Source organism: Megalops cyprinoides, chromosome 24, assembly GCF_013368585.1.
Source record: "Megalops cyprinoides isolate fMegCyp1 chromosome 24, fMegCyp1.pri, whole genome shotgun sequence".
Lineage (NCBI taxonomy): Eukaryota > Metazoa > Chordata > Actinopteri > Elopiformes > Megalopidae > Megalops > Megalops cyprinoides.
Genome location: NC_050606.1, coordinates 13,775,670 through 13,898,339, shown reverse-complemented (window position 1 = coordinate 13,898,339; position 122,670 = coordinate 13,775,670). Strand labels below are relative to the sequence as shown.

At 40.5% G+C, this 122,670-nt stretch overlaps 7 protein-coding genes and 2 long non-coding RNA genes across 10 annotated transcripts; 7 read left to right on the top strand and 2 right to left on the bottom strand.

Annotated features, from left to right (window-relative positions):
• Nucleotides 1-50,335: 50,335 nt before the first annotated feature.
• On the bottom strand, nt 50,336-51,354 carry LOC118770915. Its single transcript, XR_005004588.1, has 3 exons — nt 51,287-51,354; nt 50,705-50,746; nt 50,336-50,385 (listed from the first exon to the last, which is right to left on the bottom strand). It is a non-coding gene; the product is annotated as an uncharacterized LOC118770915 (long non-coding RNA).
• Nucleotides 51,355-61,701: 10,347 nt separating this feature from the next.
• On the top strand, nt 61,702-62,076 carry LOC118771225 (histone H2B). The gene has a single exon (XM_036519154.1). It carries the CDS (start codon nt 61,702-61,704, stop codon nt 62,074-62,076), a length of 375 nt encoding a protein of 124 aa, XP_036375047.1.
• Nucleotides 62,077-62,679: 603 nt separating this feature from the next.
• Nucleotides 62,680-63,066, top strand: LOC118771223 (histone H2A-like). The gene has a single exon (XM_036519151.1). It carries the CDS (start codon nt 62,680-62,682, stop codon nt 63,064-63,066), a length of 387 nt encoding a protein of 128 aa, XP_036375044.1.
• A 4,192-nt stretch (nt 63,067-67,258) lies between these two features.
• On the top strand, nt 67,259-76,200 carry zgc:163040 (uncharacterized protein LOC100038789 homolog). Its single transcript, XM_036519149.1, has 4 exons — nt 67,259-67,541; nt 70,597-70,639; nt 71,558-71,903; nt 75,886-76,200. The coding sequence occupies exons 1-4, from the start codon at nt 67,259-67,261 to the stop codon at nt 76,198-76,200; spliced, it is 987 nt and encodes a 328-aa protein (XP_036375042.1).
• Nucleotides 68,666-69,040, top strand: LOC118771224 (histone H2B). Its single transcript, XM_036519153.1, has one exon. The coding sequence runs from the start codon at nt 68,666-68,668 to the stop codon at nt 69,038-69,040; it is 375 nt and encodes a 124-aa protein (XP_036375046.1).
• On the top strand, nt 73,758-77,676 carry LOC118771226 (histone H2B-like). The gene is made up of 2 exons (XM_036519155.1): nt 73,758-73,774; nt 77,298-77,676. The coding sequence occupies exon 2, from the start codon at nt 77,302-77,304 to the stop codon at nt 77,674-77,676; it is 375 nt and encodes a 124-aa protein (XP_036375048.1). The 5' UTR covers nt 73,758-73,774; nt 77,298-77,301.
• Nucleotides 77,677-78,876: 1,200 nt separating this feature from the next.
• On the top strand, nt 78,877-79,263 carry LOC118771222 (histone H2A-like). Its single transcript, XM_036519150.1, has one exon. The coding sequence runs from the start codon at nt 78,877-78,879 to the stop codon at nt 79,261-79,263; it is 387 nt and encodes a 128-aa protein (XP_036375043.1).
• Nucleotides 79,264-91,151: 11,888 nt separating this feature from the next.
• LOC118770912 lies at nt 91,152-92,786 on the bottom strand. The gene is made up of 3 exons (XR_005004587.1): nt 92,711-92,786; nt 92,113-92,139; nt 91,152-91,353 (listed from the first exon to the last, which is right to left on the bottom strand). It is a non-coding gene; the product is annotated as an uncharacterized LOC118770912 (long non-coding RNA).
• Nucleotides 92,787-110,721: 17,935 nt separating this feature from the next.
• On the top strand, nt 110,722-119,736 carry slc39a6 (solute carrier family 39 member 6). Of its 2 annotated transcripts, none has more exons than XM_036519420.1 (11): nt 110,722-110,960; nt 112,310-113,302; nt 113,467-113,623; nt 113,740-113,853; nt 114,068-114,237; nt 115,069-115,254; nt 115,550-115,640; nt 116,045-116,428; nt 116,933-117,013; nt 117,800-117,990; nt 119,497-119,736. In XM_036519420.1, exons 2-11 carry the CDS (start codon nt 112,313-112,315, stop codon nt 119,647-119,649), a joined length of 2,517 nt encoding a protein of 838 aa, XP_036375313.1. In that variant the 5' UTR covers nt 110,722-110,960; nt 112,310-112,312; the 3' UTR covers nt 119,650-119,736. The 2 variants fall into 2 exon arrangements, with proteins under 2 accessions (XP_036375313.1, XP_036375312.1); XM_036519419.1 differs by lacking the exon at nt 110,722-110,960 and adding an exon at nt 111,160-111,734 and having other exon boundaries at nt 119,497-119,649.
• Nucleotides 119,737-122,670: the final 2,934 nt, after the last annotated feature.

Below are 122,670 nucleotides of genomic sequence, written 5' to 3'. Positions count from 1 at the left end.
AATTTAAAGCAGAACAAAATGAGACAACAACAAAGTAAGATTTCTATCAGTTTAGCTACACTGACTATTTAAAGTTACAAATATGAAGATTAACAATCAATTAACCAAAACTGTGCTTAGATTATATAAATCATATTTTTCTGGTTTTAGGCAACAGCCATTTATTTTCTTTGTAATGTAAATGATGTGATAAGCCTTTGTCATCGATTATGCCTCCACCTCCATGTACCGAAAAATAGAATGAAATGCTCTTTCAGGCTTCATTTACATTTGAGTGAAATTTATATGTAAATCTAGCAGTTGGCATCTCAAAGAAGGGGAACTGCAATCCGGGGAATCTACAGAAACCTTTCTACACTCCGTCACTCTAAGCAAGTATTTCATTCTTCCATTCATCACTGAACAGTAAGAGCTGGGTAATTGCCAAAATTAGCATGTTGCAAGACGAAACAAAAAAACAAACAAAAAAAAAAACTTGTATTTAGTGTCTTTCAGTTGGAACATCTCATACCCTTTTTTTGTTAGCATGCCATATCCTCCACATGTCTCCCCTGTTGAGGGGTCCTGAACTACGACATTTCTGGACCCGTGACCTGATCTGGAATGTTATATATACAGTATGGATAGAAGGAAAAAACAATCTGGTGGTGTCTGTCGCATTTATTTTTCTCTTCTTTTTATGCTGGTTCATGTCTTTCACTGTTTCACATCAAGTGCAGAGCTGGGGGAAAGGGTACTCCCCAGCAGGAAATGACATGACACGAAAATGGAACACAGTCAACAGGGGCATGTTGTAGGCATTATACATTTCTCCCACTGATGTGAAGATGTGTGTAACTGCTATAAAAGAAAAAAAAAACTACACTATAACTTATGCAGAGAGAAGGTAGCAGCTACAGCACATTCATGCACAGAAATTGGAGGATCCTTGTCCCTGCCTATCTCCTGCTTTCCTCACTTTCCAAAACAACCCAGCAAGCTGAGGTTTAATTGTGAATTGATGATGTGAGGTGTTTTTCCTCTTTCTCAATTCAAACACTATGGCAGTCCCCGCACAAAAGTGCAGACACGGCAGTGCTTTTTCTGAAGAATGTGCACGCAGCAAAACACATTCAAGCCCTCCATGTTTTCTTCACTGTCTATAGATTGTTGCCAGTTTTCTGGTGATGCATGGCAGACAGGTGCTTATGTGTCCTTGCTCTAAGTGTTCATTTCTCTCAGTTCCTATGATGGAGTCACATACAGTGCTATGCAGGGAGGAAATTACATGGGGACACAATAGTGAAGAATGGCTGGCATTGACACATGGAAGATGCCTGATGTGCGTCCTTCTGAGGTGTGCCATGGTCATTTTTTCACACGGGAGCGTTCTGCCTTAGACAATGGAAAATCCTCAGCTTTGTGAGCTTTCTAGTTCATTGCCCACATTTTGCTTGAGATTTCTCAAATGTAACATGGAAGCAAAAGTGCTGCAGCCAGCATTCACATTTCCAGTCACTGAAAATATAAGAATGGCACTTTAGCTTTAGTCAAAGAGCAAAAAAGCAAAAAAAAAAAATTTTTTTTAGCATTGCTTTTTGTGGTTAACACTGTACAAAGGTGTAACCAAGCTTTCAGCCCAAAGTCCTATGAGCCACCCCACTGGTCGACCCTGCTGCAGTGAGGAACTATTTCGGTCTATGGTGCTTGCATAAAGTCGAGTGGCACTAAGCTTGGACTGGACTGATCTGCAATGCATTAGCATTAGCATTAGTGCTAATCCTCCCCACAGACAGACGCTGCTTTATGCAAACACAGCCATACATCTCATTGATGACGAGAGAAAAAACGTCAACTGAGTGTAGACCTGTAGCACCTAGTAGTGAGCTTTGATCAGCATCCCCTGTATAACTGTACTTGACTATTACTTTCAGTAGTGATTTTAAGTATTTCTGTGTTTTATGCATCTATACGCATCTTTTATGCATCTACTTATTATGTATTACAGATGATATTTTGCTGGTTATTGAAAGAAATAAAAAAGGCTGAATGAATAGATAATGGCATCAACAGCAACTACACAAAAACATAACAGATGACTTAATTTGTTATTTTTAATTTGTAAATTAAGGACAAAGAACATTACATGTGGACTGACCAGAAGGCATGGCATGCCAAGTCATATTTTCCTCATTTCTTTAAGGTCATTTAAAGTATTGTTCTGTAACAAGTACAGAGTCTAAGGCATTTATGCTAAAAGGCCAAACAAAATTCCAGCCATATTCCTCATAATCATTCACTGGCAAAATGTTGACTATAAATAATCAACCCTGCAATAAACAGCAACAGAATAATTTGTGTGCTGAAACACTACATTAGCTGAAAAACCATCAGTGAGAAATAAGATATATTGCCCACATTATGAAGGAGATTAAAAAACCTCCAGGCCAAAGTTTTGTGGGAAAATAAAAAAAAATAGAGTTTATGTGGTAACTGCATGGAATGTGTGGTTGAGTAATGCCGTGAGAGGTGTAGGAATCTTGGTGTGGATCCAGGGTCAACATTGCTGTAAATTCCAGCAAGGTCTTTACTGTTCCAAATTCCAACAGTGAATTACACCGTGACCATCAGCTGCCTCATATTTTCTCACTTAATATTATTTCATAACAGAAATATTTCTACCGTCTGAGCAGACGATTTGAATGAAAGACATTTTACTGAGCAGAAGATGCATAGCAAGCGTATGTGGCATGGCTGAATATTCCTCTTTCCCCTCCATTCTTCCCAAAGTGTTAAACTTGTGCAGAGGGCTCCCGAGTGGCTCAATTAGCAAAGTCTTGAGTCCTGCCACCTGGTTCCAAAACTGACCAGGTCATCTGCTAACAATGACCAGGAACCCACAGTGGTGGTGGAACAAACTGGTTTCCTTCCATCGGCCATGGGGATGTGTAGGTCAGCCAGGGTCTCCTTGAATGACGTCTCTCAGGCATTAGAAAGTTTTATCGATGATTTCAGTGGAATAGCCCCTAGCCTCCAATCAGCACTCAATTCAATGTTTTGCACCGTATGACTTGTAGAGCAAAAGACAGCTGCCGGCTGTATGTGGGACCTGCCAGGATTACTCTGATGTAGGTGTATCAATGCCGGTAAGCAGGTTCAGGGCACCTCCTGCTTTTCTCATGAGCACCATGGGATATTAAAGCAGCACCACTGGACCGATGTGGTCATTCTCTAGAAAATTGCATGTGATGGACTGGCCTGTTCTGGCTGAGATGAATGAAAAGGCTGAGGGACAGAATTTAGGGAATTACACTGCTACAGTATGCTGTTTCATTACATCAAGAAGCACCTGCAGAAGTTTGCCAGCTTGTACAGTGCATCGGGCTGCAACCTTAATAACCCAAGGAAACTCCCATCATTCATCAACCCAGTGAGCCAAAGACTACATTCTGCAGGCATTCTTATACAAACAGACTTACATAGCTTCCAGTTTTGCTTGTCCATTTATATGGACGGATAATAACAATGGTAATTTGAGTTGGGAATCGAACTGGCAATCAAACCTTGGAATCGAACTGGCAACCCCTACACCTTACCACTATGCCATGCTGCTGTCCCATCCTGTGGGACTGTGGCTGGAGGACACAAAGCTTCGAGTGACCTTTTGCTGTTATACCTTAAGCTGGTCTACTCGCTGCCGTCACTCCTTAAGATAGACACACCCCCACTAAGGGTGACTGAGATCACATGCATGTGACTGGATTTAAAAATGTTATATACACCTACAGACCACAAATCCTTGCTTCTTATTACAACTGCCAGTGCTTCACATTATGATTATTACTACACACGTTACATGACAGTTCAGCTGTTGCAGCATACAGATATGTGTGTGACTGATTAAAACAGCTGACAGGTAGTCTTATGAGGAGCTTCTGCAGGTATGATGTACAGTCAGTGCCATTTACCAGTTGGGTGCATACAAAAGAGTGATACCTCAAGAGTGATACATATTTCATAGATAACCAGAACATTCTCAACAAAATGCAGCCCTTAAGCTAGGTTCATAAATGGAGGCATATTTATAATAAAGAGCCAGAGTATTCACAAAATCTTGCAGCTATTGTCTTGGGTAATTCTGGAAGTGCTGTCCCAACTCAAAATTCAATTTTATCTGCCTCTGTGTTCTTTGTCTCTCGCAATAGAGTGAATTAATTTTAGTTGGTAATGCACTACAAACACAGGTCTCAAACAGAGCACTCAGTGACCCAGTTTTGCAAATTCTTCACGTAAAAACAAGGGTTGTAAGTAATGCACCATAATTGAATGTGAATGGATTAACTGGGAGTAAACATGGAAAATTCATAAAATAAATGATGCAATTTGTAGAAATGTGCAAGACTGGGTGTCCTCTGTAGCTGTGTGGTGTAGGGAATAACCTCCTATTATGTGGAGAATAACTGCATATTGCAAGTTCAAATCCCAGTTGAGAAAATGGCTTTGCCCTCTTAAGGTGCTTTACATAAAACAATATACAAAGCTTTCAGCCTTAACTAGTACAAAATAAATATAAAACAGTTTCTGTTTTAAGTGTAAAATTTCCAGATGGGGAAATATTTCATCTTGTGGTGCCAGTACAGTCAAAGGGAAAAAATGGAGATGAATAAATGCCTCCATTATTTTTGAAGATGTATCAATATCAGTATGTTTCAGTTGAAATGCATATCATTTTAAGATGACTAAAATTCATCACTGAAGCTCTTCTTTCCTGGTGACCATAAAAATGAGTCAATATTGAATTAGCTTTGAAGTGTTCTTTTATAATTCAACTTCTGTCAACACAGAAGCACTAGTTTTATGCTTTCCTCCATAAAACCCCGGTGACAGATATTTGGGTACGTCTTAAGAGGGCGATATAAAGCTGGATTAAATATTTGTCTGTTCTTCACAGCAGTGATTAGCTGGAGACCTTTGCAGTGCTGAGTGTTGTCCTGGCTGGAAAATAATGATCTGGAGCTGAAGCTTGATCTGCAGTGCCTGCTGATACAAGTGAATGTTCTGTCCAGTGATGACAAAAATAATTAATAAGGGTTCATTTGTTCTTAGGCTGAGGAAGGCATGAAGGTCTTCTGCAGCAGGTGCCTCTAAAGGCCTTATTTTTGCTGTGTTCGCCCAGCAGACGTAGCTGATAAATCCTCAGTCTGCGATCCATGTGGATGGGAACCTTGCAAAAATGTAATTGACAAGCCAGAAAAGCAACATTACGTTACTGTAATTTAGCAAATCCTCTTATCCAGAGTGACTTACATATGTTACAATTTTTATGCATTTATACAGCTGGATATTTACTGAGGCAATTGTGGGTTAAGTACCTGGCCCAAGGGAACAGCAGCAGTGCCCCAGGGAATCAAACTTGCAATCTTTTGGTTACAAGTCCTGCTCCTTAACGCTCTGCTACACTGCAACAGTGTCCAGACCAGTGCAAAGTAAAAAGGGCCTGGACACTGTTTATAAACACAAGGGAAGTGTGACTGTTGACCTGCCAATATGCAGTGCAGCACCTCTGCCTTTAAGAGGAGTTAAATTATTGACCAGGTACATGGCAAAATGTTCCGTGTCTCTTTGCACGCTCCGCTCCATTGACCCAGATGCCCCATTTGACACTTTTGTGCAGCTCACAGACAAGCTATGCATGGTGTGTGAAGAGGAAAGCCTTTTACCTGTGTCAATTATGCATATGTGGTCTGCTTCCACAGGACCTCAGTGAAATTCCTATTGTAAATTAATGTTCATGTAACCCATGACCTTAACAAAGAAAAAATCCACAACACTGGAAGTGCTACTTGCATTGTGTTACTGCTTGATCTATCTCTCTGTGGGAATTTTTGTTCCCACAGAGCAGTACTGTAACATGTTTACCTATCACAGATTTTAAATAAGGAATACCCCAACAAAAGCTTTCCTCATATATTTTTCTTGCATGAAATTCATGTTAAAATGGGCTGTGAGTCTGCCATTCTCTCTTGTATATTGGTGTTAGACTGCCTTGCAGGCTTATGGGATGGCTCTAATTTTGCTGATTGATTGTTGATTTCTTTTCATAAATCATATGTCTTCAAGAACCACTAGAGATACTCCAGCTGGGCAAAATTATTTATCTGTAGTTTTTCAAATACATCCCTTATTTTTTAAAAATACCAGCATACACTCAGTATAATCTCTGACTGTTTTCATACCTGCAATTAATTTACTGGCAAAGCATTGTAGACTATGGCTTTGAGGTCAGGGTTTCTATTTTATAGTGGGCAAAATGTCGTAAAATAAAGTTGCTTCTTGTACTCTTCTCTCCTGCTGTTTCCTGTTTGAAAGAGGTCTTCTTGTTCCTTTGTATCCCTCCACCCCCAACCCCCGCCCCTGCTCCCGCCACCACCCCGACTTCCAACCACGCTGTGAGTAGCTTGGTCTCCACAAGTGGGAGACAGTTCATGTTTGGCGCAACTGTGAATCGCTGGCAATGGAACTTTATGAAGAGTGGTAGCAACTACACTGAAAAAAGACCCATCAGGGTCAGGAAAAATATGATTTTGTCAGACCCAAAAATGCAAACAAGGTCACACTTCCTAACAGAAAGGTGCACTGTGAGGACAGCATGTGAGAAGGGTACTACTAGGGTGATGATATACACCTTCTAATTAAATTGAAGGCGTGGTCCGTTTACACTACACATCTAACCTCGTCAAGGTTTGCAGATCCGTGCAAAGTTCATCTGAGTGTGATCCTTTCAAGATTAATGGACAATGTCTGCTTGTGGGCACGTAATTAAAACTGTAGCGTGTTTTATGGTCCTTGTTGTCACGGTAATGGAAGAAGGAGTCGCTTTAAAGGAAGCATTTTATTACTCTCATTCTTTTCCATCTGTGAGGAGCCATGTCTTACGGGAGTCAAACACATGGAAGAAGCTGCTGAAATTGACTTAGAAAAAATACTTTCTTCAATCCAGCATGGGGGATCAAAAAGCAAGATGTGGGAAGTTTGATTTTGTTCCTCAATGTGTTTGGCAGGCAGCTAATCTGGAAGTGTTTCCTCTGATGAAATATGTGCTTAACCACAAAGACGAGAACACAACAAGAAATGCAAAACATATGGCAGCAACAATCTTGACTGACACATTCGGATGATTTAGAAGTTTAATTTGACAAAAGCCCATGTTCAACACAGATGGAGCTATGTTATTTGAACAGCAGTTTTCCAAGATTTATACTGTAACTGTATAGAATGATAGAAAACAAATATTTCATGTTCAGCATCAGAACATTATTAAAAATATGAAGACTACAATAGTTTCACTCAGACATTCGAAGAGGCAAGATTCTAAACACCCTGAAGTCTGAGACTAGTACATGGCTTTTACAGTAAAATAGAATGAAGTATTTTCGGAACATGTATGTTGACTGTGACACCATAGTGTCAAAATTATGATGGTTCATGCAAGTCTGACAAAGACAAGACCAATCCAAATATTCAAGACCAAGACTTACGTGAAGACCACAAAAACATGGCCTTAACATGGAGATCAAGATTAATGCATTGTATTAAATCAAGATTATATATTGATAACATTGTAAAAACTGTAGTTGATGTAAGTCTCTCTGGATAAGAGCATCTGCTAAATGCCAATAATGTAGTGTAATGTAATGTAATGTAATACCAGCTCCTGACTCTCCATCAGTTTGAATCTCTGTGTGTAAGCTTCTTCAGGAGCTCTACAATTTATGAGAACCATTAAAAGGAATTTCGTGACTCTTTGATGAACTCTGGTGTGTACTCGATTTCAATTTTTATATCTCCTCGATGTGAACACTTTTTAATGAAGGCAACTGAAGAAGTGTTAAAGTTAAACATTTTCACATCAAGCTCTGACAGGTTTGGAAAAGCCCAGAATATCTGCAAAGTCTAGCCACTGCATAAACCAGAGATCAAAAGCAGAGAAGGCAGATATCTTACATCTAATATTTACTTCCAAAAATTACTTAAAGGAGATTTTACAATATCTATTTAGTTTTACTTTGCATGACAGTTACCACCCTTTTAAGAGAAAATGGTCTTAAAATGAAAGCCCACTCCTACTGTTAGGATACAACCATCAGGCCAACAAAATATGGTGCATATTTACTTTTGATTGTATGCTTTTAATTTAAAGCACAGAAGGTATTTTCTCATCAGCATGTCTTCAATTTATAAATGGAAACACATTCATCATTTGGGTGGCTGCAGGGCTATGGTTGCTGAGGAAGTGGCCAGATTTGTTTTCTCTGCATTTGATTAAAATGCACAAGCTGTCATAGTTTAGCCAAGATTCAGTCTAACAGCAGTGAGTTTCATCCTAAGCTTTGAGTCTGGAATTTCTGAATGTGTGTTGTCCTTCTGTACAGCTATCACAGACTTAAACAAAAATGTTTTATGGCATTAATTTAAAAAATAATAAAAAGATTACTTTTATAGTTATAGATATATGCTTACAATTACAATGCTATGCATACAATTAAGGACAAAGCACTTTGAAAGTGGGTGAAATTGTTACAGATCATGCATTTCCACTGAACAAAAAGAAAGCACCATAATTCTGCACTTGCATCCCACACTGTATTTTCAATTATTAAACAACGTAACGTAGCTCCACGCAGACCATCTCCGGTTTATCGTTTGGCAGTATTGCTTCGGTAATTAAATAAATGCAGTGGAAACCTTCTGCAAAATATGACAACTGTCACTGCACAAACAGAGCTTTCTTCGGCGACACCCTACACAGGTCAGAGCTGTTTCAACATCAGGAGCGCCACAGGGTCAGTCTGATATACCTGACCAAGCAGCCATTATCCTGCTTGAGCAGCTTTGTTTTCCTTGATGGCACAGTGCTATAGGGGAGAAACCTAATTGATTCTGATTGCTTTCCTCAGCGCCATTTATTTCCATTCATGCCACTGATGGTCGTGGGCAGGGCCAGCCGGTGCATATCTTAAGAGACTAATTACAGTTCGGCAGCAACCCGTAACACAGCAGAACCAGTGGGAAATCACCCTCTTAGATGGCAAGAACAAGATCTTTCACTCCGTTAATTAGCAAACAGAGATTGCCTTTTCAGTCGTCAAATAGGCTTTTGTGATAAGGAATTATATTAACATGGTTCATGGGAGGGATTTCATTTTATTTCTGGAGGCTACCTCCCCGGAAGCAACTTACATTCACGCTCGGTTAAGCTTAAGTATTGAGCTAATTGTAATCTAATCCGCTCTATTATTGTAGTACTGCATTAATAATAATAATAATAACAAAAAACAACACTGCATTACTGTGTGTGCAGATATGCAGCAATGCACAACCAATTCAATAGTAGTCTGGGCTGTCATCTCTATGTTTACAATTGCACAAATGTACATTATGTCTGACTTAGCATCACAGTAATATCAACAATAATGGTCACATTCATGGCTGCATTGATACAGCAAACTGCAAATATTGTGTTTTATTGCTGTAATATTGCCTCAAATGTATCATTCTGTTGATATTCTTTAGGGGCCAATTGCATGATTACAATTCAGTTCAAGAAGTTGAGTGATTTTGCTTTCTTTTCCAAACCAACACAACAGTTAAGTGCAACAGTTAAGAGCCCCCATGCATGGAGATGTCCAAGGATAGCTGAGTAAGTGGTATTTGTCTGCCAGTGCATAGAAAGAAAGTTCTTAAATATAAACTATGAAATATACATAAAAGACAGGAACAAAGGTTACAGATACCACAATATGGTTTGGGAAAAAATCAACTTTTCTTTACCCCTTCAAATTTACAAAAAAATGGGACTTTTAGAAAAATGTCCAATCTTCAATATAAACCATAAATACATAATTGAATTGTAGCTGTGGAGATTCATTCGGAGAATGTACATCTTCAGCAGTTATGGACAGATATCACACTAAGCAAAAGGGAGGCTTCAACAGCACTTTTGACTTTACCTTTAACATTTAAAACATGAGAAAAAAAGCTCTTCAGAGACCATCGTGAGGCTGTCCTCAGAAAACCAAGCAACCAAACAAGGTTTTGAAAATGTCCTCTTAACCCTCTGCCTGGGGTTCATCTTTTGCAACATGCTGTAATTGTTTGGAGCAGAAAATGTGCTTTCCAGATTATACACTGAAGGGGATAATGGACTAAAATGAGAGACTGTTGTGCTTCAATGACTCAAAGCTTTACTGGTGAAAAAGAAGAAAGCCAGAAATGTGACACTCTATACCTTGTGGTATATGAGCAACTATGCATTGCTGAAGTGACCTGGTATCAAAAAATGTACAGAGAATACATTTTTTGGATCTAAAATGGTAGTGAAAATGTTGATTGTTGGTTGTCACAGATGCATATATCAACCCTAGTTTTGTGCATGAGCTACAGTCTCTTATTACTTGTATTACTTCTATACTATCACTTTACATTATTTTTATATTACTTTTATGCCCAGTTTTCAAGAATGCAAGCTAATGAACAACCCAGCTGATCTGACTGCTAAAAAAGCATTATGTAGACAGATATTGCCAGAGCAATGCATGCCTAGCTTCACCTCCAAGCTGTTTGCACATCAAACGAGTCCAACCCCTAACATATCAGCATAAGACACATACAGAGGTATCTTTCTCTCTCTCACAGAAGGCAATGGATTGGAACAATGCCTCTGACAACCAGAGTTGTAAATTTTTAATTAAAGGATTTGTACAAACTGCTGCACAACCCCCCCGAACCCCGAGGCCCTGATTTCAAAGTCAAAATTCAGACCTCTTCGGAACAGCTCCTACCATCACCTCCCATTTCATCTTATCTCACCTTAATTAGTCCTGGGCTTTCAGTACCTAGTCATAAGCAGTCCCCGATTCTCTCTGGGCACTTTGAAGGAGGACTCTAAAACTTTTTAACGGGTTCAGACAGGGATCAGGGAGAAACAAACCCAGCCACTCCGGGGTTTGACTATGAGGGCGAGCTGGAAGTAATACACCTCCGTGGCGGAGGAACTTGATAAACTGCGGCTGACGGAACAGAGGAATTTAAAGTAATGCCAAATAAACCTTTGTCACAGGCACACACGCTGGGAAGGAGGGAGGACAGAGTGTATAATTCAAAGTAAGGGTTTAAAAGGGCTTGTTTCTCTGAGAACAATAGTAATACACAAACAGCCAGTAAATCTCAGTTTGTACTTCCAGGGTCTGTGACCGCATTCAATGTCTACCACCATCTGAATGACACCATGGGTGTTTGTGAGGTTTGTGGATTTTCCTAGTGTATTCGCAGCTTTAATTGGCCATCCGTAAACTCATATGGCTAAGGTTAAACATGGCTGGTCAGTCTAACTTTTTCCAAAGCTCTCAAGCTGTTTCATCCATGGATGAAAATTTTGGGGAGAAATTAATTGTTCATAAGTGCCCTCATACATTTTATCCCCTCTCTGAAAGATCATCAATATGCCAAAAAGTGGCAGTGCAGCATAGTGGTAAGGAGCAGGAGCAAGGACTCTTAACCTGAAAGGCTGGTGGTTCGATTCCCTGCTGGGGCACTGCTGCCATACCCTTGAGAAAGGTACTTAACCCACAATTGTCTCATATATCTAAGTTGCTCTGGATAAGAGCATCTGCTAAATGCCAAAAATAGCATGTAATGTTAGATAGTGTTTCAGCTGGCAAAGTAAAATTTAGTTAAGGTAAACACATAGAATACTGTGAAAAAAAGACATAATGTGTGAGGGGAAAAGTCAGATGTCAGATTCTTCAGATGGAAAGCCTCTTCAATGGAAGTGCTTCTAGTCAATGAGCTTCCTGATGAGCTATCTAACGCATAAATGTACAGAACAAGCAGAGAAATTAAAGATGGAGAAAAGCGTGTGCGCGGTGACCTTACCACAATCACTAGAGCATGCACTACAACAGTGCTAATGCTTTGCCTGCTAATCTTTTCATAGATTGATGTGTGTGGAGGTGGGTAAGGAGGAGGTTGAAGGGGGGCCGAGTATCTCTTCAGATCCCTATGTGTGCCCCATCTCAGAAGCAAGAGGTTCCCACTCAATCGTAAGCCAATCACAGCTCGGGCAAAAAACAAAAAGTGGTGAAAGCTGATCTGGACAGCAGTGCATACAAAACTAAAATAGCTGCAGAATACACATCCATCTCTTCCATGGGAAATGGCACAAGCTGTTTCTTTTTAATTTGGAAAAGATGTCAAGACCATCCTCAAAGGGATTGTTAAATAGGAGGGGAAAGGGGCATTGCTCTTTGGATTCAGATTCACCAAAGATTCAGTCTTTGCTTCTCATTCGATGGTGGAAATAGCTTGTAAACTCGCTTAAAAGTATGAAATTAATAATTGCAGTCAACCATACACTGACATAAATGGCATAAACAAGTGCGGTCATGAACAAAGGGCTTTAATAGTTCATTCATTACAGAGGCCACTGAGTGTAAATCATCCAAAATCTACCTGGTATGCTAAGATTGCTCTGAATGGGCTGTGTGACCTTTTATGTTATGTATCTACTTTTCCACTGCAGAAGGTGTTACCTTATAGCTCCAGGTGCCATGCAGAGCAAATTTAAAGCACTTCTGTGGAAGGCTCAAATACTGCGTGCACCTGTCCTACATCAGCTGCTCTGTGAGGCGGTGAATCGAGTATCTCTCAGCAACACGGAACTTAATTAGTTTCTTTTTGTACGTGCACAAATCGTATCAATTTTTGGAAATGATACGCCTGACTTGAATAATTGAACCGGAGAGAGAGTGCATAACAGTGTAGCAGCCTTACAAACCCATTTCCCAGGGGGCTTGTCCATTTGCATCCACAGAGGTGCCGAGTGACCATGAAAAAGATTGAGAACTGTACATACTATATGCATCTACACAATGCTGCTTCACTGAACAATGTGTGCACGAAATACATCCAGGGGAGATATGGAACTAGATATTTTATGATCAAAGCAAAAAAAAAAAAAAGAATGAGTTGCTTCAAACATGTATAAAAATTGCCGTTGACTCGGCGCTGTTGACAAAAATTTAATCAGATATCTGTATGGTTGGGAGGTTGTGCAGCAAATTATGATAAGCCGTATGATATGTTGTTTTTCTCTCTTTTACATGCGCTAAAATAATGACAGAGACAAAACTGCGACCTCCCGGGTGCTGTGGCGTAGCACCGCCAAACAAACTGTGAATAATCTGAGGCCGAGGGAGAGAGAGTGTCAATATTTGGCCTCCTGCTGCGAGAGACGTCTCTGCTGTGACTCCGGCGTCGTTTGATGCTCTGCGACTCCTCGGCTTCCGCGGTCCCTGTCTCTCTTTTGTGTCGCCTCCTTTTCCCCTCGTACTCTCCCTCTCCATCGCTCTCTGGGCCTGTCTGCTCCCTTTTTTTTTTTTTGCCGCGGAGCTCTGCGGACGTTTTTTCAAAAGCCTTTGATGAGGAAATGAATTCAGTCTCCCACCCTGAAACGATGTGAAACCGCGTTGCATTATGCTTTTTTTACACCAACGTGGAGCAATGTGCAGAGCATATGTTTGTTACAAAGCTATAAGAGCTCACTTACGTTCAAACATCAAAGCCAATTTCATTGAAAAATCTGTTTCATTGAAACTACTGAATGTGGAAATATGTGTAGTATATTAACTGTTTATTAGTCTTTCCCTGAAGTATTATTATTCCTGCATGTAATATAGATAACTCTACAACAGATGTAATAAGACATGCCATATATAAATTTAACTGCATATACAAATATAGCAAATGATGTGCCAATTTTCAATATCCAGCTTTGCCAGGAATCCTGTGGATAGGACAGTTGAACATATAATGAGCATGTTAACTACAGTAGACATCTATCATATATGTTTGTGCCTTTGACGTCCACTCATGTTATGATAATTACTATGAATGTCTCAATATGCAAATGCGCTCAAAGTAAAATCAAGTTTGGAATATGAAATGCATTCTGTCAGCGGCTGTTCTGTTCCATTTCCTTCTGATAGCCGCATGAAGGTCAGTGAGTATGCAGCTTCCCAGCTTCCTCAACTGGGCCGAAAGTTTCGACGGTAGCTCATTTGCAGTTTCCTTGAATGCCCTCTCAGAGTTAAGGAATGCACTGCAGTGTGTAGCCGGTCTGAAAGATTGGTAAACCAGATCAAAGGCACAATGCCTTTCATGCGTCTGGAACAGCACGTCTTTGCTGCACAAAGCAAGCTCTGGCTTTGCTCTTCCCTTCAATTTCATTTCGGAACCCAAATAAAACAGTGATTTATCATCTGTACACATCATTAGTCAACAAAATTAAGCAATTGCTATAAGTACAATGTAAACCACATATCAGGTGCAATGTATAAAGCTTAGGGCCCTTTTGCATACTCTCAATGAACTGTCCATCTTTATTAATGTGGACTTAACTGCTGACATTTCAAACTTTTGGATTTATTTTTGATAATACCCAAATGACCTGAGATACAGATCATCTGATGATAACATGATTAATTAAATCATCTTAGTTCTTAGATCAATTCTTAAGTACTTAAGTATAATGCCCAAGGTGGCTCAAAGTCAAAAAGAATCCCAGGGAAAATGTCTTGTTGAACTTAACAAGTATTATTCAATGTGCGAGGTAAGGCAATGGAATCGGTGTGTGTTTGGTATGCCCAACTAAGCATTCCTCCTGCAGCTCATTTTACTCCAAATATCCTGAAATTTATCTCTTGCTCCAATCCAATATACTGTGCATGTGTAAAAATGTATCTCTTTTCAGAGAATGGCTGTAAGTGTTCTTTAAACAGGCAGTTTAAGTTGAAACAGGAGTGTGAAATTTTATTGTACTTTATTTATATACTTTTTGTTATATTGTTAGTTTATACTTTGGGTTAGGATTGATTTTGATTACTATTTTTTGAAAGACAAGACACCCTATTATTTGAAAACCATAGGCCTATAATGCTTTATTCAGAGTTTGTTTTAAAAAGCCTATTCTCAGTTTATATGAACAAAAAAGTTCCACAGTCAACTGTTTTTTTTCTTCTATGTGGAATGGCATTTTTTTATAAAAAATGTTCAAGAGTATGAATAAAAATGGGCATGGTATGTGTGTATGTGTGTGTGTGTCTGTGAATGTGAGTGGAATGTGTGAATTCCAATAATGGCATCAATATAGTATTTAGCACCGCTCACTGCTTTTACACAGCTCTTACAAACTTCATTCTGCCGGTGGGCTAAAAGGTGACCTATGCGTGCATTAGCAGGGAGGCATAATGACCTTAAATATGCTTTTGATGAAGCACTACATCAAAACCATCACGCTATTCAATCCATTTCCATCTTTTCATGCTTTACCAATCATTCAGTGTACCTAGTGGTTAGATTTGACCCACCACCCCGAAGTTTGTTTGCCTTAAACATTTTACTTTGTTGCACTTCAAATGTAGATGTGAGACACTGAGCATTTATTTTCTAGTAATGCCACATGCTGGAAATGCCATTCTCAGAAATGGGCCATTACGGATAACAACTTGATCGTGCTGCCTTTTTGCTGTTCCCCTGCTTTGGCTCTGTGGAGGAATAAAGCTAACGAAGCCAAAGACTTTAAGCAGAGTTCGACAGGTTTGAATCCAAGTTGGGGCACAGCTGTTAAAGCGTTATAACGATATGTAAAATGCAACATGCGCAATACGCTGGGGGCCAGGGGGCCTCGCGGGCGCATAAGCAATGTGCCGTTCCCTCAGATGTTACGTCTGCAGCTGTGAGGGATGTAAAACATTTGACCACTTCAGACAGGATTATTGATCAGAGCGAGTAAATATTAAATAGCATCTTACAGACAGTCTGTCTGGCTCTTCAATGTAAGTGCCCCGACCAACTTTAGGCTCTGTCTCCTGTATCAAGTCTATCAAATGCATCCGCTCCGCCGCTGTTGGCGGCTGGTAACATATCACAGCATAAAGGCTCATTAGATGCATTTGTGGGTTTTATATTATGTTTTAAAATATGTGCTTATTCATGAAGTGAGAAAAAAGCAACATGATCTGTTTACCTCAGACACTCCTGCTCTCAGAGTTGTATATTTTTATTATTGCCTGTCAAGGTTGTTCAGTAGATTTTAGACTGACTGCATAAATGGAACATATAAGGAAATAAAGAGAGTCACAATGCAATTATAGAACACTTCCTATACATAGGAATGAGATTAAGAGAGGAAATGATTTTCGAAGAAACGCTTGCAGGGTGGAGTGAATGGGCAGGTAATAGCAGAATGTTATGGAAAATGAGCGAGTTGTTTTTGTATTTGCATCTACGGTTTAAGTGAGGACAAATAAGTTAATAAGTGAGTCATTCTTATTAAAGTACATGACATGCACACTTATCCCCATTATCCCCTACAGCGAGAGTTCCAAATAACACTAATACTCAGAATAAAGAAATTATTTCTTATCAGAAGTAGAAAATATACAGTTTATAAATGAGTTCCTTGAACTCTCAGAGAGATTGGTGTACACATCATTTGGTGGAGAGGATGTCTTCTTCTGCCTTAGCATGTCTTTAGTATGTGTAGCGGTCTCTTACTAGTGTGGCGCCCTCTTATGGAGCCCCAGGTTTCCTGCCACGTAACCATAGCAGGAGCCATTTAAATCTGTGATTTGTGTTTCACTCCCAATGGATTTCCTGTTTGGCAAGCTCTCTAGTGAGTTCAGCCAACATGTAGCCCAACAAATAAAGAACTATGATCTACCACTCTATGATCTGATGTGTATGTATATATATATATATATATATATATATATATATATATAAAATATAAATATATAAACACAAATAAGTAAAAAAATACCTGTTGTTGCTTGCTTGCTTCCTTTAATTTGTAGATTTCCATTGGTGCCAGTCACACCCAAGGAAAGTAGGGCTACATCTCTCAATTTTAGGAGTGCACCACTTTGGACAGGGGAACATTGGGATCAAAGGTAGGCAAAACAATACTTTCTGTGTCGAGGGTTCAGGATGGTTTCTTTGATAAAGAGCGAGGCAACCCAGCTGGTGAAACTGTAAATCCCACTCTTAGTTAGTGCTACAGCGTTGACACCAAGCATGCTGGACAGGTGCTGTTCATAGACCTAAGCTGGCCTTTCACCTTGAATGTTCGTAGCTGCATGTACAACTTCAGCGCGTTCAAAGATTCACATCACCGCAGCGGCCTGCGGCAACCTTGTGAGCTACGACCCAGATAAGCCAGTGCATTATTCCAAGGTCACCATCTGATTATAGCCTAGCTGTGCCACTCTGTGCCATATAACTCATTTTGTGCAGTTAAAGTTAAAAGGTAAGGGTTCATGGTGTCATCGGTGTCTGGTGCCTCTCCAGTGGTGTGACAAGGCAGGGAATTCAGGACTCAGTTTGGGAAGGTCAATCTGCAAAGTGGGACCAATGCCTTAATCATCCTTAATATAATGCCTCAAATTAATACGCTGAATATTAATATTAACATATCTGAATGTTAAGTTAAATCTTAAAGAAAAAATGGAAGAGAGGAAGAGGAAGGTAATTGAAAAAATATTTGATCTCCTTCTAGACACAGCAGAAGATATTAGTGGAGTGCAATCACATCATTTCATTTTCTTGCATTCTAGTAAGCAGCGTGAGGGAAGAACTGTACTGTAGTCTGTAACACGTGTTTTGAGTGTCTTCAGACTAATTGGGGAATTTATGGGAGGAAATAAAGTCTAATTTCTGATAATGTTGGCGCATTCACTAATCTCCCCCAGGGCAATGTGGTCAGAAGGCTTTTGTCACGTCATGTTGCTAACAGAAGGGAGTGGTACACAGCTGTTCAGTAACGGCTCGTGTTAAGACTCTGAGTGAGGGAGCACATCTGGCACATCTGGTAGGAGAGAGCTTCTGGTTATTGGTGGCTTTTGTTAATGTGGGCTGTCATCTTTGCTTTCATTTCAAATTGTTCTCATTCAGATCCTGGATTTTTTATGTTAATTTCCAGACACCTTTGCTCCCCATCTGAGTACGTCAGATAAAGTATCTTTATTAAAATCTGCATGCAGAAAAGTAATCAACAGAAGCACATTCTTCTGACTCCATTAAATATTAAGTGACCTCATTCCACCTTTCCTTCCTCTTCTACAAGAAATAAGTTGAAATTTCATTCCAGACACATATATAAAAAAATTACATGGTCAACTGACACAGTAAAAAAAACTATTAAAATGTAATATATATATATATATATATATATATATATATATATACTAGAAAAATTGTGTATTAAAAATAGCAAGTCACCATAACCAACAACTACACAGTGCTATATAGACAGCTGTCTGATTGGATGCCTTTTTCTCTATGTGTGTCCAAAGACGAGGTCATTTCCTGTCACTCTTTTCTTGCAGACAGCAGCCAGGCACATGCGCGCGCTCTGGCATTCACAGATGCCCCCCTCCCCACTCTTCCCCCTTTGCCTCACCACAATAGATGAGTTTTCTTTCATGACAAACATCTGGCAGGAAGTGATGGCCTCAGCCATTTCCTGTCCACATAGACCACCCAAATAAAAAGGAGGACTGGTAGGCTGATGCCTGGCAGCAATAATGACACATACCAACACCAACAATTTCCTATTGGGGGGCCCTAACCTGAAATATGCCTACATAATAAAGGAAGCAGGATCGAGAGTTAATCTGAGAAGGCATAATTCACCATGCCACTGCTTCCCAACATCACTCCATCTTCTGGACCACTAACTCCTTCATCACATTTTGGTGCCATGTAAACAACATGGGACATTAAGCAGCTGACTTTACCATCCTCTGTCTTTGGGCCAGTCTTAGTTTATTTTTTCCCATTCATTTATTCATACCCTAGTTAGTTTTTGTTGTTTACAATGGTGGAAGGTCAGGTACCTGCTGTTGAGATTGGGGAGACAAGACAAGATAATAACTAACTAAATAAATATCATTATATGATCAATGATATATTTTAATATATTTATTTCTATATGTGTGTGCGTATGTGTGTGTGTTGTATATATGATGGTTGTGCTCTCTCTGAAGGTCCCAGAGATGCATAAGGGCTTCACAGAGACTCACATGTATGTTATGTGCTGCAGGGGCAGAGTCTGGGACTGGAAGCATATTGATCTTTATCTTGCTTCCATTGCATTTGTGTGCTCCCTTTGCCCACTGCCTGCAGGCTTTCCCCTAACGAAGACAAACGGCCTTGTGCAAGGGTCAAGAGGAAAGCGCTCTCCCATTGGCTCGTCACTTCACAGGTAATTGACTGTGGCTAATCGGGCGCCATGGTAACTGGATGCGCCTGGTCAATCGGCATCCTGTCGACGAACGATGTGACAGAGGACAGAGGTGACAGTACCGGGCCCTAGACCAAAGACAGGACACTGCAGTAATAACCGTCTATATTTTGCACTCATAAAAGTCATTTGATTTAATGAGTGACAGGGGTTCTATGTGTTTTTATTTGTGTATTAGAGGCTGTAATCAAAGGAGACTGCACATACTATATCAATTTCAGCTTCTGGAGGTCAGCACAGATAGAGTATTCTGCTTATGACAATGGCTTTTTATAAGGAATTCAAAGCTATGACTTATGTTCAGTGCCACTGAACACTGTATTGGAGAAAAACATGTCCTTCTATCCAACACCTTTTTTTTTGCTCCTCTGAACAACAAATGACATAAACTTAATTTGCACAAAAGTATTGGTGCAAGTCCTACCCCTTTCAAAAAAAGGAAGCTTCTCCTCATCAGAATAAGAGCATGCAGGTACCTCTCTCTCAGCATTTTCTCCCTGGCCTTCTTGAGAACTACAATTTGTTCATGGTTGCCACACTTTTTCAATCACTCAATTGTGATTCTGCAGGTTTCATAAACCCAGATCAAGTGGAAAGCAGTTCCTTTAATATCTGTCTTGACTGCTTGGGGACTTGTGAAAGCTAACACAGTTCTCTGCACATGAAAGCACAGCTTAGAAAAATCTGTGTTTTTATTATTTAACAGCATAGATCTACCCAGAGAGACATGATGTAGGAATAGGACAACATTTTGCCACCCTCTCTGCGCTATAGCATCATTTATCTTTTTTATCATCAGAAAACTATAAAAGACACTATGTAAATGCACAAAGTTATTCCTGCCCTTTCTAAGGAGCTATCACAAAGTAAAAAGATTTTTATCTATATTTTTATATTATATAAAATAAAAATAAAAATATTATATATATGTTTTTTATGGTTCAAAATCCAAAGAAAATCCTTCAGCCTGAACAGAGAGATTTGGTGTATTGATTTAGTTTATGATTTTGCCATTGGCTATTAAACGAATATGTACTTCTTTATAAATTCAATTTATGCATGTCATTATTGCAGCATCCATGAAAGTCTTCACTGATACATTTTCACAGTGGGAAATTAGGATCATTTTGTGCTACTTTGGGGTTTCAAAGATCACAACAAATTGTTGCATTTTAATTGATTGATAAAGACAACTTTAACTTTAACTTAACTTTAACATATCTGTATTATCTGCCTCTGCCTTTGCCAGTCGTGTTGTGAGGTTGAATTTCATTGTAGATGCATGCAGTGGTAAGTGGCTGACTATAGAGATTGAGTAGTTTGTGTCTGACATTTCATAAATCAGATTCTTACACCCTTTGGCCAATGTTTTCTCTGAAGGCTTTGATGCCAGATGTTCACTGTAGAGGATTTAACATTCTGTTCCAGAGACCAACAGAAAACGATACCTGGAGCACAGTTCAACAAAGACATTATACAGGTTTATTTAAATACATGTTGAACACAAAAGCACAAAACTACCACAGACAAGTGTGAAGATAACTCTTCAGTCTTCCCAGGAATTAATGTGTAATTGTCCCAGGGCCCTGTCTGTTCAGATAACATTTGAAACTCTGCAGTGGTCAGCTTATTTCTTAATCATTTCCAGGTTTGTCAGAGCAAACATGAGTCTGGGTCTGTGCAGGCATTGGGGAATTGTTTGATTGGTCACACCTACCAATTAAGGGAAAATGGTATAAATGAGTGAGAGAGAAACAGCAAGGGCAGAATAGGCTGGCTCGTGGATGGATTTCACAGCTTCTGTTAGGTTTTGGCCTCCATTTTTTTTTTTTATATATTTATTCATTATTTTCTATGAGAAATGAAGGTAGCACAGGAAATGTCACTTACTACTTAAGTTATATTGTTGTTCAGCTGGCAGGTGTATGTTCTGCCAGAGGAAAGGGAGAGGAAGGGGGAACTTAACTGGGTGTCAGAACTGTCATTTAGGAGTACTTTCAGGGGAGCAGTTTGCAATTTTGATGTTAGTGATATTTTGTATATTAAACTTGTCTTGCCACAGTTACAACCCGCTTAAGCAAGACAAATGTAATCCTCTGATACATTTGCACATAGCTGGGTATATTTTGCACTGCAAGTCACTAGTGATAGGAATAACGGCTCTTTGAAGGGAGCCGGATCTTATGGCTCCGTTCCTTTCCAAGAGCCGTTAAAAAGAATTTTTTTTTAGTGGGGAGTGGGGGTTACCAGGTTTATCTGTGAAATAATCATATCTTATAAGATTTGAATTAGAAATGACTCCTATTGCCAGACCTAATGTCATTGTGTGTTTGTGCTTTAGAATGTACCCGCCATGAAACATTTTGGGGAGGGGGGGGATCTCTCTCTCTCTCGGGATCAAGCCAGCAAGCTTTTGGTTACAAGTCCTGCTCCCTAACCACTATGCTGCACTAAGTGGATTTAGGGCAGGCAGTGAAATTCGGGCGCAGTGATAAAAAGAACGGCTCTCAAGTACGACTCGGATCCCTTCGTTTGTCCCAAAGAGCCGTTCAAAAGATTCGGATCGGTCATGAACATAACATCACTACACAACAATGCAGCAGAGTGGAGTAGGCACTCACTGTGGATCTGTACTATTCCTCTGATGTCATAGAGGCCATGAGAGTATAAACTTTGTATGGGGCATGGCCAGTGTTGAACAGAGAGATTTTCTATGAGACAGAGGGCATCATTTACTGAGTGTGAATGTATATATGTTTTATTCATTGGGTCTTTATTTAGGAATAATATTTTCACATATACACAGTGCACTGTGTGTAGACTGTGGTAAAAGAGCCCAAAAAAAGTATTAACACAGCTAATGTTGAATTGGCAAAATCCACCTGAATAATATACAATTTACATGGGATTTTGACTCATTGTAATCAAAACTCTAATCCCAGTGCAATTAACAGCATCAAATTTTGGCAGAGGCAAAGCCTTCACTGACAAAGTAAAAGGACCAAAACATATATTTTTGTTGGCAGAGAGCTTAACGTTCCAACCTGGGTCGCTCTGCCCAGATACAGTAATGACCACAGGTGTTCATTATCGTTTTATGAAACGTAACCATCGGAAGTTAACAACCCTCGGAGAGACTATAGGCTGGGACATCTTGCCAAACGGATCCGGGCTAATCGAAGCCGGCAGGGCTCGCCACAGCGTGACAGCATCGCCGGCAATCGGGGGGCGCTCTGTGGGTCCTGGCAGGCAGTACTCTTTGCAGGGGCGATGATGGGCTGTGAAAATGAGTTTCTCTCCGCTGCACAGCCCCGGAGAGCGAAATCAAAGCAGCGCGCAGCTGGAGAGCGAGAGAGTGCCCGCCAGAGTCCCAGCTCATTCCTTGCGGAAGGTGGGAGATGGGGCTGAATGCCCCCCCCCCCCCCCCCCAAACTGAAGCATGCGTGCCGCACATACACTATTCAAATTATGCGCATACAAAGATGAAAACGCATGGTATACCTATTTGGTCTTGTCCCAAGTGTTATTTGAATAAAGGGCTGGATTTGTGCAGTGCATCCAAGATAGGAAATCAGTTATGCACCCACTGCATGCATGTCATATATTATGCGCAAGCATGAAGTATATTTGGTTTATTGTTTGTCCCTAGTGCTGTGACAGACCATTTGATCTAAAAATAAGTCTTTCAGGAGTAACAAATAAAAGCTAGAGCAAACATACTAATGAAACGCCTGATGCAAGGTGAATTTCTGCAATTTCAAGCCATTTTCACTTGCCGAGAAGCTGTGAAACATTAACAGAATGTGAAGATGGGTGAAATAATTTCCTGTAAAATATTCATGCAAAAAAAAATATATTGCCCAAAGCTGGCTGCAAGGTTTTGTCACGACACTTATGCTATGCATTTTATTTCACTTGGAATATGGTGATATAAATATTTGATACCCTTTCAGTCGATTCAGTAACGTGGGTAATCCGTTGAGGTGTGCCCTTTCCAATAACTATTCCATTACTGCTGTCACTCCTGCAGTCAAAACTGGGGTGCCTTGGAAAACTCGATAATCCACACTTTTTTAATGTATATACTGTATATCTGAAAAACCAATTGAATCCCATGAAGAGAGTGAGTGGCTTTTCAGATTTCCAGGTCTGTCTCCTACCAAAAACCTTCAGGATTTTTCCTATCATGTTCAAGCAGGATTACACATAAATAATGAATATGTGGTCTATCAAGTGAGTTGCACTTTTTTTTTTTTTTTTTTTTTAAAAAGGCAACAGTTAAAGACCAGCAGAGGAATAAATAATTCCCTCAATGACTAGCCTCATCAGTCAAGAGAAAATATTTCAATGTCATGGTCCATTTGAGCAATGTCTTCAGCAGGTATTGCATTAATAAAATCAAATAATTCTTCCCACAGATCAGTTCATTATCTGAGAGTTTTACCATAATATCTCCACTGCTATTAATCTGAGTGGTACCAAACTGGTTAGCCCAGATAAATCAAACTGAATTATATTTGCAAGGAAATTACCGAACCAAAGTAATATTTCATTCCTTGGCCTATGTTCTGTCCTGCTCTTTTAGACACAGCTTGCATCTAAATTGATAATACTTGCAACATCCATATTATTAAAGTCTCTTAAACCGTCGATTTGTTATGATCCACAGCACAAATCATTTTCTCATTACACTATATATATTAAAATAAGCTTGGCTTCTTTCTGTTGTTTGACTCTGACATTGCCAAATTTAAGTGAAATGACTTTAACCCAGTGTTAACACGGTGATGAAACAGATGGATAGAATAATAACTCTAAATGTAAATGTAACATTCCCTATGCTCCAACAGATTTACGACCCTAGTACACTGTTACCTTGTAAGCTTAGCGGTTTGGACCTGCACAGGGAGCAAACCCACAAGGTGTGTTTTATACTTTACTGAGGGGAGAAGAAGCACAGTGGATTTGATGGCATCAGGTCACTCCTGTCCCAAACACATACGTTACCGTGTCGCAAACTGCAAGCAGGCAAATTAACCCGAGATGGTAACCATAATCCCGGTGCTGCCACTCACCATCAAAGGGGTGGAGGCAATAACACAGTTGGATTTCCATCCACTGGACAGTGATCAGTCTGGCACAGTAGTTGGAATGGTGCATACAGGAGGAACCTTGTTCAATGGGGCTCACTCAGTCATCCTATGCAAATAAATAGAAATAAGAATTTATTTCACAACAAACAAATATAATGAAAAATAAAAAAGAATGACTTGCATTATAAAGTAAATGAACATCTTACTTTAAGGATGTGACTACTTTTGTGAGCAATTACACATATACACAACTTCCAGACTCCCTAGTTCGGGGGCATACATATATAGTATGAAAACTGAAAGCAGCATTTTTGGAACAGTCTGACAAAGTATAAAAGTATGTGATAATTAATTCCTCTGAGCTGTGTATAATGCAATCACCCTATTGTAATAAACCTACACATGTAATCTTAAAATAGTTTTATGGATTAAAAAAACCCTTACAAGATCCATAAAGTGCAATGGACCTGATACAAACAGAAATAGAGTTGAACTGTCATAAATCATTGCCTGATTTATGAAATGTGGCAATATGATCTTTGCAAAGGTATAATCTCTTCAGAGTTTCACCACCACGAAATGCATTTAACATATTTAGACTCCATACTGTCTTCCAACCTTTTTTTAGAGTACATATTGCTGTAAGTGGTTCACTTCATCTTTCTTGTGCCTATGTAATTGATGCCTAAGTGACTGTATATTAGGCTCTGATTACCCTGAATTGCATCCTGTCTAATCAGTGCATGTGGATGATTCACTCAGTTGAGTGTACCATATGTTTTATGAATGCAGATGAGCATCACTGCATATAAGGTACACAAACACGCTGTATGTATTTTTACCTGTATGTGTTGTCAGGTTCACCCACTGAAATGTCGAGGCCTGCTAGCGCAAATAAGGTGGTGGTAAATCTGCCCTGAACCTTCCTTTACAGTGCCGGCCACCTTCGATAAGCTGGATCAGGTGGTAAATGAGATCAAGCCGAACCCGCGGGGCGCGTAAATGCTACAGAGGTGATAAACGCGAACGGTTTGTTTTCGGGCGAAAGAGGTTTTTTGTTGGAGAGGTACATGTGGGTGCAGAATGAAAAGGTCACCCTTCATGTGCGATGATTATTGATCCGCCTGTCACTCAAAGGACTGGTGAGCCGAGCCATTGGGTTTCATTAGTGCGTCAACCTTTTGCATTGTATGGTGCCTCAGTAAAAAAAAAAAAAAAAAAAAAATGGCAGCAGTTTCTGGTCTAAACCATGTACTAGAGCATGCAGCTCCACCATTGTGTGCACCTGTGCGCTGGTGTTTCACTAAGGAACGACACGCTTCACTGCTGCTTTTGCTACCACAGTGCCAAGAGCCAGAGAATCCGCTGTTCAAAAGAGCCGTTACACAACATAATGTAAGAAATATTAGGTAGAATTTTGGTATAGAGCTTGTTTTTTTAACATTAGGTGGTATAAATTGTTTGCTGTTAGATGTCAATATTTCTGATGTCAGATCCTTTTTTGCCTGTTTAGATTTAGATTTAGTGAATTTAGAGAAAGCATATGTGAGAAGATTGTCTATTTTGTGCTGACATTATACCAAACTATAAAAATCACCCTGAAATGGAAGTCTTGCTGATATTTGAAAGCTCTGTGGGCAAAGTGTGTGCCTGTGAGCCATCAGCTTGCCCACAAACAAACCTAAGCTTATACATTATGAAACTGATGATCAGACTGATCTTGGACCAGCACTTTCTGGCTTCACTCAGGCTAACGTTTGTAGGACACATGGCTGTGCTTGGCAAGGGCAGTTATGATTTCTGGAGGCAAAGTCAGTAAGGATAATCATTCACAATTTTATGGAGTCTAGCATTTCTTCCCCTATAGACAGTACTGAAGTAGCCTATGATATGAAGAAAATTTTAAAATATAATAAAAATTACAAAACCATATACAGGAGAAACCAGACAGCTTCCCCTCCATGAATAACTGGAAAGGGCTGCGACAAACACAATAAGCTGCATGCTTGACTGCATCTGTCTGGACATTTTAAATGAGTAGCCACATCCGCGCAGAATTTGATAAGACCCAGAGGTGGCGAGACGCACTTCATCAAAAATGACCTTAAACAAAAATGATCCCAAAGAAAGGGAAGCAGACACATTTGTTTGAATAAGACAGAACTTTAGAGTAGCAAGGCTTGCCTCTCAATAGAGGCATCTCTTTCCCTGATTGATAGACGTTCTTGCTCCTTCCTACCATGGTGTGGTACTACTTTGTCTCATTTTCACCACAAGGATTTATTTACATTTCACTGATTTCAGTTTGAAAATAAATAAGTATGAAATGCATGACGCTGCCATTCAGCTTCCTATAGCCGTCAAATGGCAAATCGGTGCATGCTGTTTTATTCCAAATTCTCCTGTCATGTCAGCGGTGGCTTTTTTTTCAATCATGCATTAAATGCAGCGTGCTCTCTTATGAGATGCAGTGTTAGTCCATTTCAGCAAGCAGCATAGACGTGCTTTATCTGCTCGCTATCTGCTTTATTACTAACACATGCCTGTCGATGAGTTTCGAATGCGCTCGGTCTGAGCGTTGTGACAAAGTAGCTACCGTTCCAGCCATGATGAGAACAGTAAACGCTTATCTTGGATACAACCGGCTGAAAAAATGGCTTGTTGACTGTAAATGTCCAAATGCAGCGCTTTCGCTTTCTCGATATGCGCCTCGGCTTAATCCCTCTATCACGATTTTGGAGGGCGCGCGTGCTTTTTCAAGCGTGATTCATGTTCTGAAGGGGTCCAGGCAAAAGGGATCCGGGGTTGCTAGCTGTCTGACAGAACTGCACAGATGCTGGCGGTAGATTTATACAGCTATGACTTTCATTACCGTGGCTGGGGCAGGACCATCCATTATGGTACACGCGGCAGCCTAACCGACATTTCCCAGCTAAAACGCGCCGCCGTCGAAATGTTTTGCGTTTAATAAAATCATGCTCTCGGCATTTGGCATTAGAAACGCGGAAAAAAAGCAGGGACGCATAAATCATTCCGCATTCAAAGCCTAGCATGGTCCCACCATCCTAAACGCCCAGCGATGCCGAGTTTATGGAGGAGAAGAGGCATGGCGTACATGAAATAGTTCAAAACCAGCACAGCAGGGAATATATTTGCCCACGATTATAATAACAAATAAATTAATTTAACAAACAAACAAAAACTTAATTTACAGTTACATGCCTGAACAAACACCACAAATACAAGCAATTGAGAAAGCTGACACAAGGATAAAATAAGTTAATAAACAATGAAAACAAGGAAAAATAAGGAAGTTTAAATAAATGGAAATATCATGTCCTGGTGAGTTTGATGATTATTATTATTTTTTATTATTCTTTCAGCATTCATAGCCTACCAGGGAAGACATGATTTTAAAAATGCATGGTCTCCATCAAGGCCTAAAACATTAATCTTATACTGTGTGATGGGTTTGCAGATCAAATTAAAGGAAATCACCAGGCTGCAATGAGATTTCTTGACTGTTAATGTTTTCAGTGCATTTGATCAGGCTGGAGTATCAATTTTAGTTTGGGCAGAATTTTGGAGAACATGATTTTCACATCATTAGCAATATTTTTTCCTTGCTGTTGACTGGGAGCAGGCAGAAAATGCATTTTGTATGTGCACACCTTTTTCAAACAACAAGTAATCCCACTGAGACACTAAAAAATACACAATTCTCAAAAACATTCACACATCCACCAAGGAGACCTATCGGCATGAAAGCTAATTTAAAAAAAGGGGGAGAAAAAATGTTTGTTTCAACGACACATACTTTGTAATCGTTCCTGGGGACTGTGAAAAAGAGAGATTAAACATGCTTCTCAATTGGTGGATTCAGGGCAATGTGACACTGTTATTGAAAAGTGTTCTGTTTTCATATTCAGGAGAAAAACATGACCATGTGCAATGCATTCAGAACTACCCTCCCCCAGAAAATCACATTTTTGACAGCTAGGTTGTGCTATGCAAATGAGGCCCTCTATGGAGGAAAGAATGTTCCATTACCATTACATTGTATTGTCTCTAATTTTGTGACAATTATTTTTTGACCGACTGAAATGATTAAGATCTGCTTTTGTGAAGTGATTTTCACATTTCTGTGCTCTTTCAATGCTGAAGCATCTAAGGTACAGCTAGTCCCTCTCAAGACAGGTTGGCTTTGTTATGTTAAAATAATTATGCACCTGACACAGGGAGTGGTGGTATTTCAGTGCAGTATTGCACGAGCTCTACGCTCTCTCCTTCATCGAGTTTCACCTCTGGAAATTGTAATTACCAGTGCCAGAGGATGTTTGGATGACTGCATTCATATGAATATGGAATAGAGGGGTGGTGAGACAAACTGCAACTTCTGTGGCACAGCAAAGGAAGCCATGTTACCTACACTGTTAAAAGAAAGCACCTTTGCAACACTTTCGGGTAGCAACTGAGCTGCATCCCCTTTCAGAGATGTGAAGCCCCACATCGACACTGGTTTTAAAACACCCTTTTTGAGAGTTTTGCAAATTGTCACTATGTATCAGAATACCAATGACATAATTCCCTGCCAGAGCAAAATATCTCTTTGGTAGATTCCTGTTATGACTAACATATGCATGATCGATCAGCATTTCAGTCAAGTAACAGCTTAGGTAAGATATGTGGGTATTTTAGAGTTACCTTAATTTATGCTGGTGACAGCTCCTTACTGTAAATACAGCCATATTGGGTCCAGAAATTGTGTTTTGAAACACAGCCACGAACAACATTATCATCAGTTCTGAAGCCTTGGATTAAGAATATTGAAAGGGTGTATTGGATAGTTCCATATTCAATCGCTGTGTGTTCAATAGTAAGCAGAGAGAAAACACGATGTTCTTGTACTGTCTAAATATTGACAAATTCAAAAGGAGCAACATCTGCTGGTCAATAGCGTGCAGGTTGAAACATTCATTTGGAAATAAATCACTTAAAAATGATCATAAAATAAAATCAGGCCATGTAAAGACTGTTGTCTTTGTATGTGTGTGGTATGTTTTAAATACTGGCTTACTTGAGATTTATTTCGAAATTCTTATTGACCTTTTCCACAATATCATAGAACTTAATTTCAGTGTACAGTCAGATATGTTGTGTATGTTAAATAAGTGGCATGTAAACTGTTCATTTCCTGTTCTGTTACTGTTCATAGGCATGCAAAGTTAATCACTCAGATTCAGCATGGTCATGCAATGAATGGTAAAATAAACTACAAAAGTGTAATATTTTATCAAAGGAAAAGATTCTTTTTTCCAGAGTTATACAGGCACCCGTTCCAAGGATCCCATTAATTTTTCTTATATGCTTTATAAACCTAACCAAATACTTGTTTTGTTATGCTTTACCGTCAGACACAGAGAGCTTCTGAATCTGAATATTTGGCAGAGGCTGCAGTTCCCCTTTTCAAAAGCTTTCCCCTCTTACCTCTGCAAATATTTTCTTCTGTTTTGGCACAGTGGCCACCGTGCATTTCACTCTTTCAGCGTTCCAATTCAGCTCGGCCTGTCCCAACATTAGGCAGCTGTCTAGCTGGCTGCCAGCTTTTGCATTCAAGCACATAAATCTTTGGCATTCCTAAGCATTTTACTTTGTTGGCAGACTGAGAGATCATTCAGTGACTAATAACCCTCTGCCCCCCACCCCTTTTTTCTGCATAATATGCAATTGTAGATCATGGATAGTTTGTGAATCCTTAACTTCAATTTAACGTGAATCTGGAAAAAAAACACAACAAAAAACAGTGGGGTGAGACTAGACTTGACATCAAAGATATTTCCCATTTGCATTTCAGAGGCAGAGTTTACAAATGACTCATTGCCCCTCTTTCATATAGTGGGGTCTGAAGCTGTTCCCCCGCATCTCGAGCAGGAAGTTCCGTAAAGATTTAGAGCACCCTGCAACTCCCCGGGAGCCGTGGCGCTGATTTCCACATTAGAACTTAAGTGCCTCAAAGTGACATTTTATAGCTGCGCTGCAGCGCCTGCAGGGGTAATTACACGTCCCTGTCACTCAGCGGAGATGTAAAGTAGTGTTTTCAATCCCCCTGAATTGCCAGCGCTGCAAGTCTTCAGCCCCTAGGCCCTCCAATGCTCCTTCACACCTGGTCTGGCAGGAGCCTGGTGGCAGCCAGGGCCTGGTGTGAGTCATTACTGAGGAAGCGCACTTCCCTTGAACCCCGCGCCCGGTGTAGTCATTAGAGTGACTGATGCAGTTGTTGACAAAGGGTGGGTGTGGTCCCCAGGCCACCCCCCCCCCCAGCCTTTTCTCCTTAATCAAAACCAGCTTTCCCCTCCCCTCAGAGGACACTTTTATGTGTGGGGCCCCCCGCCCCTTCTTCCCCCAACCCCCAGCTCAATGGCAGGCCGTCCGGTAGGGGCGGGGGTCCTTGCGGTCTGGCAGAGTCACACTCAGAGGCCACGCTCTGGAGCCTAAAGCCAAGGGTCAGGGGTCACAAGGCCCCCGAGGGACAGATCCGTCAGAGCGACGGTTAAATTTTGAAGTTGGAGACCCATTAAAAAAAGGGGATTGTGAGTTCAAAGCTGTGGGGATGGGGGCATTCTGGGGTGTTCGCTGGAGAGGGGTGATTGATTAATAATCCAAGAGGGGTGAGGCTGAGAAGTGGTCTGCCCTATCGGTTCACAAAATTGGCCTTTGAAATTGATGTCTTGTCCATGACTACATCTGACCAAACGGTATCATTCCCACAAACTGATTACAGTGTGTAATGTGGCAGTCAGTCCTAATTGTGGTTTGAATGAGAAGTCTATGAACTGCCATAAAACTCTTGGGGATGTTTTATAGAAAAGTTTGACTTAATGCTTAATCTAAGTAAGATATTTGCTTACTGAGTTACTTCCCCATTATCAACTTGCGCTTAAGGATAATTTCTAAGCACTATGTTTAACTGTTATATGATCTTATTATTATTATACTTTCATGAGTTATTTGTTGTCTTAATATCTGTTTATTACAAATGAATTATTTATATTCATGTTGTTGCTTCTGTGTAATATGTTTAATGCATCATACTATTTCATGCCACTCTGAATGAGATGGTCTGGCAAATAAAAAACATAATACCAAGGTGACAGTGCTCACAGACAGGTGGAAGAGGTGTGGCCAGATTACTGGAGCGTCAGTGTTTTAAGGGCATTGTTATGCAAACAGGTTACATTCATGGTGATAATTACTGGCAGCTACAGGGGGCATCACCCACCCCCACAGAATGCAGAGCTGGAACACGGTGCAGTGCATTCTGGGACATGTGGTTCAGATTTGCCATGCCAACACTACAGAAGGGCATTCCTGGCTTCACAACACTGTTTACTTTGGCATCATTATCCCCTTCCCTCCTCCCTCACTTTGCTGCCGGACTCAAACTTACATTCATGTCGTGTGAACACCACTGGTAATACCAATCTGACTGTTTTTTGTAATGGAATCTTTGCAGAATTTTACTAACATCATTTGTTACTTCAGTAATGATGGGTAAACTAGCCTGTCTTCACTTCTGATTAAGTACATGTGAAGACGTGATATAAATCAACACCTTGGACCTTCGACCCAGCTAAATGAAGCATAATTAAATTGATATGATACACAAGAATATTCTCTCATGTTTACTGTTAAATTGAGGTGATCATTAGGAAACTATATTTGTCATTAGGCTGAAGCCACCCATGACAAACTCAGTTGAGGCGCTATTCCTGACATGATGTTTATTATGAGACTGTTCCTATTAGAATTCAGTGAGGCTAAACTTTAAGGCTTTAAAATTTCTTCCAATTACCATGCCGCAGCACAGCTAATAAATCAAACACGTTTTTATTATACTGTGCGTCACTGGATCATTACATCAATAAATCAAATTATGTTCCCGAAAAAAATCATACATTATATAGATCTCCTCGAGTCAAGACGGCATCAGTGTCTTAGCCCAGCTGTTGGCTTGTATTTCAGTGTCAGCCCAGAATGTTAGATAAAGCATTGTGAACACTTGTTTGAAAGGCAAAGACTGTTCTTTATAGACAGCATAGACGGCACCAGTCTCACAGGTTTATTTTAATTCTGTCTCACAGAAGTGAAATAAATTCCTATACTGAATACCTTACCTTAGCTCACCTACCTCATGATTATCTTGCAGTCAGAATCTCCTGTCCTCCAGAGATGGATTGAGCCCATAATCTGGGTTTAGTCTCACTTGCGACCTTACTTCCTGTCCAAGTGAGGATGTCAGTCTTTTGATTGTGTTTGGACAAGGCTTATAGACCAACACTGTCCAGGGTACTGGAGTAGCTTTGAGTATGGACATTGGACATTGTCTCAAACATTGAATCAGTGTTGCAGTAGAGGGTGCTCAAGGATTTCTCTGAGTAATTGTTTGCTGTAGCATCTTAACTGAATCACATAAACAGCCTGGCATGACCAAATTTTCTTATGTTTGTGGGTACAATAATCAGGCAGAGAACCTAATTTTATATTTCTGTGCCATTCATTTAGCAGACACTTTTATGCAGAGCAACTTATGTCATCAGTTTTGACAGTTGGATATTTACTGAAGCAGCTGGCCTTAGGTGCCATGCTCTGGGGCACAGTGGCAGTCTGAGCTCCCTGGGACTTGAACCAGCAGCCGCCTTGTTACTCTGCTTTGCATCATCTGAACCACTGGACTGAACCACTATTATTAATAATGGCAAAGTTAAGAGTCTCTTGTGTGTGCATTTGCAGACCTCCACCAACTTCAAACTATATCAGTCATCTTTAATGAGGCCATGACTCCTTGCTCCTTCCAGTTCGTTTCCACACTTTGAAACTCTGTTATTAACAAGTTGCACATTCTCTGAATCATAGTGGCTGGCTTCGGTATACAACAGACTCTCTACTTGAAAGAGACTGTCCAATGAGGTATTGTATGGAGCTTGTTTTTTTATTTTCTTGAAACAGACTGGTCAATGAAATAGCCGTTTAAAAATATATTTTCACATTGATATCAATGTTACAATAAGAAGTGCATGCAGCTGATTAGAACGTGTGACAAAGATGACCCGGTGACGTATATGACCAGGTCTGAGTGTCAGGGGCGGGGCTCCATACACACAACCAGACATCAAGGTGTTTCCTGCTCTGACCGCTTTGACATGGGCATAACTCCTCGGAGGCCTCTCATTCATGTCCCTGGTCATCCTCCAAAATGAACTCCCTTAAAGTAAAGCCCCTCTCATTCATTTAGCCTTCGTGCAAGTGCCGGCCTCCTCTTTGATGTTAAGAGAGGCTGGGAGGGGAGTTAGGGGAGGGGTGCTATCCCGGTTAATCAGCCGACGAGAGGACAAGATTTCAAAGGCCTTCCACTGCCCCTCTCTGAGGTTAAAATTATCCCTCTCTGCTCTGCTTTGGGTAGCTGTGAGCCGTGAGTCATGAAGGGAAAGCCCTTCCCTGCTTCGCCCTGTGTCCAATGCACCATGGGAATTCAGTCCCAGGGAATCCAGCACAATAAGTAATATTTGACCCTCCTCTTTCTGAATGGTCCATTTATCCTAGTCAGGTTGTGTTCCTGCTTTAATCCTTTGAGTCCTATTATTACATTTTGTTATTAAATGTATGTGCTATATTTCTAGGTAAGATTGTTTATTTAAAATATAGTTGTAACATGAGAAAATTGAGGTATGGGATCAGCACATATCAGCTGCAAGTATCAGGAACTGCAAGCACTTCTTTTCCTATCAGTGGGCAGAACCTCATACCACAACCTCTCCAAGGTTGACTGCTTACATGTCTTGCAACTGCCTGCCCTCTAGTGGTACAAGAGCATGCTTACCCTTAGATTATGTTTGTTTTGTTATTGCTGCAACAGACTGCATGTCAAATATGAGGAAAGAATGAGTGGCTGTTAGTTACATGTTATAAATAGTAGATATTGAACTGGCAAACATGAAAATATAAGCATGTCGCACATCCTGTCACTGTCACATTTCACATTTCCACATTGCTCCAGCACTGCAAGAATGCTTGGTCTATAACTGTGAGAATAATTATACCAAATGATAGCAAATAAGGAAACAGTCAGCAATACTGTTAACATGGCCCTCTGAAAACTGGTAGTCTGTTTACACAGCTTGAATGTGTAATCCTGCTAGCCAATTGACCGTGCCTTCTAGCCCCTACCATTGTAACTGTCAGGTGCTGCACCAACAGTTCACAAATGCCTGTCTTTATTGGGACACAGCAGCAACCCCCGCTGACAGACTCATGCGCAAATATCCTTTCATTTGTATGTAAATTGCTCTTTCTTTTATCTCCTGGTGTTTAAGTTAAGCCGACAAGAGGGAGAGGAGGAGCGAATGAATTGTGGCAGAAAACACAAAAGGCGCCAATCAGTGCCATGGTGTGTAGCGTTCAGCTTGGAGTGCAGCACTGTGGCAATTAGCTTGCTTATACACTATATGGACAAAAGTATTCGGACGCCTGACCATTACACCAACAGGGACTGTAATGACATTGTATTAAAATACATATACTTTAATATGGAGTTGGTCCCTTTTGCAGCTATAACAGCTTCCACTCTTCTTGGAAGTCTTTCCACAAGATTTTGGAGTGTTTCTGTGGGAATTTGTGCCCATTCACTCTGTAGAGCATTTATGAGGTCAGGCACTGATGTTGGACGAGAAGGCCTGGCTCGCAATCTCCGTTCCAGTTCGTCCCAAAGGTGCTCGATGGGGTTGATGTCAGGGCTCTGTGCGGACCAGTCAAGTTCTTCCACAACTCATCAGACCATGTCTTTTATAGTCCTTGCTTTGTGCACTGGGGCACAGTCATGTTGGAATAGAAAAGGGCATTCCCCAAACTGTTGCCACAAAGTTGGAAGCATAGCATTGTCCAAAATGTCTTGGTATGCTGAAGCATTAAGATTGCCCTTCACTGGAGATAAGGGGCCTAGCCCAAACCCTGAAAAACAGGTGTGGCCAAATACCTTTGTCCATATAGTGTAGGTGCTTGTGTGGCTGTGCATTTTAGTATTTGCCTGTCTCTCCTGTCTGCATCGCTGCCACTCGGGCCATGCACATTTTCTTCCTGTTCATTTCATGTCAATAAGCATTTAGGCTCCTCTCACTCCTGAAAGAGTCGCAGATCAACCAAGAGGCCTGAGCAGGATCTAGGGCCTCAGGCTGTTGTATGATGTCTGTGGGTGAGGTATGAAGGTTCAGTGATTATTACCTGTGAGATATGCTGGTGAACTCTGCGTTGCAAGCAGAATACAAAAAATGCAAAGCTTGTTTGAACCCTTTAAAAAGATGGAAAGAAAACCTCCTGGTCAGACCTTGTTAACTGTGTTTAGTATTATGCTGTGTGGGACTGCAGTTGTGTAGGAGAAAGGATACCAGGATGATAACAAGAGAGAAGTCTCCATGTTGTTGTTGACACAAGACAAGGTCAAAGGTCAGAATAAAATGTACAGGTGCATTATGGGTCAGGAATGGCTGAAATTATTTTCCCAAATACAGGTGCAAAAAGTGCTCTCGGTGTTAATTCAATACCACTTTACTTGAAATGCATGACCATAAATCATTTGGTCTGCAGAAACAATGCAGGTCATTGAATTCCACTTTTTAATTCATGTAAAGGTCAATTTTAATCTTGCTTGACATAAACAACAAAACAAATACTGATATCATGCATGTCTATCATGCTTTCACAAGCTTTTCTGTAGGTCATAGGCCCTATTTAATATAAAATATTACTTTTAATTCCTCTGTGTTCTATGATCAATCATTTCACATGTGCAAAAAGGTACCCATGCATGTATTCTATCTGTATAATAGTATATTAATATGTTAAGCATTAATAGTATTGATATATTAATCAAATTTGCATGTTTTAGAGAAAATACTTGGATATATCTTGTGAAATAAGCTGTAGGTATTTTTTATTAACATAGTTAATTTCAGTGTGTTTTATACATTAGCATACAGTACAATATTTTATAAGGGTGATGGAAATGGCCATTAGAGAAGCCATGTTTTACCTTTCATTATTAAAAATGAAATGCACATCCATGGAATTCTCTATGTGAATGGCAAACAATAAAACAATAAAATGCATGGCAGAAAGAATCCATGTGTAGCGGTAATCATAATTCACCTTCACACCATTAATGCTTAGCCTGGAGGAACAGTGCGATATTCCAATTATGATTATTAATCTTCACATCATTAGATATTAATTATATATTATATCATTTATATATAGACACACACACACATATATATATATATATATATATATATATATATATATTTAGAATATGCAGAAAATATATCTCATCTCTCTTCCTCCACAAATCCTCACCCCTGGATTCAATCAACATTTGTCCTTAGTTTTGACTTACAACTCAAAACAACATGCACGCAATTCATTTTTTCATTAATTCTGGTATTCTCCCACCTGCGTTCATACAAAAAAGGCAGTACTCACAAGTCAAGCTAAACGTCCAGGGTTCAGTCTTGTTTTCCTGTAGCCGGTGTTTTTCTGAAGGACTAGTGCAAGGTTGTTCTTATTTGAATGGGGCACCACTTTGGCTAGGCATGTAGGCTCCAAGCAGGTACAATTGCCAAATAGGAAACCACCATTTTACCCTTGAAATGAAAGGTTGAGCTATCTAACCTTACCTTGCTTCAGTACATGTCCTACTGCATAGATGGTGTATAGATAGTCTCTTTGCAAAAATGTAATTCTATGTACGTCATTTTTGATAAGGGTATCTGTTTAGTAAAAGAACAGTGTAATAATTGTCCTTGAGCTTAAATTGAGCTGTGCAGTTTCCTTTGCCTTGGCACTGGACAGTGACATATTGTGATGCGTAGGCTGTGAGCTCATCCGCTGTGATATACTCATTGGTAGAACAGCCAATGAAAATGGTGGTTGTGTGATCTGCTAAGTATAATTCCTTCTACAGCTACTGAAATTTTGCTCAACCTGGAATTAATTATGAATCACTTCTATCATTGGTCACCCATTTAATGAAAGGTCCTTGGAAAGGAACATTTGCTGTAGCCACCAGAATCTACAAACAATTATAAGGCCATCAACAAAATATGAAATATCTGTAGGTAACTGTGAGGAGCTGAGTATGACATTAGTATTTGAACCAAGTGTTAGAATAGCAGATATTCTTTCACACCAATGTGTACATCCCACGTCTGCAACATTGGGACCATTTAATAAATGAAACAAATAGACACATCTGAATGGAGATACCTGTGTTATCTGAGCTAGTGTCATATGCAGGTCTCCACAACATAACCACAGCTCAGAGCAAAAGAATCCTGTCTAGAGAGAAAGAGCAGATGCAAGTCAGTTAATCAATACCGCAGTAATGCGGTGACTGGGAGACCAAGGTATTAAAAACCCATTCCGATGTTGTGGCCACTGTTTCTGCTCATCAGCAGTGGGAGGTGCATTCCATCTTTTTTTGTGACCGCTCTATTCACTATACTCGGTTGCACATCCTTTAACGTAACCATACAGGATCATTCTACACACAGACTTTTTATAGTCTTGCCAATAAAGGACGATGGAATTTGATTACTGATTACTGTTTCATATGACTTTCCAGTAGGCTCAGCACCAGACTACCCTGTGCCGCTGAAAACCTTCATACAAATGGTCTAGAATTTCAAAAATAGTGAATGTAAAATTCACATTAAAGTAAAAATCTTCCATTATGTCCATGAATACATGAATTCTCCTATCTCAATGGCTTTCTCCTTCGTACTGATTTATTGGCTGATCCATTTACTGATGGCAATGTGATGGTCTCAGCTTATATAGAGGCACTGACATAATTCTGTCTGAGAAATCAGAGTTCCAAGCTATAAATGGTGGGAAAGGGGAGAAGCAGGTCCCATGTAAGCCTTTGGCATGAAGGCTACTCTTTTATATGAGGCTCCATGGAGGTAGAATGTGGTTGGTGTTAATATTAAGGTCATCATTCTATTGAAGGTGGAAAATTTAAGGCCTCAACAGGAGTAAGTAAATCATTTATGCTTTTTTTCATGCAGTTTTATTACAGCGGCAGAGTACGGTGGAGTTGGTCGTTTATCACGATGGCTGCACACAGCTGGCCACACTCCTACACGTTTCCTGTCAGTTTTTAAAAAGAAGCATTAACCTTTTATGCTCCAAGCCCTTTTTAAACATGAAGAACAAAAACAATTGTTTCAGTCTTTGAGCCTCCGTGACTCTGATACAACATTATTATGCCACCTTGAAACAGGGAGACTTTAAAATAACTGTTCAGACATCAGCTATATTCTAATTTGAACAGTTTATATACCATGTGATTTCCCACAGAACAACTAATGCACTTTCTGTCACTGCACAGCATTCAAAAAATTTTGACAGAACATACTAATGGCTTCCAAATACAGCAAAGCTTTGCAACCACTATCGACCTCTACAGTCCTTGTCAGGTTGCAAGCGAGTTATATGGGTCACATCTTGCCGAAATTGCATCTCCGATTGGCAGGCGTAACAACATGCTGTCACACACGGACACTGGGAGCTGGCTCATGTGCGGGGCACACACAGTAAAAGCAGATATAATAATGTTCTGTCAGAAACTGGCAGAAGATGCAGGGGTGCGTGTGAAGGACTTCCATGTGGCATGGACACAGAGCTAGGCAATAACAATGGGAACAGGGAATTGATGGAAAAATGAAGAGAACAGCATATGAAACAGGAGGGTGCTGGGAGTAATAATGAATATCTTGCTTTTGGAGGGATAATTGTTCAGGATTCAGGACCCCCTTGGGAGGGGGCTGTGCTGTTTGCATTTTGTCTAATCAGTGTCTGCAGGATACTGAAGACTGATGGGTAAATTGCCCCTGGGATGCACAGTTCAATTTATTTTGAAAATAGCTGAACTATAAGTGAACCGATGGCCATAAGACCCATGTTTGTTCCAACACATTGTGATACATGACAGCTCTCAGCCTGACCTTTGCCTGCTCAACCTCAGTGTCAATACATATCTTAAAAAAAATATCATCAAACGTAATGCTAAACAATGGCAGAACATAATGTGCTAGTGATTTTATTGGATCATTTTCCTAATTTGATTTCATTACTCTAACCACCACTTACTTCCCTGATCCACTGCCTATTTTATGATGAAAGAATAATTATTCAATCAAAATAAGGCTGCTATAGCTGTCTTGAATGGGTTAATGTGACCTGCACCGAGGGGCCATTATGTGGCACTGTGCTCACTGTGTTTTAAAGGGATCGGGTAAACACTTGCTGTGGTAACTTAGATGGGCTGTTGAGACACACAGAATAGGTTTCACTTTTCCTTTGAATCCCATACGGTTCGTTTTTAATAAAAAATTTCTTGCAGTAATCCCTGTTTGACAGAAAAATTACTCTATGAACAAGTTATTTCCCTTTAGTATATATTTTTGCCCTCTATAGCATCTGTAAATGGTTTGTTCTCTGTTTAAACAAGGCAATTTCAGGGGTCTACTCAACAAATAATTTCACATGATAGAGTGTAAACACACTTTCAAAGACATCAAGCAATTTTTAGACTTTAATTATTTTGGAGTAAAACCAATTGAGAAGACAAGGTGCAATGCATGGATACAACTTGTATGCTTGGACCCCATGCACAGGAAGAGCCAGACCAGAGATGACGTATCCTGGACACCCTGGTGCATATGCTCCCTCTTGTGGTCACATTGCCACATCTCCTTACTGATCTGAATGAAACAATTTGTTAAAAGGGCTGGGATGCCCATCTACACAAAGTGTAAAAATTTTGTTTGACTTGACAAGCGCTGGGAGGAGCATTTGCACAAATGGTTGTATTATCTTGGAGATGAAGAGGCCAGGAGGGTTGACTGTGATATAACTGTAACATGTAGCCCCATATCCAAAGGAAGCAGGCACAACAAGGTAAACAGCCTCCATAATTGTGAGCTAATATATGATAGTGACTGTGGCTAATCACAGTCACCAATAAAAGGTTGCAGTTCTGCTGTACATGTATTTGCCAATTTGCAAACATTGCTACTCTGTTTCTTCCTCTCATTTAAGTTTGCATGTAAATGTAAAGCATATAAAAAAATATTTCCCATTCCTCTCTCCACTCAGCTGAGCAAAGGTCAGTTGTATGTGAAAACATTTCATTTTACCCGTCACATTTGCATCAGTTGTTTTAGGTCATCAGTTTCTGCACTGAGTGTCGTTATTTATCACTGTCTAATATCAACCTCACAGAATGCTTTGCTGGTTAATAAAAATTTGATTCTGCAGAGTTAATTCTTCTTTCAGATAACAGGTTTCAGTGATGATCTGGGCCTAGTGTTTCAGACTTAAAGTGTACTCTCGCATGATTAGGTCAACTCTTTCTATTTATGTTGAGGCTGATTCTGGGAATGGTTTACTGGTAATTTCTTGACAATCTTGGCAATGACAATGACTCACACTGAATCTACACACCCACATACACTTCCTGTTTGAAAATAGATATACCAGAAGTGCCAATCCATTTGGTTGAAAAAACATCTACTATTTTATCTACAGTTCCATTAAAATTACATGCAAGTAATGAAGTTGTGTTTTTTCAGTTAAAGGTGTGATTCAAAAACAAACAAAAACAGTTTGCTGATTTTTGAATAGAAAATGAACATTATACTTTTGGGACGAAAGACGTTTTCATGTTTTGGACGTTTTTTCCACTGTCCAAATCTGTAGTGCTCAGTAATAAGAGTCATAAATCATGGTTGTGGGGAGGTTATGGCAGTGGGCACAGTGCCTGGGTTATGAGTCTAATAAATAAAGTCAGTGTCATATTTTCTCAAAGTCATTAGAAGTACAAAGAGGAAGTTCTTATCTCTGACTTCTCAGCAATATCATTGCACAAGCAGACACCTGGACACACACATACACTGTATGAAATATATATTATCTGAGTGGGCAAACTATTCATAGCTGTGATCTCTTCCATGAAAAGGAGTGGCTAACCCACGATGACAAGATCTGTGTCCTGTATGTAGCTAATAATGTAGTTAATAATAGAGTCAGAACTGCTGCTCATGTGTATTTCCGTAATGAAGCATGGAGCTAGATGCCATTAGATGGCAGTTAACATGTTCTATTCCGTGATGTAGTTTGCATAAGGCCCTCAATGGCTGAGAATATGGTAATTTATTCAGCAAGTCCTTAACATTTCACCAAGCTGAAACCCATTATCTTTGATGTCCTGTAATCCCCTTTTAAGATCTACCAAAGTCATTGGAATTAACTTTCAGATATACAAGTTTCTCTCTTTATTGTCTGCTTTCAAAGAGAAAAGAATTCATCCATGGAGGCACTGGTCCAGCGTGGTCTAGTCTTTCCCTCTTTCCCTGTGCCTGCTGGTAAATGACTTCTATAAGCATTAACAGGCCTAGTGCTGATTTGATCTCAATAGTGCATGACCGCTGTTCTGTTCCACAGTGAAGACTTCATTACAAGTATGTTCTTTCTGATGTTTACACAGTAGTCTCCCACTTGTATGTCTTCTCCTGTCACTGTCACCAGACATATCGCCATCCCTTTTAAAATAATTTTTGTTTTAGAATTTAGGGTTCAAGAAACTTTTCTTTTTTATTAATAATTCATTTTCTCTATTGTGTGCAATGCTTGTTATGGACCTTCTTCATGTTGTTAAAAATACCTGTTAAAAATGTGCATTTAGCATTTGTACACATGCAACATCTTATCTCTCAATGAGATCACAGGGAATTCTGGTAGAAATCAACACATCCTCTGTTGCCATCCTTTTATGAGAATTGATAAATCATATAAATATAATTGAGACAGAGATACCAGAGACAGCCCGTCCAAACAGGATATCAAAGTTTAATCCTAACAAAAGGGAATTACTGTACCTTAGGGACTTAAGTACATTGAGGAATCAAGAATCAATCAAGAAACAAACCCTGGCTCCTTCCCTTTGGTTCTTCTTGATTTCTCCTCAAAAATCTGAAAGGACTGGATGGATATCAGCAGTATGGTAATAGCTCCACCTTGCTCTCTCACAGGTTAGGAATAGTTTGTGACACATCGCTTACGCCTATCCAGTCCTTTCCAATGTCTGAGGGGGAATCAAGACAGGTCTGGGGAAAGGAGTTGTTGGTGGTTTCTGGATTGGGCCAATGCCTAATTTTGACACATCTAATCAAGACAAGATCAAGATCATCAAAATGGTGGATGTTTTGCATTTTTACGCAACACAAGCACACAAATTCTATTCACATATATGTATATATGTATTTCTACAGACAAACCTGTGCATAGCTGATGAGGCCACAATGTAGACTCTTTTTCTACTTAGTGCCTTGGTTTATGTGCCACAAAATGAGCTTGTGGGTTTGCATGGTAAATACATATAAGCAATCAGCAAAAAGAACAAAGGAAAATACACTTCATTCTCAAAATTCTGAAATCCCCACATAATCTCTTTGGTTGGTTGATCAGTAACCCTAACTATTTTTATTGGCTTTGTCTTTCTGAGCCTGATAATCTTCTTAAAGCAGAATCTCTTCTCTGGGGAGTGCCTTCTCCTGAGCGTATTACCAGCTAAGTCTTTTGATGTTTCTATCAGCTCTCTCTCACAGCAGGTTGATTCCATTTTCAATGATTCGCTATTCCCTTTTAAAACAGTTGAGACTGTTAAACATCATTTTATTCCTTTCCTCCCCATGCCCTGATCAAATCAACTCCAAAGCATCTGTGCAATTTTTCTGCATTGCACGTACATCACTGAATGTCAGGTCTGGCTGTCTGAAATGGCATGTAAGCAAAAACATATGTCTCCCTTTATTCAAAGTTACGACGTTGTTTGTGGTTAGGACTGAAATCAAACCCGATATTTCATCTGTCAAATTTACTACACAAAATGTAATTTAAACTCATATGCATGTTCATCTGTTCATGGAGTTATTTTTCTGAATACATGGCCATGTTCATACCAGTCACTGGGATCCTGGTTTAATTGTGGAACACTGCGGGAAGAATTCAGAGAACCCTAGGATGCCAGAATCAATTCTGCTACTATGTGTTCTTTGGGTAAAGACTTTGGCAAGATCATACATACACTGACCCTATATCTAAATGTTTAGTGAGGACAACAAATGGTGTTTTATCATATACATTTTTGTATGGCACTTTGGATAATTCAGATAAACTGACTGGATGTTTGGATGTGCCACTTTCATAAATCCATAAATTTTCATGAATTCATTTTCCTTCTCAGGCTGATTTAACTTATGTGCCCTTGGTATTTCCTATTAAACACTTTCTCCAGGGTTAATTTTTACTGACTTATATGATTTACTCTATTTGGATGCACATTTTGAAAGCCCACACATCACCACAGAGTAAATACAACTGACCTTTGTATCACAGTAAATACTGGCATAAGTGAATCTTGAGAAAAAAGAACAAATAAAATATGAAAATAGCATTTTTATTTAGAATACAAAGAATGTACAGTCACAAAACATTCTGACATTCCTACAGCAAATAGATAACATAATTAATTAACAAATAGCAAGAAGTAAACAAAATAAATTCATCTTATGTATTTCTGGTGTTTGAGGAGTGAAATGAAGATTAGTAAACAGATGAAGAATTTACTTTCGGTTCACCTTTCTGTCACCTTCTTCTGACAAAAAAAGCACTTTGCACCTACTACGAGGCCTCCTTTCATACTGTAGCTTGAATGGATTCCTCGTATTGTAAGTCGCTTTGGATAAAAGTGTCCGCTAAATGAGTAAATGTAAATGTAATGTAATGTAAATGTACTTTATATATAAAACTATAAGGACAAAAATGCCCCTCATCTCCAACATTATTGTCAATATTTATATTCAAATACACATTATATTCTAAATTCATGAAGGATCAGCATTCAACATTTCTTCCAATAACAATCATCACTAGTGCAGAAGTTCATTAAAGAGGAAAGTAAACAAGTGCTTCAATGTTCAGTAAGAGCCTGAGGAGTACTACACTGTGGGAAGCTCCCTATTTACAGTACACTGAAGTCAATTACTCATACAATGAGACCAAAAAGTTCCCCATTATCTAATGCTACAGATCAGAGCTCTAAAAAAACATGGTTGAGTGAAGACCTTGTGCTTCTTAAACTGCCTGGGCTGTGCAAATGGCACCAAAAGACAAATTATATCCTAATAACACATATCTGTAATATTTAAGTAGTATGAAACCTCTCACTATGAGTAGAATGCTTTATGACATTATTGAAAAATTAAGCTCATAGCATATGAACTGAGTTTTTTTTAACAAGCAAAATTGTACCACTCTTTTAATTACAAGTTATTTCTCAACAATATAATTTTCAGTTCAACTCAATTCAATTCAATTCAATTCAATTCAATTCAATTCTAATTTTCTTTAGAACTAAAAGCTTCTGCCACAGTAAAATACTTTTTCAAGATGAAGTAAAGCTCTCAAGTTTAAGCATGCAACAGGCAGTCTGGGTCATCCCCAGCTCACGATCATTATAAACCTTTCTTTGAAGCAGATATGAGTGATTCAATGCCTCAGTGCATCTGCACAGTGCTGTAAACCATGTTCTCCTTATTGAAGGAAGAGGAACCAACATTGATGGTAGAATATATATGATCTTGCTGGGGCTGGATCTGAATTGAGACAGAAATTACTTTAAGCACACAGATGGGGACATACTGTACACACTGAAGCCATAACCTGCAATCTAATGTCTTGTCTTGCATCCTGTCTGTACCAGATTCTATGCCGTGTAACATGAAAAAATTCATACCTTGTAAGGCAAACAAGTCATTTCTATGTGTGTGTGTAACATTGGTCGTTCTACTCAGAGCTGACCAGCAGAGAACGAAATTGAATGTATATATCCCTTTCATTTGAAAAGTGGCATGCCTTCTTGGAGTCAGCCACACTCCAACAACTGCCACTAGGGGGCAATGGACAGTTTAGCATGTGAAGCCATTCAAATTATCATGAAAAAATATTGTTACAGTACAATTAAAAAGCTTGGACACACCTACTCAAAGAAGGGTATTTCTTTATTTTTACTGTTTTCCACATTTTAGCATAATAGTAAAGACATCAAAACTATGAAATAACACACATGGATTATGCAGTGACCAAAACTATGGTAAACAACTCCAAACTCCAAAAATATGTATTTATTTATTTATTTTGGAAAGAAATTCATAAATAGACATCAACTTCACTATTTATATTTGTCTAAGAACCAAGTCTTTAAATCAAAATGTCTTTAAGATAATGAGAAAAATGCATTTAATCAGATATGTTCAAATTTTGACTGGTACTGTGTATGTAATGGAAGACAATGGAAAGCAATGCATGCCATTACCACAGAAAGCAACTCAAATAAAGAGGAGACTGCAAATATGGACACAGCAAATTTACTGTTTGGCTGAACAAAAGAACAATTTCTATAATTCTGCAAATAAGGACAATGGAAATAAAGTTTTCAAGTGGTGTGGAAACCAATGCACTTGGACGTTTTATTTTTCAGTATGTCGAGACGTTAAAGGAAAATTGAAAAAGGAAATGGAAAGTTTTTTTTTTTTTTTTTGCATTGTCAGTTGTTTTCATTATCATTTTATCAAAACTGTAATTGTTTCTGTTGACATATACATGACATATTTCATAAAGTAATTTTTTAGTTAGAATTCAGTTGGAAGATTCCTCTACCTTTGCTTAATTGTTGATTGTCAGCAAAACAAAGCAGAACACTACGCACTGATTTAAGTAACATTCTGTACTTACTGCGTTTGGATTGGTAAAGGTGTTTGCCATTGGCACCAAAGAATCTGAAACACACCACAGAGTACTGTAAAATAGGTAAAACTGAGCATTTGTCTGTCTTTAATAGGCTAAATAAGTGTACATTCCACATCTGTTCAAAATATAGTCTTTGTGGATTTGTTGCCATGAGGTAGGAACTTGTTAGTACAAGAAAATGCTGATTACTGAAAATAGAAAGTGCTCATTAGTTATTCCTCTGTAATTGTACACCTCTGGTGACATACTAGAGGAACATGCAATTATTATTACTATTATTATTATTTTGCATGAAATACAAAATTCACTGTTCAAATTATAAACAGCTTTTTTCATGCATATGCCACTGCACTTGAATTGAATATTGTAATACTTTTTTTATCAACTAGCCTAAAACAATTCTTATAATCAGATTGAGACTTTGAAGTCATGATACACAAACAGCATAAATACAGGAGTGGTTCTGATTTTGATTACTGTTGTTAAATTAGCTCTCATGTGGGTAATTCTGATAAACTCTGATAAACATTTTAAGTTGTGAAAATAAGTTACTGTTATTTTGCATTGCTCCTCAGAGTGTAAAACAGGAAAAAAAATGAAAGAACTAATTACACTAAAATGAAATGCTATCAGAGCTGTAACATGCTGTCAGCACCACAACAGTGCTGTACTACATGCTTTTTAAACTATAATTGTGAAATTCAATGGGATTTCTTACTTACTTACCTGTTGACCCTGTCAGTCTCATGTACCCATCATTTACATGTTCATGTGATGTGATGTTGCAGTGAGAGGGGAAGTCAACTAAACTTTTGTACAATATTTCTTCTTGACCTTTAATGTTTAGTCCCACTAAATTGAAAATACGGTTTTAGCTGCCCTAGGCAGAGGCACATGACTTTGACATACATTTTATGGTACCATTGTACAGTTGCATCTACTGTATAGATTCTTTAGAAAACTATTAATCTGATGTATATCTAATCATATGCAGCATGAAATACTGTAAATATACCATTGCATTTTATATGTGGGGTGATCATGCTTGTAGATACTTACACAGTGGGTTGGTCATTACCTCGTGTTCCCTGTTGAGAAACACAAAGAAAGTATAGTAAACAAGGGTCATGATTCATTCTTCAGCTCCAATGAAAATAATGATAAATGATGTGTACACCTAAATGATGGCATGCAAACGTTTGTTAAAATTTGTTACAGAATGTTTATTTTTTAAAAAATGTGTGGTTACATCAAGTTTTTCCTGATGGATCAGGTGTAGACGTTGGAGCAGAGGAAGTGATGAGAGCAGTGAAACAGAAAAAAGATCTTACCTTTCTGATGTCTGTTTTCCTACAATGTAAAATAAATATTAAAAAAATAATAAAATAAAATTATTATAATCCTGATACAAGACAAGATACATAAACCAATTCCAAAACATCTGGCAATTCCACCGCACAAGTAATCAGTAAAATGGACACTTGAAATCTGTCTTTGTCTGCTCTTGCCATGCCTCCAGTACAGTGGATGTATAAGTATGCTGTCCCAGTGCTTCATTCTGCTGCAGTCCAGTTAGAGATACTCACTGCATCCATTGCACAGACAGAGAACTGTCACTCCCAGCAGGATCACAGCCACAGCTGAAGCCACTCCCACTGCTACATGTTCAACTGTGATCACACCGATAGAAAGATATATGGGAATATATGTAAGTATACTTACAGACTCTCAGCAGCGATTGCTAAAAATATTGAGTTCATAATATTCAACTCATGATTACAATAGATGATGTTTTCATGTCTAAATGACATGATGTCTAAATGACAATGTGTAAATAAAGGACATGTTGTTAATGCCAGTAAAAATGGTAACAGTTTGTTTGTCTGTTAGAGTTGATAGAGAAATGGACTGCAACTGATTTTTTCATGTACAGACAGAAGTCCAAAAATTATCCCCAAATCCATGTTCCAAAACAAAATGAGTCAATCGTATGAGGGGTGAACATACATACCTGGTACAGGAGTCATTGTTGTTCCAGGAGTCAGAGAAAAAGCAGTTACTGTTCTCTCAGGACTCAATGTTGAACTTGTTGTCAAACCTGCAGAAAACAACATTAAAACATTATTGATTAAGCTATGTGATATGCTGTATATCATCACAAAATAGTAAATTATTAGTAAATTAGTAAATTCTGCTTAGTTACCCTGCTGCTGTTCAAATATTTCAGTACATATTTGGAAATTAAGCCCTAATTATTCTTTATGTTATTACAAGTCTTTAAATGAACTCAGCAGCATACAGTATATGCACGTTTTGTATGTACATTCCTGTCCATATCAGCAGAATTCATGAATGCATTATATAGTCCCCATGACTGCTTCTGTCTGCCAACTTTTGACTTACAGACATAATCACTGTTTTTGAATTCATTGTGGTTGAAGTCCATTACAAAATGTAGAATGCACTGGGACTGACTCTATTCTAACTCTAGAGTAATAACTGAGGTGAGAGGAGGCTCCTGACCCAGCACTGTTACTGAGGCTGTCTCACTGTGTGGGGATGTAGAATTAACTGAATGCACAGTGTAGACACACTTCAGATTGACAATGATAGTGACACTGTTGGTAGAAATAAGACTCTTTCATCTGCACAGCTCAGCTCCAGTAAAGAGCTGAGGCTTTAACAGGCTGGGTGTTTGGTGCTCTTTGGTTTCCCATCTATGTAGAAATAACACTGATGCACAGAGAGAGACTGGGGAGCCTCACAGCTCAGCAGCGCTGAGTCTCTATCTCTGATGACATCAGCACTCACTCTCAGCCTGGGTGGTGGTAACACACCAAACTCATAAAGCAATCATTGTTACATCATCATATGTAATCTTCCATTTAATTTTTCACATATTTGGACTTTTTTTGTTCTCTGTATTAACCTGTTGGATGCAACTAAACCAGTATCTCATACAGATTGTTAGGTTTTTATGTAAACATACATACCTGGTGTAGGAATCACTCTTGTCCCAGACGTCGGAGGAGAACTTGGAACTTTTGGAATATCTGTTTTCCCAGGACTCAGTGTTGAATTTATCAAACCTGCGGGCAATAACATTAAAATACGTATTACATCCATAGTGCTGATGTAGGAATTAGTCTTGTCTTATACGCAGTGCATGTGAAGGTCCAGTTCAATGTTTTTTTATCTTTTGGTATTGTTCTTTGATGAAATTAAGTTACCAAATGGTTTTTGTGAAACAGAATTGTTTACTGTAAACAGATAAACAATGTTGATTAGGTTATATGATATAATGTATATCCTCACAAAAATTATGCTTTTTCAGTCATGTTTTCATGGGCTGTGCGTTTAGGTATCACTTCAATACTCTGTACCCTTTGTCATTGCTCTTTGGTTGTCATTCAGTGGTTTTCATGGTAACAGAAATATTCACTCGAAGCAGACAGGACATTTATTGTGAAAACTTAACAAGCTGCATTGGAATTACTGTTGGAATCTCAGGCCATTTCTCTATGAAATCATACTACCTATTAGGCCCATACACAAAGGCTACTGGGAATTCGGTACAGGCTTAGAGTCTGTAGAATCTTATAGAAATGTGCTAGTAAATGAGGGAAATATATATTTCACTGGTTTAACCTTTAGACCATTAGGAAAGGAAATGATTATGAAGGATCATAGTATGAAAAGTAGAGGTCTGACAATATAGGGAAAGACAATGTTGCTTCTACTAAGTAAACATCTGACACATTCAGACAGAAGATATGGGGTCCTATTAAATGAAATGTAATTTAATCCAAAGAATTTCACACAGTCTGTGAAGCCAGGGACATCCTAAAATGAATTAAATGAAATTTGAAAAGACAGAACTGAGGAGTAAACTTTGTGTACTTATACATCTAAATTCTGCATGGTCAAATTTACTTTTAAATTAAAATCCCTTTATAGAATTGCAAGTAATGGGAGTGAATATACCTGGTTTTGGGGTGTCGTGTTTCCCAGGAGTCTGTGTGGAACTTCTCTCTGAATCATGGGATATTTACATAATGAACCCAACCGGATTAAATAAACCATGGAGTCAAACATCTAGAGATTGAAATAAGTCAAGCTCTGCCCACAATACATGTACAAGTCATTATTAGCATGCAAGTGGAAAAAGTCCCTCCCGTGAAACTTTGAATGTATAGCCAATGGGAGGTGCTGATGATCTGACGTACATACTGGCTAGGAATATCATACCAAACATAAAACTCAAAAATGGCATAGAAGATGGAATTAATTTTATTTTAGTTAAGGAGATCCTTTGCTCAGCCTCAGCTCCTATGCAGAGAGTTGTCAATACCTTTTTCAGTGGTCTCGGAAGGTGATGCAGACGTTTCCATATCTATCAAGGAGACACACACCAGATGAATCAAACCACAAAGTCACACTCTTTAATGTTAGCATGGAGATTTGATACAGGTGAAAAAAGTCACTCCCCTGACACTTTGCATGTGTAACCACCAGGGGGTGTTGATGCCACTCTCTGCGGCTGGTATTCCTATCCAGTAGGGATGTGTTGCCAAGCACAAACCTCATAATATGGCATAGAGGATGAAATTATTTTGGCATTAAGTACGGAAATCCTTTGATCAAGCTAATCTCAGAGATTCTCTCTACACAGAGAGGTGTAAATAACTTTTTCAGTGATCTCAGAAACTGATTTGGATGGTTTCATATGTACCAAAAAAAAGAGTAAATAAAGGGTCTGACATTAAAATAGAAAAAAAAAACATGTTTGTGTGTGTTGGAGAAACAGAGAAATGTGTGATGAAGGAATAGAGTGCACCTGATATTTTATGTACAGACAGAAGTCCCAAAAGTAACCCCATATCCATGTTCCAAAACAAAATGAGTCAAGCACATGAGAGGTGAACATACATACCTGGTATAGGAGTCATTGTTGTTCCAGGAGTCAGAGGAGAACTTGGTTTTGTAGTCACTGTGTTCCCAGGACTCAGTGTTGAACTTGTTATCAAACCTGCAGACAACAACATTAAAATGTGTATTATACTCAACAGTCCTGATGTAGGAATCAGTCTTGTTTTGTACGCACTGCATGTGCAGGTGCATTGTAGTGTTCTTTTAGCCTTTTGGTTTTATTCTGTGAAGAAATTAAGACATCAAATATTTTTCTTTGAACAAGAAGCATTTACTGTAAACAGACAGACAATATTCATAGGGTTATGTGATATACTGTATATCACCACAAAAAAGTAAAATTCTTCTGGATTTAAATACTTACCCTGCTGGTATTGAAATATTTTAGCACATAATTTGGAATTGAAGCCCTAATTTTCCTTTATATTATTACAAGTCTTTAAACGAACTCAGCAGCAAACATTGTATTCACATTTTGTGTTTACATTTCTATCCATATCCCCACATATCATTTCTATCATGGCTCCCATGACTACTTCCTTCCCCCTATTTTTGATTTACAGAAATAATGACAGATTTTGATTTCATTGTTTGCTGTCTATTATAAAATGTACAGTGCACCATGATTGACTCTGCTCTAACTCTACAGTAATAATTGAGGTGAGAGGAGGCTCCTTACCCAGCACTGTTACTGAGGCTCTGTCACTGTGTAGGGATGTAGAATTATCTGAATGCACAGTGTAGAAACACTTCAGATTGACACTGTTGTCAGTAGTATTGGTAAAAATACGACTCTTCCATCTGCGCAGCTCAGCTCCAGTCAAGTTGCGCTGACAGGCTGGGTGTTTGGTGCTCTTTGGTTTCCCCTCTATGTAGAAATAACACTGATGCCCAGAGACAGACTGGGGAGCCTCACAGCTCAGCAGCACTGAGTCTCTGTCTCTGATGACACCAGCATGCACTCTCAGCCTGGGTGGTGGTAACACTGCAAAATCATAAAGCAATCATCATTGCATCATGCAACAAAACAATCTGGGACAACAATTTTGTCTATTGTTTTCCCATGTTGATAGTAAAAAACAGAGTGACCTCTTTATAGAAGAATCCTGTAATGTTCAGGCTGTCTGCAAACTTATCTAAAATAGCAATATGGGTAGGATCCAAATAAGAAAAGCAGAGATCTGACCATACAGTGAGAGAGAATTTTGCCTCTTCTAAGTAAACATCTGACAAATTCAGACAGTAGATGCAGGGCTGTATTAAATAAAATCTATTGTAATATAAGAAATTCCACACAGTCTATAAAGTCAAGAAAATCCTAAAATGAGCTAAATGAAATTTGAAAAGACAGAAGTAAGGAGTAAAGTTTGTGTATTTATTTAATAATTCAGCACATAATCTTATATAACCATTCTAGTATTAAAAGCTTTTAAATGTACTCTCAGTATTTGCCCTAAATTTGTGTGATTTTTTTTTCACAGGAAGAGATTCCATTAATGCATTTACTGAGATCCCCTGATCACTTCTTCAAACTTATGACTTACAGACATGATGACCAATCTCCCCCCGTCACACAGAGCGCATTCTGATTACCTTTCACTGTCACTGTGGTATGGTGGCTGAACCTGGACTGTTCAACTCGTTCTTTAATGTTAACTCTGTAAAAACACATCGGTTTAACCTCAGTGTCTGCACTGACGCTCCTCCCTCTGAGCAGCTCGGCCCCAGTGAAGGAGCACTGACACTCTAAAGGAGTCTCAGTCAGTTTTGATGGCTTATGTGGGTATTCATCAGTGAAGAATACACACTGAGTCACAGGGGCAGAGGGAGGGGCTTCACACTTCAGCTGCACTGAGCCATCAGCTGTGGTAACTGCAGGTTTCACTGTTAACCTCGGTGGTGGCAGCTCACCTGTAGAATGCAAACAAATAAAAAACTTTTACTGTGCTTGTGTTCCATTATAAAGTGTACAATACTTTGCAACTTTAGTGTGTAAGTAAAATGTGCATCTGTGACCTATTAGTGTGACTTTACTTTTATACTTTAAAAGATATATTTTTTTTAAAATCTCTCAAAATTTACCCCCATTATAAAGTATATGAGCAAACAGCGGGAGGATTTTCAACTTTATTGTCAATTCTCCAATATGCACAGGTCATACAGAGGATTGAAATTGCGTTTCTCTCAGGCCCACGGTAGCAATACAACAGTTTTAGTCCCAGCTTTGAACAGTACGCTTTTTACACAGCTGTATCTCCTTGAATTCTGTCTTCAGGAACGCAAATTATGCATCAAAATGTAGGAAAAATTGTGCCGATTCTGACGATGCCATCAGTTCGGTGTTGTGATGAGTTTTGAGTTATGAGCCTAATTAGTTATGGAGTTCAGCCGCCGCTCGAAGCCACGTGACCACACTGCTAGCTCTCAGGCTGCTCGCAGCACCCGACACAGAGGGAGGAGGGATAAGAAGGCAGACGGCAACTCGAATAGCGATATTAACCCTTTTATGCGTACAATCTATAATGCAAACATGCAGCCACGCATTGTATTTTCTTCAGAAAATGCACACAAATCTAGTTGCTAGATGACCACATCTTGCCCATGCAATTCATTACAGATTCCTGTCCTGAAACTGTAGCCCTGGTTATTAGCAGTTACACAGGAATATTATCAATGCTGAGAGCTCCGTTGCACTAAAGGTTAATAGCATCAGTGGAAAGGGGTTTATGGATGGAGAGAGTACAGATGTAACCCCCCCACTCGTTGTTCTTTTGTCATCATAACAGCTCATCGTTTCCGTAATAGCCCATCTTTGATCGTTTTGCTGTTTTAGGGATTATTTTATTAGTTTAGGCTTTGACCTCAGAAGTTTACATTTGCTTAATGTAGCTCCCATTCAGTTTTAGCAAGGACTCTCTCAGCCCTCCTGAGATTTGCAGCAATCAGTCTATCTGTCAATTGGACCATCCGAACAAAATGTTTTTACATGAAAGGGTAAAAATTACTCCACTTACTGCGAACTTCTAATTCCACATAACGACTGTGTGGAGATTCAAAACTGCTGTCCCCCACTTCCACAGTGTAATGACAGGCCACCATAACTTTAACGTTTCCACCTTGCCTGCTCCGAAGGAGCTCAGATCCAGAGAGGGAGCGCTGACAGGCTGAATCGCTCAGAGTGAGTTCTGAAAACGGACCAGCTCTCTCTGCTGCGTAGAAGGTACATCGGGACACAGAAGGAGGGACGTCACAGTTCAGCTGTACTGACTCGTATAACTCAATGAATGAAGGTTTCATGCTTACTGTTGGCTGTGGCAGCTCACCTGAATGCAATAAAACAATAAAACAAATTTAGTGTATTGTAATAAAATTCAATATGCACTGTAACCTAAACCATGAATATGAGCATAGTAATAGCATTGTATCCCACACTAGTGTAATAATCCCATCCCATTTTTTATATCTTTTAGGGATTTATTATCTATCTATCTACAGTTTTATCTGTTTTTAGCGAGGTACAATAAGCATCTGCATGAAGTAAAGCTTCATTTTACTATAATCCAGTACCAGTGTTTTCTATTATGGTAAATAGAGGAACGGTGGTTAAATTATTGGCTAATCAATTGACATTTCTCTTGGCATCTCAAGATTTGTAGAAAGTGCCACAGAGTGCTGCTCCAAATACAGATTCAAGCATAACTGAATTTGAATTATTTGTAGATTACATAGGGAAAAAAAGCCAATTCACATTAGTCTGGTAAAGGCCTGGAATTATAGGTCCAGCTGAGCTGTAATTCGTTGTGCACCATGTCACGCTCACTGTTAACTTTGGTGTTGGCAGTTCACCTGTAGAACACAAACAAGTAAAAACCTTTTACTGTGTTTGTTGTAAAGTGTACAGTATATTCTTAGTATTTCTTAGTGACTCAGTAATAACTGAGGTAACGGGGTTTCCTGACCCAGCAGTGTTACTGAGGCTGTATCATTGTGTGGGGATGGAGATGCAGCATCCCCTAAACCCACACTGTAGTAACATGTCAGATTGATTCTGATGTAATTATCACTTCACTGTTAATCAAGTAAACCGGGAAAAATCAAACTAAGAGCTATGACCATTTAAAAGGTTACATTTGTGTTTCCTCTCCTTTCACCTTCATGTTACCAAGCACTGTCAGTGAGGTTGCCTCACTGTGTGTGGGTATAGATTCCACACCTTCTAAACTCAGTGTAGAAACACTTCAGATTGATGTCAGTAATATTGGTAGAAATATGAATCCTTCATCTGCACAGCTCAGCACCAGTAAAGAGCTGAGGCTTTAACAGGCTGGGTGTTTGGTGTTTGGTGCTCTGTGGTTTCACCTCTATGTAGAAATAACACTGATGCACAAAGAGAGACTGGGGAGCCTCACAGCTCAGCGGCACTGAGTCTCTATCTCTGTGATGACACTAGTATTGGGTCTTAGCTGGGCCTGTGGAAGTGCTATAGGATAATAAGCAGTAAGCAGAGGGAGACTTCACAATAGCAGTAGTCAGACACCTCAGATGATTATTGGTACCATACCTCCCACTCTCTTGCCCAGGCCTGAAAGTCTCACCCTTTTGAATACAGATTTCTTCTTTCCTAATATGAACATGATTTCTTCTTATATGACTCTCACATGCACAAGGATAATTGATGTGATATACCCCTGATATTAGCAACAAGATATTGCTGCATTTTTTAATGCACATGTTAATATTGTATCTTGATTTCAAACCATTCATTGTTTATGCATATCTATCTCCCCAAATCATGCACTAATGGAAATAATGTTGCTGTGTCAATAATTTCGTTGCTAGCCCAAGTCAGGCATTGAGCACAGTGTTCATAGTACTGTTCAGGCCATTTTTACTCACCAGTAGCATTTGTGTTCGGAGTCACATCTAGAAATGATTTCATTGAATGAGAGGAAATATTCAATTAGAGCAGTTATCAACACTTATGGCTGAGGTCTACTAATGGAAATACTGAAACAAATGCAGATGCATTTCAGTGTAACAGATATTATGATGTTTTGTGTTGTTTCAGTCTCAAAGAGCTTGCATCCCTAAAAAGGACGTTTTTGTTCTGGAAGCACTTTCATTGGCAGACAACCTTTTCCCAGAGCAATCAAGAATACAGTGCTGATTACATAAAACAAAGTGTAAGCACAACAGCATACTGTACATTATAAAGTATAAACTGCCGTACTAGCTGAAACACATACACACAGTGACCCAAGGAACAGCATACAAACAGAATTTAAAATAGAGGTATAGCTTACAATGCAGGGGGGTGAAAAAGAGAAGAAAAACAGGGCTGGAGATATATGCTGGCATTTCCAAGATCGGAGATACAAAACTGTGTGATAAAATGGTGGCTCAACGCATCTAAGAAGGACGTGGACCTGTTTCGTTTCAATGTTTTTTTCTACAGGAAAACCACAAAAGGACATCATCTATGAAATTATCTTTGGCTTCCAGTTCTCGTTTTCTCCTTCACTTTATATTTACTGTACATTACCGGTCTACAGACAATGGTGCTCAAAATTTATTCAGTGAAATGAGTTGTTTTTTTGCTGTCCAAGCCACTGAGAGTTTCGAAATCAAATAAAATACAGCCTGTGGATTTAACCACTGCAAGGAAAATGACCATCAGATTTGATGTTTGGACGAAAGTGGGACAGGTTTGCTTCTTATGTCACTAAGTACCTATCAACGGCTGGCTGAATACACCCATGTTAACACTGAAAAAGAACTGCTGAAGACAATGGAATTTTGAGTTGTGTGTTTGTGAGAAAAGAGGAATAAAGACAGTACAGTATATCTAAATGTAGGCATCAAGGAAGAAGGAAGTTAGTTTTTCAACAGATAAACCACAAAATGAAAAATTACAAGCAACAATCTGTACAATTATCAATATAAATAGTATAGTCCCTTCCATGGTGGGCTAATATTGCATTGATTGATGCCATGGAACTTTAAATTCAGAAAATTGTTGTCAAAATTAAGCAGTGTGCTTTTTTTAATGGCAATGTATTTCCTATTGCGTTATATTTCCAATGGGTGCAGTCATCTGTAGTGGTCCGTATGGGTTTTGTTTCTACTAACAAGGTATGCTCGGTAAAACAGAGGCAGATTCATGTTCCTAACTGCTGAAAGCAGCCACAGCATCACAGATTTTTTTTTTTTTAAACAGACATTGATGTTTTTTTTCTACTGCATCAAGCCTGGTTTTCATGAGCACAGAGAAGATTAAAACCTGTTGGTTCCTGTGTTTACATGGTTCTCTACGACAGAAATCAGTCCATATTTAGGAGTGAATGGACAAAATGTAGGAAAATGGAGAAATTTGCTAAATGACACAATCTGAAGCAGAAGCTGTGGTGTGAGAAGAGAGATGGTCAGCATGAGTCACAGCTTTTTTCTTCATCAGGGTGTGAGAAAATCAAACCAGCAGCGCTATTTTATTTTTGCACCTAAACATCACCACAGGCACTGCCAGGGATGGATGTTTCTATTTCAGAAAAAAAAAAAGAAAACAGACATAAGCAGGGTTTTGTTTTGTTTTGTTTGACCAGAATATACATGAATTGAGAGTATTCTTTAAATTATCTAGGGGAATAGTGTTGGAAATCATGAAAGCAACTGCCAACCAAGGGAAAGAGGAGCAATAGCCACAAATGGAAGCTTACCTACAAGGAAATAAATTTGTTTAAAGACACTTTACAGGACAGTTGTTAAAAACCACAAAACAACACAACTTCTCAAGTTCTGAACAGCAGAAAATACTCTGATTTCTGATTTCATGCATTTATCAAATACTCAGTAACCAAATGCTTAGTACTGATGCAGTATACTGAAATGTGAGAGATTGGATTTTTTAATATTATTACTATCTCTCTCCATCAGTGTTTCTCTCCATGTCTCACACAAACACACACGCACACACACACACACACAGTTTTAGGGGAAGAATGACAGATGTACTGAACCGTAGATGGTGTGTGGGAACTAAAATGCTCTGTACTTGACTTCATAGCTTCTAGAAGGTTCAGAGCACTGAAGATGTAATGCCACAGGAAACTGACTATGAGTTGTGGGCAGCATGTTAGGGCGTTGTGTCGGTGGAAGTGACCGTGTCGTGACACGTAGCACTAGACACAATTTGATATTGAGTTACACTGGTGAATCGCATTCTACCATTCACTTCTATCACAGTATTGAAGGTTGTGTGAACATGGCCAAGAAAGAATGCACTGCAATCCTCTGTGTTAGCAATCAAAAAGCACCAACTTTTTAAACAGAAAGCACAGCCATCGCTTACATGTTCAGATGCTGTTATGCCATGACATGGATCAAAATACATGGAGACTGCAACATCAATGACACGTTAGAGTGCTTAGCATTTCAGTTGGCAGTTGTTGACTTATGGCAATATGGTTCTTGATAACATAACATATATACTGAAGTAAAGTCAATCAGACATATTTTTCACCATACATGCAGACCTGGATTTCTTCATGCATCATCACTGAATGCATTACTTCATTATTATGCTTTAGATGAACAACTAGTTATTATTTTTAGTAAATAGAAAAGCAAACATTTGCTTCATTTGAGAGTGATACTATATCTTATATAATATATTGGTACCCAAAAGTGCTGTAAAATGTGTCTCATAGCAGGAGAGATTATAGCTAATTATGAGTTACATTATGGTTACCAATGACATGCACAGTTTCCATCACGATTGCATGTCAGATACAAAGACATAATTAATAATTTCCTTTTGTTTCTGCCTGACACCACTGTTGGTTCTTATCTTTATGATTCCTATAGAGCTCACAGGTAATTACCACATTCAGGAGGATTGTGAACAATTGAAAAGACTCTTTCTATTCACATCTAGGTTTAGCTGAGAGTGACTGGCTGCTACAGCTATACATAGTTTGCAGGAAGCCTACCTGTACATATAAAGTGTCATAAAGCTTCTTTTTGTGGGATTTTGATTACAACTAGACTATAGACAAATTCTCAAATAGCTGAGAATGTCATGTTTCAAACTTATTTTTTACCTTGATGCCATTAGATAAGATATTGTACCATGCAGTACTTGCAGGTTTGCATGGGAATGCTCCTTTAGCATGCTATACTATGTTTCTGTATATGTTAACTTCTTTTCTAAGCCTTTCCGTTATGTTGCTAGGTAATAAATGTAGCGGGTACAGTACACATTCAACTAATCTACAATATACTGAAGTTAATTATGCCCAACGTCAGCAGCTCTTGTTACACCGATTTGATCTTACAGACAATTACCTACTGCATCCATAACGTTACTTAAATCTTTCTTCCTAAAAGTACGCCTGTTGGTGTTATGAAGACAGTAATGAGACCCTTCCAGGATTACGTGGAGATGAGGGAGATCCTAAAATACACTAGCCACTATCAGAGTGACTTCCAAAGAGAAGATGCAAAATGCATTTAACAAAACAGCATAAACAATACAAGGACACAACTAGGCATACTCAACGACGTGTCAGTGTCCAACATAGTGCTGCGATGACCTAGAAATGTTCTGGACATGCTTCCACTCGTAAATGAAAGGCAATATCTCCAATATTGTAAAAATTAAAAACTAAAGAACAACAAAACGATGATATTTTAAAAATACATCAAAGGCAACATAAGTTCATACAAGGACGCGGGTAAATGAGATACAGACTGAAGAGAGTGTGTTTTCAGCCTGTGACGAAATTTGGCCAGCGATTCAACGGTTCTGACCGCAACAGGAAGCTCATTCTACCAAATAGGGGCCAACTTGAGTCAAAGACGCGAACGAGTGCGTAATTGCGCGAGAGGGGACAGTTTAGCATCGCTAGGAGGTTGAGCGGAGTGGTCTGGCTGCTACGTAGGGTCTAATGATGAACTGAAGATCCCGCACCGTAGATAAGGATGGGTGAAACGTGGGAGAAATAGGGGACATTGTGTACCAACCGAACAGCAGCGCTCTGAATGAGCAGCAGGGGTGTGATCCCACATACAGAGAGGTGAGAAATGATGTAGTGACAGATGAGCTATCACAGCATACATGTGGTTTGATGCTCTGAAGTTTCAGAGGACTTTTTCTTTTGACAGTAATGCACGTAATATGATATAAAGCATTTTTTTTATCTCTTTGCACACAGGTAAACTGGCATCCATTTTTTTCGCAATTATCGAAAAATATTTACGCAGCTGTTTCCATTATTAGCGTGACAAACACAACACCCCAGCCTATATCCAAATTACAAACGACTTTTGTCATGTATATGCTATTATACAGTGGCGGCTGGTGAGCTGGAAACAGGGGAAGCGGAAACACTCCCTTTAAATCTATCATTATTTTCAATCACTTTCATGCTTTCGCAATAGCGCACAAACTACAGTCAATCTGCGCTGTTTCGCGAGCATAATCATTTACTCTATTTACACATTGGTGTCAATTATTGTGTGGATTATTTGTTTTATTGTTAATCAAGGAGGATAAAGGGGAACAGGTTGAAAGTAATGATAGATTTAAAGGTAATGTTTCAGCCTCCCCTGTTTCCAGCTCACCAGCCGCCACTGCTATTACACTTCCACTGAATATTGTATTACATTTTATGAATGCGCTTAAGATTCTCGTGATTCCTTGAGTCTTGCAACTTTTGTTAGACAATTTTAACAACTACTAGACTATGAAAACGGCAGGGGGCTATAGAAATGATTCTCACCAAGCGCCTTTGATCATTATATGCAGTACATTCTCGGCATTTCTTATAAAAAGGTTCAGGGTAGTATGACTAAAAAATGTAGACACATTTTGGTTAAAAGTTTTGACTTTACTGTTATTTTGTATTTCTCTCAAGGGCGCGTTAAACAGGACAAAGGACAGAACTAACTACACTAAAATTAAATGCTTCCAACACCACTGTACTATATGTTCATTAAACTACAGTTGTGAAGTCCTCAGGTTTAGGTTCAAGTTTATTGATGTATGATTAATGTACGTTACGCAGGGTTTTGATTGTTGGTTTTTCATATAAGTTGAATGTATTTCTTGACTAATATCACCCACAAAATGTAAACTTTCTTGGAAAAAAATATAAAGATTATTTTAAAAGATTATACAAAAGAGAAAAAGTGGGAGTCGCGCGGTACAAGTCCTTTGATGATAGCTAACGTTTAAGCATGTAGTATTCCCGCCCAAGGAAGTCAGCCAATCGAATTTGAATGTCATCCGATTGGGAAGAATGTGCCAATGAAATCCAGGCATAACTGGCTGGGCAGAGAGCGTGACAACATTTACATACTCTTTCTATATAGACTACGTATGCTGCCAAGACGTTTCATTCTTGTTCGTAACCACCGAGCATCATGCCTGAGCCAGCCAAGTCTGCTCCCAAGAAGGGATCGAAGAAAGCTGTCACCAAGACGGCTGGGAAGGGTGGTAAGAAGCGCAGAAAGTCCAGGAAGGAGAGCTATGCTATCTACGTGTACAAGGTGCTGAAACAAGTGCATCCTGACACGGGCATCTCCTCGAAAGCTATGGGTATCATGAATTCATTCGTCAACGATATCTTCGAGCGCATCGCCGGTGAGTCGTCTCGTTTGGCTCACTACAACAAGCGCTCCACCATCACCTCCAGGGAGATCCAGACTGCCGTGCGCCTGCTGTTGCCCGGAGAGCTGGCCAAACACGCCGTGTCCGAGGGCACCAAGGCCGTCACCAAGTACACTAGCTCCAAGTAGAGATGTGGCGACAAATCCAACCCAAAGGCTCTTTTAAGAGCCACCCACTCTTTCGGATAAGAGGCAGAAACCATTTTACACCCCCCCCCCCTAATTTCCACATCGTACTGCTGAACGTTCGACGTTCTGGCTGAGCTGTGAGTGCCCTTACAGAATTGGGGCAACTAATTGAGTGCTGAATTGCCCCTGCATGTCATTTAGTAGCACTATGGATCCCAGGAGTTGGAAATAATCACTGCACACAAGCAATGCACAAACACAAAATTAAACAGTACAGAAGAGCAACACAGACTACTGGGAAAAAGGAAAAAACTAATGCATATTCAGTAGGCGAGGGTAACTGTATACATGTGAGCTATACGTTTCCAAGTGATGAATGGCTCAGTGTGGAGGCTGTTGTAACGATACATTTCCGTGACATGTTGAATTCTCCACCGGTAACATTGTAAAAGTTGGACGCCCGCGCAAAAGGCCTGTTCAGATTTGATTGGTTAAGGGCTCGATGGGATTTCATCCAATGAAGACGTTCCTTGTAGCTATAAAGGCTCGCGAGGCGTGGTAGCGTCATTTCGTTTGACAGTTGTCGAATAAACAAGGCTAAGCATGAGCGGAAGAGGTAAAACCGGTGGCAAAGCCAGGGCTAAGGCCAAGACTCGTTCGTCCAGGGCTGGACTCCAGTTCCCGGTCGGTCGCGTTCACAGACTGCTCCGCAAAGGAAACTACGCCGAGCGCGTCGGCGCTGGCGCCCCGGTCTACTTGGCGGCCGTGCTCGAGTATCTTACGGCTGAGATCCTTGAGCTGGCTGGCAATGCTGCTCGGGACAACAAGAAGACCCGTATCATTCCCCGTCACCTGCAGCTTGCAGTGCGTAACGACGAGGAGCTGAACAAGCTCCTGGGTGGTGTCACTATCGCTCAGGGCGGAGTTCTGCCTAACATCCAGGCTGTGCTGCTGCCCAAGAAAACCGAGAAAGCAGTCAAGGGCAAGTAATTGCTCCAGTATCCACCACTGGCCCAATAACCCAAAGGCTCTTTTAAGAGCCACCCACTGGTGTCTTTAAAATGTGCAAAACTGCTCTCTACTTGAGTGTACCTGCTGTCAATGTTAAGGCAGTTGCATTTGCCACGTATTGATCAACAGAATATATTCCAATGGCATTAACAGCATCACGCACTTTTCAGTGACTCCCCCAACAACTGCAAAATGAAGTGCTGGATGTGTAGTGAACATGTGTCGTGATTAGGCTGGACTAGCCGCATTGTTATCAAGCAACTCAAATGACTCGTTGCTTGTGAAAGGGTATTTGGCACTGCTGAAAGAACGTTACAGGGAGAACAGCAAAATTGGAACAAAGGGCTTTGTGCGTGAGGAAGGTTTGCGAGAAGACTGGGAAAGAAGGCGGGAGCAGAGAGATGTTTGAATTTTAGGCGGCAGATACGATGAAGAAACGACCCAATGGCAACAGACAACGAACTCAGGTGCGGACCAATGAGAGCTCCGTATAATCTCATCCAATCAGCCTTTGCCTGCAACGCCTTATAAACATGTGCTGAGCTTATCGTTGTTACTTTTCTGTCAAGAAAGGAGAAACATATTTTGTTGCGATGGCTAGAACCAAGCAGACTGCCCGTAAGTCCACCGGTGGCAAGGCCCCCAGGAAGCAGCTCGCCACTAAGGCCGCTCGTAAGAGCGCGCCTGCTACAGGTGGTGTGAAGAAGCCTCACCGCTACAGGCCCGGCACAGTGGCTCTGAGAGAGATCCGCCGTTACCAGAAGTCCACCGAGCTGCTGATTCGCAAGCTGCCTTTCCAGCGGCTGGTGAGAGAAATTGCCCAGGATTTCAAGACCGACCTGCGTTTCCAGAGCTCTGCCGTTATGGCTCTGCAGGAAGCCAGCGAGGCTTATCTGGTTGGTCTGTTTGAGGACACCAACCTGTGCGCCATCCACGCCAAGAGGGTGACCATCATGCCCAAGGACATTCAGCTGGCCCGCCGCATCCGAGGAGAGCGCGCTTAAAACGCACGATTACTGTCTAACCAAGATATCCAACGGCTCTTTTAAGAGCCACACAAGTGTCTCAGAACAGCAGATCCTTTCATTGCCCCATGTCATTTCACATGTGCCGCCAAGCATGTGTGTTTAGGCGACATAGTCTTGTGTTCGTAGACGAGGCGCTTCCTTTTCCGACCCCTGAAATATTTCCATTTAGTTTACAAACGCATTGGCCCATTATTCTAGTGGAACTCGGCTTCACACAAGTGTGTCTCAGAACAGCAGATTTCTCCATATTTGTGTCTAACGTCATCACGATTTGAACATTTGGGCCCCAGCATTCTCTTGAAGCAGGTTTGCGCGCTGTAATTGCTTTGCCATCAAAACATTACACGGGTCTCTAGTGACATCTAGTGGAAGTCACACTTTTTTTTAAAGGCACGCGTTCATACGGAATGTTTTCCTGTGTTTGGGAGGGAATTCTCCTAACGGCATTTGCTTGTATGGGCTAATAGTGCACATATAACTGAATGTCCATGGTCATTGCCTTTGGGTATTTACATTTGCATAGGAGATGAATTGTGATATTTTGCAGAAAATATGGTATGAAGCTAAGCTCCTGATGAAAAGCTGTATTCACTATGATGTCACATTTGACCTCGTGAGCGTTTTTGCTTGTGCCTCACATGTACATTGCTTCGGATAAAAGTGTCTGCCAAATGAATAGATGTGAATGTAACTAAACAACCAACAACACACCAAGCAATAGGCGGTTGATTAGCACGGTGAATTGCATGGATTTACGATAGTAAATATTGCAGTACAGTAAATTCTAGCATGGCATCTACCTAGATGTTTTGCCTTTTTTTTTGGAAACGTTAAATCTCTTTTTCCTCAATATTTCCTGCCATCGTAGAATCCAGATTAATGAATCCAGATATAAGCGGGTGGAAGTAGGCACAGAGGAGATGACTCTTCCCTCGGGTGCTTGCCTGGTCCTTTTCTGTGTTTTGTCCTATGACAAGAGTACTGTCTGCATTGTATGCTCCATACTAATTGCTTTTACCTATTTGTTATGAGTTACCTGTCGGTTTTGAAGAACCTTTACATAACATTCTTTAGCAGACGCTCTCACCCAGAGCGACTTACATAGGTTACAGTTCCTTACAATGTTATCCATTTACACAGCTGGATATTTAATTACTGACGTAACTAAGAATCGCAAATAAATGTGGTATCCCAATCCTTTGATTTCAGTGTCCTTCATGTGCAGTTGGTGCCCCCCCCCCTTTGATCATGAACAAACCAATGACTGTCACAGTCACACAGTAGCAGCACATAAGATACATATTTGCGGTTTCTGTAAATACTCACACTGATCAAGCTGCAGCCCATCCTCTGACAATCGTACATCCCCATTCATGGAGAATCTCGTGGACATAGTCTTAATAGTTTAAAAAGATTTGCGCACTGAAAGTGTGTTCAGGGATCGATCTACTCATCTACTCAGATGAAATGCAGTGTACATAACTCAGTATACGTTCCTCAGACAAACTTTCATCTACATTTGCAATTTACTGGAGTCATAGATAGCAAATGACACCTGCCACGGTTCATTACAGACCATATCCCAAACCCTTTGCACTGGGCTACGCTTTTTGCAAACTGAATTCCACCAGATGCAGGGTGTTGCAGAAACAGCACCTTACTTTGAAAAGATTTTTAAATGTCTAGATGTTACTTTAAAACTCAGCACTGCAAGTGAACCATGCTTCTTTTACAGCAATCAAAATAAGGAATAAGGCTCATGCTATGGTGTCAAATTAAGACATTCCATATCTTTGTTGACTTTTAGTATCTTTATAGCTGTGTTCTTAATTTCTTCCATCAATATGAATTGTGTATACCATTCAGCTGGTCTGTTGTGGGAAGTGCGGGTTGTTTGGGGTGGTGGGTCTTCAATACTATGTCCTCATTATCTCTCTGTATAGTAGGGCGACCATACGTCCTCTTTTTCCCGGACATGTCCTCGTTTTGGGACATAAACACGTGTCTCTAAACGAGGACGTGTCCAGGAAAAAGAGGATGTATGGTCACCCTACTGTATAGTATTTGTGTGGATAAAATAAAAGAATATGTATGTTAATGACAAGAAAAACACTTTCAATGTCTTTGTAACATCTGTGGGCACCTAAGCAATAGAGCCCATGGAAATGGGTTTTTCTTAATGATACCAGCAAAATCTCTGTCCTCCTTGTCAATTGAATTTCATTAAGGAAACCAGTGCATAAATGAAATGGTACACTAGTCCAACCCGGAGAAGTATGAGCAATAACTGGTTGCTTCTCCCAGTTACCTCATAGTCCTGTTGTGCATGATTTGTATCATGCTGCCATGGCGATTCACTGTGTTTTAATTACTTCATATTGGAGTTTAGCTATTTGATATTGTGACACCAGGGGAGAGGTGATGGATGGCCAGTGCTTTAGTGGCTCCACCCCTTCCCCACCTCACATTATACCTGGCAGGCATTTGGGTTCATCAACCCCTACTAAGAGGAAGCCCTCTCAGCTGTGCCAGGTGTGGGAGTGAGGACGTTTGCTGTTGTGAGCAGTGGAAGCATCACATATAAAATCAGTCTATGGCCTTGTTTTGAAAGGGACCTGGATTGTGTTTCCAAGCATGAGCATTAAATGAGTGCTTCTCCCAGTTACATTTACATTTCATTTTTTAATTTGGCAGTCACCTCATTGTCTTGTTGTGCATACTTTAGCACCATATAGCCACAGCAATTCACTGTGTCATATTAACTTCATATTGTTTAGCTTAGTCGTTTGATACTTGATTTATTTCAGGACAGTGGCACTACATACATTTGCCAAACTGAATACAGTGGATTTTTTTCTTTCTTGCTTTCTTTCTTTTGAACCGAATCTCGAAACGTAACTGACACTAGCGCGGAGATAGTCACGGTAATTGTTGCCATGCTAAGAATTTGTCGGAGTTTGCACGCGCTGCTAAAGCATCATTGAATGGACGGAGCCCTTCTTGAGGGGGCGGGGTCTAACTCGAAACCGCTTTCATTTGAGCGGAGGCTTCAATCAGGTCGTCTTTGGGTGCACTTATGTGTGAGCAGAAAGAGCAAATCATTAAAGCTGTTCGTGGTTTGAGTAACGAAAACTGCTTAGAAGATGTCCGGGCGCGGAAAAGGAGGTAAAGGTTTGGGGAAAGGAGGCGCCAAGCGTCACCGTAAGGTTCTCCGTGATAACATCCAGGGTATTACTAAGCCCGCAATTCGTCGTTTGGCTCGCCGTGGTGGTGTTAAGCGTATCTCTGGTTTGATTTACGAGGAGACCCGCGGTGTGCTGAAGGTCTTCTTGGAGAACGTTATTCGCGATGCAGTCACCTACACAGAACATGCCAAGAGGAAGACTGTCACCGCCATGGATGTGGTGTACGCGCTGAAGCGTCAGGGTCGCACACTATACGGCTTTGGAGGCTAAATATCATGTCTGCACGAAAAACCTACCCAAAGGCTCTTTTAAGAGCCACCCACTCCCCCAGTTGAAAGAGTTAGACGTTCTATGGTCAACATTTGTGTAACATTGTCGCGCCTTAACGGAACGAGTTGTAGCATAACTGACCCATGCATTATTAGTTACACTATATATTTTCGTTTAAGCACAGTTAGTTGAAGCCAAAATTGTATTCAGTACATAATGTGTAAAAACATGCCAGAAGAAACCAAGGAGGGCTCCCTATTGATATTAGTACGAAGATGGTTAGTAGGGGCTGTTTTTAAATGGTCTACTTTTAGAAACTTGGCGACTGATGAAACCTTGGAGCATTTTATTTCGGAATGTGATCGGTCAGTCGCTGCCTGGGAAATGGTGAAATCTGTTTTACAAGGGAACCGTAACGCGGGATTATTTTTTGATGAGAATCAGTGAAAAAAACATGCTTTATTTTCGATTGTTGTAAAAATGAGGCTATAGAAAATTCGCTGAAGGACGGCTGATATAATTTTTGTACCAGATGAGTTAATCAAATCGTAAACGAACTCAGAACGACAGATCAAAGCCACGGAATATGCTTTCGTTGTAATTATATGTAATGTGTTTTCTCTTGTATTTGTGGTTGAAAGAAAACTGAGTCTCAAGCGCCTATTGGTTATCATAGTTTGGCATGTATAAAATATTCATAATTATTGTTTATTGATGTATGATTCATGTATGTTACGCAGGTTTTTGATTGTGGGTTTTTCATATATGTCTTGAACGTATTTCCTGACTAATGTCACCTACATGATCTTTTTTCCGGAAGAAGGTTAAGACTATTAAAAAACAATACAAAAGAGAAAAAGTGGGAGTCGCGCGGTCCTTTGTTCAGACAGATAGGTTAACGTTCAGACATGTGGTATTCCCGCCGAAGGAAGTCAGCCAATCGAATTTGAATGTCCTTCAATTAGGAAGAATGTGCCAATGAGATTCAGGGATTATTGTCTGATCTGAGAGCGTGACAAAATTTGCATACCCTCTCTATATAAACCAAGTATGCGGAACGAGTGTATTCATTCCTGTTTGAGAACATCGAGCATCATGCCAGAGCCAGCCAAGTCTGCTCCCAAGAAGGGATCGAAGAAAGCTGTCACCAAGACGGCTGGGAAGGGTGGTAAGAAGCGCAGAAAGTCCAGGAAGGAGAGCTATGCTATCTACGTGTACAAGGTGCTGAAACAAGTGCATCCTGACACGGGCATTTCCTCGAAGGCTATGGGTATCATGAATTCATTCGTCAACGATATCTTCGAGCGCATCGCCGGTGAGTCGTCTCGTTTGGCTCACTACAACAAGCGCTCCACCATCACCTCCAGGGAGATCCAGACTGCCGTGCGCCTGCTGTTGCCCGGAGAGCTGGCCAAACACGCCGTGTCTGAGGGCACCAAGGCCGTCACCAAGTACACTAGTTCCAAGTAAAAGGATGTGGCGACAAATCCAACCCAAAGGCTCTTTTAAGAGCCACCCACTCTTTCGGCATAGAGGCAAAAACCATTTTGTTCACGTCCAACTGCTTTTGGTCCATGGGTCTTGATGAGAATTCTGTTTGTGTTAAGGCTAAAATTCATGTGACTTGTTTTTACAGCGCCCCGAGGTGCTAAAATCAAGCATAAAATTTATATTTTGACCCAGGTAATGGGCTAGGGCGGGGCTACCACTATTTGAACCTTGTAAAAATGAATGAATCAAACATCACTCTCGCGTACGTCAGTGTTTTATCCGTTTCATCAAATAAAGCACGCGCCCATGCGTGTATTTCCGGGATCTTAGACCTTTTGAATGCCTTTTTTGACACCTTCCATCTGAATACATACATTCCGACTGGTTACCTGGAGGGTGTGTGAAGCGCAGAGTTCAGCAGCAGAGAAAACCCCCTAAATTAATTTTTGACCTTTCTTGGAGTGACCCTTCCATTAGAGAAGTGCATGGGTAGGGGGATATCAGGAACTAGAGTAATCGCGGCAGTGTGGTGTTGTGGTAAGGAGCAGGGATCATAACCAAAAGGTCGCTGATTCGAATCCCACCGGGGCACTCCTGTTGTACCCTTGCGCAAGGTACTGAACCCACAGCTACTCCAGTAAATATCCAGCTGTAGGCCTACAAATAAATAAAACTGTATACCGTTCTGGATAAGAGCGCCTGCTAGATGGCAATAGTGTAATGTCGTGCTGCTTGCCGCGCGACCTGGTTTTCATCAATGGCAACGTGGAAAGGCTACCAGAAAAAATAGTTTGTGTTGTAAAAAAAAGTGAGAACCCCTGATAACATACGCGGGCACGACTATAGAGAGGCAGATGACGGTAGTGATCAAAATCTCACCCAAGGGTAGCGAAGAGGAAACACGGTCTGGCGTGTGCTTAATTGGCACAAAAGGAGTCCGAATTAAAACTAACCCTCGGTTAAGAAACGACTGGCATCGTCTTTTCGAGATGCGCCTGGGTCTTGCGTGAATGGATAACATGCGATGTCAACGTGCAGCAAATGTTTTAGCCGTTTTAAGCGTGAAAATCTGCACGAAAAGCAATGTGAACGGTTCCGTCTCCCCGCAAAGCGACTAGGTTTTGGGTACGTCGCACTAAAATATAGCAGAACTCCGTAGCACAAAGGGGTGTGATGCGAGCGGAAAGGCCCTCCGTCATTATTCTGTGCTTTTTCACCTGTAGAACAATTGCAAGTTTGATTATTTGACTGATTTGCACGACCAGAAAACACAAGCGGACAAGGTTGTCAGGGCTAAGGCCAAGACTCGTTCGTCTAGGGCTGGACTCCAGTTCCCGGTTGGTCGCGTTCACAGACTGCTCCGCAAAGGAAACTACGCCGAGCGCGTCGGCGCTGGCGCCCCGGTCTACTTGGCGGCCGTGCTCGAGTATCTTACGGCTGAGATCCTTGAGCTGGCTGGTAATGCTGCTCGGGACAACAAGAAGACCCGTATCATTCCCCGTCACCTGCAGCTTGCAGTGCGTAACGACGAGGAGCTGAACAAGCTCCTGGGTGGTGTCACTATCGCTCAGGGCGGAGTTCTGCCTAACATCCAGGCTGTGTTGCTGCCCAAGAAAACCGAGAAAGCCGTCAAGGGCAAGTAATTGCTCCAGTATCCACCACTGGCCCAATAACCCAAAGGCTCTTTTAAGAGCCACCCACTGGTGTCTTTAAAATGTGCAAAATGTCCTCTACTACTTTAGTGTACCTGCTGTCAATGTTAAGGCAGTTACCACGTATTGATCAACAATATATGTCAATGGCATCAGCGACTCCAAAATAAATGTGGATGAATACACACACATATAGCCTATAAAGTACTTGATCATCCTGGTTGATCTTGTCTCGTGATTAGGCGGAACTGTAACGGCACTGTTATGAAGCAACTCACATGACTCGGTAGCTTGTGAAATGGTGATGTTACGTTCGCGACCGATCGGAGTCTTGAACGGTTCTTGGGTGGGAGAGACTGGTCTTGGAGAGAGTAATTGATTTTCGCTTTCTAAGGGCCGTTACATTATGAAGCACAAATTCACAATGACATTAGGTCTTATAATACGAGTAGTATTATACGATATGATTATTTCGCATATAAACCTAGTAATCCCCGCCCCCCAAAAGGACGATGAGCCGTTCTATTGAATAGGATCCTGGTCCCTTCAAAGAGCCGTTATTCCCATCACTATTGTGAATGAGCATTACAGGGAGGAGACCAGCAAAACGGGAACTATGGGCTTTGTGCGTGAGGAAGGTTTGCGGGAAGAGAGAGATGTTTGAATTTTAGGTGGCAGAGACGATGAAGAAACGACCCAATGGCAACAGACAACGAACTCAGGTGCGGACCAATGAGAGCTCCGTATAATCTCATCCAATCAGCATTTGACTGCAACGCCTTATAAACACGTGCTGAGCGTATCGTTGTTACTTTTCTGTCAAGAAAGGGTAAACATATTTTGTTGCGATGGCTAGAACCAAGCAGACTGCCCGTAAATCTACCGGTGGCAAGGCCCCCAGGAAGCAGCTCGCCACTAAGGCTGCTCGTAAGAGCGCGCCTGCTACAGGCGGTGTGAAGAAGCCTCACCGCTACAGGCCCGGCACAGTGGCTCTGAGAGAGATCCGCCGTTACCAGAAGTCCACCGAGCTGCTGATTCGCAAGCTGCCTTTCCAGCGGCTGGTGAGAGAAATTGCCCAGGATTTCAAGACCGACCTGCGTTTCCAGAGCTCTGCCGTTATGGCTCTGCAGGAAGCTAGCGAGGCTTATCTGGTTGGTCTGTTTGAGGACACCAACCTGTGCGCCATCCACGCCAAGAGGGTGACCATCATGCCCAAGGACATTCAGCTGGCCCGCCGCATCCGAGGAGAGCGCGCTTAAAATACACGATTACTGTCTAACCAAGATATCCAACGGCTCTTTTAAGAGCCACACAAGTGTCTCAGAACAGCAGATCTCTCCATATTTGTTTACTCAGGTCATCACGATATGAACATCTGGGTCCCAGCATTGTTTTGTTGCATGTTTGCGCGCTGTCGAAACATTACACGTGTCTCGTGGAAGTGGTAGTCACATTTTAAAGGTCCTTCGATGTGGGACGTAACATGACAACAGCTGACGCTTAATCTAGGCAAAGAATGGATACTGCTACCCTTTATCTTCACTAATGTGTATCGACGCATCTGCTCACTGTGCTCCAAGGTAGGCTGGCCTTGTTCAGGCTCAGTCAAAGGTTTCAAAGTCCACTTGTCAATTTCATTGTCAATTCTCCAATATGCCCGGGTCATACAGAGGATTGAAATTGCGTTTCTCTCAGGCCCACGGTAACAATACAACAGTTAGATGTAACACAGTGACACGGAGAAGAACAAGAATTTTCACAGATATACAATAAACACAAATGGCTCAATAACAGACATAAAAATGTGTGACATCTGTGACAGAACAAGCTACAAATATTTACAACAAGGGCATCAAGGCACATAGTAGGTTATAAAAATGATAAAAAAAAAACAGCCTGGTGGATGAAGCTGTCCCTCAACCTTGAGGTACGGGCCTGGAGGCTTCTGAATCTCCTCCCAGACGGGAGGAGACTGAAGAGCATGTGTGATGGGTGAGTGGGGTCACCAGCAATGCTCTGTTCTTTACGGGCTAGGCGTGTGTTGTAGATGTCCAGGAGGGAGGGGAGTGAGGCACCAGAGATCTTTTCTGCGAATGTATCCGAAGCAGCAGTTTGTTTAGGAGCAATGGATACGCGTTTTGACTTTTATCAGCCTTATAAAGTAAATGGTTTTACCGGGGTGTATGTGAGGTTTTTAGCATTCTCATTGAAGTGTTTAGTAAAATGATTATATCGATGTTTTTATTTACCACAGTCCCAGCATTGCTATACTCCATGCGGTAGCTCCTCCGTGGTTTGTACCATCTTGATATTACATACGAGGCGTTTGGGGTTGTTGGGTTTGTTTCTTATTGTTTCTTTGTTTGCATTGTATGTACTTTGGGTTTACCCCAGCCGGTAGTATGCACTAACATGGATAACCATATGGCCTAGATTGTACTTTGCCTATACCATCATCGTGGGACAAAGGTTCTTGTTTAATTTATGACATTGCATGCGATTCGACCTATAGCCTACTGCTGTGTCCTGTTTTAATTTCTGTTTTTAGTGATTTTTGTATAATAAAATTGTAACCTTTTGATGCCTAAGTCTCTGTTAGTTCTTCCAACGGAACACCCTGCGGTCGGGGAAGCTGGTCATTAGTGTTAAGAGGATCTCCCACCCGTATAACTGGGAGTGGCGTAGTCTGGTCTTAACTATTGGTGGCAATTACACCTTCTGTGGGTTACAGATATTTACATTTACATTTATTCATTTAGCAGATGCTTTTATCCAAAGCGATGTACAAAAGTGCATATAATGGGCAAACAGGCACAAGGGCAAGATGTGTACAGGTCATACAATGCAGATAGTGCTGAAGCTGAGCACAAGGTCAGTGTAGCGAGACAGAGCATCTGATCTAAGGTTAGATATATCAAATACAATCACTGGGACAATAAAGTACCGCTATACTACCTAGGCAAAAATGTGCTACAAATACAAGGTATGAGATAGAGCTACAAGTACAAGCCAAGAATCAGATCTACAAGGTCAGAATGGTAAGGGTGTCAGTCCAGGTAGAGTCTGAAGAGGCGTGTCTTCAGCCCACATCTGAAGGGTTGGAGTGAAGGAGTTGCTCTCAGGGGGGTGGGGAGTTCATTCCACCACTGGGAAGCGATGATGAAAAAGCGATGTTGTGAGTGTGGGCCTTCTGTTCTGTTGGTGGGAGGAGCGAGGTGTCCAGATGTAGCAGAGCAAAGTTGTCGAGCGGGTGCATAGGGTAGGATGAAGTCCTGGAGGTAGGTCGGGGCAGTCTTTTTTGCAGCAGAAAAGGTGAGAGTCAAGATTTTGAAGTGGAAGCTATATTGTATTGGATATATATGGATAAGATATATTGATTGGAAAACGTTAATCAGGAAAAGTCGGAAGGTATATGGCTGGGAAATCCTAAAAGTTTAGCTCCTGAAACTTTTTCATAAAATTTAAAATGTTAGGTAATGATAATGTTTTTCTGATGTTTTTACAAGATTTTTAAATGTCTAGATTTACTTTAGAACTCTGTACTGCAAGTGAACCCGTGCTTCTTTTACATGGATCAAAACAGGGAAAAGGCCCATCCTAAACTGTCTAAGACATTCCATATCTGTGTTCCCTTTTGGTGTATCTATAGCTGTATTCTTAATTTCTTCCATCAATATGAATTGTGTAAACCATTCAGCTGGTCTGTTGTGGGAAGTGCAGGTTGTTTGGGGTGGGGGAATTTATACAAAGTCCTCAATCTCTCTGTATAATATTTGTGTTAAATTTTTTTTTTTTAAATAAATACATATAAATCACAAGAAAACCACTTTTAATGTCTTTGTCATATCCCCTGGCAACCAAGAAATGCAGCCCATGGAAAAAGGTTATAAATGATGCTAGGTAAATCTCTGGCCTCCTGGTCAACTGAATTTCATTATGGCAAATGGAGCACAAATCAAGCAGTACACTAGTCCAACCTGGAGATATATAAGCAATAAGTGACTGCTTCTCACAGTTACCTCAGTCTTGTTTTGTATGATTTGCATCATGTTTGTGAATTGTTACGCTATTCTTGAAAGCACGCAAAGCACTTGATATCGTTACTGAGCAATTTAAATTTTATGAACATGTCTGGGGAGCCAAACTTAATCAGAATAAGTCGTAAGGTGTATGGCTGATGGGGAATCCCGATAACAAATATATTAATCGGGAAGCGTTTAGAATATCCAATACATTGATCTCATCCTTACTTTGCAAATCCAAGAGCAGTGGAAAAACCTGAAATAAAACAAGAAGTAGAGAAATGGTCAGACAAAAAGCACCACCACAGCAATTCACTGTGTCATAATGTCTTCATACTGGAGTTGTTTGATACTGTGACACAAACAAGGGGAGAGGTGATGTAAGGCCAGTGCTTCCCCCACTAGTGGCCCGGCCCCTCACATTATGCCCAGTGGACACACCTGGCAGGCGTTTGGGTTCATCAACCCCTAAAAAGTGGGAGCCCTCTGTGCTGTGCCATGTGTGGGAGAGAGAACATTTGCTGTTGTGAGCACTGGCAGTATCATGTATTGTCCAAACAAAATTAGTGTATGGCCTTGTTTTGAAAGGGACCTGGATTGTGTTTCCAAGTGTAAGCAACAAGCAACTGCTTCTCCCAGTTACTTCATAGTCTTGTTGTGCGTGATTTTGCATCATATTGCCACAGCAATTGACTGTTATATTAACTTCATATTGGAGTTTAGTCATTTGATATATTTGTGGAAAATGGAAGTACGTAGAGCTGAACTGATGGTTTAAACTGTAACAAAGCAGGAGAGTTTGTATCATTTGAAATCTTGGATTTGACAAACTAAAAGACTTTTTAAACGGACTGTATTCACAGTCAGTTCTTTGTCTTTTGAACGTAATCTCTAAAGTAACTGATAAAAGTGTGGAGGCTATTACGGTAATTGTTGACATGCAAAAGATTTTGTCAGAGAATGGACGTGCCGCTAAAGCCTCATTGAATGGACGGAGCCAAGCTTGAGGGGGGCAGGGGCGGGGTCTAACTCGAAACCGCTTTCATTTGAGCAGAGGCTTCAATCAGGTCGTCTTTGGGTGCACATATTTGTGATCACCGAGAGCAAATCATTAAAGCTGGTCGTGGTTTGAGTAACGAAAACTGTGTAGAAGATGTCCGGGCGCGGTAAAGGAGGTAAAGGTTTGGGGAAAGGAGGCGCCAAGCGTCACCGTAAGGTTCTCCGTGATAACATCCAGGGTATTACTAAGCCCGCAATTCGTCGTTTGGCTCGCCGTGGTGGTGTTAAGCGTATCTCTGGTTTGATTTACGAGGAGACCCGCGGTGTGCTGAAGGTCTTCTTGGAGAACGTTATTCGCGATGCAGTCACCTACACAGAACATGCCAAGAGGAAGACTGTCACCGCCATGGATGTGGTGTACGCGCTGAAGCGTCAGGGTCGCACACTATACGGCTTCGGAGGCTAAATGTCATGTCTGCACGAAAAACCAACCCAAAGGCTCTTTTAAGAGCCACCCACTCCGCCAGTTGAAAGAGTTTGACGTTCTATGGTCAACATTTGTGTAACATTGTCGCGCCTTAACGGAACGAGCTGTAGCATAACTGACCCATGCATTATTAGTTACACTATATATTTTCGTTCAAACACTAATCTAGTTGAAGCCAAAATTGTATTCAGTACATAATGTGTAAAAACATGCCAGAAGAAACCAAGAGCCACCCACTCCCCCAGTTGAAAGAGTTAGACCTTCCACGCTCAACGACACATTTGTGTAACATTGTTACTGGTTATGTTGTGTATTTTAGTTGGAGCAGTACGCTTGTGTACTGCCGCCCTCGCTGACGAAAACGGTTTCCCCAGAGGCCGTTTAACGGACAACTGGGAGTCGCCCATAAACCGGGACACAGAATGTAGTAAATAAATGATCGTGGTGGGTAAAAGCGTGAGCCAAAATTGTATATAGTATATAATGTAGAAAAGCCCAAGGACGCCGCATGACTTCAATCAGTACGAAGGCTGCCGTAAATCAAAGCTGAATTAAATCGTATACGATAGTAACAACGAAAGGCCGCTGTCACAGAATATGCTTCCATCCTAATTGTAGAAGAGTTTTGTCTTGTATTTGTGGTTGAAAAAGTTGAAACTAAAGCTGAATATCATAGCTATGTCATAGGTGTGGAAAAGATATTTGTAGGTTTATTGATGTATGATTAATGTACGTTATGCAGGGTTTTGATTGTTGGTTTTTCATATGTATTTCTTGACTGTCACCCACATAATGTAAACTTTCTTGGAAAAAATATAAAGATTATTTTAAAAGATTATACAAAAGAGAAAAGGCGGGAGTCGCGCGGTACAACTCCTTTGTTGACGTTTAAGCATGTAGTATTCCCGCCCAAGGAAGTCAGCCAATCGAATTTGAATTTCATCCGATTGGGAAGAATGTGCCAATGAAATCCAGGCATAACTGGCTGGGCAGAGAGCGTGACAAAATTTACATACTCTCTCTATATAAACTAAGTATGCTGCTAAGACGTTTCATTTTTGTTCGTGATCATCAAGTATCATGCCTGAGCCAGCCAAGTCTGCTCCCAAGAAGGGATCGAAGAAAGCCGTCACCAAGACGGCTGGGAAGGGTGGTAAGAAGCGCAGAAAGACCAGGAAGGAGAGCTATGCTATCTACGTGTACAAGGTGCTGAAACAAGTGCATCCTGACACGGGCATCTCCTCGAAAGCTATGGGTATCATGAATTCATTCGTCAACGATATCTTCGAGCGCATCGCCGGTGAGTCGTCTCGTTTGGCACACTACAACAAGCGCTCCACCATCACCTCCAGGGAGATCCAGACTGCCGTGCGCCTGCTGTTGCCCGGAGAGCTGGCCAAACACGCCGTGTCCGAGGGCACCAAGGCCGTCACCAAGTATACTAGCTCCAAGTAAAGATTTGGTGACAAATCCAACCCAAAGGCTCTTTTAAGAGCCACCCACTCTTTCGGATAAGAGGCAGAAACCATTTTGCCCCCATTTGTTCACGTTCAACTGCTTTGGATCATAGATGTGGCGTTAAAAGCGTATTGATATTCAGAAAACGATTTGCGTTAAGGCTACAATTTTAATGTGACGGCACACCGAGTGTTTTCTCACTCATTGATTTCGGCAACGTCATACTCTCAAGCACCCAGCAGCAGGTAGGCTTAACCACACCGTATAAAAATGCGGGAATAAAATAATTCTGTCCCACAGCGGGGAAATTTGCAGTGTTAACATATATATAAATATAGGGGATAGCGCAACAGAAAAGAACTAGAAATAAAATAAAAACGGTACATATTAATAGACATTAACCAGTAATATTGCAAATATTTTGATGTGAGTGGTCCACTGAGAGCAGTGGTGATTGCCAAGTCTGATTGTAAAGTCTGATAGCAGCAGGAAGGAAGGACCTACGGTATCTCTCCTTCACGCACCTCGAGTGAAGCAGCCTGTCACTTAAGGAGCTGCCCAGTGCTGCCAGAATATCCTGCAAGGGGTGGGACTTGTTCTTTAACCGGGAAGATAGGAAAATGATGGCTAAGCTTTCTCCTACCACCTCCACTGGGTCGAAGGGGAATAACGCACGCACCAATGCATGACTGTTTCTAGAATGTTCGACGTTCTGGCTGACCTGTGAGTGCCCTTACAGAATTGGGGCAATTACTGAGTCAATGCTGAATTGCCCCTGCATGTCATTTAGTAGCAATATGGATTTGGGAAATAAGATTTATCACTGTACACCACAAGTACTTACAAACACGTGGGAAATAAACAGTACAGTCGAGCAACACAGACTACTTACAAAGGAAAAAAACTAATAACGCATATTCAGTAGACGAGGGTAACTATACATGTTAGCTGTACGTTTACAAATGATGAATTGCTTAGTGTGGAGTCTGTTGGACAGACACATTTAAGTACATGTTCAGTTCTACTCCAGTAACATTGTTAAAACTGGGCGCCCGCGCAAAAGGCTTGCTCCGATTTGATTGGATGACATCCCATGACGCCTTAGCCAATGAATGCGTTGCATGTTGCTATAAGACAGACACCCCAGGGCTAATACCACCATTTCAAGCAATTGTTGAGATTATCGTGAAGTTAAACATGAGCGGAAGAGGCAAAACCGGTGGCAAAGCCAGGGCTAAGGCCAAGACTCGTTCGTCCAGGGCTGGACTCCAGTTCCCGGTCGGTCGCGTTCACAGACTGCTCCGCAAAGGAAACTACGCCGAGCGCGTTGGTGCTGGCGCTCCGGTGTATTTGGCGGCCGTGCTCGAGTATCTTACGGCTGAGATCCTTGAGCTGGCTGGCAATGCTGCTCGGGACAACAAGAAGACCCGTATCATTCCCCGTCACCTGCAGCTTGCAGTGCGTAACGACGAGGAGCTGAACAAGCTCCTGGGTGGTGTCACTATCGCTCAGGGCGGAGTTCTGCCTAACATCCAGGCTGTGTTGCTGCCCAAGAAGACCGAGAAAGCCGTCAAGGGCAAGTAATTGCTCCAGTATCCACCACTGGCCCAATAACCCAAAGGCTCTTTTAAGAGCCACCCACTGGTGTCTTTAAAATGTGCAAAACTGTCCTCTACTACTCGCGTGTACATGCGGTTAACATTAAGGCAGTTGCATTTGCCACGTATTGATCAACAGATTATATTTCAATGGCATCAACAGCATCACGCACTTTTCAGTGACTCAACAGCTGCAAAATAAAGTGTTGATGTTGTGAAATGAACACTCGGTCGTGATTAGGCGGTACTCACTGTTATCATTGTTATCAAGCAACCCAAATGACTCGTTACTCGGATGGTTTGTGATAAGATTACGAAAGAAGGCGGGAGCAGCGAGAAGTTTGAATTTTAGGCGGCAGAGACGATGAAGAAACGACCCAATGGCAACAGACAACGAACTCAGATGCGGACCAATGAGAGCTCCGTAAAAGCTCATCCAATCAGCCTCCTGCTACGCCTTATAAATGTGCTGAGCGCCCCGTTATTTCATACTTTTCTATCAAGGAAGGAGAAGGTTCTTCCTCACAATGGCTAGAACCAAGCAGACTGCCCGTAAATCTACTGGTGGCAAGGCCCCCAGGAAGCAGCTCGCCACTAAGGCTGCTCGTAAGAGCGCGCCTGCAACAGGCGGTGTGAAGAAGCCTCACCGCTACAGGCCCGGTACAGTGGCTCTGAGAGAGATCCGCCGTTACCAGAAGTCCACCGAGCTGCTGATTCGCAAGCTGCCTTTCCAGCGGCTGGTGAGAGAAATTGCCCAGGATTTCAAGACCGACCTGCGTTTCCAGAGCTCTGCCGTTATGGCTCTGCAGGAAGCTAGCGAGGCTTATCTGGTTGGTCTGTTTGAGGACACCAACCTGTGCGCCATCCACGCCAAGAGGGTGACCATCATGCCCAAGGACATTCAGCTGGCCCGCCGCATCCGAGGAGAGCGCGCTTAAAATACAGGATTACTGATTACCAAGATATCCAACGGCTCTTTTAAGAGCCACACAAGTGTCTCAGAACAGCAGATCTCTTCATTGCCCCATGTCATTTTCCATGTGCCGACAAGCATGTGTGTTCAGGCGACATAGTTGTGAGCTGGTCTTGTTTGTCGACGAGGCGCTTCCTTTTCCGACCCCTGAAATATTTCAATTTAGTTTATAAACGCATTGGCCCGAGGTCGATAAACCGCGCACGGATATTTAGTGACATCTAGTGGAACTTGACTTCTGTACCGCCATTGATCTTTCTAAATGGTCTTGGAGAGAAAATGACACTTTTAAATTACATGGAAATGTTAGTGTAGCCTGAGATTCCACGATTCCCTTCTGCTAAAGACCGCCCCTAAAGCCAGGAGAGAGATGGAAAAGAAAGCCTTTATGTGCTCCGTAACCTCTGCATTGAACAGCCTGCAACACGATTTCAAATTAAAGCAACAGGTATCTCTCTGACTATAAAGCTGCTACCAAGAAGTATAAATAAAGCATACATTGTTAATGGAACTGAAGAAAATGAAATGGTATTTGGTGTCCGTTTGCATCCGCTCAGATATACTGGGGTGCCTCACAGCTCAGCCGCAAAAGGCTTGCTCCGATTTGACTGGATGACATCCCGTCGACGCCTTAGCCAATGAATGCGTTGCATGTAGCTATAAGACTGAGTCTCGCAATGTGATGACAGCCTCACTTACTGAGAAATAAAACGGAACAGTCAAAACGAAAGGGAATTTCTCCAACATCTGAACTTAGCTGTTGGTGTGTGAGGTTGAAACAAAACAAAGTAATTATTTGGCTCTCTAAGGACAAGCATAATAGGCTTTTGCAAGAGATCAGTTCAACTGTAAATGCTGCCCCATATAATAGTGGATAGACTGATAGATGACCAAAACAAAAAAAAAAAGATTTAATCTGAAAGTGACAACAAAAAACAGCTATTCACAAGAGTAGGCTTACTGTTACCAAGGTGACCAGGGTGTCTTTCCCCCTTTGGCTGAAAGAACCCCTGGCATAATTGAGGACATCACAGTCTGTCATAATTCCACAGAGCGATAGGGACCTGCCTCGCCTGTCGTAGTGGAAGCAAGCTGATGGAAGCTGTTTTCAGCTGCAGGAAGATCTGTGCCATCTGACGGACAAGTGCCTTGGCGAGACTGTGCCACAAAGTCCTCTATCCATACTTCAAGGGTCCTGACTGACTCCTTCCTTCAGAACAAATGAGTCATCAATCAGTCGATTGTCACCTTCTTAAATAAGGCAGGAGATGTACTCATTGAATTCTCTAAATAAATCAATGTAACAACTGTTGTGTTGTGTCTAGGGGAAACTGCAATGGAACAGACAGGGCTTCACGGCAGAGGAGGCCATCAAACAATGCGGTAGAAGAACTGGTAGGATGTTAACAAAGCAGAAGGGAAGCTTCAGAAATGGAGCAGGCTTCAGCCTCACTTTTGTCAGAGGTTGTTTTCTACATGTCCCTTAATTGTATAGTCTCTGCTGTGGCAGTGCCTGACTGTTTTAGAGTCTCCTTTAAGCTAGGTAGACAAAAGGAGTGGGTGATGAATGTGTTTTTCCTGGAATAAGAACAGCTGACATTCACAAACTATTATTTTTTATAGGTGTGTGTATGTTGGTCATATGATGCATTGATAAATCATACTTTTGTTCACCATATATTAATTGAAAGTTATGTTTGTTAGTATTAAAACAGAAGCATTTCAATACACATTTTATAAATGAGGTCTCAGGAATACCTGGGGGTATTAGTCCATTCAGATGAGTCTTTGAAGAGCACACCAGAGGCTTCATAGAAAGAGGCCAGAAAGTGCACATCCTTGTCTAATCCCCCCAGTGACCAGGACAGTTTATTTTTAACATGATTTGAACTGCATTACAGCTTTTTATCAACACACTTAAAAGTATGTCCTTCAAAGTCTTGAACAAGACCCCTTGATCCACTCTGTCAAGGGCCTTTTCTTGAACAAGGGTGAGTTAATCCATGTCAGCACCGTTCACATTTGCTGTGCTAGGTGTGTCCCTTATTAAAAATAAATAATCAAATAAATAATAAATAAATCAGTGTGTATGAGTGAATTGGTATTTTAAAGCTCTTAGGGACAGTTTTACCCCCAAGAGTAAACAGCATCAATCCCCATTCTTAGGAAACAGACACACCACTTCCCTTCTACAGAAGACAGGAAGCACTTTGGTAATCATCTAAAAGTATGCTAGCCACGCGAGATTTCAAAAAAACACTTGTGAAATTTCACCACGACCCCATCAGACCTCGACAAAGTCCTGTTATTCTGTTCCCGCGCTGTACCACCCACTTCTTTGAGTGACAAGGGTATGTCAAGAGTCTGTTGTTCACTCTCCTGGTTGCCTCACGATCCATGTTTTTCCTCACTTTCCAAAAGCACTTCCCCTCATAATAATGCAGAGTCATGTGGTCAAGGGTGGCTCAATCCATAGAAGGAACTTGTCCTTAGTTGCTCCCTTTGAGCAACTGTACAAGCTTCAGTTCTTCATGTTTGGTGTGGTGTAAAACTGGAAGATTAGTGGGACTGGGAACCTTGGAAGAGAGTAATGTTTTGTGCATTTGCTCATATCGATATTTTCACTTTGGTGAAATTTGACCTCCACACTATCTCTCCATGTTTAATCACTGATTATGACTGTAGATAACCTTTTCAAAATTGTGTAGTCAGGTTTTAAACATTGCTAACAAAGATACCGGCGTGATTCGCATATGTGACAGCTTGAACCATTTCCATGGTTTTGTATAGAATTGTTTTCGCTCTTGATTTGTCACAATCCAAAGTGCTGGAATGATCAGAGTGTGTCTCAGATGCACTGCCAAATGTGTCCCATCCCCATTTCCTCTGCAAGTACTGTATGTGTGATGTGATGAGAAGTATGTAGTCACTAGCTAATTCCCCTTGCTCACTTGTGGATTGGCAAGCAGCCTCAGGTAGTTTTCACTTTCCCAGAAGGAAGTAAAAGCCTCAAGAAAGTACTGTATGTAATAAAACAACTGAAATTCATTTTAACTTCAAACTCCAACCAGACCACTCTACATAGAGGACAAATCAAATATAATTCAAAATCAGGATTTTTATTGTATATATAGAGATAAGAGAGGTGAAGGGGTAGGGAGACATACATTATTTACAGAAAAAAGAATTCACTACAATAATGCTATAATTCAATTGTAAAAGTTGAAATTTGGGTAAGATAAAAAAGTTAAGTCAATGAACCAGAAGCAAACAAGGCCATCTCTGATGTCTGAAAAATTAAATGGAAGTGACTATATAAATATACATGTGCCATTGCATACATACATCTATAATAAAAAGTGTACTTCTATCTCATTTATCATTTTCACTATCAATAAGACTGGTATTCTCTAGGGTAAATATTATACATTCATTACAAATTAGGGTTTACATTAAGGATCAGCACTCAATATGGTTTTATATATAAAATTGCATTTCTTTTCTGAGCTGTTTTAGTGGTTACTCAGTAGATAGGTAGCACACAGAAAAGCACTGCATGCATTTTAGTAGTCTACAATGCATATAAGTCAATTATACATTTGGTGAGACCAACAAGTTCCCCATGAGAAAAACCACTGCTGTGTGAGGGCCTAGTGGCTGATTTATCAATCCGTACTGCATAAGAAACCTGTGGTTTCAGTTTCCCTTGAGTCAAAAGGAACAATAACAAATATTCCATGCAGGATAAAACTGTGAGTGGAATGTTTCATTATATTATTGAACTTGCAAAAATTCACAGAATGTAAACGATATTTGGGAAGTGATATCCCACAATTCCACAAATGATTTCAAGATGTCTGCACTGAAAATCAAGAGTAATACAGCTTTTATTCTGTCTTTTATTCTTTTAGTCTGTATTAAAGTCCTGAACCTCAACAGAACTGTGCCAAGCTAAAGTGTTTTAGGTTTAAGGCCCATTGATAAATACACCAAAAATAGTCAACACACGATTCGGCATGTAACAATCATGGTAATGACTACATTATTTAACTACATCATTTTCAGAAAGTAAAAGCTTCTTCCACAGTAAAATACACTTTAATATACAGTATATTCAAGTAAGTGCTAACAAGTGAGCATGAGACTAGCAGGCTAGATCATCTCCACATCACAAGGACTATAAAATTTACTATGATGCATAAAATAAAAGGTTCTTTTACAGTAACAAACTTTTTTCAAGACACAGTAAATAATGTAATGACTGAGCATCACACCAGCTGACTGGTCAACCCCAGCCCACAATGATTATTAATGTTGCTTTGAGGCAGATATGCGTGCTTGAATGTCTCAGTGCATCTGCACAGTGCTGTAAACCATGCTCTCCTTAGTGACGGAAGAGGGCACATCATCAATGGTAGAATAAAAATGATCTTCTGGCTTGATCTGAGGTGACACAGAAATTACGCCCTGGATAAGCACACAGATTGAGAAAAACACAGAAGCCGTTACTTCCAAATTTGCAACAGTATCTTGTCCTGTGTCCTCTCTGAACCTGACTTGTTCATGTGTTGTCCTGCAGCACCTGAATGAATTGTACATGACCCTTCTATGCAGTACGTCCTCTGGGAGTCAGCCCAACCCTGATAACTAAACACCTTAAAAATAATATCCTGCCCTGCTGTTTTTGAAACTGTCTCCCAGCTTTACTGAGGCACTATGTCAGCATGTGAACATACTTTATCAAACTTTAGTAGACATGATGCAAGTCACCTCGGAAAATGTCAAAAATATCAATGCCATTAGTCAGTAATTATTAATACCATAAAAACACTCATTTTCAGCTTTTTCCAGTCCATAAAATGTAACATTTGTAATAATGCAATTGTTTTTGAGTACATTTCATTTCTTATGGTCAGTAAAACAAAGTAGAAGCAGCATTTCTACACTTACTCTATCAGCAGCAGGTAAAATGTTTGGCATCGTCACAAAGGAATCTGTAACAAACGCATCACAGAAAAGTTTAGAAGGGGGAAAAAAAGTTTTTTTTTTTTTTTTCTGTTGTTAATCTATAGGCTGAATATCATTTTTAATTTAACATTGCCTTGTGTGTAAATGTAAAACAGGTAGCAAGTTGAAAGGTAGGCTTTAACATTCTTGATCTGGATTCTCTATTTATAGCAAGCTACAATTTAGATGCTGAAAGGGATTCCTAGCCAGACAGCTACCTAACTGGCAGACCACTTTGACTGCTAGCTAGCTAGATAGCTAGTTCTATTTTCAGTCAGTGGGTATTCTCGGTAACTCATTGGCTATGTAGCTGATTCATCAGGTACCCCATTTTCTTTTATTCATTTTCAATTCGGGTTTATTAGATTAATTTCTCAGCCAAATGGCAAGATAGATTGTGAAGATGTATCTGCCCTTGGAGGTTTTTCTCTTAAGTTGTCTTCATGCGTTGATGAATATAGCAAAATGCTGATTTTGTGGAGGCACTTCACTGTCATTTCTTTAATACTAACATGATATTAACAACACGTTACAAAAAACACAATTTGGAGGCATCACACAACAGGCCTACTAGACATACACGTGACTCATTTTCCCCTTTACATGTGCACTCATTAAACATAAATGGGCTTGTCTGCTTATCAGTCACAACTCCAAAGACCCTAACCTGATGGGCACAGGCCCCACATCTCTCCCCTAGTGTACACCATACAAGCACCAAGCTGCTAGAGAGGTAGGGTTACATGCGGAGCATAGAAAACTATATACCATTGTAGTGTTAGTGGGGTGATTATTCTTGCTGATACTTACACGGTGAGTTGTTCATTAGATCAGTCTGTTCTCTGTTGGAAAACAAAACCCAAAGTAATGGGAACAAACACCATAATTCATTCTTCAGCTGGCATGATGGAAAAGAGGTAAGGGCTTGAAATCAGCCCGTTCTAAATTCAGAAAGTGTTGCTTAAGCAGGTGTTCCTTTTTTGTTACCCCCAGACCCCATTCTGAGGTTGGCGTTTGAGTGATTTAATGAACGTCATGCCTTAAATTCGTCAATAAAAGTGACTTGATGGCGGGATCGAATTCTTCCTGATGGTTGTGGCACAGACAATGAAACAGACAGTGCTGACAGCAGTGAAACAGAAAAAAACAGTTTAAAATAATAAAGAGAGAGAGAGAGAGAGACGGATCTTACCTGGTCAACGTTTGTTTTTCTACAATGTAAAATAAAAAGTTGCTTAAAATAATTGTAGCTGTGGTACAATTTTATCAAACACTTCCAAAAAATGGTCATTTCATATACAAGTGAGGACTGATATGTTTATCTTAAATGTAGGAAATCCTCAACAGGGACTGACTGTCGGCACTGTGTAAGAATGGGATATGCCCCACCGAGTTATAACTTGGCGAATGGCACACCTTCCATTTCAGCATGATCCTATACAGTTTGCCTTATTCTGCCGCAGTCCAGTTAGAGATACTCACTGTGTCTCTTGTACAGACAGAGCACTGTCACTCCCAGCAGGATCACAGCCACAGCAGAAGCCATCCCCACTGCTACACTATCAGTTGCTGTCATACCTACATAGATCAGAATACATGAGGGTCTTCATCACTAACTGCCCTTAGAGAAAAAATATCCAGTTCAGAATGTTTTGCCCTGACTCATGAATACAGTAGTGGAATGGTGTTGGGAAGAGATGCAAACTGAAGCATTTCATAAATTGTACTTTTTCCTCCCTTCTTTCACATGGCTGCTGTTTTGACCAATCCAACATGCAGTAGATGAATTAACAGCAGTGTAGCACAGTGGTAGGGAGCATGACTCATAACCAAAAGGCTGCCAGTTTGATTCCCCACTGGGGCACTGTTGCTGTACCCCTGGGAAAGGTACTTAACCTAGAATTTCCTCAGTGAATATTCAGCTGTATAAATGGGTATTATGTAAAAAATTGTAATCTAGGTAAGTCGCGTAGGATACGAGGATCTGCTAAATGCTAATAATGTAATTATTAAAAAACTTTTAGTCACAATTTTGAAATTTTTATTATTTTTGAATTTCAGCTATGGAGGAAAGCTGTGTTAAAGTTCCAAAACTTGAATGTCTATAATTATATTAAATATAAATACCAGCATCACATATATTGGACGCTTGATCCTGAAGCCATTCCGTTGTGGCAATATTTTGGGAAATTATCTTGATCTTCTGTTAATCCTAATCTTGATCCTCTGTTACTGTTAATATGAATATTTATTGTCATATTTACCATTTTGTTGCAGTGTTGCAATTTTTTACAGTGCTTGTACCATTGTTTGTTGAAGTGTTTGTACCATTGTTTGCATATGTGAGGTCATCAGTTAGATGGAATGAAAAAGTTAGAGAGTAGAGATGGATAGAAATATAATCAGGTAATATCTACATTTGTGATACAAATACAGCACATCCTTCAATGTATTAAGTCACATTAACATCCATACCCATTAAAGCCTGCAATCTGAATGACAAGTGGAATTTTAGGCACTCTCTGTCTCTCTCTCTCTCTCTCACTCTCTGCACAATGCACAGTCAGTTCAATATTTTTTTTCCACTATACCTCCACTCAAACATGTGTTAAACAAACCTGATCTACTTAAGGGCATTTAACATGAAGCCAAGAGCATCCTAAAATCAGGTAAATGATTTGTAAAACCAAGGAGATGAACGGCAAACTTTGTATGTGTGTTAATACATCTAAATTCTTAATGATCACAGCTGCTATTCATACTAAACCAGCTTTAAAGAATGGCATGTATTGAATGTACCTGGTTTGGGGGTTTTGTGTTTTCTTGGAGTCTGTGTAGAACTGGGCAGACCTGTGGGCAGAAAAATTAATGTGCTTCTAATTCTATCATCAGATATTTACACAAAGAGCCAGAACAGTTTAATCAAGCCATGAAGTCATAATATCTACAAGGTCTGGCCATGGTATATGCACCACTCAGTACTGGCATGCAGGTTTCACACAGGTGGGAAAAGTCATTCCTGTAACACTTTCCCTGTGGAGCCAACAGGAGGAGCTGATGAACACTTTTGGGGAATATGGTGTCAAACACAAACCAAATAAGACATAGATGATCATTGAATTGTTTCAGCTTTATATGAGAACGACCTTTGCTCAACCTCAGGTTGTACAAACACAGGTGTAAAACACTCCTGTAGTATCAGAAAGCGATATGGACATTTTCATGTCTACCAAAGGAGTAAACAAATGGTGGGTTGTTAACAGCATTGAATTTAAATAATGATATTCAGTTAATCCAGCACATATTTTATAAGGAAAGTTTTAATTATCCCTGCTATTATCAAAAGTTTTTGAATGTACTCCAGCAGTATGCCAATAGCCACAGCCTTTGCTCTTCCAAACCCCCCCACCCCCTGGCTGCTTCCTTCTTCAAACGCATGACTTACAGACATGATGACCAATTTCCCCCGTCACACAGAGCGCATTCTGATTACCTTTCACTGTCACTGTGGTATGGTGGCTGAAACTGGACTGTTCAACTCGTTCTTTAATCTTCACTGTGTAAAAACACATCAGTTTAACCCCAGTGTCTGCACTGACGCTCCTCCCTCTGAGCAGCTCAGCTCCAGTGAAGGAGCACTGACACTCCGAAGGAGTCTCAGTCAGTTTTGATGACTGATCTGTTCTCTCTCCCCAGTCAGTGAAGAATACACACTGAGTCATAACGACAGAGGGAGGGGCTTCACACTTCAGCTGCACTGAGCCACCAGCTGCAGTAACTGAAGGTTTCACTGTTAGCCTCGGTGGTGGCAGCTCACCTGTAGAATGCAAACAAATAAAAAACTTTTACTGTGCTTGTGTTCCATTATAAAGTGTACAATACTTTGCAACTTTAGTGTATAAGTAAAATGTGCATTTCTGTGGCCTATTAGTGTGATTTTACTTTTATACATTAAAAGATATTTTTTTTTAAAAATCACTCAAAATTTACCCCCATTATAAAGTATATGAGCAAACAGCGGGAGGATTTTCAAAGTCAAACTCAACTTTATTGTCAATTCTCCAATATGCACAGGTCATACAGAGGATTGAAATTGTGTTTCTCTCAGGCCCACGGTAACAATGCAACAGTTTTACTCCCAGCTTTGAACAGTACGCTTTTACACAGTTGTATCTCCTTGAATTCTGTCTTCAGGAGCATAAATTATGCATCAAAATGTAGGAAAAATTGTGTCGATTCTGATGATGCCATCAGTTCGGTGTTGTGATGAGTTTTGAGTTATGAGCCTAATTAGTCACGGAGTTCAGCCGCCGCTCGAAGCCACGTGACCACACTGCTAGCTCTCAGGCTGCTCGCAACACCCGACACAGAGGGAGGGGGGATAAGAAGGCAGACGGCAACTCGAATAGTGATATTAACCCTTTTGTGTGTACAATCTATAATGCAAACATGCAGCCACGCATTGTATTTTCTTCAGGAAATGCACACAAATCTAGTTGCTAGATGACCACATCTTGCCCATGCAATTCCTTACAGATTCCTATCCTGAAACTGTAGCCCTGGTTATTAGCAGTTATATACACAGGAATATTATCAATGCTGAGAGCTCCATTGCACTAAAGGTTAATAGCATCAGTTCAAGCAAAGGATTTTATGGATGGAGAGAGTACCGATGTAATCCCCCACTCGTTGTTCTTTTGTCATCATAACAGCTCATCGTTTCCGTAATAGCCAATCTTTGATCGTTTTGCTGTTGTAGGGATTATTTTATTAGTTTAGGCTTTGACCTCAGAAGTTTACATTTGCTTAATGTAGCTCCCATTCAGTTTTAGCAAGGACTCTCTCAGCCCTCCTGAGATTTGTAGCAATCAGTCTATCAGTCAATTGGACCATCCGAACAAAATGTTTTTGCATGAAAGGGTAAAAATTACTCCACTTACTGCGAACTTCTAATTCCACATAACGACTGTGTGGAGATTCAAAACTGCTGTTCCCCACTTCCACAGTGTAATAACAGCCCACCATAACTTTTCCATCTTGCCTGCTCCGAAGGAGCTCAGATCCAGAGAGGGAGCGCTGACAGGCTGAATCGCTCGGAGTGAGTTCTGAAGACAGACCAGCTCTCTCTGCTGTGTAGAAGGTACATCGGGACACAGAAGGAGGGACGTCACAGTTCAGCTGTACTGACTCGTATAACTCAATGAATGAAGGTTTCACGCTTACTGTTGGCTGTGGCAGCTCACCTGAATGTAATAAAACAATACAACAAATTTAGTGTATTTGCATTCTATAATAAAATTCAATATGCACTGTAGCCTACACCATGAATATGAAAAATAACAGTTAACAGTGGTGGCAGCTCTTCACTTTGAAATGCAGGCAGCAGAAATGTTGCCGTTACTCTGATCAGTTCTAAAAGCAAATATTGTTTGTTTTGTGTACTTAATGGATGCACTGACTGAGTTATTATTCTGTATCCATTTGTGGGTTCCCTCTCTCTTTGTATTCTGATGTGGTGACATTCAGTTTTAAAGCATATTACATATTGCAAAGTTAGATATTGCAAAACATTTGGAGAAGCACAACAAAGGTTAGCAAACAGACTGAAATCAGAAATTGCATTTTTTTTGTTTCTGAACTTTTAAACCCTGGGTCTGCACAAAGTTAGCTAATGAAGTTAACTAAATGGTTAAATAATCTGTGGATGTGTTCAAATGCAACGCAATTGTATGATACAAAAATAATGATCAATACAAGATGCAATTAAGAGAAGGAACAGGAATTGCTTACCCAAAACTGTTACTGAGCATCTGTTGCTGTGTGGAGATGAATGCTCAACATCTTCTGAATGTACAGTGTAGAAACACTTCAGATTGACTACTGAGATGATTGTTGAAGGAAGGCTTTTCCACTGGAGCAGTTCAGCGCCAGTAAAGTAGTGATCACAGGCTGCGTGTTTGGTGATCTCTGGTTTTTCCTCTGTGTAGAAATAACACTGATGCCCAGAGACAGACTGGGGAGCCTCACAGCTCAGCAGCACTGAGTCTCTGTCTCCGATGACATCAGTGTTCACTCTGATCTGGGCCTGTGGTAGTTCTGCATTAAAATAAAACATAGTAGTATATACAGTATATATATAACCTCCTTACATCAGTCTGGTATACCTGATGCACAACACAATGTTAGTACTTGTTTCTTGCAATATAGCTCAGTTCAGCTTAACATCAGAGTACAGTAGTGTCTAGGTCAAGTTCTGCTCCCTTCTCCCAAGTTCTCTTCCTTCACCATTGCTGTCCTACAGCAAGTCTTTTGTCATCGAAGATGATAAATGTCAGGGGATCGTGATATAGGCAGCGGGAGATGACATAATACTAGCAGTTCTTCCCTACTGTTTCTCACCACCTTTCTTGTCTCTTTGTCTTTTTTTTCTTTAAGTATTCCCTCAAACCTCACATCGATTGATTTGAACATTATATTTTCATCTTTCCTATTTAGATCTTTCCTGCTTTTCACTGATATGGCTGCACCTAAAAGTCAATATAAATGGAAAAATTGAAGCTAACTGTTCTATGCACATTACTGACTGAAAATATTCTCTCAGAAACAGTCTTCCTGCTATACATCTATGTTTTGCTGTTGCACCACAAACTTGTCAATTAAACAAATGCTTATTACTTTATACAATGCACACATATATATTTTAACTTGCGTTTCACTTTTTAATGCTCATGGAGATCTATATCTTTTACCATTTGATATGAAGAAATAATGCTGCCCTGTGTCAAAAATGTGGGCATTAGGAAACATTAGGCATGGAGCACAGTGCTGATACTAATGTTAAGCATTTGTACTTACCAAAAGCTTTTGCATTTTGGGTGAAATCTTGGGTTGATTTCATTGAAAGAGAAAATATTCAATCAGAGAAGTTATTAAGTCATCTGACAAAAGTCTACTAATAGAAATCCTGAATGGAGATACATACTGAATGTATTCTTCCGTAAGTACACTGTACACGACTCACAGAACAGTTACAGCTAAAAAAAAGTTAGTCAAAGACTTTCCTGCAGACTCTAAATAACACGTCAACATCATTACAGGTGTGCTCTCTTTCTTTCTTGCATTCTTTCTTTCTTTCACAATCTCAGAGACCTTTATGAAAGCACAATTCTGAACTAAAGAGTAAATTACAGGTACCCAGTTAAAAGACAAGTAATAGCATCAATCAGCAACTCCATTGTACCTGAAAATATACATTGATTAGTGGTATGAGTAAATGTACGTCCTTAGTATTTACACATTGTTGTATCATTGATGATATTTCTACAGTTTCATCCACATACTGACCAATGAGAGACAGAAGGTGAGGATGAGGAACTGAGAAGGAGGGAGCAGGCAGAGAGAAAGAGTAAGCAAAAGGAGAAAAGAATAAATTTTAAAGGGAGGTATAACTTACAATCCAAGGTCATGACAAAGAGAAGGTAAACAACATTGTAAACAGATGCTGCCATTTCCAAGAGGGGAGATACGCCTTTGTTAGAAAACAGGAAGACACGACAAGTATCTCCCTCCATGTGTCATGTGAAGAAGGAAGTGTACTTGCTTTGCTACAGGAAAACCACAAAGCAGGCCAGAATCGCAACTATCTGCAGTCTGTCCACATAGAAGTCTCTATGATAGTGTAATGTTACTTTTTTTTGTAAACTGGTACTGTAAATTCTGTAAATTGTTGTCAGAATTAGCATTATATATTTTTTCAAGTGCAATGTATTTCTTTACCTCCCATGGCTCCTCAAAATGTCCACCTGCACTTTGTTGTCAGGCAAAAAAACGTGATGTGTGAAACAAAATAGTTTCATGTTTAAGCCTGCATAAGGGATTACCATAGATTGTTAACAAGCAAATCATGACAATTGTATTTTTTTCTTTTGCATCAGGCCTGTTTTTCTACATACAGAGAAAAGTGTAAAACTTCCTTGTGTCTATATTTATGTACGATGCCCCATCGAGAGAAATCAGACCCCTTTGGGACTATTGTGTTCTTTTTTATTAAAATCTGAAGTCTTTTTGATAATAAGCCTATTTTCACCTTGTTTGCTTTGGCCACCAAAAGTTAGATGCAAAGTAAATGCACATTTGGATAAACTGTGGGAAGTGTCCTGTGTATGATTTTAGCTCTAATGAAGCCAGTGCAGGTGCACATACCAGCAGAATGTATTCGAGCAACCTGGACTCCACCTTGACTTTCCTTCAGCTCCAGGTAAAATGTGGAAAGCTGTGCTGATTGTAAATTCAACTTCCAGTGTTTTCCTTAGTGACAGACTTTAATTGACAGGGAAGAAAATCATGATATATAACACAAAGTAGTTTTGTGTTTGTCCGTGCATGAGGGCATCATAGTTACCACAGATTGCAAAAAACAAATTTTGACACTTCTTTTTTTTTCTTTTACATATGTTTTTAATATATAGACAGAAGTGGAAAACATATTTTTGTTGTTTTAATAGCAATTCTTTTTTTTTTCTTTACAATCAGTTTATTTTCACTTAGCTTGCATCGGCCACCAAAGATTAGATGCATTAGCATAGCACACAAATGCTGTTCATGTACGTGATTGCATGAAATTAGTTTCTGTTGCAGGTGTTCAGCTCTAATAAAGCCAGTGCAGGTGCACATACCAGCAGAATGTACAGGAGCAACATGCACCCATGTTGACATTCCTTCAGCACTGCAGCTGTGTGGAATGTGCATGGAAAGATGTGCTGATGGTCAATACAGAGAGTTGACTTGTGCACGGGGACTAGAGATGATACTGTGATGTAATAGCAAAGAGGTATGTTACTGCAATGTAATCACAAAGTGAGATGGCAGTGAAATGGGCAGTATCATGAACCATAGCCTTCTACCCTGTCCTCTGTGTGAGGAAAAGGTCCTGGTGATTGTCATGGTTTCGGAGACAGCTTCCCGCGATGACCAGCAGGCGTCCTTGTGACAGCCTGTGTGTCCCAGTTGCCTACTGCTTCCTTCAACCCCCACCAGAGGGACTTTCTTCCTGTTTGTGTGTGCACTGTCTGTCTTGTCATTGTCTGATTGTTCACATCTGTTTGTAATTAGTCCATGAGTGTTTGGTGTATTTGAACCCCACCTGTTGTATTCTTGCCTGCTCAGTCTTGAGCTTGCCTGTGTTCTGTGCCTTCTTGTGCCAACGTTTGCTTGTTTTAAAGCAAATATTCTTTGTTGGTTCTAATCCTCCTGTGTTCCTTGAGTTATCTCTGCATCTGGGTCCTTCCTGCTCACTGTTACAGTGATTATTTTACACACCTAAAAGTCTAAAAGTCATGTACATTCAAACCTGAGGTGTCTTCTTAAATACAAAACTTACCTTCCCTCTAGAACAGTGTTTCTCAACCCTCTCCTGGAGTACCCCCTGCCCTGCATTCGTTATCAACCCCTGAAGCTGCTTAATAACAAACTGATCATTTGAATCAGCTGTGTTGGAGCAGGGAGAGATCTAAAACATGCAGGGCAGGGGATACTCCAGGAGAGGGTTGAGAAACACTGCTCTAGAAAACCGTGTTACACAAAAGTCAATGCCAAGTGAGAAACACGAAACTCTTTTAATTTCCAAATAAACAACAGTTGTCGTATGATTTCACAGCATATAAGCAACACAGATATTAAATTGTAATACTTAATATGTCATTTGGTAGCAAAAGAGTAGCACACTGCAGATGCCTCCATTTATTTGCATAACACAATATCACTGCTAAAGTATTTTGTGTACAATGTTCTGTCTATTGATGATACAAACTCTGAATCACATAAAAAAGCTGTCTTGCTGCATTGGTCTAAAAGAGTAATATAATAGCACACTACCCTGAAATATGAGGGGCTTTATTTTTTTTTTCGTTTTACAAAAGAGATTGTACGCAATGCTCTCTGCCCCACTCTCTCTCTCTCTCTCTCTCTCTATCTCCCTCTCTCTACCTCTCTCTCTCTCTCTCTCTCTCTACCTCTCTCTCTCTCTCTCTCTATCTCTCTCTCTCACCCACTCTGTATCTCTCTCTCTCTCTCCCTCTCTCTCTCCAGGTGAATTATTCAGTGTCACATCAGAGTTTGCACAGGCTGTTCTGTGTCTTCAGTTTGTTGCGCAATCACAGAAATGCTTCTTCCATTTGAAGACAACCGATATCAATATGACACAAACTTACAACAACAATTTTGCCTGCATTATCTCATACATATGGAGAGGCACTATTCCAAACAAATCATGTCAATTCTTTCTGATGTTTTTTCACGTAACATTTTGTGACAGATTGAAAACATATTACTTTCTATATAGATTTAACATGCTATAAGTGCATTAAATGAACTTCTTTATTCTACTGATAGCAGATACACATTTTTAGAAGAAAAAAAAACTGAACATCAAACACAGCATACACAATAAATACATTCTTTTTTTTCCACTCATCTTTGTGCACAGGTGTTACATATAAAATACCATCTGCTAATAGCTAAGCAGAGACCCCAGCCCCTGATTATTGTTGGTTATCCTACCCCACACTGATGAGATACTTGAGACAGGACTCAGCGGAATTGCACAGTGCTGTATACCATGTTCTGAGAGAAGGAAGAGGGCACATCATAGATGTGGGCTGCATGCACATGATCTCTTTCACGCTGAATCTGTGGGGAGACAGAAATGATGTATTGAAAATGCACATAAGTAGAGGCTAGATACTAGGATAGATAAGGGATACTAGAGAAGGTCTGCAGTGTAAGCCTGAATTAACCACAGCCAGACCAAGCTGAACCCCAACAAATTAAACAATGTGGTAAATTTCATCATAATTCTGAAACTGGCTGTCTGTCATACATTAAAAAACAGCATGGCAATTTCTCAGTTATTAAAAATTATACAATAAAATTTGAAATAATAAGACTTTAGTCAAAATTTATTTTCTGTAGAGAGTTAAGTGCAAATCAGTGCCAGAAACTCTAATGCTGTATGTTGTACAGCGACTATGGTCTAAATTCATTTACAATTAAAATTCATTTCAACATAGAATGGCAAGCGGTATATAATGGCATCGAAAGGCAAGGGGGCTCTGGCTGAGGTACTTAAAAACAGGAACAAATTTGGTTTGAGCACTTGCCTCATGCATGAGGTAGAATAGATATCCTGAGCATTTGTCTCAGAGACTGACTTGCATCTTTGCAGAGGAATCACAATATACTGGCACAAACTGCTGGACATGTTGCAGTATCACATGGAAAAATATGAACAATGACATTGCCAACTTCCCATTACAAACTTTCCATCGGGCCAAATGTAATGTTCAAAGTTCCTTTGTAGTAAAGTTGTTAGATCAAAAGAGCATTTTGACTTCATACATTTTTGACATACATTTTCTTAATTTCTCAGTTAACAGAATCAGTTGTGAGTTTTGATTTGGCAGCTAATCAGTACTTACTGTGTCTCCAAAGGTCAAAACAAGGTTAGCATCTGAAACAAAGGACAGACTATTTAAAAGGAAAAATAGTTCTGAGTAAGATACTCTTTGCGTATTCTGTGGTTTTTGTAGGAAACATGCACAGTGTTTGTACTATTGAATAGACAGTAATTGTCAGACAGTAGAAAAATACTGGGCTGTTTCTCTCCGCCTTTCTTGAACCAAAGGCAATGTATGCTTCTGTACAGCTTCAACACTTATAAGACTGCCAAACAGTTGCATCTGCTGTATACGTGGGTGATTTCTATCAAATAGCTGATTTCTATTCAAAAGTGTATATATCCTGTATTTTTCAGGTACATGAGACTTAAAATACTACAGGAATGCTGCAATACATTCTGTGTGCAGGTACTTACAGTTTGGGTCATTCACCGGAGCATTTTGTTTGCTGTTGAGAAACAAAATGTAGGGTGTTGTAATCAAAGAGCATGGTTTTTTCCATTAGCAGAAACCTTGCTGACATCAGGCTGACAGGACAAATGATAAAAGTGGTGAGGAGTGGAGTTCTGAGTGGTTAGCTGGATTTCCTGCCTATGTTTGAGACTCAATGAAAAAGATGAGGAAGTGGTGATCTTACCTTTGTGATGTCTGTTTTTCTACAACGTGAAAAAGAATAGTTGAATGAGTTATGTGATCATTGTAATGTAATGTAATGTTCTGAGACAATTCAGTGATGTCAAACATGTCCAAAAAAATGTTTGTAACACACGGTTCTTTCTTGCCATGTCTGAGGTGTCTGGGCAGATTATGTTAAGCAATTTGTCAAAAGTTCAAAAACGTTTTGTTTGCCACATGCCAAGGTACAATGTACAGTAAGCAGTGAAATGATGGCATTACATTTAGAGATACTCACTGCATCTCCTGCACAGACAGTGAACTGTCACTCCCAGCAGGATCACACCCACAGCAGAAGCCACGCCCACTACCACATACACAGCTGTTGTCACACCAAGACAGAGATCAGAATGCACAGAGGACTTTTTCATCTAAATAAACAACCATTTCAGTGTGTTCTGACAATGCTTGAAAATAGACGAATGGTACTGAGAAAGTGAATTAGCATTGTTTTGCATTATCCATTGCATGCAGGTACACATTCAACAGTAAAAAAAAAAAAAAAAAAAAAAAAAAAATTACCAAATACAGGAAATTCTTTCGCCCCAGGGGTAAAATTTGATGTTGAACCTATACGAGAAGAGGACAGTCTAAATTCCAAATTGCTGACATGATAGAATGCTACTGCTACCAACACCTGAATCAACAATACAATTCATTGCGTTATCAGTATTAACAATGGAAAATTCAAAATCATTATAAGCAACTGAAGGAGGGGGGTGTAGGTAAAATCTGTACTTCCGTGTATGGAAGCCATGGTGAATCTGGGACTCCAGGCATTTTTAGTCTTTATGAGTCATGCAAGGTGCGTTTTTCTTGTCTTTTCTCATTTTACAGCATACTTTTTTTCTTTATTCTTTATCTTTCAAGGTGCTGATTTGTCTTCTTTATGTCAGTATTTCATTTTTTTATTAAAAAAGATTTTCCCCTTTATGCAACCCTGTTTTGAACTTTAGGCTTGTTTCATCACAACATCATCTGCACCAGTGTAGTAGTTCTGAGGCAGGATAAATGTAATCCTCCCCACAGTCATATGCAGCCAACGGCTATTTTTTCGCACGGCACGTCACACAGTGAACCACAGTAGAGTGGGCGCTTGTTGGGGAATGGGCACAGCTCCAATTCTGTCATCCAAAACAACTCACTTAATGACTCACAAGGTGCCTGAGGTGAGACGAGGAACCCCCCCATTCCTGGCGGAATGAAGCCGATTTGTCCCACCCCTGTGGGATCCTGGTCATTGTTTGCTGCTTTTGTTTGTTTTCTGGATGGTCACACTTTATTTTACCCACACAGTGGGTAAAATAATAAAAAAAAAAAAAAACGGTGACCTTACAAAGTCTACTTACCCAGCACTGTTATGGAGTCTGTGCCACTGTGTGGGGATGTTGAGTTATTCACAGTGTAGTAACACCTCAGCTTAACTGTCAGGTCAGTAGTATTGGTAGAAATACGACTCTTCCATCTGCGCAGCTCAGCACCAGTAAAGTTGTGCTGACAGGCTGGGTGTTTGGTGCTCTTTGGTTTCCCCTCTATGTAGAAATAACACTGATGCACAGAGAGAGACTGGGGAGCCTCACAACTCAGCAGCACTGAGTCTCTATCTCTGATGATGTCAGCACTTATTTTCAGCTCAGCATTTGGCACTTCTGTGGGATAATAAACACAACATATGTAATCTGATTACTTGCCCCTGGTATACACCCAGCACAATGTAAACTTGATGTCTGCTTTTGTCAGTTTAAGTCCAGCTCAGCTTACTCCCCCTCACCCAATCAAGCCTTTTACAATATGTACTGTATATCCACACCCCAGCCAAGAGTCAATTGACAGGAAGAATTCTACATGCAGATGTAGATGCTAATTAAAATATAACAATCTGCAGCTGATCTCTAATTGTTCTGTACACTATACAGGTGAACATTAATTACATTTTATGAGGAGATTAAATTAAACTTTAAACAGAGTTAAATGGTAATGATAGGGGGAATGTTAGGGGTAATTTTTACTTACCATGAGCCTTTGTGATTAGAGTGAAATCTAAGAATGATGGCATTGAAAGAGAAGGAATGGTTGATTAGACCAATTATTAACAGAGTTGGCTGACGCCTACTAACAGAAATGTTGAAACAAATACAATTGCATAGATGCTATGACATCGGTTCTGTATGAAAACTGCAAGGCTCACATGCTTTAGAAAAACAGTGAAAGCATTCTGTTGACAGTCCCTAAATAACAATTATTGAACATTTGTTGCAGGTCTTTTTCACTGCTCTCCTTTCACTGACATCTTTTTTTTCTCCCAAGAGCAATACCAAATACAGTATGTGTCACAAAGTGTAAGCACAGTAGCAGCACCAGTGATAGCATTAACAAACATGAACTATCGTGCGACCTGAAAGACATACAGCCACCCAGGACAGGGGGAGACGCAAATGCAGATTGTTACATTTTTACATTTTACATTCATTTTTTTTCATTTGGCAGGACGCTTTTATCCAAAGCAATTTACAAGTGAGGCAGAGTGCAACACAAGCAAACAAAAACCACGTTAGGAGTACAGCAAAACTTACTTCCTCTGACTGATAAGAGTCAGAAGATGGGGATGTGGTATTGAGAAGTCCAAGAGAGCAAATAGAAGCAGAGAAAGTAAAACAATTAAAATGGAGGAATAACTTACAGTTCACAGAGGTGAAAAACAGGAGGCAAACAAAGCTGGAGATAGATGCCGGCATTTCTAAGAGGAGCAATACAAATGTGTGAGACTAAATGGGAGAGGAACGTTGAATGTGACGCAAGGTACCATGTGAACAAAGACGCAAAGTTTTTTGTTCCACAGGAAAACCTCAAAAGGGTATCATTTATAACAGTAGACATACAACCACATTTTTTTCTCCTCCTAGTGTCACAGTATATTAATGTTACCCTACTGGAGACAACGGTACTCAAAAATGTTTTCTGTCACCAGAATCACCAAGACTACATTTATGTTTCTTTTCAAACCAAATCCATCTATTGTATTATGTCCAGTGGCCAAGCTCTCCTGTTCTTAACATTCAGGATGTCTGTATGCATTTTATTATCATGCGCAGAGTCTGCAGGCCAGGCTGACTTCCAGGATATCCCACCAACTGACCAGTGGTTACGTGGCCCTAGACACAGTCTAGGTTTTGCCCAAGATCCGGAAAATTGTGCTTGTGGAAAATCAAACATCAAATACATATCAAATACTGGCCAGGTACTCTCACTTTGACATACCAAAAAGACAATAACAAAGAGTTTCTTGTAATGTGATATATTGTTTTTTTTTTAATTATTCTTATAAAGATAATTTTCCAGAGTCACATTGAGAGCAACCTGAGTTCTATAGCCTGGGTTCAATCTCAGACATGACATCAGCTGTTGATGGCTGGGAGCCCGCAGTGATTAAAAAAAATCAACTACCCCCACTATTCTCCGTCTTTCAGTATGTCTTGCATCAACAGAGATTGTAGATAGTGTGGGATTTTTATATAGGTAGAGGAAGATGACACACTCTCACAATCTGACACAATCACCATCTTCACCATCTGTTTGTATTTTTGCATACATGGACATGCATGAAGGGAAGTGGCAGGACCTTGATACCTCAAACCGATGTCATAGGCTGGTGTTGTTTTTGTTTTTCATTATTTTTCCACTGTAAACCCAGTAATTTTCCACCCATCTACCCATCTAATGTTTTTTGCAAGGAAACTAACAAAGGGCATCATTTTCAAAATTGTCTACAGTTCTTACTTTTAATACACTGATATAGAATTCTATATAATTTAAAATTATTTTATAACTAGTGATTCTAGTGATTAATGTTATTTTGTCTTGCCAATGGCTAAGACAGGACCAAACCACACTTATCTTGTAGCCATGCTGCCCCACTTTCCATACTGTTAACTGGATTCTGCCTTGGTGTTTCCCCAACACTGTAGGTTCATGTGAAAAAAGTGAAATATATAAAAAACTGAAAAAAATGTAATGTTAAAATGAAATAATCTAGATATAAAGATATACAACTCAGAATCCAAGGTGATGGAAAAAGAGAAGGTAACCAACTGAAATCCCAGTCACTGCAGTTCTGAGTTCTGAACTGCAGTATAATACAAAGTGACTGTCAATGCATTTATTGAAGTAGACATCATTCAATCTATTGAAATATTTACATATTTATTTATTTATTTATTTGTTGTTGCTCTCACATAGAAGGTTTGACACAATGACAGCAGACTCCTCTCTTTTTGCTCTCTCTTGATGGCAGAGTGAATGTGAGGTACTCCGAGTCTTAGCACACAATTTTCACAAACTCTTCATCTTCACATCCCATCCTTCTCTCTCCTGATGCCTATAGAGTATGCACACATACACACACACACACACACACACACAAATGTGTGAACACGTGCGCACATAGTTTTTATTATTAATTAAAGAACGCACAAGGCTCACAATGGTCAACTAACTTTTTGATTGGGTGACAGATGCACTGACCTGTGGGCGGTGTGCAGGAAATGAAGTGCTCTGTGATAAATCCCAGTGCAGCTAGAAGGACCAGAGCACTGAAGATGTGGCGCCACAGGAAACTGACTGACTCAGAGAGAAAAAGACAGACAGCGGGGGGTGGGGGGAGGATTGGTTAAGTCATCTGTCTAGCTATCTTATTTTATTTTAATTTATCCAGTTAAATAAACCAGCTGGCTAGCTTGGTTATAAGATGTAAAAAATGTTCCAGATCCCTGTTTTTATGCAAAGATTCACTATTTATAGACTGTAAATACATCATGACTAAACAAATACACTGAGAAACATTGACCATTGCCACCATTGTGTTACACTTCATCAGAATCATTGTACTCCTAGCTCAAATATGTCTGAATCTAACAATGTATCTCCATTAAATATGGCTTCTGGCCACAAAAACACCAAGTTACTTACATGTACTGAGTACGTACTCTCTATTATTTGGTAAAAACATTTATTCAGTCAGCTAAATTCTTCTATGGGAACAGTAGGCCTACTTCACATGTTTTAGGAATGTGCTAAGGTGAATGCTTTATGGACTCAGGTGTGTAATATTATGGGACAACAATTATCCCAGACCCCTGTTTGTGTTTGTTGAATGATGACACCCCACTGAACACTACACTGATAAATAAAAGAATCCTTTTCTGTGGCTTTACAGCAGCAAAGAAAACTATCTTAGAACATTGGGTTAATCAGGAGATAAATATAATAAGATTATGGCTGATGAATGTACAATATATGGCTAACTTGGAGTATCCAACTGCCAGGCTAAACAGGGCGAAAGGGCAAAACAGTGGCTGTCTGGGCAAAAACAGTGGTAGATATTCGTGACCTCCTTAGAGATCAATGATGTGTGTCTTTATAATTGTGCATTCTTATTTCCTGTCTTTTCTTGGTTGTCATGTAGTATGCAAATGTTTTCCTTGGCACTGTCATACGTTTTTATGGTGTTGATAGTCAATGTTTCTGTGTTCTTGTTTTCCTTTGTTTGTCTTCCAAAACCTATAATAAAAAGTTAATCACAAAAAAAAATTACTGAGTCAGCTGTTAAAACAATTGATATCAAAATGAAGCCATTACATTGAAAAATCAGGGCCACATTGTGTCACATGAAAGTGAACAAACACTATTTCAAAGCAAACTGTCTTTTGCTGTCTTTCTTTCTTCTGAGACTCAGGCATTTAAGCTTATATGATATCCCAGGACAAAACTAGAGCCATAGTTTAAAAAAAAGTCATTTTACCTTCTGTAGGTGTCACTGCTATCCAAGGAGTAAGAATATTAATGTTAACTTGTTCATAACTGTTCTGTAAGAAATTAAGTATTTAAGTTTAAATTGCAAAACAAAATAAAAATAAATACCTGGTTTGGGTGTCGCTGATTTCACAGGAGGCAGAGGAAGCTTCATCAGACCTGCAATCAAAATGAAGCTTTTCTCAAACTCATTGCCCCGTTGAGTGAACCTGGCGTCAGTATCAGTACAGTATGCCTACAGACATCAGTTCCCCAGTCCCCCAAAATCCTTTTTCATTGCTCTTTATTGATGTTAAATGATGGCTGATGGTGCCAAAAGCAATGCTGTTTAATCCTGCCATCCCCCTTTCTTCTCTGCATCCCTGTTGAATGCGCTGAGGACCAAGAGCACATATATCTGTGGAAGAAAATATTATACCCTGTAGAGCACTACATTTGTGCAAAAGGTTGTCCTTCTACCCAGCAGCTACAATGTCTTGGTTTTGACTATAAGCTTGTAAAATATAACCTGTTACACAATAATGAGGGATGCAGCAATGCTGATGATTAAAATATCATATTTTACAAAGGTCAGATGAGACTGTTTTAATTTTTTAACCCAATGGTTGTCTTTAGCAACTAGCTGTGGCTATTTGCTGGTAGAGAATCTGAAGAGTCAAATTTTAATAAGATTTATGTTGGGTGAAAGTAATTTTGGTAATGGCTTCTGCATTCTCTACAGTGCCTATATAATTAATAGGAGTACTGCTTCAGAATCCTCCAAAGGTTTTCTGGTCCTAAAAGGATCCCTCGCACCAAAAAAAGACTAAATGCATTGTTATGGTTATTATTATAATTGGGAGTAGTAGTAATGTTGTGCTTAGAGGTTCTCCTTACCCAGCACTGTTACTGCGGTTGTCTCACTGTGTTGGGATGTAGAATTATCTGAATGCACAGTGTAGAAACACTTCAGATTGACTCTGGTGCTGACAGTATTAGGAGAAACAAGACTCTTCCATCTACGCAGCTCAGCTCCAGTAAAGTTGCGCTGACAGGCTGGGTGTCTGGTGCTCTGTGGTTTCCCCTCTATGTAGAAATAACACTGATGCACAGAGAGAGACTGGGGAGCCTCACAGCTCAGCAGCACTGAGTCTCTGTCTCTGATGACATCAGCACTCACTGTCAGCTGGGCCTGTGGAAGTGCTGTAGGATAATGAAATACAACACATGTGATCTGATCAAATTAAGGACAACATCCTTCATCCAATTGTCCCTTAGGTCGCTTTTATTGAAAAGACCTCTCCCCCGTTCTGGAGTTTCAATTGCATGTATGATGCACCATCCCTGAACATGGGCACATTTTTGCAGCTACTGTAACACTTAACTTGACGGATGAACAGTACAACATATTTTGAAAATATCTTTGAAAATATTCAGGAAAGGTAAAAGTGTGAGTGCAATAGTGATAAAACTCTCCCGAATATAAACCCAAAATATGATATGTGCTGCAAACCTTCATGATAAAATTCAGAGCAAATATGTGGGATTATTATGTCAGATTGTGTCCTGAATATTTAACACTGAAAAGTGAAAAATAATCATGTGTAAAAGCATACCGACATTAGGAGTCTTGTCTGCCCCAGATCTCGTTGTGGAGTTGAATTTCAAACCTACAGGAGAGAATGATCTTATTCTAATTTATTACTTTAGCAGAATATAGTCATTGTCAGTGTCTGAAATACATGTTTGTATTAGAAGCTCTTGTCATTCTGACCCAGGCAAGGTGATAAATGTAATGTCATGGATACAAATAAGCTCTTGGTGTAATTTCTTGGTAATATCACTACATCAGTTTCAGATCATTTTTGGGTGGCCACATGTAAAATGTGAAATAATAACTGAGGGGACAGGGTGTACTTACCCAGAACTATTACTGAGGCTGTCTCACTGTGTACGGATGTAGATTCCGTATCTCCGAAACTCACTGTGTAGAAACACTTCAGATTGACTCTGGTGCTGACAGTATTGGGAGAAATACGACTCTTCCATCTGCGCAGCTCAGCACCAGTAAAGTTGCGCTGACAGGTTGGGTGTTTGGTGCTCTTTGGTTTCCCCTCTATGTAGGAATAACACTGATGCACAGAGAGAGACTGGGGAGCCTCACAGCTCAGCAGCACTGAGTCTCTGTCTCTGATGACATCAGTGCTTATTTTCAGCTCAGCGTTTGGTATTTCTATAGGATAATAAACACAACATGTATAATCTGAATACATGAGGCTGGTACACTTCAAGCACTATACAAACTCACTCTTCTTCTCTACAGTGTAACCCAGCTCACCTTAACATCAGTGTAAAGTGAAGCCTAAAGTGTCACTCCCTGATCAAGTTCTCTTACAGACAGTCACTATAAACAAACGTCAACCCCCATCTCTGTTCTACACCATGTCCTGTGCCATCAACCGTGGTAGATATCATGGAATCTTTATGTAGGCAGCGGGAAATGACATAATAATAGTTCTTTTTCTGTCTTCTCACCACCTTCCTCATCTCTTTGTCTGGCTTTCAGCTTATATGGACATGCAGGACGAAAAGTGGTAAAACCCTCAAACCTCAAAGTTGAATCACAGGAAATTTTAGGTCATATATACATTTAATTTTTTGAAGAAATTGATTCTAAGATTCGCAGACAATTAGTACATTTTGCAATGGGAATATGTTAGATCTAGCTGTCACTATTTGTGCTCCTTGTTTACCCTTGTAAGTCTTCCTGCAGGCTGCTATTTCATGTTTAAAAAAATACAGCTAAATTATACAGTTAGGTGCAGTGGTATTGATGTTGTTCAAGGTATTTTTACTTACCATAAGCACTTGTATTTGGAGTGAAATCTAGGCATGGTGACATCAAAAGAGAAGAAATATCAAATTAGACCAATTATTAACCCTGTTGGCTGAAATTTACTGATAGAAATTCTGAAAAAAAGCATTGATGCATATCTGTGTAGGAGATAAAGTGATGTGGGTACTATATCACAACCACAAAGCTCATAACCATAAGCTACACAGTCAAAGCATTCTGTACAGGAACCCTAAAGAGCTGTTATCACAGAAAATCTTAGATCTTTCTTTTATTTCTTTCTTAAACAAAATTAATTCACTATGTGTTGGTCTACCTGAAAAACATACAGTGATTCAGGTCAGGAGTAAACACAACTGTAAGTATTCACACACTGTTGTGTTATTTCTGATATTTCCACAGATTCCTGCCCAAAGTGACCAATGAGAGACCGATGCTGATGAGGAGAAACTGAGAAGGAGGCAGCAGGCAGAGAGAAAGAGAGTATGGCAGGGCAGAAAAGTAAAATAATTTTAAAGAGAGAAACTCACCATTCAGGATGTTTAAAAACAAAAGGCAAATGATGCTCAACATAGCTGCTGGCATTTCCGAAGAAGCAGACACGAAACTGAGTCTAAATGGAGGAGAGACGCTGAAAATGACTTAAGGTGCATATGTGAAGAAGGAAGTGGACATGTGATTTTCACAGGAAAACCACAAACAGGAATCATTTCCAAAATTGCCTGCAGCCTATATTTCTCTTTATTGGTAAATGTTACTTTGTCTATCAAATGGCTGAAGCAGTGTTAAACTGCACTCTTCTGCACTGATCTGTAGCCTTACAACCCCATTTAACCCCCCCTGTTACTAGGGGGTATGCTTATTTTGGTACGGTTCGGAACTTTTGATGATGGAAACACAAATAATTGCGTACCGTACTGTACCGAACTGTACTGTACTGCTTGGTGGAAACACACCATAGGAGTCCACAGTGGCAGAACAAATTGACTTTTCTTCACTGGAGATGGGTGGGTTTGTCAGAAGTGCTTCCTTGTCTCTCCACTTTCAGGAACTTTCTTTTCTTCATTTCAATGTCCTGATTTTCATGAAGCAAAGTGAAAATCCTGAAAGCCCTTGTGTTTATATAATGTTCCAAGACAGAAATCACTTGAACATACTGTACATACAAAAAATCCAAAACTGATTTTTACACTTGAAAATCATCACACATAAGATTTTTTTGTGTCTTTATTTTTTATCAGAATCAATAAATGTAAAAATCTGGGAAAAACATGCCACCCATAATAAAAAACAAATACCAATTTACAAATTTCATCATGATAATCACCTCCTCCTCTCCAGTGCCTCTGGAACACACACACAAGCACAGAGATTTATTGTTATGTGACAAATGCACTTGCAACAATGGTGACAGACCTATACCTTTGACTTTTTAATTGGTTAGTGGAGTCGAGTGACAGAAGCACTGACCTGTGGGCGGTGTGCAGGAAATGAAGTGCTCTGTGATAAATCCCAGTGCAGCCAGAAGGACCAGAGCACTGAAGATGTGGCGCCACAGGAAACTGACTGACTCAGAGGGAGAGAGAGAGAGAGAGAGAGAGAGAGAGAGAGAGAGAGAGAGAGAGAGAGAGAGAGAGAGTGAGAGAGAGAGGGGGCGAGGGGGGGGGGGGAGATAGAGAGAGAGAGAGGGAGGTGGTAGGGTAGGGCAGAGTATGTGACTAGAAAAAGGCACAATTCAATCCCATTGCGCTGATGATCTGTCTACACTTTACATGGTCTCTTCACTGTCACAACTTTGCATAACATATCACATAGAGTGATATAGCACATGTTTGGTTATAAAAAAAAATAATGCATGTTGTCTATGATTTCTGAATGAACAATAACACCCTGTACAGTATGTCAATGAAGGAAAGGGAGCAGGGTTTAAAGATGGACCTTAACATCCCTGAGCCCAGATGTGTTAAGCAAGGCCAGCTACATACTGTCATCTCTGGGTTAAAAAACAAGGTTGGCAGCCAGCTACTTGCTTACTAGTGAGGACGAGGTAAGTTGCCAGCCAACACTGGCAAGCATTTCGATTTGTGATTGGATTACTCTTACTAGCTAGCTATCCTGTTTTATTTTCTAGCTTGCTAGCTTGATGATAATGTGGTCAGAATATAACAATTCTCTTTTGATATGCACTATTGGTCACTATTTATAGACCATAAAGAAATCATGACTAAACACATGACATTGACAAACATTGACTATTACCACCATTGTGGCAAGTTACTCACATGTAAGTCACTCATACATACACCTAATAACTCACATATGGTAAGTACTTATTCTCTGTAAGTCAGCAGACACACTCAACAGTCTTGCTATTTAAATAATTGATATCGAAATGAGGTTTTGAGGCTGTTTTTGTGTTTTTAGCAGCTATCATGTTAAGTGTCCATTTATCCGTCTGTGAGCTCAGCTTGCAACCACTGTGCCTCTTTGCTGATGGAGCTTTTCCTTACTTGTCATACGCCCTAATGATTTTTGACTCACATTTTCACACATTAAATAATGCTACTTTTTCTGTGACTGACACACCTGAAATTCAAAATTCAAAATATTTTTATGTAGTGTTTCCATTATATTGTCTACCCTCTCTCTCTCTATATATATATATATATATATATGTGTGTGTATATAATGTATACTGTATTCCGTGTATATAATGTAATGTTATTGTGTACTCTATTCTGTGTATATAATGTATATCTACATGTGCAAGGTGTACATAGTCTGTGTAGGTCTGTAGTATCCTTCCTTGTTTTGTGACGGTGTGTCCTTCATGTTAAGGCAGAGAGAGTCGGAGCGCAAGTATTTCATTGTATTGTTATTACACATGATGATAAAGGTGGACTTGAACTTGAACTTTACCATTTTTGTGCACACTCTAACAGAATAAATACACAATATTTCAATGTAATATTTTTTTTTGTGTGATGGTTTAGCACATAATTACTGACCTTTATGTTCATAGATACCATTAAAAACTAGGAAAGATTATTGTGAATAACAATTATGCATTATAAGAATGCTAAATGATAAACAATTGTAAATCAGCTTGAGTACTTAATCAGTCAATCCCATAAAAAAGATTCCACCTTTACAAAACGTTTTAGATGTATACATCAATTTCGACAGCAGAAACAAAGTAAGACCGGTTCATTTGGCCTTCATACAAACTTGTGCAGTTACAGGAAGTTAAGAATATGAATAACGCTTTCTCCATTGAAGAGATCTGAGAAAGGTCTTCATGATAACATATTATTCTAGTTTACAAATGTATCAACATTTTGTAGCATTTTTTCCCATCTGACATAAAACATCATACATGTTCAATGTAGCACTCTGTCACTTTTCAGGTAATGTTCATTTCCCATGATATAACTATACATGCTGATTTACAGTATAATAATGGTTCAATGAATTCTGCATATCATTGTCACTGGATATAGACATTAGCGCTACTGATAGGTGCTGGCCTTGAGGTCAGGGGGTGGGGGGCTTAGTGCAAGCGACATCTCTGCTACCCCGGGATGTTCCTGTAATGGGATTTCCACACCCCTAGTGATGCAGGAGAGAGAGTGGTCCAGGCATGAGAGAGAGGGCTTCATAGTGTATGGCTTTCTCAGGGCCTCTGGTGGACCTCATCACAGTACATTCCAAAGCATTAGTATTATAGTATCATCAGTATTATAGACCTCAGTCAAAAACACGAGAATAAATAAGTTGAACAGCAGCTGTCTAAACACACTGGAACTTCTCTGTTCAGTTTTAAAACAATTGATCAATTCAAAATCTGTAATGCCCTGAGGTAAATTACTGTGTCATGGTGTATAACCTGAAGATCCTGTTTTCTAGCAAACAGATCAGACCATTGCTGAATTATGTTTCGCTTGTCAATAAACCACCTCTTTCACTGACTGAGCCATGCTTTATCTATGGAACTGTCAGTTAAACAGAAACAGGAGGACAGCTGGCAAGGTCTTGCAATTAGCAGTCCCTGGAGGGTGGAGGGTGTAAGGAAGGTTTTCTCACATTGGCTGTAAAGACAGGGACAAAATGTTTCAAGCTTAAGTTTCAGGTCTTGCTAGTAACTGACCACTTTTATTATCGTTTTCCATAAGGCAAGGACCAAGACCGGGCTGGCCTCTGAAACCAATGCGAGTTGGAGCTTAATTAATGGCCAGTGCTGAGGATATGAATCGGGGATGGGGGAAGAAAAATGCAAAAATCAACATTTCGTCCCTTTTCAAGCTTACCAGACATCGTACAAATCTGAGGAAAAACTGTAACTAAAATTCACTACCACAACCAAAGTGGCGAAAACTCATGGATGAAGACTAGCCGATGCCTCGCTGGTCCCGTGTCCCATTCCTGTTTGTTTACGTTTTTATCATGGAAAGAGCCAACAGAATTGGCAAATACTATTATAAAACCTAAGTTTTAGGTTTTAGGAATTAGGCTAGGAATTTAAAAGAGTTAAGTGAGACGCATTGTACCATTCCTACAGCTAACGTTAGCTAACACCGCGATTCTGCGATTATAACTTTAAGCGCATCCATCTGCCGGTATTAACAGTAATTATACCAACATGTCTACAATAATACGAGCGGTAACATCATCTGTGGCATCAGAGAGAGCCGAAACCTACAGAATGGTGGGTAGTATCAAATTCAACGGGCACACGGAACTGCCCTCGATATTTTCCCCATCGCCCGCTTGAGAAACCTCGATCACATGATTTCTCTGCTATCAAGCAATGTAACGCGTCTTTCTACTGTAGCCCGAAACCGCCTGCGAACAGACAAAGACAATGAGCCGCTGTCTTCGTCTATGATTCTTCAAAAAATCCTTGTTTACTAAACGTTTAACACGACGGTATAAGCGTAAGTATTCAGTCGCGATTACACAATATTCTGTTTCGGTACACTTTGATCGATCTTGACAGGTAAACGAGGTTTACGAGTGTTTTCCTCCAGATGCCCGTGTGCAGTGCCAGCGCTGCCTTTCCTTTACTGATGGCGTTTCCGGGGCCTGACGTACTCTCTGCACACGGCACTGGTACCAGTGCGGAGCGCACAAAATCAACTTGTGGCGCTTTCTTTTGACAGCTCAGTGTGCATTCGGTCTTTGTCTGTTTGGGAGCATCGTGGATGCGCTCAGATTGCATTTATCCAAGTGTTTGTGTGGGTGAAATAAAATGTAATTTCATTTTTCGCTAAGGCCTCGTTTCGGCCTACGCCATACGCCATGCCACCCGTTTCCTTCATCGTGAGCAACTCGCCATATCAAAATGCCACAGAGAGTTAGATACAATTTGTTTGTAGCTCGCTAGCTAGCTAGCTAGCTAACTAGTTAGCTCGCTAGCGGGATATATGGCGTAGCTGGTTCAGATAGGCATTTAGGTAACTTAGATAACGTAGGTACCAATTTTAGTGGGCATCAAATATATCGGTAGCCACATTGCAGGACTTAGTAATAGAAAGGCAGTGTGTTTTGTGGGACGCTAGGTAACTAGCAGAGATAACAAATTAGCTATACGTAGCTAACAAGATGGAACAGAGGTTGTATGACGAGCTAGCTACCTTGAGATAATAACCTAATCACGAGCCTGGTTGTTAGCAAACGGATTCCCCGTACGTTAGTTGCCGACGGCTAAGGTACGTACACGTATCAGTTGTGTCTTATAAAGGCAGCTAACGGTCTGCTGGTTCTCCTAGGCATCGGCTAATAACATTAGCGAGCAAGCTAAATATACATACAGCTCTCACGCATACCACAGTTCGGGTGAATTCACTTAAATGTGAATTTCCCCGAATTCCGCACTGGGGTGAATCAAACTGTTAGCCTACAGTGAACATCTGCTCGCTAATGTGTTTATTTGCTCTGCTCCATGCACCCTAAAATTAAGTAGCTAAATCGTATATAAGTGTGCTTGTAGCTGTATATAAATGCATTTCCATCTGTTGTATACTTATAATACAATAGTTTATTCTCTCCAATATACATCCAGTGTGCAATAGTCTATTCTTTCCAAGACCAGCACTTATTACCTTATTTGTTCATAACGTCTGGGCGATGGGCTCACGTCCTTAAATGATACACCACACTGCCATGAAGCCATTTAATAAAAACAGTGTTATAAGACAATTTTTGCTGTGGTTGGATTAGAAATAGACTAGAAATGTGCCTGGTGGTACACATTTCATACAGAACTGTGTCCCTTTTCTTCCAGAGGATGGCAGTGGAGAGGTGGGTGAACGCCAGGGCCCTTCTGTGTCTTGTCCTATGCTGTGTACACTCGCATGGGCAAACAAGTCCAGACTGTCTCCCTGTGGAGGAGACAGGGTCTAGTGGGAGGCTCTCGCCGGCTGTAGATACACATGCTGCCGAGCAGGCACAGAGGCACCACTTGGAGGCACTGTTCAGCAAGTATGGAGAGAATGGCACCATTTCCCTGGAGGGCTTGAAGCGGTTGCTGGCAAGTGTGGGCCTGGATCGCATCAGGAAGGTGATGGTGCAGCACAGGGAGGAGGCGGGCCACCCGGGGGACAGCCACGAGGATGGGGATGCCCAGCTCCACTCCCACCACCACCACCACCGCCACGCACAGCAGCACACTCAGCCCCACTGGCACGGCCTCTCCAGCACCAAGGAAACGGGAGGAGCCGCCAAGGTCGTCAGGAGCAACGTCACTCCCGGAAAGAAGACGGAGACATCAGACGCTCACCACAACCTGTATGATAAGAGGATACCCCAGGAGATCAGCACAACCGCCGTTTACGCCACCAATGTCCTGGTCAAATCTCAAGAGGTGCGCAGCCGGCGCAGCGCTGACTACGACCTGTCTCAGGATGGAGCCACTGCTGCCAGGGGTATTAACTCCACCCACTCGGACATCCTAGGCACCACTACTAAGCACGTCGGCAACCTGCTGGTCACCGAGGAGCAGACCCAGTCCCCTCAGCCCAGCCAGGAGATCCCTGATGTCCAACACCTAGATGACCATGACCACTTGGATGGCCCTGCTCATGACCATGACCATGACCACAGTCACGATGAAGACCAGGACCCAGAACATGTCCCTGATCTCCATCATGATGATGACCACCATCGTGATCATGACCATGACCATGACCTTGACCATACTCACGACCATGACCATGAGCCAGACCATAATCACGATGATCATGATCACAGCCATGAACATGAAAATCACAAACAGGAGGTAAGATTGACCCCATAAGATGATAAAATTGCATAGTATGAGTACAATAATTCAGTTGTCTTTCTTGGTGCAAGTATTACCTTATTTTACTATGCATATATATTAGGAAGCATTGAATTCTCTCCTGTAAGCTCTTTTACCCACTTCTTTGCTCTGCTTTACAGTGTTTAAATGCTTCCAGCATTCTTTCGTCCCATGGAATGACAAAGGAGATGGTCCTCTCCCTCAGTGACTTCAGCTACTTGTGCCCAGCTCTCCTCAATCAGATTGATGCCAAATCTTGCATCCTGCATCCTGAAGATCACCACCACAAAGAAAAGGGTATCTGTTTACCCTCACAGTGTTGACAGCTGTGTATATTTGCTGGAGATTGGGGAACAATATATTGGTAAGAAGCTCTATATGAACTCTTGTCTGAGTGTTCTTTCCATTTTTAGACCATGACCATGAACATCATCACCACGGTCATGGCCATCACGGTCACGGCCATCACGATCATGACGGTCACCAGCTGAATGCCAACAGCCAGAAACCCTCTCAAATCCAAGCAGGTAAGAAGAGTGTCTTGGTATTGTTTGGTGTGTGAAAACTTAAAAGTATCTTTGTAAGCTCAGATTCAAACCAGAGCTTCATGGGGTTCAAAGAAACCATTGTCTGAAATGAACTGAAATTAACTGTAAATGCCCTCAGGAACATAGAGCCGAATGTCTGCTACAGGGATTATTTGTGGTTTGACCTCTGACGGCCTGTTGGTATGTCATCCAGCTTGGATCGGGGGCTTCGTGTCCATCACCATCATCAGCCTGCTGTCTCTGCTGGGTGTGGTCCTGATCCCTCTCATGAACCGCGTGTTCTTCAAGTTTCTGCTCAGCTTCCTGGTGGCGCTGGCTGTGGGCACGCTAAGCGGAGACGCCTTCCTGCACCTCATCCCTCATGTGAGCTGGCACCACGTTACAACCGCAAAGGCCTGAGTGCCACCTCGGCAGTGTTTGAATGTGTTATGTGGGATACTGTGATGAGATTTATGCTGTTGCTGTCTTGGAAATATTTGTGAGAGTCCCAGAAGTGAAAACTGAGCGTTTTTTCCATTTCCCCAGGCAAAGTAGACCTCATTATAAGCCATCTTACTAGATATACTGTCAAAAGTCTCCACAGTCATTATTTAAGTCAAAAGGAATGGGAGAGTGTATTGCACAGATAAGACTCCTAACAATGTGGGCTTTCCTTTTTTCAGCCTGAGTAAAACAAAGATTTATTAATATGACTGCATAAGTGATTTTTCTTCAAGTCTGTGGACTGAAAGAAAAAGTACAGTATGAAGCAGATGAGTGATGGACAATGGAATATAAAATAATAGTTCTGCCCTGCTGTCACTCCAGTCAGATTTAATGGCCATCGTATCCTGGACAGAAGGCAGACATTTGTTTAATTATGTGTTTACAGCTGTTGCAAACCAGAGTATGCTATCTTTTTGTACTGTTTCTCAGAAACATTGAAGTTTAATTTTAGTTTGTGCTTAGTTTGTCATGTGCCCTAACCTTCAAACTTTAAGAACCCTGGTTACTTTAACTTTTTCATCATTGATGAATATAAAATTCCTCTCTACATCATGGACATCCAGTCACAGATAGTCTCTCTTATGTAGGGGCCATGTAACTGACCTGGGAGCATTTAATCAGGAATGTAACTGCTTAAGGTACTCTAGTGTGACAGTGGGCTCATATGTGTTTGTGCACACTGGTGAACACTGCGTTTCTATCCAACAGTCTAATGGAGGTCATCACCACCACCACCCAGCCAATGAGAGCGAGGGACACCATCACCATGGTGACGAGGAGGACAATCTGGATCCGGTGTGGAAAGGTCTGACAGCCTTAGGTGGAGTCTACTTCATGTTCCTGATTGAACATTTCCTGACCCTTGGAAAGATGTACAAAGACAAGAAACAGAAGGTGAATGGATGCAGATGAGCTTTGCTTTTTGACTTGACCAATAGTATAGTCCCTCTTCATGTATATCAGTTTCACTTCCCTAAGAACAACTAAGTAAATAAATATGTGAATAAGAACAATTCAAAGGATGACCTTTGGTGATGGCATCTAGCTAGTTGAGTAGTAGGAATTGGTTAGCTGTTAGATATTTTGCATCTTAGGTAATATTTAGAAGATGTTCATCATGTTTTAGTGGGTGTGGAGCTACTTTTAACTGTTCTGTCCCATCGCCTTATTCATGTGCCACCCATCACAGAATCAGAAAAAATGGGACCAGAGTGAAGACAATGTGGATGCTGACAAGCAGCCAGCCACAGAGGAAAACGACAATGTGAAACCAATCGAAGGTACCGAGAACCCTACTAGTCACATTCCCATTGGCTGAAAAATGGGTTGCACAGGAAGTGAGGCATTCGATCAGTCCTTGGCTGTGAGCATTGTGCATATTTATTTTGGGTTCCACTTCCTTTGTGCCAGTCCACTTTTAACTGTCTCCATCTCAATTCAGTGTATTCATTTCACTCAAATCTCACTCAGCCAGGGCATAATAAGTTCCTGCTGAGTTCATTGTTACTATGGAATTGAATTGGAGCTGAGACCATTTGGCATTAATCCTATCATTGCACAACACACAATAAGTGAATGTAGACAAAAGCCCCAATCCCCCAAAAAAGAAGAGCTGTAGACTAATGTTGGCTGCCCTGACGGCCTACAGAGACTCAGAATAACATTTTTCTGTGGCTGTGTGTAGATGTAGAGACAAATGGGGCCGGGATCTTCAAGGAGCAATCGGTCTTCGCGTCCGAGCCGGCCGGCCAGGGCTCAGCGGAGGAGGAAGAGGTGATGCTGGCGCCCCCTGCGGGCCCATCGGGCTACGACGCATTCACGGCGGAGGACTGCGAAAACAAGTGCCACTCCCACTTCCATGACACGGTGGGCCAGCCCGACGACCTGCACCACCACCACCACGACTACCACCACATCCTGCACCACCACCACTCCCAGAACCACCACCCGCATAGCCACTCCCACTCCTACTCCCAGCAGCACTTCCAGGAGGCGGGCGTGGCCACTCTGGCCTGGATGGTCATCATGGGCGACGGGCTGCACAACTTCAGTGACGGGCTGGCCATCGGTAGGACAGCTACCCCTTTGGGTTGATGTATATGTGGTCTGATTGGGCGAATGTCCTGAGCTTGATTATATAAGTTTTCTGGGCTCCATTTGGATCACTTTCAGTTGGAACAGATCTGATTGTCAGCAAAGTTAAGAAAAAAGTAATGTAGCAACCCCCTCCCCCCCCCCCCTCCCCCACACGCACACACACCCCAGAAATGCTCCCCGGCACATATCCACAGCTGTAAGGCAGGTTATGTGATGTGGTTCACAAGGTTTCCTTCATTGGCAGAGTAGGGCACCTTGGTCCTCAGATGTCTCATGTTCTGTGGTTTGTGTTTCTGTGGTAAAAATTGTTTTCCTGGTGCATGTGATAAATTGAGGAAGTGCGTACCACTGTGATACTAATTGTCCCATGAGCAGCAGTCAGAGATGACCGATCATTCAGCTGGTGATTACCCTGAGTGCAGGTGAGAGGGCGTTGATTTGACTGTGATGGGCGTGGTCTGCTCTCCTCCCACAGGGGCGGCGTTCACCGAGGGACTGTCCAGCGGCCTCAGCACATCAGTGGCAGTGTTCTGTCACGAGCTGCCCCACGAGCTGGGTAAGAACAGCACAATCCTCACCACAGAGTACTCCTATTCTCCCCAGCCCACAGAGCAGGAAACATAACACAAGGATTAGAAAAACAAAAAGAGCCTACAGCTGTGTGTTTCTCAGGAACACGCATGCACACTAGTCTAGATCAGCCCAAATCTGTACTCCTTCAGCTGATCTCTGATCAGTGCTGAATGTGTTGCGAAGCGTGCTGACTCACTTACCACTGATCCGCAAGCAGGGAGTGCAGTAATATTCTGGCGCAGAGCCCAGCTCTGAGGCTTCAGCCTCTGTAATTTTAAGCAAGCCGACAAAGTTAGCAGTGACGTAGATGGCGAAGATTACAGCGTTTTCCACTTCCAAGAAGAGCTTCACACTTCTGTTGTAAGATGTTGCAACTACTAATGGGGTCTGACAGTGACATCTTTTCCATGACCTAAATTCAGTTGAAATGCATCACCTGTATAAACAAAGCAGGACTACATTACTGATGATGCATTAAAAAACTTTTATCTTTCAGATAAATTAAGGAATATATTGTAGATGGAGGGTGTTCTAATATTGTCCTGATGTCATTATAGTGAATCAGCCTTTAAAGGAAGGCAAGGGTTTGGGCTTAAAACTGATAGCCCCAGTATACAAAGGTATGTATGTGTTTGAGTATATGTCCATCCATTCCTTCAGGATCTCAGTTGAGGAACATTCCCTCGCTGCACATATTAAGTAAGGGTGAACCAATGGTTTAGCTGGAGTAAAAGTGTAGGAGGTGTGAGCACTGTTTCTCCCGCTGCAGGTGACTTTGCAGTGCTGCTGAAGGCGGGCATGACCGTGAAGCAGGCCATCCTCTACAACGTGTTGTCGGCCATGATGGCGTACCTGGGCATGATCACCGGCATCCTGATTGGCCACTATGCAGAGAACATCTCCATGTGGATATTCGCCCTCACCGCCGGCCTCTTCATGTACGTCGCCCTGGTGGACATGGTAGGTCGAACTCTCGCCTCGGCTGCTAGCTTTGAACCACAGCACCACTCCTTCATAAACACTGCTGGAGACTAACCGTAGTCATTCTTAAATATTCTTAACCACTCATTGATCCTAATGTGAGCTTAAAAGAGTTGTTTTACACTTACAGTGCATGGCCTTATGGCAGTTTTGCTTAGTTTTGAGTGTGGTGCATAATGCCATTATTTTGGCTCATGCAATGCTGAAGAAGTTAAACCATATTTGTGTCTGTGTTGCTACTTTGTGGGGGCTTAAGTTTGTACATATAACTCACTGGAACACCTTCACTTTTATCTGGTTATAATAAACATCTACGACAACTCATATGTGTAACAACGTACAAAGAGCTGATGTTTGTTCTGTGATGTCAAACAAATATCAACAGAGCCAAACAAGCATATACATCACCTATTTATATATTACTGTCTGCATACTGTTGAATGACCTGTACTTCTACTATAGAGCTTTGTAAGGGCATTTTATCAATGTGAACCAGATTAGAAATGTAATTTTTCCAGCAACATGTTTCTGTCATTGTTATTCAGGAATGTGAATGTATTATGTATTTTCATGTATTTTTTCATTTGAACTCCAGTGTCAGGCAGATTAATTTCCTGCAGTTATGCCAATTGAAAACATTCCAGTGTTAGAACTATTGGCTTGACCTTTCCTCTAGTGCCCATGCTCTGAATCTGGTGCCTTCAGGCATCATGAAACCCTCGTTCACATGTGGTGGATACAGAAGAGCTCTGTGTTTTAGAAGCCAGATGGGACGTAGCACATCAGACACAAATTACTAAATAAGAGTTCCTTTTCACACTGTGCGTTTGGTGCCAAAGCCAAGCTGTGTGCTGTGTGGACTGGCTTTTTAGGCAAATTGGTTGTTTTATTTAGTATTGATTATTATGTACATGTCAGTATAACTCTCAATCACAAGTTTAGTTTAGGGCCTACAGAGCAGAGAAATTTTATATCCATTCACTCTCATCAATTATAGATTTGCTCTACTTCAAAGGACACCTAGTGTGTTTCTGTTATGGTTCTAATGTAATTTTAGATAAAAATGCAAGATAATAATTGCATGCTTAAGTATCTCTAGGCTTTTTTTGAGATCACACTGTGGAGGCTGCTACTCTCTCAGATGGAGTGTCAGTACGTGCAACTCTAAGTAGACTCTTGGTTTGTGAAAGCAGAGCCCCTCCAACTGCAGAAGCACTGAATGTTACACACTTCCCTTATTAGCCTCTAGGGGCATACTTAGGCAGTAATAGGCAGTAAGTTATACTCATGGTGTATGTTAGCCTGGTCTGACACTGTTCACTGTTCATCATTTAAATTGGATCTATATACTTTTTTTTTTCCTCTTGTGTTGGAAGTTGCTGTCAATAAGAGTAACTGCTAAATAAATGTAATGTAAATAACATGTTTACAGTGCCCGTTATTGCAAGAACCTAACACCAATCGTCTCGACATATCTCTGCTCAGGTGCCTGAGATGCTGCATAACGACGCGGGGGAGCATGGGTTCAGCCACTGTGGCTACTTCCTCCTCCAGAACGCCGGCATCCTCATGGGTTTCAGCATCATGCTGCTCATCGCCATTTTCGAGCATAAGATCCAGCTGGACATCGACCTCTGACGCATGGGGAGAGTGCTGCGCCCCCCTCAGCAATCCCCCACCCCCACCCCACCAACACTCCCATCACCCCGTATTCTCTCCATGGCGGGGGTCTCCATGCTGAAAAGTGCATTTCTGAAGGGAAACATTTTTCATATCCTTTTTATTCGTACTTTTGTGCCGATTCTGTATATTTAAGAATGTAACTTGACAAGGAGCACTGTCTGTTATATGGATTGCCTGTTACAGAATTATGCGTTGATCTGTGGTGCAGAGTAGCTTTTTGTTTTTAGTTGTGAGCTTCACTGCCACCAGATAACGAGACTGAAGGAGTGGAAGGAGAAGTCCCACATCGTGTTAAGTGGGCAATTTACCTGTGTCATTTTGTTTCACTGTACCGAACATAAATGAGAACTACAATGCATCTCTTACTTTGCCATCTACACAATATTATGTTTCCTCTTTAACCTAATCCTTAGTTATTCAGCCATTCTCTTTAGTAGCCTTTCAATTCAACCTTAAACTTGACCCAAAACCCCTAGGGTTACGTAGTAGTTACAAAGTGCATTGATATGCACGTGCCGTGTGTTATAGTGTGTAAATTGTGTTACATGTGACCAAAGTCACAGGGAGCCAGTGGCCAACCCAAACTAGGTGCTGGGTTCACTGTTGTTCTGTTGAATGACTGTTTCATTTTGGGGGCCATGCTGCAAGTGTAGGCAGTGGAAATGAAGGTCAGCCGTTTGGTTGTTTAACCCATGAGAAGGTAATGCGCAATCCGCAGTGAAAGCGCTTAAGTGTGTGCGGTCAGTTCAGTGTTTTTTTTTTTTCTTTTCTTGTAGACCTTAGGTGTGAAGAGCCTTATAATACTTGGATTCAGCAGGAAACTGCAGTCTCCTTTTGTGTTTTCGAGTAGTCAGTTGTACTGTTTCTTGTATTGAGACTCCAAAGATTTTGCCTGGGCACCACTCTACTGGATTTAGAAGCGTGTCATACCAAGCCATTCCATAACATGTTTTAAAATGTAAGCCATTGTCACAAAAAATCATCTTGCCAATGTCTTGTCACACCTGCTGAGTAACATCCATGCCCTTGTAGTAAGTATATGTGTAGTCTTTGTCTTGCGTTAGCTATGTTCTGGAGCTTGATTGAAGGGAACTACTGAGCTGATCAGTATGATATTTGTTTGGTGGTGTCAGTCATTGTGTATTGCAGGCAGCTTTGAAGATCATTACCTGTGTGCTTCTACATTCCAGAAATAATAAAGTACAATTCATCTGTACAATACTTCAAATTGTGTTTTGCATTTCTTCTTGGTGTTAATGGAAGATGCTGACTCTGTTAGCAGAATGACTGGGAGTGTGGTTAGGTGAGCTGAATCCAGTTAAGTGGCAAGCTTAACTTTATCATGAATTTAAGCAAACACCTTTTCTTTACTGTGTATAATGTGTAAATTTGCTGGTTAAAATGACCAAAAATGTGTCAGTAATGAAAATAAAAAAAGTAGCATTTGCTTTAATTTGACTTAGTTTTGTGAAGTTAGATTTTTGCCATAGTGACCTTATTTTAAAAGACCCATTGAGCTGTAAAGAAAAAACCTTTTGCACCACGTGTATGAGGTGCTGATAGTGGCAAGTAATCAGTCCAAAATTTAAAAACCCACCTGAAGCCAAGCCATTGAGTTGTGTTGATAAGGACAATATTATAACATAGTATTACAACAGTATTAGAACAGCAGGTATAATCCCAATAGGATTTTTTAAATTTACTGTATACATATTGTAAAAACTCGGATCATTAATAAAAGAAAATTCTGCAAGGGTACCAGGAAAATGTGGAATACATTCTTAGTCAATTAGTCTTAGTCATAGTTCATATCCATATACCAGGTGTTTTTAGCAAGATGTTTAACATCAATTGCTTCAGTATACCATATGTGTAAATGGATAACGTGCATAGCTTCATGCTAACGGATGTGCGATGTCCACTGTATGAGTCATTTGGCAGTCTGCACGGAAAATATTTAGGTTGTCATTCAAAATGTGCCACTTGGGAAAGAAAAGGGGTTGTGCTTTGAGAAGCTATCAAACGCGGACGTGCTCATCTCAGAAGCTCCATCTGATACACAGCCTCAGAACAGGAAACACCTACGGACTTGGGAGAGGAAGACCGTGGGCGGAAGCTCCATGTGTTGTGCCTGTGGGCATGGAGCTAGATTATCCCCCAATAAACACGCAGCTGTGGAAGTGAGCTCCAGAGGCTGCATGGATAGAGGGGCTGGGCAGCAGACCCACATAACTGCTGTCCTCTGTGGAGTGAACACCCCACGACCGTCACTGGGGTTTTAGCAAAATGGTCTGCCCAGAGGGGGCTGGAGGTGGGGAGGGAGGGGGGGGGGCTCTTCAATGTGAAGGAGCACTGATATCAGCAGAGGGGCTTGTCCAGTCATGTGCTCAAGCATGTGCTGCACCTAGACCGAGGTGTGAATTCCTGCAACGTGAAAATGGTACTGCTGTCCCTTGTCTATGTTATTTAGGTTCTGTATCTAGCACTTATAGTATAGTTAGTTATAGGTATAGTTCAGTTTTGAGTTTCCCTTTGCTTAGGAATGTTCTCTGAAAGGTCACTCAGGTGTTTCAAGGTCAGTTACTGACTGTTTGGCAGAACAGGCTTTTTTGATGGTGGCAAATGAATGTCTGTGGTTGATAAAGAGGAGAATTCTAATGGGTCATTGAATAATTTTCTATTCTTATGAACAAGGCCTGGGTCAATTGTTTCACTGCAAAGCTTGATTTGTCTCTCAGTGGCATCATGCCAGTGACCTCAGAAGATGTTGAAAGATTCAGGGCAAGCTTCTGTTCCTCTGCCACATTCATCATGGTCACCTCTGAGTGGCTGGGATGCAGTCAAGGCCAATCAGAGGCAACATGTGCTGTGCACACAGAATATAGCAATCCCTCAAAAACACTGCACCAGAGTCACTGAATGTGGTTGCTACTTTGATTAGCAGAATTCGTATTCTCTTAGTGAGCAATGTGTTTC

What these genes read in the sequence shown, in the direction of transcription:
- slc39a6 (XM_036519420.1), top strand. Translation starts at nt 112,313, where the DNA reads ATGGCAGTGGAGAGGTGGGTGAACGCCAGGGCCCTTCTGTGTCTTGTC. An exon ending in ACCCTCTCAAATCCAAGCAG is followed by an intron (nt 113,854 to 114,067) that starts GTAAGAAGAGTG and finishes TATGTCATCCAG; the next exon opens with CTTGGATCGGGGGCTTCGTG. An exon ending in ACGTCGCCCTGGTGGACATG is followed by an intron (nt 117,991 to 119,496) that starts GTAGGTCGAACT and finishes ATCTCTGCTCAG; the next exon opens with GTGCCTGAGATGCTGCATAA.
- zgc:163040 (XM_036519149.1), top strand. Translation starts at nt 67,259, where the DNA reads ATGTCCGGGCGCGGAAAAGGAGGTAAAGGTTTGGGGAAAGGAGGCGCC. An exon ending in CACTATCGCTCAGGGCGGAG is followed by an intron (nt 70,640 to 71,557) that starts TTCTGCCTAACA and finishes AACATATTTTGT; the next exon opens with TGCGATGGCTAGAACCAAGC. An exon ending in CCAACCTGTGCGCCATCCAC is followed by an intron (nt 71,904 to 75,885) that starts GCCAAGAGGGTG and finishes AAAACTGTGTAG; the next exon opens with AAGATGTCCGGGCGCGGTAA.
- LOC118771224 (XM_036519153.1), top strand. Translation starts at nt 68,666, where the DNA reads ATGCCAGAGCCAGCCAAGTCTGCTCCCAAGAAGGGATCGAAGAAAGCT.
- LOC118771223 (XM_036519151.1), top strand. Translation starts at nt 62,680, where the DNA reads ATGAGCGGAAGAGGTAAAACCGGTGGCAAAGCCAGGGCTAAGGCCAAG.
- LOC118771225 (XM_036519154.1), top strand. Translation starts at nt 61,702, where the DNA reads ATGCCTGAGCCAGCCAAGTCTGCTCCCAAGAAGGGATCGAAGAAAGCT.
- LOC118771222 (XM_036519150.1), top strand. Translation starts at nt 78,877, where the DNA reads ATGAGCGGAAGAGGCAAAACCGGTGGCAAAGCCAGGGCTAAGGCCAAG.
- LOC118771226 (XM_036519155.1), top strand. Translation starts at nt 77,302, where the DNA reads ATGCCTGAGCCAGCCAAGTCTGCTCCCAAGAAGGGATCGAAGAAAGCC.